Source organism: Podarcis tiliguerta (assembly GCF_965153285.1).
Source record: "Podarcis tiliguerta genome assembly, chromosome: 11".
Classification (NCBI taxonomy): Eukaryota; Metazoa; Chordata; class Lepidosauria; order Squamata; family Lacertidae; genus Podarcis; species Podarcis tiliguerta.
Genome location: NC_139544.1, coordinates 18,141,145 through 18,285,323, shown reverse-complemented (window position 1 = coordinate 18,285,323; position 144,179 = coordinate 18,141,145). Strand labels below are relative to the sequence as shown.

At 43.9% G+C, this 144,179-nt stretch overlaps 3 long non-coding RNA genes across 4 annotated transcripts; 1 reads left to right on the top strand and 2 right to left on the bottom strand.

The window, feature by feature from the left end:
• Positions 1–16,994: 16,994 nt before the first annotated feature.
• On the bottom strand, positions 16,995–24,868 carry LOC310660193. The gene is made up of 2 exons (XR_014503291.1): positions 24,506–24,868; positions 16,995–17,390 (listed from the first exon to the last, which is right to left on the bottom strand). It is a non-coding gene; the product is annotated as an uncharacterized lncRNA (long non-coding RNA).
• A 2,812-nt stretch (positions 24,869–27,680) lies between these two features.
• On the bottom strand, positions 27,681–29,122 carry LOC310660177. The gene is made up of 2 exons (XR_014503275.1): positions 28,484–29,122; positions 27,681–28,340 (listed from the first exon to the last, which is right to left on the bottom strand). It is a non-coding gene; the product is annotated as an uncharacterized lncRNA (long non-coding RNA).
• Positions 29,123–33,001: 3,879 nt separating this feature from the next.
• Positions 33,002–103,807, top strand: LOC310660162. 2 transcript variants are annotated; one of them, XR_014503257.1, is made up of 3 exons: positions 33,002–33,523; positions 79,998–80,066; positions 103,758–103,807. It is a non-coding gene; the product is annotated as an uncharacterized lncRNA (long non-coding RNA). The 2 variants fall into 2 exon arrangements; XR_014503258.1 differs by lacking the exon at positions 103,758–103,807 and adding an exon at positions 86,011–86,121.
• Positions 103,808–144,179: the final 40,372 nt, after the last annotated feature.

The following is a 144,179-nucleotide window of genomic DNA, read 5'->3' as shown; positions in this document are numbered from 1 at the left end:
CACAAATGGATCTGTCTTCCTCAGAAAAGCCATAAGCCATAGTTCTGTAGTAGATTGTAAATGTTTCCCTTTTTTTGGTACATTTGGTTTATAGCCTCTATTGCATTCCATATCTCAAAGGCTTCAAGTTTAGGGGGCGGAAGAGCAGCGAGAAATAAACTGGTGCATTGTCCTTGGCTGAGCAAAACTATATCAGCCACAATATTTTTTTCCCCTCCCCCTACAAGACTTTTCTTCCAGCACAAATCACTCCCTTTCCCCCTTTATTCAGCCTCCCACATCCCCCTTTTAAAAATTGTCTCCCTTTATATACCACAAGCTCTGCTATTCCACACACACACACACACACACACACACACACACAATTTACTCTTCTTTTAAATTACATGTCACCGGGGAAATCTCTACTGTCATTGATTCTTTGTTAAACAATTAAGCAAGTCCCAATAGGACATGTGAAACTATCTCCTTACAGTGCACAATCCAGGACATGCACCAAAATAACATGCAACCATTATCCCACCACATTCATTTTTCTCTATAATAACTGTTCATTGGGCTGTAGATGACACTTCTTCTCTAAATGGAAATGCCTCAAATGTTACCATTCTTTATTAGGTAGCTGATCTACCCACTTGATCATTTTGGTTGCCCTTTTCCAAATTTTTCCAACTTTATGATATTGTTTTTGGGGTGATATTACCAGAACTGTAAACAGTATTCCAAGTGTACCCACACTGTGTAAGAGGGAGAGCCAGTCTACACATCCAGACAAATCTTGTGGTGTAGCATTTTGGAGGCTGTTGTGCTTTCGTCTGTAGGTGAGCTGTTGGTATATTAGAATCCCACCAATGGTAGAAAGATCCCTTTGCAGACAGAAAAGAAAAAGTCCAAAAAGAGTTCGACTCTGGTGCTAATGGATGAGCGCCTTCCCTCTCTTGATATGGAGATGATTAAGAGTCTGCTATTAGCACTTCGAGCATTTCCTGACAGCAAAAGGTCATAACCTCATATTCATTAGCCTTGTCACAAATTAGAATCACTGCAGATTTACATATTAGCAATAAAAAGATATGTAATTCATATAATTTATGTTCATTTCTACTAGGACCTTTTGCTTTAGTCTTAATTTCTGCAGATAAATAAGTCAGAAAAGCATAAAAGGGGTCGTGCCCAACACATAAGGTTAGCAAGGCAAGTGCTAGAAGCTATAAATATGCAATCTGCAACATGTTAATACTGGGCATGCTTTTTAATTTTTAAATGCCATTTTACTTCTCTGTGAATACTCATGCTTCAAATTTCAATCAGTGATGAGCTAAACAGATGTAGTGCCTTGACTCAATTATGAATCTGAGATTGTTTTCATAAACACACTTATGTAGAAGTAGGATCAACTGAAATCACATAATGAGTATAATCCCATAATTTATTCCTTTTTATCTTTCTGCCCCATTCTAGTTTTAACAGCCATTACTGATGTTATCCAATCAATCTGCCTACAGCTCAGAATTTCTCCTACTCCCTTTCATTACTGAGAAGGATATTACATTAGCGGGGAGTAAGAGAGGAGACTAAATCACAGGGGCAACTATTAACTTTAAAATACATAATAAAAATGTTATGGCTGGCCCTATGCAGAGCTTAGACTAGACTAAATTTCTATACTATTAAGTTATATACAGTTTAATGAAGCCACCAAATGTTAATCTATTAATTGGTTTGATTAATCTATTAACACTGTAAAACGCAATATAATATTTGCAGGCCATGAAGTAATTCTCAAGGTTCAAGGTAGGTCATACATGACGTTCAGCATGGATCTTTGCAGAACAACGTCAAGAAGAAAACAAAACTTCTTGCAAGCCAAAGTGTGACTTGGGAGCAATCTGACATCAGGCTTGGCTTCTGAAACAAACTGAGTGTGCTCAACTTAAGTCTTCTTCTTTGGTGATCACTCGTGGGCGAGTAAGATTGCCTTCCATGAAAACCGTCTTAACAGTGAGTCCATAAGTGACTGTGGAGGCCAATTCTGGATCCAAATGTCCTTCCACAGCAGGGACATAGGTTTCCAGGTGGGAGTGGATCACAGTGAGGGTTTGTCAAATATGCCTTCCTCTTAGCTCGTTTCTCCTTTTTGCCATTAGTTCATGCTTCTTCAAAGTCCATGACACCTTTGAAAAAGGCTGTTCTCCAACTGGAGAGCTCACAGGCCAGTGCTTCCCAGTTACCACTGCTTATATTACATTTTTTTAAAGATTTGCCTTGAGAGCAACTTTAAACCTCTCTCTAAACTTAGTCACATTCAAGGTTGAGGGGCTGGTTGGGAGGAGAGAGTGGCTAATGTTGAATGTGCAAACAGAGAGCAGCATGTAGGGGAATGAAGGCTTTCTATCAGGATACTTCCAAGCTTGCATTTTATCATGGCAAGCAGGGAGGAAAGCTGCATAGCCTGCCACTCTAAACATCAGCCACAAAATTAATGGCGTTCCTTTCCAGCAAAGCTACTTATGTGAGAAAACTGCCCGCCTTGTCTTTATTAAAGAGATGGCTGCCTTCACTGCAGTCAGTCACAAAATGTGGCACACAGATCTATGTGAATGGCAATGCCCATTAACTTTGGTGGGGCCTAGCTCCACATGGTTTTCACCTGATACATCTTTTAAAAAACCATATCCTGTCATTCTTATTTTTCTGTGACTTCCCATATCACTCAATAAGACGTTATATCTCTACTCTCTGAACTGCCCATTTGTTTCTAACATTACACAAAGCAAAAACTATAAACCCGAAAATAACATATTCTTGTTCTTCTGTTGCTGAAGATATAAATCCATCTCATATTGAAAATGAATTAAAGTATTTACTTAAATAATCTGAAAAGGGTTTCCATTCTTCCACTGACACCTCATTATTAGAGACTCGTCATTTAGCAGTTAGTTTTGCCATTTCAGCATAGTCCATTGGTTTGTTAACCCATTCTTCTTTTGTGGGTGTTGCTGTTCCCTTCCACTTGCCCCCTCAAATATTTCATTAGGAGGGGCCAAAGTGAACTCAGCGCCTAGGCATTGGCTCCTATGCTTCTCTGTCTGCAACAGAGTTAATGCCGACTGCAGTGTGTGTGAAAGAGAAGAGAAACAATTGCATAACACAGGAAGGCATAATCATTGGACTTTTTGACCTGAGTCCACTTTCCTCCATCCCTAAACCATTCTGGCATTTTCACCACTTCTTTCTCCACCCACCACAAGTTCCGCCCATGATTCATGTGTCCTTCTGCCTGAATCCATATTCATTCCTATGCCCAGTAGGACCGTTATTTGCCAGGTTCAACTTCCCAACACAAAAGCCAGTGGGGGGGGGATCTCCATCCCTGATTCCTAGAATACAGTGGTACCTTGGGTTACAGACGCTTCAGGTTACAGACTCCGATAACCCAGGAATAGTACCTCGGGTTAAGAACTTTGCTTCAGGATGAGAACAGAAATCGCACAGCAGCGGCAGTAGGAGGCCCAATTAGCTAAAGTGGTACCTCAGGTTAAGAACAGTTTCAGGTTAAGAACAGACCTCCAGAACGAATTCAGTTATTAACCTAAGGTACCACTGTATAGCCTTCAGAACAAATGAACAGGAGCTACCCAGATGAAGATGAATTACACATCACCTTGACCACCCAGGATCAATTAACATGACACAATGTTGCAGTTAACACCGAATTTTGAAGGCTGGCTGGTGAGGAGGAAGGCAGGGAGAATTGCTGAGCACAGCTATTGGCCCCCAACAGGTTAGCTGCGCTTGTGATCTTGCCAACTTCATTGGGTGAGAAGGAGTTAAAATTGCTCTAATGTCTCCTGTGACCCTATAGCGTAAGGCAAATAAATAAGTTGGAAGACCCTCAAAGGCATCAAGATCTAGCCAATGCAAAGAATGTAAAGGAAAATCAATTAGATTTCTACACCGCTGAAAGATAACAGCTCTGCACAGCATGGTCTCTCAGTTGTTTACCCAGCTAACTGTGAGGCATTAATTTTATCCCAGCTATACAGTACAATATGCCCTTGCAGTTTGTTGCAGTTTCGCTACAAAGCAATTGGAAATTTTCTTTTGTTTTAATAGGGGTTGAGAAAGGTCGAGCCCACAGAGGCATTAAACAAACAACTCTAAGGAACAGGCAGAACACTTCCATTTCATTTCACTCAAGTCTTTTATCCTTTGTTACTTCAGACACAAAATTGCAAAATGTCCAAGTTTTCTTTATTTCCTTTTCTTCTTTTAGACAGGCAGTCCCTGTTTTCTCGCATTCTTTTTCTTTTCCAGCCTGACTTTGGTTGCGCTGCAATGGAGAGCAGAGGCACCTTGAATGCAGCTCATGTTGATAGACCATGGGGAGTCAGACCATTGCTCCTTCTAGTGCAATATTGTCTACACTGACACATAGCTGTCAACTTACTGATTTGAAAATAAGGGACCAGCAGCATCAAAAATAAGGGATCAGCAGCCAAAATAAGGGATTTTCCGGGCACAGGTATGTTTAACTTCTGAGCCCCTCCAAGCCAAAGGCAGAAAGACCAGCCAGCAGCCAAACGAAGCCTCAAGCCTCAAGGAAAACCACCGTCACCTCTCCGCTGGGAAGCGCTGAGCAAAGGCAAGTCCCCAGGCAACGCAGCCGATTTGATCAGCACAAGGCATGCAAGCTCCACCCCCCAGTCGTTCTTAGACTTCTTATTGGGTGAGCAACGCAGCCAAGCAAGACAGTTGGAGCCTCCCTCCTCCCTGGCCAGCAGGGAGGGAGGGAGGGAGAGGAGCTGCTTCCTTTGAAACCCGGGAAATTTAAGGGACATCATGAATAAGGGACAGCAGCGGGACATGGCGCTGGGATAAGGGACTGTCCCACCAAATAAGGGACGCTTGACAGCTATGCACTGACAGGCCGTGGCTCTCCTCTTTCATACAATAGTCTCTCCATACCTGAGATGCCAGTAATTGAAACTGGGACCTTCTGCATGTTCTAGCACTGAACGACAGTCCTTCCACAGGTTCAATCCCTGGCATCTACTGATAGGGCTGGAAATATCCCCTGCTTGAAATTCTAGAGAGCTGCTTCCATTCGGTGTAAAAACTACTGAACTGGACAATGGTGTCTGACTCTATATAAGGCAGCTTCCTATTTGCCACTCTTTCCCCTGCCACTGCGTTCCTATTAATGCACCATTGCTGAAAAATGCTTTAGCAAGGCATCCACGCAACTACAGGAAATTGAAATGGCGTGGGAGGGGAGAAGCAGCTGTGTGTGTGTTTGTGTGTGAATGTGAGACTGATAACTATTCTTATAATGCTTGGGCTTTATGAGTAAAGTACCGTATTTTTTGCTCTATAAGACTCACTTTTTCCCTCCTAAAAAGTAAGGGGAAATGTGTGTGCGTCTTATGGAGCGAATGCAGGTTGCGCAGCTATCCCAGAAGCCAGAACAGTGAGAGGGATCGCTGCTTTCGCTGCACAGTGATCCCTCTTACTGTTCTGGCTTCTGAGATTCAGAATATTTTTTTTCTTGTTTTCCGCCTCCAAAAGCTAGGTCCGTCTTATGGTTTGGTGCGTCTTATAGAGCAACAAATACGGTAAGTAAAATAAAAAAGGTAAAGGACCCCTGGTGAACGGCAACATTATAGGATCTCATTTTGAAACCAGGCGTGTGGAAACCCGCAAGAAGTGTGTTTTCAAGGTTAGGGAAGTGAAAGTTATATGCATTTTTCTCCAGTTTTGACTGTGTGTCACAGTGTTCCAGCAAATCATTTTTGCTGCTGAATTACACAGAACTAGCTTTCTTTCTGCAACTGCTAGTGTAAATTCAAAGGCTTTACAGCTCTGTGTTTGTGATTACTGAGGATACAAATGAATAGATGGAGAGGGATGGTGATCTCAGCCACAGATCTGACTTTTTGACCCATACGCATTCCCATTCCCATTTGCACTGATGTATACACATGAATGTTTATCAAGCTCCCTACCCATAATTCCTGACCCCTCAGGAAATTGGACCCTGGATGTTTCAATTTCCAGGGCTAGGTACAAGTTCTCACCCTAGCCTCCCTCATTACACATACATTTGTATACTTGAAGATGTCCTGGACAGTGCTTACATTTCCCGCCTTCACAACAAACGGGAGAGATAGGTCATGAACATTTCCACTGTACACATGAGACTAAGAGAGAATGGTCTATCCCATGGGTAAGGTAAAGGACCCCTGGACAGTTAAGTCCAGTCAAAGGAGACTATGGGGTGTGGTGCTCATCTTGCTTTCAGGCCAAGGGAGCTGGCGTTTGTCCACAGACAGCTTTCCAGGCCATTTGGCCAGCATGACGAAACTGCTTCTGGAGCAACAGAACACCATGACAGAAGCCAGAGTGCATGGAAATGCCGTTTACCTTCTTGCCACAGTGGTAGCTGTTTATCTACTTGCACTGGCATGCTTTGAACTGCTAGGCTGGCAGGAGCTGGGACAGAGCAACGGAAGCTCACGCCGTCGCATGGATTTGAATCGCCGACCTTCTGATCTGCATGCCCAAGAGGTTCAGTGGTTTAGACCACAGCGCCACCCGCATCCTGACTGGACAGAAGGCCCTTTGATTCCTGCTTTCTATCCCAAATTACGTTGGTGTGTCGGACCTGTAAGCCCATGCCATAGACAGAGATCATGCAGGGCATTTTCCATGGGGGGGATTCCTAATGGGGCTTTGAGACTGAAGGCCCAAACATGCCACAGGGTGGCAAGTTTGCTACAGGCTCTTCTAGAAGATGTTTTCACAATGTCTCTAATATACCACAAAAGACTGGACAAATTTGCAAAAACGGAGAAATTTGCATTTGTTAAATCACACTCAATAAACCACCAGTTTCATAAAGTTCACAGCTGCTTTCATTTTAGGTGTTATGAGAACTATATTCACAATTTTGCTTATAAAAAAAACCCCCAATAAATTAAGGGAGGGAAGAGAAATGTATCATTGATAACTTCTGGTTAAAACATCATTGAATCAGGAAGTTACTGAATAGAAATGCATTATTTAGTGGTCTAATATAGACAATGGATAAGCTTATACCACTAATTAAATGGAGCACATAGATGAAATATACATGGGGACATGGAATATTCATTAACAGTTCTTGTTATGTAAAACTTCCAGTCTAATCAAGGTCATGTGTGCCTCCTTCCTATCTAATGTCAGATAGTGTTAAACAGGATCATTACAAATTCTATAGAAATTTAAGGCGCTTGCAGCCTCAACAGAGAATGCAAGCTGCCAAGACTGCCAGGTTTCCAAAGTTGCCAAGAAATCCTGTTCTGAAGCTCGTCTTTTGACCTTAGGGAACTGATAGAATAGCAGGAGTAATGCTGGATGAGCAATTCAGAATTGTGGTTCGAGGACCCGACCCCCGCGCCGTGGAAATGAATAGACAAGGACACGTGATATATGGTTTATGGGCATGGAAAAGGCCACAACTTTATTGGTTACAGCAGTGAAAAAGGTATTGGCTTAGGCATTGGATGTCCACCACAGGGGTTGAATCACCAGCGGGCGGAGCCTGTTGATGATAATACAACTAAAGCTCTCCCCTGACGTCACCGGGGGTCGTGCCATGGCCTCCCGCCAAGCAGGCATCGGACAGAATACACGACCCCCGAATTCCTTTAACGGAATACCCAAAAATTGAAGGCTTAGGCGATGGCCACACCTAGCCTTCCAACACACCATCACGCAATAATCCAATGCCTAACCTACCCACCAATACCACAAAAGTTGTGACGATTGCTACGAGGTAGGCGAAAAAACCCCATGGCCTACTGCCATGCGGAAAAACTCCTACCAGGCCCCCCGACTAACCAGGGCGACCAACCTAAGGTCCATAGCAAGGCCGAGACCCTAAGCTAAAGGGAGTGGCGGGTGGGTGACTCTCGGCGAGACGAGGAGGAAAGAGGCCGGGAGGAGGGCTGGCGCTCTGATTTAAAGCTCGCTGGACACACCCCCCAGCAGCACCCGATTGGGTGCCGGCTGGTGGGCGGGGGCGCCAGCCAGGTGAGCTAGGTAAGCAGGGGGTGGTTGCCCCCTGCTAGGGGCGGAGCTCGGGCTCCCGCCCACAACCACTCCCCTCTCTTTCAGGGAGGAGAGTCTTTCCACTACAGTTAAAGCTTGGGTGAGTATCTACTAGTGCAACTGAGGGAACTTGAGCAAATTAGATTGGGTGCAGTCAGAACAGAGCCACTGAAATTTGGGGCAGCCAGCTGCACAGATGTATGTGTGTGACAAGTAAGATAACACCACTATTTTTTTCCTTAGAGTCTTGGAGACATCATGCCACTATATGTTACTGTTGTTTTCAGGCTGGTGGAGCACTTCAACCTTCCACATGCCGTGCTGTAGGTGGGAAGAAGAGGAAGATTGGGTTTCCCCTCTGGAAAGAAGTAAAAGTCCCAGCTATTGAAGAATGGATACAAGAACTTACAGAACATGCAGAAATGGTGAAACTTGCCAGAAGAATAAGAAATCAAGGTAACAAGCTTTTTTTATATAAAAGAATGGAAATGGTTTATTGAATATTTACAGATAAATTGTAAACAGATAAGAACATTGGCAGGATTATTGTAATAACCTGCAGTTTCATAAGAGTATGTATTTGAAGAAGATGAATAAATGATCAAATAAGTTCATTTGGATATGCAGAAGATATTAAAAATAAATTTAAGGAACCGCAGAAAGAGGGGGAAGGAAGTCAAGCTTTAACTGTAATGATGGTAAAATCAGTGAAATGCATAAACCTGTAAAGTTTAAATAATTATTCTTGCCGCCGCCACTGACACTTGCAGTGTTGCTGCGCTCTTGCGAGAGTCAGCTGGCTCCTGCGAGAGTACGGCACATCAATATGCACATCCCCATTTTTATCAGAGTGAAGTTGGAGGGTATGGGGTGGCGCCAGAAGCAAAAGTGAGCAAAGCAAGAAATGAGATTTTTATCTTTTTATAGTCAGCTAATTTCTACTGTGCAACACACACCCACACCCACACACCCACACCCTTGACCAAGGCTGACAGGATGCATGGTCAAAGTTCAAGGACATATTGCAGCTATGCAAAAATGCTCAAGGACTCTGAAGAACAGGGCCAAAGTTCAAAGTCCAGATAGGGAGACTTGTATGGCTTCATTTGACTCCCCGATCTCAGGTTCCCAAACCCTGGCCTCTGCCAAAACAATAAATTTTGATCAAGACCGGGAGGTTACTTCCTCATTATTTTACCTATCAGATTTTTTGACAGCCCAGTAGTAATTAGAGCAATAATTTCCATACTGCAAAAAATGCACACCCTCCGTGTTTCATCCTCCTCTTCTTTCTTTGGAGCATTTAACAATTGGATGTTTGGGGCACTTACGATTTTCAATTTTGTATTCCTCACTAAACCCTGAACTAAGAATCTCTGCCCATCACTTAACAAATGGACTTCTAGTGTGGACTGTTATTAGCATTTTAATAGAGCTCTTTAGGGAGAAGCAACTTGGCCTCTTCTGGCAAAGGAGGAAAATAATAATTGAAAAATATTCAGGGGAAAATATTCTTTTGCTGTTGCGTAAAGAGAAATTGTAGGTTGACTTACAGTGCTGAAAGTGCGTGTTAGAAAGGAACTGAAGTAGAGAGAACCATATATATGTAAATGCTGATGACATCCCAGCCTGAGGAAAATGTACTTTTATCAAGAGGGTGCATTTTAATGAAGAGTTAATATGAAATTGAAGGGAGGAAGAAAGGAATTATTGGCCTGCTTCTTATCTCACTGATATAATAGTGTAACAGGAGCAATTCAATGAATGAAGGAAATTAAATTATGGCGGACAGGAATTGGAAGGCGTGTTAGCTTCAAACCTACTGGGAACATCTAGACCAGAAGTAGGACTTTGTTTTTCAAAGACATCTTCACAGATGATCCAGTAGGAACTATCACATTCTAAGGATGCTTGAGGAATTTGAACTTTATAGATTCCAATAGAAACTGGTCTGATCCACACCTCCTGGACTAATGTGTGTATTGTAAGGCAGCCACCCCCTTCCCAAATGTTCTAGTATAGCTTCCAGTTTTGAAAACAAAGGCATATTATGAGAGTGAAAAAAAATATTTGAAAATGTGCATTTTAAGATAAATATGTTTTTAAATTATGAATTTTTATGCTGCTTTTTTAAAAAAAGAAAGTATCTCTGATTTATGAAGAAAGGGGACAGAATAGATTTATTAATGAAGACATGGCAAAATGGTTAGTAAATATATTTTTATTCCAGCAAGCTACAGGGTTGCTAACGTTGTTTTAACCTGTAAGCACTGCCATTGTTTCTTTTAAGTGGGATTTTAATGCGAATTTCTATTGTTAACGTCTTTGTAATTTAATATATTTGTTGTACTGGGATTTTAAATTGTTCTAAGCTGCCATGAGTGGGACATGGGCACTAGAAGGGTGGAATGTGGGGGGTAGATTAAAGTAAAGTCACATGGATTGAAGATAGAGTAATATGTCCATCATTTAGTCTATCTCATCCACATTTGGAATTGTAAAGTAATCATGATGTTACCTTTCATCAGTCAATTATGTCATGTGCGCCAAAACCCCAAAGCAACTTCAGGTACACTGCACAATGGAGGACTCTGATGTGGATAGTGATCAAGCTACTTCCTGGGTGAGGGACCAGAAAACAAAGCCTCAGCACCATCTTCTGACTCAGGAGATGTGTCCCTGGAATACCTTGGTCTTTGCAGCCTAACAGGAGTCCAAGAAAATGGAATAAGGTTGTGGTCCTTTATTCAGCCAGCTAGCCAACTCCACCAGTGAGATGGAGTCTACCACACTTCAGGTCTTCCTAGTCTACATAAGGCTTTCAGTTGGTTCTAGCTCTCTGCAAAAACACCTGTAGATGCCTCAGGAGGAGAATGCTGCAGTCAACTGGGCATCTTGGAGCTGTCCATGGTCCTGTTTCTGCCCACTTTTTCCCCAGTCCTCACTTCAGCCATATTCTGTCTGCTTGCCCTGCAAGTCTGAAGCACCCATTGAAGGGGACAAGCAGGAGCTATTCCATGCTGGCTTAGTTAGTTCAATTCCATTCTAGGCAGATGTGCTTATGAACTGGAAACTCTTCAGAGGAGAGCTTCCAAGATTATAAGAGGATCCAGAATAATCAAATATTTACAGGGAGGAAAGGTTTACCCTATTCACTGAAGACAAAAAGAGAATAAATTGGTTTAAAGGAAAGGAGACCTAGAATTAGGCTAAACAGTAAGAAGAATTGCTGAGTAGTTAATCTCTGGGACAGATGTTATAGCTTTTACAAGAGTTGTGAGATCTCTTTTCTGGGAGGTTCTGAAGAAAAGTTTAGACCAGACCCCCCCAACCTGATGCCCTCTAGTTGCGAAGAAGAAGAAGAAGAAGAAGAAGAAGAAGAAGAAGAAGAAGAAGAGGAGGAGGAGGAGGAGGAGGAGGAGGAGGAGTTTGGATTTGATATCCCGCCTTTCAATCCCCTTCAGGAGTCTCAAAGCGGCTAACAATCTCCTTTCTCTTCCTCCCCCACAACAAACACTCTGTGAGGTGAGTGGGGCTGAGAGACTTCAAAGAAGTGTGACTGGCCCAAGATCACCCAGCAGCTGCATGTGGAGGAGCAGGGAATCAAACCCGCTTACCCAGTTTACGTGACTACCGCTCTTAACCACTACACCACACTGGCTCTCGAACTACAATTCCCATAAGCCCAAGGCAGCATGTGGCAGAGGCTGGTGGGAGTTGTAGTCCACAACAGCTGAAGGGCACCAACAAAGGATCAGTTAGACAATCATTGATTGAGAAGGTCATATGTATAGGATTTTTGCTTTGAGGCGGGGGACTGGATAAAATGAGTTTTGCTTTGCCTGATCCCTGTGTGATCCAATTTCAGTATTTAAGTAGATCCTTTTTTTCCATGTTCCATAAGTATTTCTTCGGACTGTAATCCTATGACCATGCTGGTAATGAGTTGTGATCTTATTGGAGTGTATGCAATCAAGCTAGAATCAAGATTGATGCTGAACACAGCAGAACTTACTTTTAAGTAAAATGTTTTGGATCACAGTGCACTGCACTTAACCCTGAGTTTAAGATGGACCCAGACTTGTCAACAGCGGATTAACTTCTAGGTTCCATGACTTTTAAGACAGACTGTGAAATTTTGCTCACCATGTATGTATTTTAATGCCATGGGGTTAGACAAATGAAAAGCTATTATAAAATAAATGTGAATAATTCATGGATGTGAGGATGTTGGTGTGAAAGAGAGACTCACCCCGTTACATAAATTATTGATCACAAATTATTATCTAGGCTGTGCTCATAGTGTGGAGCACACAGGAGAATAAAATAATAGTATGATTTGCGTAGGACTCTGATCAAGCATCTCTTAGTGGCTGTGATACCATCACCATTGAGCATCAGTATGTAGCTCTGTAAGAAAGCACTACTTGTTTCTGAAGCATAAGAGATCTGAGGCTAGCGGGGATTTCAGCAAAGGATAGCAACAGCAGGCAGAGAAGAGTCCAGCGGCCCCAGAACTATATAAGGCTGAAAGTTCTTTTAAAAAACAAGCAAACCCTAAGAAATCATGTTGAACGACTCATTATCTCATTGCTCTGTTTGCAGGCTTGGTAGCACCATGACTGGTGTTTATTCTTTTCAAGCACACTCTATTTTTTATCATTGTTATGGATTGCTGTTATTGCATAATCAATCATAACTGGGGCTCAGCTGCAAGGATGAGTGATTTTTGATAACAAGTTCATCAGTACAGAGAGGTGCCTTCTTGCAGCAATCTTTCATACATTGCTGTGAAAGGAACGCGAATATTTGTTTATTCAAGAAATATTGTCCTGCAGAGACTTCATTTGTCACTGCCTTCTGGATGGGCTAGGATCACAGATTCAACCAGTCCAGGAAGTTTTGCTTTCACTCTAAATTGGTTCAGTTAGCTCTCAGTGAAGTCAACACATGGCTATATCTTAGTGACTATGTAGCATTGTGACATCACTACCTGCTCCCTGATTGGCTGGGAACATGCGGTGAAGGAAAAATACATGGGAGGACCAGCAGCAGCTGATGACGGAACCTGCAAACAGGCCAAAGAAGAACAACCATTCTGAGGAGCCAGATTTGTTGGACGCAACATTTTACCCTTCCAGAAAGCACTTTTTCTGTGCTCGAAATCTGAACAGTAGAATATCTGGCCGGGCCCTAATTATAACTGTTGCTTACAGTTCTCGTTATGGCTTTTATTTCATGTTGAGCCAAAAAAAAAAGGAGCATGATTGATGACAAAGCAGGACTTTCCCAGGAAAAACAAAGCAAAACCTGAAAAGCAAAATAAATGAGAAAGGACTGGACAAAAAAGAAAGGAGGGAAAAGGTAATAACTGACATAAAAAATGTGCTTCTGTTCTCATTGGACCCGGTTGTAAAAAACCAAGCAACCTAAAATCAATAAGAAAAGTATGAGTCCTTGAAGGACCTTTAATATAGGCTGCATTTCCAATTATCTTTAAGGTTCAGCAGTAGTTTACTCCCACACTAATACTGCAGAAAAGTGCTTTGCTTTGGTATTAGTGAGGAAAATTACTGCTGAGCGAGAGGGAGGCTGAAGGGTTTGTTTCTCCCCCACTGACCCATTGTCAGGAGTGCATTCAGGAGCCAGGCCCTGTGACTGGTAGGGCCTCACAGGATTGGGGCCTTCCTGAGTTTGGCCTGGAAAGGCAAGGCGTGGCCACACAGGTGAGGCTTGACAGAAGACTCTGAGCACCTGGTGGCAAGGGCTGGGAGGGGTATATAAGACCAGCATTTCCCTCTGGCTCTTTGCCACAGCAACATGCTACCCACCTAGCTGTGCTTCAGCTTCCTGACTGCTGGTATCCTGACTCCTGGACCCTTGGCTTCCTGGCTCCTAGTTTTCTGACTCTTGGACCTTTGGCTTCCTGACTCATGGACTCTTGACTTCCTGGCCCTTGGACTGCTGATTCCTGCTTCCCAACCTCTACCCCGGTCCCGATGTACCAAGCCAGGACTCCAACTGGACCGTGACACCCATTCCCTATGAGAGTCTTTCCTGCCTATTGGAGAAAAGGCAGTCAGGGTGTCCTTAGGTCAGCCTGCATAGGATGGAATGCATGACATTGCTATGCATTTCATTGCTCTATTCCCCAAATGCTAGAATCATGGGTAGCCTGAAGTTGTAGAAGCATATTTGAAATGCTTCACAGAGCACTCTACTGTGAGATGTATAATTTCATTGTAAGTACAGGGCTCATCTCAGGAGTCTTCTCCATGTGTGTAACCAATGGGAGGAGAGGGCAGTGAGACCACACCTACTAGCCCTGATGTCGGCACATCTGTCATGCGCCAAACACAACATTGGACAGTGTGTGTGTGTTATGTACATGCAGCTGCACACAGATAAGATCTGCACTCCAAGGGGAGCCCTGTGCCATCAGGATAGCTGCTGGCATGGAGAACTTCCATGCATACAACTGTATGAGCACCAACTATCTTGCCAATGTTCTGTTCAATGCACTTCTATCACAGACCCTCCAAATGTCCCTGTTTTACAGGGACATCCCTGATTTAGAGAAGTCGTCCTGATTTCAGATTTGATCCCGGAATGTCCTGCTTTTCCTTAAAAAGGTAAAGGTAAAGGGACCCCTGACCATTAGGTCCAGTCGTGGCTGACTCTGGGGTTGCGACTCTCATCTCGCTTTATTGGCTGAGGGAGCCAGCATACAGCTCATGTGCCAGCATGACTAATCCACTTCTGGCAAATTAGGACGTCCCTATTTTCATTGGAGAAATGTTGGAGGGTATGGTAAGATGTCCTTATTTTCATTGGAGATATGTTGAAGGGTATGGAGTTATCCAACCCCTGAGCCAAGGAGATAAATCATTATACAGCCTTCAGAAGACATCCAAAAGCAGCCCTGTACAGTGGTACCTCGGGTTACAGACACTTCAGGTTACAGACTCCGCTAACCCAGAAATAGTACCTCTGGTTAAGAACATTACTTCAGGATGAGAACAGAAATCGGGCGGTGGCAGCAGGAGGTCCTATTAGCAAAAGTGGTATTTCAGGGTTAAGAACGGACCTCCGGAACAAATTAAGTTTTTAACCAGAGATACCACTGTATAGGGAAGTATTTTTCAATGTTTAATGCTTTATTATGTTTTTTTATATATGTTGGAAGCCTCCCAGAGTGGCCGAGGCAACACAGTCAGATGTGTGGGGTATAAATAGTAACATTTTCATGATGGAATGGGATGTACCTATTTTCATTGGAGAAATGTTGGAGGGTATGGCATCAGGGTTAGGACTTGAAAGCTGCCCATTCATAGGTTTGCTTTACAAACAGATGCACCTGTTGTTGAAGACACCATATTCAGTAGAGTCTGCAACAGCAGTGAAGACTCAGTGCCATTTTTCTAGAAAGAGGTTCCAGAACCTCCCTTCTTCTCTTATAATGGCAATGGTGCCCACCGGAGAGGGGCCAGAACTGAGTTCCAGTGAGTTCTGGCTTTTAAAAAGCCTTGGTTATACTGAAGTGTTAGATATCCACATACTTCATTCCACCCAGGGCAATTGTGGTTTTACCCAGCTTGTTTGGAATGCTACCATGTTGGGACTTGCTGGTACTACTTTGCTAAAATCAGCACAGATCCATTTTTGATGCCTGGTTGCAATTACAATTCTTCCCTCGCTTTCCTGCCTTTCCACAACCTTGAGTGTAGCTCCCGAACTGAAAAGCTTTACATTAAAAAAAACAAACACGGACCTACGAACTAACTGGAATAATTAGTGCTGTAATTAAAGAGCTGAATTACAGTCTGTTGTTCTTGGAGTAAGATGAGCAGATGGCATATGTGCTAAAAAGCAAATTTTAGCAAAATGAGATGCCTAATTTGTTCTCTGCTTAATGGCACTGCTTATTGAAAATATAAAATCCATGGATTAGGTATCAACAGGATTTGAGTGATTTTGCTGTACACCTGTATTTCACCTTGTGATTAGTCCTGTTTGAAAATGCTGTCTGAGTTGGAGGTATGTGATGACCAAACCGCTCTTGAAAACCTTATAAATAAGTAAGGGCTTTTGGAGACACCTGGGGATGTAATGTAATGCAATAATAATGTGCTATAATCATTGCTTCATAGCAAAGAAAAGCTTATAGGCATGTAAAAAAACCACATTTTTGTTTCTGTCTTAAACATAACAGAGTTTCTAGAACGTAGTGAAAAACAGTGAGCAAAAATGTGTACCATATTTTTTATTTAAAAATCTTCATCTTTTAAGGAGCTGCAAGGCTCTCTGAGTTGGTTTGGGTTGGGTTTTTTTTGCTGATATAGATTGAACAAGGCCATCTCTCTGGAAATTCTAGGAAGCAGACCATATATGACTTAATGAAATTGTATACATTTTTTTTTTTTTTTTGGTAATTTCAAGAGTCCAATTTAAGTGACAATCCTATACATACTTACCTGGGAGTAAGCTCCATTGAACCTCATGTCGCTTACTTCTGAGTAGACTTGCACAGCTTTGTGCTGTTAGTAGTATCTGAAGTCTGGAGCTTTGTAATAGTAAATCCAGACATGCAGCTAAGAAAAGCAGGGACTGTTACATTGTAAATATTTTCTTGCCTTGCAAAAATCTACTTTTATAAGAAGATGCATGTATAAAGAAATATACCAGAAGTTCCAATTATCTGATTGTGTCAGCTATTTTGTGGAGCACAGGGGAGAAAGCCGAAACCATAAGTTTCAAATATCTAAGAGTAAAATGCAATACCACATGGTGAATGATGGTATACACTGAGAAAGATGGGCATTCCTCTAGGAATTGCATTGTGTGGAGAACCTTCTAGAAAAACAAGGACCCATTTAAATCCGAAACTGACACTAAGGTATGTCTTAAATCTCAAAAATGATTTTTATTTGGTTTTACAAATTCATTCACACTCAAAATCACAAATAATAAAAATTACACGAGATTCTTCTGAATCTCTAGACTTCGCTCTTCCCCTCCTTGGGTTCTTTTCAATTGCAAGTCCTCCTAATTTTTCAATCCTCCATTGTATCCAAAGACTGTGTAATATTACAAGAGTTATTGAACACCTGCCAAAGAGTTCAAGTGTTTACAGTGGTCTGTCAAATATAAAATAAATTTCTCCCATTCTTTCTTGAAGTTTTGATCCTCTTGGTTTCTGATTTTCCCAGTCATTCTTGCCATCTCTGCACAGTCCATTAGTTTAGTTTTGGTAGGGACCTTGTCGTCTTTCCGTCGCTGGGCAAGCAGCATCCTTGCAGCTGTTGTAGCACAAATAAACAGTCAGGTATGTCTTAAATCTCATTCTGGTTCTCACTACTTCTTAACTGTTCATCCTTACTCTGGTTTCTCTTCAGATCATCTAAACCTTAACTGTACCTCTATTTGCATCATCACCTTCCCATTTGCTCCTGAAACAAATCCTACATTAACTCTCTCCAAACCCAATATTTCCTTTGTGGCCGGCAAGGACCTTCCAGTGTACTATCATCCTTTGTTTCTGTTTTCCTCACTCATTTCTTTTTTAAAAATATATTTTTATTAAAGATTTCTTGGTTTACAAAAGTATGTGCAATGTCTCTTTTTTCAAGTTACATTTTCTACAGATCAGTTTCATTTGTCAAGACATTAGTGTTACGTTAGGAAGAAAAGGGGGAAACAGGGATAAAGAGGAGAGTGGCGAGTGGTGAGTGGGGTGGCAATACTTCTACTTAGTGTATGTGTGGGGTTATGTGTCAGCATCACTTGTGTGGGTTCCCTTTACTATTCGCTTGTTGTATTTCCTTGGTGGTGAGAGAGGTTGGGGTTGGTCTAGGGCAGGGGTCTGCAACCCGCGGCTCCGGAGCTGCATGTGGCTCTTTTACACCTTTGCTGCAGCTCCGGGGCGGATAATAGCGAGGGGAGGAGGCGCATTGTGCGCCCCGACACTCCCCACTGTGGCGGGCACTGTACTGGCTGTGACGTCACATGGGGGCGGTGTGTGCGTTAGTCATGCACCGTCCCGATGTCACCTTCCTGCCCGCCCACCCACTACATTTGGACTCGATGACCCTTGTGGTCTCTTCCAACTCTATGATTCTACATTGTAAGGGGCATGTACGCTGGTCACTGTTTTGAAGGGGAGTGAAGAACACACACACACAAAAAGGTAACTTGTTAATTTAACGTTTATTTCTATGAGGAGGAGTAATTCTGAGGGGTCAAACAAAGAAATAATAAAAAAGTGACAAAAAAGTTATTTTTATAATGATGAGTTTTGCGGCTCCCAGTTTTTTTTTCTTCGGAAACGGGTCCAAGTGGCTCTTTTTGTCTTAAAGGTTGCAGACCCCTGGTCTAGGGTGTGGTTGGTTGTCTTTGATTGGCTGTGGTGAGCTTTGTTTTTGGGTGTGGGGGTTATGTGTTTGTGTTTTTGGATCAGGTTAGTCAGATTAATTTAAATGCTGTTGGCGGGTTCTTGTTGTTGTCTTGCTGGGCTGCGTAACCATATCAGGGTGAAGGTGTCTTCTTCTATTTGTCCCCATGTCAGTTTCAGTTTGTTGGTTAGTTTTTCTAATATGGCTGTTTCCCATACTACAGTGGTACCTCGGGTTACAGACACTTCAGGTTACAGATGCTTCAGGTTACAGACTCCGCTAACCCAGAAATAATACCTTGGGTTAAGAACATTGCTTCAAGATGAGAACAGAAATTGCACAACAAAGGTGCGGTGGCAGTGGGAGGCCCCACTAGCTAAAGTGGTACCTCAGGTTAAGAACGGACTTCCAGAATGAATTAAGTTCTTAACCCGAGGTACCACAATATTTCATACCATTGGTCTATGCTTACTCCTGACAGGCCCCTCCAGTATAAGGTTAACAGACATCCCCATTTCCCAGGGACAGTCCCCGGATTTACAAATCAGTCCCCTGACAAAATCCATCTATTTAGTAGGAAGTTGAAAAGTGTCCCTGGATTCATTGAAAAAAAATCTGGTAACCTTACTCCAGTAGACATAATCAAAAAAACAATGGGAGGATGACATAGGCTATGAGATTAATCCTTACTCATTTCTGATGCCAGCATTCAGGCCCAGTGCTTGCCACTTCTTTTCTCTATAAACCTGACTGATAAATCCAGAACCGTGTTCCCAGTCATTATTCAAAAGTAATCACCCTGAAAAATGTGGTGTTTTACTGAGTTGATAGCAAACATCTTACTTTTAGAGAAGGGAATAAGTGATTCAGAAAAGAAAATACACGAACATATCACCAGGACCATCTCGTCCCATTTCGTGTTGTTGAATACTTTGTTAATAAAAGTTAATCATGGTTTTAAATCTGATACATATTCTGATCAAGTTACAAGTCTCATTTTAACGGCTTGGCAGGATCTAAGAGTTTTATTTCCTGGTGCCTCTAAGTGCTATATAATTATATACAAAGCATTCATGTCCATTGCTGGCTTCTAATGACAAGAGAAAAACATCTAAATAATAAGAAAGGAAGCCTGCACACTGTGCGTTGTCAAATTAAAAGCATGGTTAGCTGCTGCCTAATAGCAAACCTTTATCCTTTAAGGTGGTGTGTGCTTTTAATTCCATTGGTACAACGGGGACACAGTAGCAGACTTCTTGTGTTCAAAATTGAAAGTTTTGAAAACTGTGGGACTTAACAGCACAATGTGAACCAGGTCTACTCAAAAGTCCTATTGAATTCAATGGTGCTAGTGGCAGACTTTGGGGTCTCAAATTTCAGTAGTGCCCTGCGCGATGCCAAAATTCAGCACCCCCCCTTCATTCTAAATCATAGTTGCAGTGTCCCTAGTGGCACTGCAGAATTTTGCACCCAGTGTGACCAAACCTGTAGCACTCACCTAAATCTACCTCTGATGGAGCTTACTTCCTTTTTAAAAAACATTTGTATTAGTTTTTAGCATATTAATTATCATTCATACAACAAAACATCTCATCTTATACAACATTTTTGGACTTCCGTCAACACCTCTGATGATTTTCCGTTCTTATCACTTATTATGCACTTCTTAATTTCATATTACCTTTAATTATCTTTAACTAATAATTCTCCTCATTGTATTTTTTGCAATATTTCAAATAATTCACCTTACAAAACTTCTTGCAAACCTACTAGAGCAATCTGTTCATTACAATTACTTTTAAAATAGTCCGTAAATTTACTCCAGTCTTCTGAGAATCTCTGGTCCCGCAGGTTTCAAATTCTTCCTGCTAGTTTATCTAATTCTGCATAGTCCATCATTTTTATCCTCCATTTTTCTTTCGTCGGTAATTCTTCTTGCTTCCAATTTTGTGCCAGTAATATTCTTGCTGCTGTCATTGCATACAGAAATAACTTCTAATCCTTTCTCTTTATATCATCACCTACAATGCCAAGTAGAAATGCTTCTGGTTTCTTAATAAATGTATATTTCAACATTTTTTTTCATCTCATTATATATCATTTCCCAGACGTTTTTCACTTTTTTACATTCCCACCACATGTAATAAAATGTTCCTTCTTTTTCTTTACATTTCCAACATTTATTACTAACATTTTAGCTAATTTCACAGGGGTGATATACCATCTATACATCATTTTCATCACATTTTCTTTTAAGGCATTGCATGCAGTAAATTTTAATCCTTCTTTCCACAGTTTTCCCCAATCTTCTAACTGTATATTATACCCAAAATCTTTGGCCCAATGTATCATAACCAACTTTACCTCCTCATCCTTCAAATGCCATTCAAGCAGCAATTTATACATTTTAGACAAGATTTTATATTTATTACTCTGATGGAGCTTACTTCTAAGCCAGTGGGCTAAAAGTGTTTACAGTAGATTATGCTATATAAAAATAATCAGTATTGATGCTTGTTTGGAAACTTCAGATAGTGCAGAATGTAATGGCCAAGTTGCTCATTGGCGCAAAACGGTTTGAGCATATTATGGCATTCCTGGTCCGACTGCATTGGCTATCAATTAGTTTCTGGGCCCCATTCAAAGTGCTGGTTTTGATCTATAAAGCCTTAAATGGCTTAGGATTGCAATACCTCAAGGACTGCCTCTTTCCATATGAACCTACCCAGACTTTGAGATCATTATCTGAGGCCCTTCTTCATGTACCTTCTCCACGAGGTCCAGAGGGTGATAACATGAGAACAGGCCTCTTTTTTTTGCAGTAGCTTCCCATTTGTGGAATGTTCTCCCCAGGGAGGTTCAGCTGATGCCTTCATTATACACTTTTCCAGTGCGCTTTTAAAATGTGTTGGGGGATGGTTATTGGGTGGTTGTTTCTGTCTTTGTTATGTATTTTATGTCTTTATGTTGTAATCGACCTGAGACCTGCAGGTACAGTGGTACCTCGGGTTACGGATGCTTCAGGTTACAGACTCCGCTAACCCAGAAATAGTACCTCTGGTTAAGAACTTTGCTTTAGGATGAGAACAGAAATCGTGTGCCGGTGGTGCGACGGCAGCGGGAGGCCCCATTAGCTAAAGTGGTACCTCAGGTTAAGAATAGTTTCAGGTTAAGAACGGACCTCCAGAATGAATTAAGTTCTTCACCCGAGGTACCAGTATATAGGGTGGTATACAGATTTATAAAATAATAAAATTTTCATTATATATAAACTTTTACTTTTCATTGCCCTCTTTTCAAGGTTACGTCTATACTGTCACACTTCTGTGTAGATCCGACACCCATTTAGAAAGAGCCGGGTAGATGTTCTTCATGCAATACGAGTGCACCTTCATAATACCTTATTAATAAAGTGGGTGCATTGCAGTAAGTAGCAATGGCACTGCAGCACACTTGCACAACAAATCCATGTTTCGTTTTATTTCTGGGAATAAAAGTAATGAAAACCATAGTACCAAGTGCAGGACAAGCGCTTAACAGTGGTGGCTAATAAACTGTAAAAAAAGAAGTAAAAATAAATCAATACTATTACTTAATATGTGCTTCATCTAGATTTGAACCAAATGAGCTGAGGGAAAAGGATGCTTTAAGATTACTTAGAGAATTTCAAATACTGTTGCCTATCTGAAAACTGACTTTCTTTGGATGGGGTTCATCGAGTATTTTGGACTGGTCTGTAGGTTAAGTTTATTGTATGCTTCCTGCTAACCTAGCAGTTTGAAAGCACGCCAAAAATGCAAGAAGATAAATAGGTACCGCTCTGGTGGGAAGGTAAATGGTGTTTCCGTGCACTGCTCTGGTTTTGCCAGAAGCGGCTCAGTCATGCTGTCCACATGACCTGGAAGCTGTCTATGGACAAACACTGGCTCCCTCGGCCAGTAAAGCTAGATGAGCTCCGCAACCCCAGAGTCATTCGCGACTGGACTTAATTGTCAGGGGTCCCTTTCCCTTTCCCTAGCTGCCCAGGGTAGCATAAGCAAAGGAAAAGGGGTGGGGGTGGGTAATCTAACTCACGGCAGTAGAAATCCTTTCAGAAACCTGCACTTCAGACAGGGTGAATTACAGAGCTAATATTAATATGGTATTCCTCATTAAAGGAATACCTGATAAAATTGAAAAAGCTATTCTAAGAAGCTCCAAAAGAATCTCTGCAAATGGTGTGACAATGCTTTAAAAGAACAACTACAGTTAAATGTAACTAAATGCAAAATAGTACATATAGAGAATCTTAACATTACATCTGCGCTGATGGGGCTGGAACTGGGCAGGAAAGAGACCTTGGGATAGTGGTGGATTCCTCAAAGAAAACATTGAACCAATGTGCAGCAGCTACGAAAATGGCAAATTTGGTGCTAGGGATAATTGGGAAGGGGACTGAAAATAAATCTGGGATTTGCTACTGTATCTCCACTTTGACTCAGTGAACCCCATCACACTGGTATTCCCATCAGGCAGATGTGGCAGATTTTCACCAGAATCACACTCTGCTATGTCTACCACAATGCTCTGCCCTGTGGCAGTTATTTCCTGTCTCTTGCTGCCTGTGATGACTGCACAGCATGGGATAGCTCAGCTGGTAGAGCACGAGGACTTATAATCTCAGAGTCATGGGTCTGAGGCCCATGTTAGGCAGGGAGTTGAAATAGATTATTCTCATGGCCCCTTCCAACTCTGCAATTCTACGATTCTATAGTTCTATGATTATCCACTTATGAGTTAGAACAATTTACAATAGAATAAAGGTAAAAGGTAAATAATGGGAGCAGCTGATGCTGTTGTCTAAACCACTGAGCCCCTTGGGTTTGCCGATCGGACGGTTGGTGGTTTGAATCCCAGCGATGGGGTGAGTGTCTGTTGCTCTGTCCCAGCTCCTGCCAACCTAGCAGTTTGAAAGCATGCCAGTGCAGTTAAATAGATACCTCTGCAGCAGGAAGGGTGTGCTCTGGTTTCCATCACTGTGTCCCATTGTGCCAGAAGCTACTGTTAGGTCTATCATGAGACGTCCACCAGCTTCTAAGCCAAGTGCTTTTGTGACATCACAAGAAACCCACAGCCAATGGCAACAGCTGGGGAGGCAATATCTGCATTGCTTTGAGCTTCACAATGGCAGGTGGACCTATCAGTGATTGTGTGCTTGTTTATTTGGGACACGGGTGGAGCTGTGGTCTAAACCACTGAACACCTTGGGCTTGCCGATCAGAAGGTAGGCGATTTGAATCCCAGCGATGGTGTGAGCTCCCATTGCTCTGTTCCAGCTCCTGCTGACCTTGCAGTTCAAAAGCACGTCAAAGTGCAAGTAGATAAATAGGTACCACTGTGGCGGAAAGGTAAACGGTGTTTCTGTGCGCTGCTCCGGTTTCTCCAGAAGCAGCTTAGTCATGCTGGCCACATGACCCGCAAAAACTGTCTGCGGACAAATGCCGGCTCCATCGGCCTGTAAAGTGAGATGAACACCACAACCCCAGAGCTGTCTGTGACTGGACTTTACCTTTACCTTTATGCTTCCTCCCCACCCAGCTATAATTTGGCTTTAATCCACAATGTAGTGATCCAGACTAAGCTCATTGCTCTGAACTGGGCTTCTTTCAGCTATCTTTTAACCTCATCTTTAAAAAATAGTCAAAAAGCACGTCAAAGTGCGAGTAGATAAATATGTACCACTCCAGCAGGAAGGTAAATGGCGTTTCCGTGCGCTGCTCTGGTTTCGCCAGAAGCGGCTCAGTCATGCTGGCCATGTGACCTGGAAAAACTGTCTGCGGACAAATGTCAGCTCCCTTGGCCAACTGAGATGAACGCCACAACCCCAGAGTCGTTCACGACTGGACTTAACTGTCAGGGGTCCTTTACCTTTACCTTTTTATAAAAAAAGATAATTAATATTTAAATCTCATTGAAGTCATGGGTCTTCATTAAATGATCAGATATTAACCTCTTTATTTCAGCAGGACTTATGTGCATCTTACCTTTTCTGGATGGAACCTGAAGCATGGTAGAAAGAAGATGGTTTTTATGTATAGATCTATAATGCCTGCTGATCTTTAGGATCTGATGGTCTCCAGCCAACATTTCAGGGGTAGGATCGTGCTTTGAATCCTATACTTTCAACGGGAGAGGTTTATTATTTATTATTTTATTTATATACCACCTAATTAGAATTGCCTCTAAACAGAGTGCAAATAACTCAGTACAAAATATAAAAATCAGAACTATAAACTATCAGAACTATCAGAATTCAAGTAAGATGTTTGCCAGAATTTTTTGTTTTTTTAAAAAAAAAACCTCAAGGCATGGGAGAGGGCCTGTTTGACCTCAATGGAAAGATAGTTCTGGAAAATTGGGCTAACAATGCTGAACAAACAATTCATTGTGGATATGATGTTTTATTGTGCTTTCAATTCTGTTGTGAGCTGCCCAGAGTGGCTAGGGAAACCCAGCCAGATGAGCGGAGTATAAATTCTTATTCTTATTCTTAGCCATAGGAGACCACTAACTCATACCTCCAACATTTACCTGATGAAAATAGGGACAGCCCATTCCATAATGATAATTTTACTATTTATACTCCACACATCTTACTGGGTTGCCCCAGCCACACAGGGCAGCTTCCAACACATATAAAAAAGAATAAAACATTAAAAAAAAAATTAAAAAAACTTCCCTATACAGAATTGCCTTCAGATGGCTCAGGGGTTGGATAACTCCATACCCTCCAACATTTCTCCAATAAAAATTGGGACGTCCTAAGGAAAAGTGGGACATTCCGGGATCAAATCAGAAACCGGGACGGCTTCTCTAAATCAGGGATGTCCCTGGAAAATAGGGACACTTGGGGGGTGTGCTATCGGTGACTTCCTGAAAGGCCTCAGGAATCAGGCAGGTATATAATGAATCAGGTGGTCCTTGAGATATCCTGGATCCAAGATGTTAAGGGCCTTGTAAAATAATGCAAGAGATGTAAACATGTTATTTAATCATCCACTAACATAATGAAAATGGTAATCTATTAGCTTTAAATGAGGATGATGATGGTCTTTATGATGACTTCAAATCTATGTGCAATACAATAAGGTTAAAAATAAACATAAGCTCAGCCCAGGGCATACAGCATAAAGTGAAACAAAGCTTTTTTAAGTGTCTTCAAAGATTCTTGAATATTGAAAGCAGTTATTTTCTGACTTCCTTTTTCTGATTCACATCACCTGACTTCCTGATCCCTTTCATACAGCCGGGTATCAAGTTGACTAATTCCAAACACACACATTATAACTTTTGGTACTCTAAAGACTAACAGATTTATTATGACACAAGATTTCATTGACTAAAGCCCACGACATCTGATGTAGAGTATGGGCTTATTTTCAAAGCCCCACATTTTCCCTCTCGCCTGTAAATATTGATATCTACACTTCACACTGTTAGTCCCACTGCATTTAATAGACAAAGACAGATAAACTTTAAGAATCAGCTACTGCGACAGTGATGATACCAGCATAGGCACACTGGATAATCCTTTTCATCTCACATGTTGTCAAAAAAAAAGGTGGGTGCATTATTAGGCTGATCTGTTATCGAGCCTTGATAAGGACCAGCCTTCTATCAACTGTGAAAACACAGTGATAAAACCTTACTACAAGCCTATGATTCACCATTATTATGTCGGAAATTACAAAAAAGGAAAATGGCATAGGAAGTTAGAAATCCATCCTCTGGCTGCGTTTGACATTTCCAATTTAAAGAAAATGTCTTTTGTCTGAAATGGAAAGTATGATGATGTATTTAATCTGTGCATCTTTTGGAGAGATGTAAGGATGAGAAAAAAAACCAGAAACCATGACGCACTCCTTTGCTAGTTTTCCTCTTATTCCTTGGAATAAGCAATGTGAAAAACTAGATACTAACCGTACAACTCTGCACTGTTACCCATAACTCATTCTTACAGGGTTTGATGGGATTTTCTCCCAGGTAGGCATGCATATGATTTATTATTTTATTTTATTTTTATGTATGTGTTTGTTTACTTATAAAACGTATATCCCACACTTCATCACAAGTAAACTCAGAGGGGGTCACAAAGCTTTTTTTTTTTTTAAAAAAAAAAAATGTAATAGCCAATAAAGTCAAAATACAAAAGTACAATGTAAAAATATTAGTCACTAATACATACATTAAATATAATACAAACAGCATGGCCATGTTGCCCAATGTCCAGCATGCCCATACACCATCAATTCATGAGGCCTAGTAGAAGAGGACGCGGGTGGCACTGTGGGTAAAACCTCAGTGCCTAGGACTTGCCGATCGCATGGTCAGCGGTTCGAATCCCCGCGGCGGGGTGCATTCCCGTCATTCGGTCCCAGCGCCTGCCAACCTAGCAGTTCGAAAGCACCTCCGGATGCAAGTAGATAAATAGGGACCGCTTACCAGCGGGAAGGTAAATGGCGTTCCATGTGCTGCGCTGGCTCGCCAGATGCAGCTTGTCACGCTGGCCACGTGACCCGGAAGTGTCTGCGGACAGCGCTGGCCCCCGGCCTATAGAGTGAGATGAGCGCACAACCCTAGAGTCTGGCAAGACTGGCCCGTACGGGCAGGGGTACCTTTACCTTTACCTTAGTAGAAGAGGATGCTATTTAGTTGGTGCTGATTGATGGACAATGAAGGTGCCTGTCAAAGCTGATCAGTATGTTCCACAACTGAGATGCTATTGCTGACAAGGCCCTCTGGCAAATTATAAATTTCTTGTTTTCAGCCAACAAAACAGCCTCAGTTCTACCTACCTCAAGGCCTGAGGTCTCCGCAGCTGACCTTAAATATTTCTTCTGGCCTATTGTTACACAGAGGTTTGGGGGTCACAGAAACATAAGACACAGCCCTAGTTTCTCTCTCTCTTTCAATTAATTTACAATCACTTACCGGTATATTTAATCTTAACCACCTTTCTACTGCCCATTAACCTAGTTAGGGAGAAATGACAAAATGGCAAATTATTCTCAATACTGAAAATTGTATTGTTGGCAATATCAAAACATTAGAAAGTGGATGGATGGGGTTTTTTCCCCCTGTAAAAGAATTAAAAACTACCAACTTTCTGGATTTGTTACAAATAGAATAGCCTGTTTGAAAGATCAACACCGGCAAAAATTGAATTGTCGTAATAGTTCTTTAATAGCCACATTTGAGCATTTGGTAACGCATTGCTTTCCTCTGGAACAGCAACCTTAAATGCTGTAATTTATTATAACTTAGCCACAGTGATATTTTTGCTAACCTTTCCAAGTATCCAAGAGTTCAAGGAACAGCAGTGCTGGATGCTGTGCTATCCTGCCCGATACATGTTATTACAGCTCAGTCCGCCAAAGCTTCCTGTGAAAATTGTAGCTGGACCATGTAAGTGATTTGTAAGGTTCTGAAATCCCCCCGTATATTACTACATAAACTTTAATGGTAAATGAAATGCCTAGATAATAGGAGCCATCATAAAATGGTATGTAATCTGTTAATACAAAGGAATTAGGAGTCACAGGGAAAAATACAGCTACATGTTTGCCAGAAGTAGCTTATCAGAATTGAAGATTAAAGTTGAAATCCCTGTGGTGCAGCTTATAGTGTGAAAATCCTATTTTTGCTTTACAAATCATGCCTCTCAGTCAAATATTATCCATGCATTCAAGAAACGCATCCGGTGCCCAGTACAAGCGCAGGACTTTCCAGCACTGATTTCAGGAAAGCCGCTGTTTTCCATCTGTTGGTAACCCTTCAGCAGACAATTTGAATATGACTCTCTGCTCCATGGAAGCTGCCCTGAGAATTTAAAAAAACGGAAGGAGGAGAGAAAGACTAATTGCCAAAGCCAGTTCAGTGAATGTAAAAGATGCTTGGCTGTACATGACATGGTTTTTCCAGCACCGTGCTCTGAAATACTTGAAAGACTATTTCTTACCCACAGATCCCCTTGTGTGTTAAGATAACAGGGGTGGCAGTTCAGCAGGGTGGCAGTTTGGGAGAGGAAATTCTCCATGAAAGCTCCTAAACTGTGGAATCCTCTCCTTGCAGAGGGGTGTGTCTCGCCCCTTTCTTCTATAGCTTTTGGTAACCTTTTTGACAGCTTAGTTATCTTGTGGTTTTCAGGATGCACCCTATTCTTCTGATTGTAGATCATTTTAGCTAATTTTACTATTTAGTATTCTATTGTAAAAAATAAAGGTAAAGGATCCCTGAACAGCTAATTACAGACAAAGGCGACTATGAGGTACAACGCTCATCTCACTTTAGGCCGACGGAGCCGGCGTTTGTCCACAGACAAGGTCATGTGGCCAGCATGATTAAACGACTACTGGTGTACAGAGGACCATGGCATAAGCCAGAGTGCACAGAAATGCCATTTACCTTCCTGCCACAGTGGTACCTATTTATCTACTTGCACTGGTGTGCTTTCGAGCTGCTAGCTCAGCAGGGACAGAGCAATGGGAGCTTACCCCGCCATGGGGATACAAACCGCCAACCTTCTGATCGGGAAGCCCAAGAGGCTCAATGGTTTAAACCACAGCTCCACCCGTGTCCCCAATAAACAAGCAAGCAATCACTGATAGGTCCACCCACCAATGTGAGGCTCAAAGCAATGAAGATGATGCCTCCCCAGCTGTTGCCATTGGCTGTGGGTTTCTTGTGATGTCACAAAAGCACTTGGCAACTGAGTGGATATAAAGGCAGGCCAAGGGGAAAGCCCTTTTCTATTTCCAACAGGACACACCTGGCAATGGATGTGACATTCAGCACTGCCCAGGTTTCTTCCACTTGGAGGAGGTAAAGTGCCTCTGGCAGTGGGATCCTTGGGAGCGATAATAAAGTAAGTTTGCTTGCTTGAAGGCTGCTGGTATCCATGGTTGGAAGCTGGCGGACGTCTCATGATGGACCTAACTAGCTTCTGGCACAATGGGACACCTTGACAGAAAACAGAGCACACGGAAACACCATTTCCCTTCCCGCTGCAGAGGTATCCATTTACTTGCACTGGCATGCTTTCGAACGGCTAGGTTGGCAGGAGCTGGGACAGAGCAACGGGCGCTCACCCCATCACTGGGATTCAAACTGCCGACCTTCCGATCGGCAAGCCCAAGAGGCTCAGTGGTTTAGACAACAGCACCAACTGCTCCTATTATTTACCTTTTACCTTTATTCTATTGTAAATTGTTCTAACTCATAAGTGAATAATCATAGAACTATAGAATACCAATGTGAGGGGGTTTACTGAGTCAAAGCAGAGATACAGTAGCAAATCCCAGATTTATTTTCAGTCCCCTTCCCAATTATCCCTAGCACCAAATTTGCCATTTTCATAGCTGCTGCACATTGGTTCAATGTTTTCTTTGAGGAATCCGCCACTATCCCAAGGTCTCTTTCCTGCCCAGTTCCAGCCCCATCAGCGCAGATGTAATGTTAAGATTCTCCATGTGTACTATTTTGCATTTACTTACACTTACACTGAAATGTAGTTGCTGTTTTAAAGCATCATCACACCATTTGGAGAGATTCTTTTGGAGCTTCTCAAAACAGCTTTTTCATTTTTTTATCACCCTGAATATTGGGCTGTCATCAGCAAACCTGAACCCTTCACTGCTCGCCCCCTGATTGCTACTTACAGTAGGTGCACTCTATAATCTCACATCCTCATGACTGTAATGAGGAAAACCATATTAATATTAGCTCTGTCTGAATATTCACCCTGTATGAAGTGCAGGTTTCTGAACGGATTTCTACTGCAGTGAGTTAGATTACCCACCCCCACTCCTTTTCCTTTGCTTATACTACCCTGGGCAGCTAGGGAAGGGGAAGGGAAAGGGACCCATGACAATTAAGTCCAGTTGCGAACGACTCTGGGGTTGTGGCGCTCATCTCGCTTTACAGGCCGAGGGAGCCAGTGTTTGCCCGCAGACAGCTTCCAAGTCATGTGGCCAGCATGACTGGGCCACTTCTGGCAAAACCAGAGCAGTGCATGGAAACACCGTTTTCCTTCCCACCGGAGTGATACCTATTCATCTACTTGTACTGTGTGCTTTCTAACTGCTAGGTTGGCAGGAGCTGGGACCAAACAACGGGAGCTCAGCCCATCGTGGGGATTCAAACCGCTGACCTTCCAATCAGGAAGCCGAAGCGGCACAGTGTTTTAACCCACAGTGCCACCCACATCTCTACTCTGTGCAGCTAGTAAACACCAAAGCTAAGATCACATAAAGGAAACATGCTATATTTTGGTTACAAAAAGAATTGCATTTGGTTTTCTATGCAATATTGCTTAACTGTAAGATTGCATGGGCAAAAAAAAAATTCAAAAAAAATCAGAGACGATGAGAGCAGATTATTATTAAAACTGCCCTGTAGAATCAACATTTGCAGAGTAGTGATAAAAATAATAATAAAGGAGATGACATTTTCTTCCAGGTTATTTGGTTCAACGTGATGGTGCTATATGCATAGAATCCACCCAAAACAATTCCCACACAAGCCCCATTAATCTAAATATCAATGTAAAGGTATCTCTGAGCTGGCACAGGAGATGCTCATGGCAGATTGAGTTGCACATCATCAAACAACTTCTACTTTAGCTCATTATCTGCTGGATATGTGTTGCTTGTGTTTGTTTTATGAACTCCTCTCAGTCCAGCAGGGTATGCAAAGAATAAGCTGGCGAGCCACAGAGAAGCAGTGTCATGAAATGTCTTGTCGTCTTTTGAGTGTGTGTGTGTTACTGAAAATTCTACCCAACTCCCAGATCCTGAATGCTGCACAATACATTCCTTTTACAGTGTTCAAGTCCAGTTCTGGCTATATTTATATTTAGAGCGATATTACGGAATTTCCATTTAAATGTTAATTTTTACATTATTTTCCACTTTCTATAAATGCCTTGGTGACTTGAGGCAGTGCTTGGAAGGTTTATTTTTAAAACAGAATTTGTTCAGGTTCATCGCATACCAAAAGGAACTAGTTCCAATTAAATTTTGTACTTTTGCTAAATGAACTAGTTCAGCCCAAGTTCATCCAAAGGAACTTTTTCATTCATAAAAAGTTCATCATGTTACAAACTGCTGTGCTGAAGTAAATCAGTGGGTTCACACACAAGTAATAAGATGTCTATTCGACAGGATGTCATCAAGTGAAGCTTTCCCCATAATTGCATTTTTACTAGAAAAGGCTTGCCCTATTTTCTGCCTGCTCTCAAAGGCACAAGGTGTCATTGACTTTAGTCCTGTTCCTGTGGTTCTCTTTGAAAACTGCTCCGATGGAAGAAGGCAAATCTCTTCAGCAGGGAAGATGCAGGAAATGTCTCATTCTATCCCTCTGATAGCTTAGCAACAGTGATTAAGTGGCTAAGCATCCTTAGTAAAAGCAGCACCTCTGCATCTGAACAATGAGCCATAGATTGTTGTCTCTGTGTTTCGTTTTCAAACTTTATAAATGCCTGATTGACTTACATTTGAACTTAATTCACCTTTAGTTCACCCAATGATTATTGGAACTACTTCCACACCTACTAGTGAACTAGTTCACTGAAGTTCATTTAGCTAAATTAGTTCATTCCAAGCATTGGCTTAGGGTAAACTTAGAGCGCTGGTCCCCATTTAACTCTGTCATTCAGCTGGGTCCTATTTATTCCAGATCAGTCAAAGGGGAGGGATCACAGCTCAGTGGCAGAACAGACATTTTGTGTGTAGTAAGGCCCAGGTTTTTTCCTTGGCATCTCCAGTTAAAATTATTAGGGGTTGTATCAGGGGATCAAGAGAAGTAGAGTTTCCAGATCAAGGGAAGTAATAGTACCATTTTATTCTGCCGTGTTCTGACCACACCTGGAACACAATGTCCAATTCTGGCCACCAGAATTTAGGAAGGAGGGCAACAAAGATGATCAAGGGTCTAGAAGCCAGGCTTTATGAGGAACGGTTGAATGAGCCGGGTGCCGGCAGGAACAGGTTACCAACGATGTTGCTCCCGCAACCTGGGACTGGGCGGGCTGGCCTTTGTCTTCTCCGAGGCATAGGGCAGCCCCGGTCCACAGGTGCCTCGCCTCCCCTGGCCTGGAGGCAAGCACTCCTCCTGTGAGAACTTAGTTTCCTCCGCCTCTCTGCCTTGAGCCTCTGCAGCTCAGGAGAGGCTGGAGGGTTACTGGACCCAGTGGCAACCTCACCTTCCCCTGACAGGACTGGGAGAGGAGCACCTGCAGGCAATGGGTCCTCGATCACCTTTGGAGCCAGAGCGGATTCAGCTGGTGTCTGCTCCTGAGGATCCGGCACAGGTGAGGGCCCTTCAGATTCAAGCCCCTGCCCCAGCTCAGCTGGCCCTGGAGGCGGGGACTCCTGTGCAGGCTGGGATTCCTCAGGTTCAGCCTCTGAATCAGATTCCCAGGCCTCAAGTTACAATACAGGAGATTCCAACTAAACGTAGGGGGGAAACATTCCAACAAAGACCTTTGCCAATGATCCTGGAGAGCTGCAACCTATCAGTGCAGATGATTCTAGGCCAGATGAACAAATGGTGTGACCTGGTAAAAGCCAACTTTCTATTGTCCCATGACAATTCAACCACCCAAGCCTATAGTTTCCATTTTCAATGTTCCTGACTGTGGCGTTTGTACGGAGCCCCCGGTCATCTCACGAACTATTAACCCGTACACCGCTGCCTCCAACCAGGTCCTCCCCGGTAAATCACTTAGTCTCAGTCAGGTTCTTAAGTTAACAAAGAAGAGTGTGGTTTATTGCAAACACAAATAAACTTGAACTGCATTCAAAACGTTGTTACTCTTTACCTTCTTATTCTTATTTTATCCTGTTTCGAACTCTTCTACCTCCCCTCACACAAGAACCAACTGCACTAACTGTCTCTCTAGTTCCATCTGTCTGCCAACTGCTTTCCCAACTGCCTTTTCCCAACCAACCAACCAACCAACCAACTACCAACCCAAACCTTGGGCTAAGCCCTTTTATAAACAGGTAGGCTCCGCCTCTGACTTTTCTATTGGTCTACCTATTAACTCTTTCTCTCCCTCTGTACAGACATTTTAAAAATAATGGGCAAACACCACACTGACCTCCCCCCTTGTACACTTACATCAATTCAGGTCTTCCCTGGGAAGGTATAATCCATAACTCTAATTGACCATCAGTTGGAGTTGCTGTGGCTTATCACACTGCTACTGTTCTCACCTAGGAAGGGGCATCTCCTTCCAACCCTGTGTCCAACCTTGATGTCCCCAAATCCAGCATTTGGTGCCAATTGAATTCTGAGTACCCCTGATAAGTAATATGAAATCGAAATATGGAATAGACGGGAGGTTGGGTCTTTAGTGTTAAGACCAATATATGTTTTATTGTTTGTTAAGAAAATTATGTTTCTATGGTTATTCCTGTGTGTAATTTGGTATTTGTGTTTTTCTTGCTATATCAATAAAAAAAAATAAAAAATAAAAAAAGAATAAAGAATTCTGAGTGCCCCTGGCTCTTCTATCAGAACTGTTTTGCACATGCCTGTAGCAACTGCACTGGCCGTAGGAAGGGACACAAACCTCAGAAAGCGGTGTCAGTCAGCAGTTTCTGAAACTTTAGCAAAATGTCATTAAAACAGCATGCTCTTTTATAAAGTAAGAACTGAAACATCGAAATGAGGTTGATAAAACTCAGAAGCATTCTGCCTAATCCTGAAGGCCTGTTTATGACTGAAATGAAATGCATTACAGATCCCCCTCTCCTCTCTCCGTGGGAAAAACGCATTCAAGTATGTTTTCTAAAAGTCTACACATTTTGGGGAGACACAGCCCTCACTTCTGGAAGGCGAAAACTGCTTTGGAGAGAAGAAAGGAGGTGGGGAGCTTCCATTTTCTTCTAATCTCTATGAAGTGAAAATCTGTTACTTATTTGATTAGCTCCTGTTCAATGAACTGAACCCAGTGTTCAAAGAAATACATTTCTGAAAATGGCAGAGCAACTACATTCGGTTATAAAATATGCACAGGCTACAGAAACATTGGAATGATTGCACACTTCAATTCATTAGAATGGCTGCAACTTCTCAGCTTTGCCCCATCGACTCACTGAGGTGAACGGTAACATTACAGGATCCCATTTTGAAACCAGACGTGTGGAAACCCGCAATAGGTGTGTTTTCAAGGTTAGGGAAGAGAAAGTTATATGCATTTTTCTCCAGTTTTGACTGTGTGTCACAGTGTTCCAGTAAATCATCTTTGCTGCTGAATTACACAGAACTAGCCCCCCCCTCCCCTGCAACTGCTAGTATAAATTCAAAGACTTTACAGCCCTGTGTTTGTGATTACTGAGGGTACAAATGAATGGAGAGGGATGGTGATCTCAGCCACGGATCTGACTTCTTGACCCGTATGCATTCACATTCCCATTTGCGCTGAGGTATACACATGAATGTTTATAGCACTCCCATACTGTAATTTAAATGGGACGCGGGTGGCTCTGTGGGTTAAACCACAGAGCTTAGGGCTTGCCGATCAGAAGGTCGGTGGTTTGAATCCCCACGACACGGTGAGCTCCTGTTGTTTGGTCCCAGCTCCTTCCCACCTAGCAGTTCAAAAGCATGTCAAAGTGCAAGTAGATAAATAGGTACCACTCCGGCGGGAAGCTAAACGGCGTTTCCGCATGCTGCTCTGGTTTGCCAGAAGCAGCTTAGTCATGCTGGCCACATGACCCAGAAGCTGTACGCTGGCTCCCTCGGCTCATAAAGCGAGATGAGCGCCACAACCCCAAAGTCATCGGCAACTGGGCCTAACGGTCAGGGATCCCTTACATTTATCTGCGATTTATCTCTTGTAAAAATGACCCCTAAGGAAATTGGAGCCTGGATGTTTCATTTTCCAGGGCTAGGTACAAGATCTCAACCTAGCCTTCCTCATTACACATACATTTGTATACTTGAAGATGTCCTGGACAGGGCTTGCATTTCCTGCCTTCACAACAAACAGGAGAGATAGGTCATTAACATTTCCACTGTACACATGAGACTAAGAGAGAATGGTCTATCCCATAGGTAAGCCCAAGAGGCTCAGTGGTCTAGACCCCAGCACCACCCGCTTTCCTATCATGCATTGAATCCACAGTGGAAGTCGGATTTGAGCCCAGGGCTACAATTCAGTAAATTTATGTGTCTACTAGGGGGGAAATAGGATACAATGTTGGGATTGCAGTTGCCATACAGTGGTACCTTGGGTTACATACGCTTCAGGTTGCATATGCTTCAGGTTACAGACTCCGCTAACACAGAAATAGTGCTTCAGGTTAAGAACTTTGCTTCAGGATGAGAACAGAAATCGTGCTCCGGCGGCGAGGCAGAAGTGGGAGGCCCCATTAGTTAAAGTGGTGCTTCAGGTTAAGAACAGTTTCAGGTTAAGAATGGACCTCCAGAACGAATTAAGTACTTAACCTCAGGTACCACTGTATGTCTAGAGCTGGATACATTGTAAATGGTGGTAATCTTTTGCAACATGCGGACTCAAGTCAACAGGGCTCAGATCTAAGATAAATTTAAGCAAATCCGCAAAAGGAAAAGGTACTGCCTCCTCTTCTCCCTGCAGCCATCTGCCCACCCCCAAGTCACTCCAGAAGTTTGAGGACCTCCCTGGACAATATAGGGTGGAAGATGATTCAATTTTGGATGATTCTTGCCTCCCCCAGCAGTCTGCAATGACCCTTTCTCTCCATGTTGTTTGAGACTTTCCAGAGCAGCTTTCGAGGGGTTGCAGGTGTGTGCAGGAAGCAGGAGGAGGTAAACTTTCACTCTGGGAACTTTCTTAAGCTAACTTATCTTAGGATCTAAGTCCATGGATATTAGTTATTTATTTAAATACTTTAAAGCATTTTTGAACCACTTTCAAAAAAATAATAATTTTCTAAGTGGTCTACACTATGTACAATATTTTTTAAAAAATCCATTAAAACAAAAATACAGCCTAAAGTAAACAAAGCAACAGTATAATGAAAACATATAAAAGAAAAGAAATAGAGATTCAAGGGATCCATGCACATAAAACAGGGTCCAATGTTAATGGCTTGGGGGAATCTTGCACTTTCCAAGGTGTGGAATTTAAAGCTGAGACATGAAAAAAAGGCCACAATTTTCTCCAACATTCTTTTTTTGTGACATCTGCCATTTCCGCCCTCTGCCCCAATGTCCTAGAACAAATGTAGGTCTGGAGCATTGTGAAGGACACTGCAGTGGAAGCAAAATATAAAAAAATAAAATAAAAAGAGAAAGATTGGCTAATGGTGAGAAACCATGGTTGGTCAATGTTTCCTCTTCCTGTAGAGAGTTGCTAAAATTCTCTCCACCACTTCAGTTTCCCTTCCCACAAATGGGGTGGATAATTTTTAGAAGTCTTTTGTGCCCAACCCTATTAGAAGCTGTGAGGCAAAAGCAGGATATCTGTACAGAAAGAGGAATAAAAAGAGTATTGCTTATAGATGAACTAGTAATGAGTATCAGCACAAAAATGACAAACTTTTAAATATAGGGTTGCACTTGTTCTCAAAAAAAAAATGCAGTTGGAATCTATTCCTAGACTGATCCCAAGTTATGGTGAGGAGCAATTATTTTGCATCTACTGACAATCCCCCCCCCCCCACACAATTAGTAGTCCAAAAACTGAGCCCCACATGCCAGCCATAAGCCCAAACTCTACCAACCCTGGGTGAATTAAAGACAATCCTCTTATAAAAATGGAAACCTATGAGCAATACTGAACACATTACTAGGCTTTTATGCTAGATTCCCAGAATTCAAATTATAGTTCTGGTGAGACTTCTGTGGTTGCATACCTGTTTTGTGGGAGCATCAATAAAGGTTCATATTTCCTGTGTGTGTTGCAGGTTTTAATATCTTCCACTGAAGAATTACAGCTACATATAAACTGCTGATCCTTTGAGGGTACAAAAAGCCCCCAATTGTTCATCCTCAGGACTGCATATATGCTCCAGACAAATTAACTCATTTCCTGGAGTATTTTAACATTCCCTTCATGAGTTTTTAATTTTCTCACTAAAGTACGGAGAAAAATGCAATTGGCTGCAACATAGAGAGGGGGAAGATGGTATTCAGTTTCCTTCTGTACACAAAGGGAGTGTGCTGGTCCCGGGGGTAAGGTACCTTGGGTGTAGCAAAGTCCACACGAAGAGGGGCAAGGTCCGAGGCAGAGTGCCGGGCGGTGAACAGGAACGCTGGAACAGGAGGCTGTGCAGGGAACAGGAACACCGGATGGTCGGGAACAGGAGGCCGAGCAGGGAACAGGAGTACCGGATAGTCACGAGCAGGGATCACGAACGCAGGAAGGTCCGAAGCCAACAACGACGTTGCTCCCGCAACCTGGGGCCGGGCTGACTGGGCTTTTATCCTCTTCTAAGGCCGGGGGCGGTCCCGGCCCCCAGGAGCCCCGCCTCCTCTGGCCTTAAGGCGAGCACTCCTCCTGGGGGCAACCAGTTCCCTTCGCCTCTCTGCTCTAAACCTCTGCAGATCAGGAGAGGCCGAAGGGTTACTGGGCCCTGGAGGAGGCTCACCTGTGGCCACTGAGTCGTCAAGCCTCTCTGGGGCCAGAAGGGCTTCACCTGGGGCCAGCTCCTGATGCACTGCCACAGGTGCCGGCTCTTCAGCATCTAGGCCTGGCCCCAGTTCAGCCGGCCCTGGAGGCGGGGACTCCTGTGCAGGCCGGGATTCCTCTGTTTCATCCTCCGAATCGGAATCCCAGGCCATCACACCATCCCCCCTCCCAGGCCCCCCCCTCAACCGAGGGTCCGGACCCGGCTTGCCGGGGTACGTCGCATGGAACTCTCGGAGGCAGGCAGGTGCGTGGACGTTGGCCGCTGGTTCCCAGGAACGGTCCTCCGGTCCGTACCCCTTCCAGTCAATGAGATACTGCAGCTTCCCCCTGCGGTATCGGGAGTCCAGGATGCGTTCCACCTCGTACTCAGGCTCTCCCCGAACCAACACTGGCTGCGGTCGGGGACGGTTCGGGTGGAACTCGTCGGGTGGGGCCACCGGACTCAAAAGGGACCTGTGGAAGACCGGGTGAACCTTCAGGGTTGCGGGTAACCGGAGACGAAATGCCACAGGAGAGACTTGGTCTACGATAGGGAACGGGCCGGTGAAGCGGGCGTCCAACTTCCGCGAAGGTCGAGAGGGGTGGAGGTGGCGAGTGGAGAGCCAAACCAGGTCACCGACGCGAAGTTCCGGCCCCACCTGGCGGTGGCGGTCGGCCTGGGCCTTGTACGCTTCCTTGGCCTGGTGCAGTTGCTCCACCAAAAGCTGTTGCTGGGACTGGAGCTCTTGAAGCCACTCCGTCACCGCCGGGACTGCGGATGTCGGCAGCACCTCTGGAAACAGCCGTGGATGATAACCATAACTGGCCTGGAACGGGGTCTGCTGGGTGGACGCATTCACCGCGTTATTGTAGGCGAACTCCGCCAATGCCAGGTGGTCGACCCAGTCATCCTGCTGGTAGCTGCAGTAACACCGGAGGTACTGCTCCAGCACCGCGTTCGCCCGTTCCGTCTGGCCATCGGTCTGTGGGTGGTAGGCTGACGAGAGGCAGACCTCCGTCCCGAGGGTCCGGTGTAGTGCTTGCCAGAACCGGGATGTGAACTGAACGCCCCGGTCGGACACCACGCGCTCAGGTAGGCCATGCAGGCGGAAGACATGCTGAAGGTACAGCTGAGCAGTTTCCTTGGCTGTGGGTACAGATGGACAGGGAGCGCAGTGCACCATCTTGGTGAAATGGTCGGAGAAAACCAGAAGGCAGGTACAGCCACGAGACGAGGGTAAGTCCACTACAAAGTCCAACGAAACCGTGTGCCAAGGGTGCGGTGGAACTGGCAATGGCTGAAGTAGGCCGGGGGGTCGCCCGGTAGGTCCCTTGGCGCGCCGGCAGACATCACAACCAGCAACGTAGCGAGCCACGTCAGCCTTCAGGCGGGGCCACCAAAACTCTCGACTGACCAGATGGGTGGTCCGATACCGTCCAAAGTGCCCCGCTGCTGGGGCATCATGGGCCATCCGGAGAACCTCCAGCCGTAGTGGCCCTGGCGGGATGTACAAACGACCGTGGTGCAGCAGAAGGCCCTGATGCAGGACCAGCCCCGGATACTGTGGGCTGGACCCTTCAGCCAGCTCCCGGAGTCGTTCCTGGGCCCAAGCGTCGACCCGCTGCTGTTCCCGCACCCGAACCTGCAGTGGCTGCGCCTCCTGGGTGGCCAGGAATGCAGCCGGAGGTAGGATCGTGGTGGGTTCTGCTTGCTGTACCGTGTCTGCGTTGTCGTCAGGTTTCCGGGACAGGGCATCCGCCTTCTGATTCTGAGAGCTAGGGATGTAGCGGATCCGGAACTGGAACCGGGAAAAGAACAACGCCCACCGGATCTGTCTTTGGTTCAGCTTGCGGGTGGTCTGGAGGTACTCCAGGTTCCGGTGGTCGGTTCTCACCTCCACCGGATGTCGTGCCCCCTCAAGATGGTGGCGCCAGACCTCAAAGGCTACCTTGATGGCCAGTAGTTCCCGCTCCCACACAGTATAGTTACGCTCCGCTGGTAGGAGCTGGCGGGAATAGAAGGCACAGGGTAAGAGTGGCGCTTCAGGACCAATCTGTTGAGACAAGACGGCACCGAGAGCCGTACTGGAAGCGTCGGTCTCCACCACAAAGGGTCGAGAGGGGTCAGGATGTTGTAAGATTGGTGCCCTCTGGAAACAGGCCTTCAACCCCTGAAACGCCTCCTCTGCCTCCTTGTCCCAGGAAAACGGCGTCTTTGGGCGCAGTAGCCGGGTCAACGGGGTGGTGCGATGAGCATAATCAGCGATGAAGGTCCGGTAGTAATTGGCGAACCCCAGGAAACGCTGTAGGTCCTTGCGGTTCCGGGGTGCCGCCCATTCTTGAACCGCTGTCACCTTCCCCGGGTCCATTTGCACCCCATCTGGAGAGAGCCGGTGACCAAGGAAGTCCACAGTCCGCTGATGGAACTCGCACTTGCTGAGCTTTGCGTACAAACGGTGCTCACGCAAGCGCTGCAGCACGGTCCGGACATGTCCCTCATGGCGAGCCGGGTCACGGGAGTAAATCAGTATGTCATCCAAATACACCACCACGTACTTGTCTAACAGGTCCTGAAACACGTGGTTGATGTAGCGTTGAAACACAGCAGGCGCGTTGCACAAACCGAAAGGCATAACCAAATATTCGAACTGCCCGTACCGGGTCCCAAACGCTGTCTTCCACTCATCCCCGGCTCGGATCCGAATCAAGTTGTAGGCCCCCCGGAGGTCCAGCTTGGTGAACACCTGTGCCCCTTGCACCCGCTCCAGCAGCTCCGAGATAAGGGGCAAGGGGTACCGGTCTGGGACGGTAATTTTGTTCAGGGCTCGGTAATCATGGCAAGGGCGGAGTTCCCCACATTTCTTCTTAACAAAAAGCACCGGCGCCGCGGTGGGCGAGGTGGAAGGCCTAATGAACCCACGCTCCAGGTTCTTGCGCAAGAAGTCCTGCAAAGCCTCGCGCTCTGGCTCTGTTAGGGAATATAAGCGACTCACTGGTAAAGGCGCTCCGGGTTGGAGGTCTATGCCGCAGTCAAAAGGCCGATGCGGCGGCAGCTGGTCTGCCCCCCGTTCCTCGAACACGTCCTGGTAGTCCTGGTACACGGCTGGGAGCGTGGGTGCTGCCTCCTCTGAGGGCGCGGCCGCCAGCGTTCCGGATTGAGCATGGGAACATGGGTCTGGGAAGTGCACGGTCCGTTTGACCCAGTCAATCTGAACGTTGTGGGCCTCCAGCCAGTCCATCCCGAGCACCAGGGGGAAGCGGGGCATAGAGGCAATGTCCAAAGTTCGCAACTCCCGGTGCTGCTGGAGACACAGGACCAGAGGCTGGGTCTCCTGAGTAACGGCACCTGAACGCAGAAGTCGTCCGTCAATCGCTTCCACCTGGACCGGTACTGGCTTGTTCCGAAGTGGCACCTGATAATGGGCGGCAAAAGCAGCGTCCATATAGGAGCGGGTTGCCCCTGAATCTACCAAAGCATGGGTGAGGATCCAGGGCCCACCTGGAGGGTATAAACGTACCGAAACCATAAGATGTTGCAAGTCCATTGGTGCGGGCCCATTCTGTACGGTTTGGGACCCCCGGTAGCTAGGGCCATCAGCTACTGGGGTTGGCGGTTTCCCTGCGGCTGGCGTTTCTCAGGGCAGGACCGAGCGAAGTGTCCACTTCCGCCACAGTAAAGACAGAGATTTCCATCCCGACGCCGCGCCTTCTCTGCGGGGGAAAGGCGTGGCCGCACTGCCCCGAGCTGCATAGGCTCCTCCGTTAAATCAGTTGTGACCGTGGGGCTGCCGGAAAAAGCTGGTGCCGTGAACTGGAAGTGTCGGCGACCCCGGGCCTGACGACGATCCTCCAACCGGTCGCCTATTTGTAGACTCCGTTGAATGAGAGTGTCCAGCGTGGTGGGGCGTTCCATTGTGGCCAACTGGTCCAGTACCTCGTCCGAAAGCCCTTCGAGATACTGGTCCCGCAGTGCCGAGTCATTCCAGGTCAAGTCCTGTGCCAACAGCCGGAACTCCGTGGTATATGTGGCCACCGTGGACTTGCCCTGTTTCAAATGCCGAATCGCCCGGTTGGCTTGACTCTCTTTCTGGGGGTTGCCGAACGCGGCCTCCAAACGATTGCAAAACCCCGTATAGTCTGCCAGCAAGGGGGAGTCTTGCCTGAGTAGCGGCAACGCCCACTTGGCCGCCTGGTCCTTTAACAAGCTAATCAAAAAGTGCACCTTGGTACGGTCGTCAGGAAAGTTCCGGGCTCGCCCCTGAATATACAGTTTGGCCTGGGCCAGGAACATGGGAAAGCTGGCCGGGGCTCCATCAAATTTCTCAGGCAAAGCCACTGGGTACTTGCCCGGAGCCGGGGCGTCGGCCCCAGAAGCCGGTAGGGCTTCCAAGCGTTGCTGAAGTGCCTCAACCGCGTCACTGAGCTGCTGCACGGTGTGAGACAAGGCCTGGTTCTCCTGGGCCAAAGCCACCAGTGCAGCCGCCTGTTCAGCCATGGCCTCTGGCTCTTCCCGAACGCACCCCGACGAAGGGGGAGTGCGGGAGGTGGCGGGAGCAAACTGTGCTGGTCCCGGGGGTAAGGTACCTTGGGTGTAGCAAAGTCCACACGAAGAGGGGCAAGGTCCGAGGCAGAGTGCCGGGCGGTGAACAGGAACGCTGGAACAGGAGGCTGTGCAGGGAACAGGAACACCGGATGGTCGGGAACAGGAGGCCGAGCAGGGAACAGGAGTACCGGATAGTCACGAGCAGGGATCACGAACGCAGGAAGGTCCGAAGCCAACAACGACGTTGCTCCCGCAACCTGGGGCCGGGCTGACTGGGCTTTTATCCTCTTCTAAGGCCGGGGGCGGTCCCGGCCCCCAGGAGCCCCGCCTCCTCTGGCCTTAAGGCGAGCACTCCTCCTGGGGGCAACCAGTTCCCTTCGCCTCTCTGCTCTAAACCTCTGCAGATCAGGAGAGGCCGAAGGGTTACTGGGCCCTGGAGGAGGCTCACCTGTGGCCACTGAGTCGTCAAGCCTCTCTGGGGCCAGAAGGGCTTCACCTGGGGCCAGCTCCTGATGCACTGCCACAGGTGCCGGCTCTTCAGCATCTAGGCCTGGCCCCAGTTCAGCCGGCCCTGGAGGCGGGGACTCCTGTGCAGGCCGGGATTCCTCTGTTTCATCCTCCGAATCGGAATCCCAGGCCATCACAGGGAGGGGGAAAACACCTATGTAATTGATCTTAATAAAAACAATGATAATCTAGTAGCTCTGGGTTACTTTAACATTTAAGTAATATGAGATATCAAGGTATGATTATATGTCTTATTTGTTTTCAAGTGACTCGTATTCATTAATAATCTTATTCTTCATGAATTTGCCCAATCCTCTTCACAGGACTGACCCACTCATGAGGCAGACTGAAGCAGCCACATCAGGCAGCAGAATTCCATGGGGCAGCACCACCACATTTGCCCCATCCCTGCCACTGGGGTTGCACCATGGCAGCGGCTTTCAGCAAAATCTTATTGGAAGCCACTACAGACTCATGACCCTAATGAGTGAGGCTTCAGTGCGAGTGGGGTGGGAGGAAGGCAGCAACACCTTCCTGTTTCACCTCTTAGCAGTGCTGGATTTATGTATAGGCTAAGTAGGCTGAAACCTAGGGTCTCTAAATCTAGGGGGCCTTGCCAGCTTGCCCGCTCCCCAGCAGGCAACCTCCCCTCTCCCAAAATTGCAAACCCAAGACTTCATGCGAGGGCAGGGCAACTCAGGCCTCTAAATCTATGGGGCCTCACCAGCCAGCCCGCTTCCCAGTGCCAGTCTCCCCTATCCCAAAACTGCAAACCCAGGACTTCATGCAAGGGCAGGCCAACTCAGGCCCAGCAACTATGAGACTCAGGGCTAGCCAGTGGGGCCCAATTTGAAGCAGTGGGGCAGGTAACCAGCAGGGAATGCTTCAGCTCAGCCTTTGCACTGTTGATTGAAACCCCCTGCTGTGGAGAAAGCTCATAAATTGTATCCCTGCTGACATCCTGGCCAACTCTATTACACTGGTGTAAACCCTGGTGCACCAGAAACCCAGAACAACCCAGAAAATCTGCTCATACATCAGTGACTGATAAGACTTGTCAACCTGTTATTCCGAAGTCTCCCTAAATTATAAAGCTCCAAAATACAGGCCAAAAGAAAGCAGGTCTGGAAAGAGCAAGGCATACAATGGGCACCACTGGTGAAAAGGCCCTGCTCTGTGTAGCTCCTTCCCTGTCATTTGATAGGTTTCCCACTTGCCCTCCTTCTTGACATGGAATGCTCTCTATTGGAGTCTCCAGGTTCATTACAAAGACCATAAGAAGGGAGAGCTAATCAGAGGCAGCTACAGTTGCAAATGGCAACAAAATATCTGTGAAAGGAAGAGGAGCAGGTTTGCTCAAGTGTGTTGCAGGTAGAAATACTGTTTGTATGGCAGAATCCAAGACCAGGGAGAAGAATCGGTGGAAGAAGATTGGAAAAAATTTAAAGCTTATCTACAAAAACATTGTAAAATTAATGAATGTTAGAAGGATGCTGGAATGAAGCTATATGGTTTTAGCAGAAATGTAATAAAGAATTAAGTAAAAGTGGATTGATAATGGGATAAAATGAAAAATTTAAGGTTAGACCGTTAAGATAAATTATAGAACAAAAATTAAGATGGAAAGAATTTGCTGAAATAGTTAATTGAAATAGAATACAAAAAAGGGAGGTGTGAGGAGGTCGATGAAACAAGTTAATGAAAGGTAAAGATATGGAATATTGGGTGTGTGTGTCTAATGTGTTGTTGTTTTTTTCTTTTCTTTTCCTCTTTTTTTTGTATTGTTGTATTGCCTTTTTATTGTAATTGCAATGTATGTTTTGTTAATTTTTTTATTGTTTCTTCTTCTTCTTTTTTCTTTTTTCTGTAATTTCCAAACTTCCAATAAATATTCTTTTTTAAAAAAAAGAAATACTGTTTGTATTGAAGTGAGAGCAGTAGTTTACTTGCTCGAATTAACAAACAAGAAAGTTTTGAGAATTTAAATTCTTGATTAAAATTGATTACTTAATTGAGAAGGGGATTGGTAGAAAAACACTGGGGCCTAATTTGAATAGTAGAGTGTCTGGTATCTGGTGAGCAATCTCAGCCTTTATTTCCACAATGTGGCTGCAGACCAAATCACCTGTCAGGAGAGTTATGAGATTCAGATGAGGGTCAGATGCCTTGACAATCCCAGCAGGTATATAAGAGGGAGACTGCCCTGGCTACCTCTTGGACAAATCCTTTTGGATACCCCCTCCCATTTTGTTAAAAATGATCTGATTCCATCCCATTGATTATTATGCTGGACCTATCCGTGGCATATACATATCAAGACTGGGTTCACCCTGTAGCATAATTAAAATATATCTGTATTGAGTTTGGTTGTCTGGCCCAGAGTTGTCCAGTCTCTCCTGAGGTATTCTTTCATGCTCTTCATCAGTTGCCACCAGAGGGTTTTTTTCAGCCAGAGCTCACTGGAGCTCAGTTCTGGCACCTCTCTGGTATGCGCCACTGCCATTCTAAGAGAGAAAGTGTGAGCTCCAAAACATTTTCTAGAAAAATAGCACTGGCTGCCACTATATAATGGCTGGAGTTGGTGCAAGTAGTGGGCAGTTGTGTGGCCTGTGATGGCTGCTTGATGCTGGTTTCCCAGTATGCTGTGTGTTAGTGTCAGTCATGTCTAGGAAAACAAATCATATATTACTCCTAGTGTGGCTGGGGTGCAGTGGGGGGCAGGAAGCAGCTCATTGTAAGAATTCTGTTCATGGAATATGCAAGACATATAATAGGATTTATCATTGCTTTTTTAATAGTATCGGGAAGAGTATTCTGAGTCCCACCACCTTCTGAGGTAAGGTGGGTTGTGACTGAAGACAGACCATTTTAGTTGTGGAAAGTTCTGGAATTTGTTCCTCAAGGAAGTTGCCATCCCTGTTTTCTTAATTTGCCCATGCTTTGGAGTATTTTAAATCCTATTTATACTGACATTTTATACTACTGCGGTCTGATTTGTAGCAGGGTGGGTTGTTTCTTTAAAAGTATGTTATTCTATTTTAATTGTCTGAAAACTCTCAGGCTATGCACACACCATTTAAAGCACATTAAAAGCACACCCATACCCACAAAGGATTCTGGGAACTGTAGTTCACACCACATAGTACCCCTTAACAAACTACCGTTCCCGTGATTCTTTTAAAATTTAAATTAACATTCTTTGTCACATACAAAAAGCCAGCACATTATAACAAAGTATTCTCAGTGCTTCAGTGCTATCATGGTAAACAAGTCCTTTGAAAAGATTTACACCATGTTCTTAAAACAGTTGTGCCTGAAGATCAGCCTGCAATGCTGTCAGACACAGTGCAATACTAATGCAATGTCCTGTTCAGAGATGTTGTGCTGCTGTTGAACTGCTCCATTCTAAGCACATATTTGCTGGTGCAGCAAATCTTGGGAGACTAATGCACTCAGTAAATTCTGCATACAAAGGAACCCTTGTCCTTGATAGCATTGCATTGTAGCTGTAATACCAATTTGAAAGGAGCAAGGCCCTGCCACGAAATAAATGGCCTAGGGCAGGAAAAAAACCATGTACTTCATAATTGTTGTTTTATGGTTGTGAGGAGATATCAAAAACCTGGAGAAACAGGGAATGGAATGAAAGTGGCTGGAACCCTATTCAATGTGTCAATATGAATGAAAGTTGTTAAAATTGCAGCTGCGATATAAGGGACTGTGGGTTAAACCACAGAGCCTAGGACTTGCCGATCAGAAGGTCAGTGGTTTGAATCCCCGTGACGGGTGAGCTCCCGTTGCTCGGTCCCTGCTCCTGCCAACCTAGCAGTTCAAAAGCACGTCAAAGTGCAAGTAGATAAATAGGTACTGCTCTGGCGGTTTCTGTCTGCTGCTCTGGTTCACCAGAAGCGGCTTAGTCATGCTGGCCACATGACCCAGAAGCTGTATGCCGGCTCCCTCGGCCAATGAAGCAAGATGAGCACCGCAACCCCAGAGTCAGTTACAACTGGTCCTAATGGTCAGGGGTCCCTTTACCTTTACCTAGACTGGAGCATAATTGAAATTTATAAGACTTTGGAATGCCGGAACAAAGGAAAGCATCAAACTATTCATTCTAGCACATGGGGGACACCTAAATTGTATAATTTGACATTTCAGTGATTGGTATTATTAATTGTATGATAATTTGGCATTGTTATAATGAGACTGTTATTGGATTGTTGTAATTGAAAACTAATAAAAATTATTATCAAAAAGGAAAAAAAGAATGTGGCTGGAACCCTTAAAGGGAGCTTTTCACAATGCAACACTTTGTTGTAGACCCTACCTGTTTCTCCTTATTATTAAGAAATCAGAAACTCACAGAAGTTGAAAGAGTAACTCTTAATCCTCACCATTCCTCTTTTTCGCCTTCTCTTCCTTCCTGTAATATATTCACCTGCATGTACACATTTACAGACACATGCACCTGATAAGATCGTTATTCTTCCGCTTTTCCTTCTAGTCTAATCAGATGCAAAAAGGCAAATAGAATGCAAATAATGGAATTAAGCTGACTGCCCTCCTTGAAACGACATTCTGTCACACAAAATGTATACCACTATTGAACAGCTCAATGCAGTGCAGAAACCAAGAAAACTCTAATAATTGCATGCAGGTAGAAACAAAATGGGCAGCTTGAACAATCGGAGCTCACCAGAGCATTTACTTGCGAAAAGAAGGGGCATGGTTGAATCGCCAGTTTCGGTTATGCCTTGCAATTTGCAATCTGAAGAATGCATTTTTGAAAAAAGTTGTACTTTAATTGTATATCAGGGGAGTGAGTGTGGCTCAGAGCATCTGCTTTGCATGAAGAAGGTGCCTGATTCAGCTATAGGACTGTAGGAGAGTAGGACTGAGAGACACCACAGTCTGAAATGCCGGTGATGAAAGGCTTGGAGAAATTCAATTCAGTCGACATTTAAAGGCATATCTACCTAATTCACACTTTCCAAAACAATATGGCAACTAAAACACAGATAACCCTCAAAATTTGTACTTCTCTGAATTTTGCAATGATGATTTCCATTCAAGTAATGTGTTCCAGAGTGCATATAATAGAGCATGTGTAGAAATGCATATAGGGATGAAATAACATACAATGATATGTATTAGAATAAAATGTTTTGCAAAAATGCATCCATTAGAGAAAATTGCATACAAAGACGTGAATATTCATTAAATAAAACAACATAGACACATTCATTCTGTTAGCGAAAATTGCTTGTGAAAATCTGAACATTAGATTAGTCACAACTGCATATAAAATGAGAAACTGCATATATTAGGAAATTTGCCCTACAAAACTGGTCAATTTTCATGAAGAAATTGCTGTGGAAGTAGGGAGAATTTAAGATTGGGAAAGTAAGACAATGAGAGAACAAAAGCTGACAGATAAGTCCATTTGATGATGTCCATTTGTCAGGAGGCTGGGAGACCTTCTGGGGGAGATTTTTTGCTGGTGGAGGTGGGGATCTTCAGGGCAGAGGAGAAGAAGAAACGTCCCATTGCCTGTGGAGAAGTTTATCTGTGTGGCATTGGATATCACCCAAAGTTTAGGAAAAAATGTTAAACCAAGCTGGAAAATGTGGTATGAAGAAGCTTATGTATATGTCAGGCTTTGGGGGATTAGCTTCCTCCCCCGTGGCCATAAATAAGAAGATCAAACGAAAGGAAGTCTTACGAGTTAGAGTCTTTAATAATCACAGTGAGAGACAAAAGACCATGTCTCCCTAGAAATGGTGGTGCTCCCAATTAAGGCTTACTCCCCCTCTCCATCCCTATTAATCTATGTCACTCCTACATCTTGTAATCTGAGCTTGTACCCTCTGTGCTCCCCCCCCCGAGACTTTTTGAGCTCTTCTCGACCTTGAGGAGAGTGGTGGAGAAATACTGTCCAACGACTGTGAATCTGTTAACCCTCACTCTCCTAGTGTTTCTTCTTCTCCTAGCTATTCCCCATCCAGTCTTTCCCAGCTTCTGCCTTCTGAACTATGCCCCTGTGCAAACCACTGTTTGAAATCTACACTATCCTGCTCCTGGGAAGATCCAGGATCAGGTGGGAGAGGGGGCTCCAACCATTCTTCTTCAGTGCAGCCCTCCTCAGCACAGTCCCTGACAGTATATGAAAGACACTGTAATTAGTACAGGGATAGTGGGAGACAAATGTGAGATCAATATCACAGTCCTAAGCACTTTTACTTGCATTCAGTGGGACTTACTCACTGGGGGATGTGGGTGGAATTGCTGCCTGGATGAATGTGTCAAGGCTGGTGATCTGAATGCACTTGTTTTCAATCCAGAAAGAAGCACAGCCTACACAGATGTAGGATTATTTGAATTGGAAACTCTCAATTGCCCCATAGACATCTGTAAATTGGTTTGTAGCCCAGTCTTTCTTACTATTGGAATATCTTACTGTTTTTAAAGAAATTAAACTGCAGCATGTTAATCCCCCCAAGACCCTTTATAAATGCACTATGGGAAAATGTTCATTTCCATTATATTTCTGCAAGGGTAAAAAGTTAAGAATATCAATTTACTAATAATTGGGAATATTAGCTTGCATACTGATTTTCTCTGTGGACTCTAAATCCTTAGGGAACAATATATTCCGGAAAAAATAATTGCTTTGAGTTGCCACCACAAATTAATTTGATCCCATTCAGCGTAAAATATTGTAACGAGCTGCACAAGTTGCAGCCAAGTTTTCAGATTTATATACCTTGAAAGGTGGTGTAATGGATTGAGCGCAATAAGTCTGATATAGTTACCTCAGAGAGAAAAAGAAGTAGAGCATAAACAATTACCTTGCGTTCAGCTTTAAACATCCTGACACTACATATAATTCAAAGAGCAATGGATACCAGCAGGCTGAAGAAAAGGAGAGGGCAAGCTTATCTCATCTTTGGTAAAAGGGGCTTGAGATGTGTACAAGTATTTAGAATAGGTTAGTTTCCAGCAGACTTAGGTAAAGGTAAAGGGACCCTGACCGTTAGGTCCAGTTGCAGATGTCTCTGGGGTTGTGGTGCTCATCTCGCTTTACTGGCCAAGGGAGCCGGCATTTGTCCGCAGACAGCTTCCAGGTCATGTGGCCAGCATGACTAAGCTGCTTCTGGCGAAAGCAGAGCAGCGCACTGAAACACCATTTACCTTCCTGCCGGAGCGGTACCTATTTATCTACTTGCACTTGACATGCTTTTGAAATGCTAGGTGGGCAGGAGCTGGGACCAAACAATGGGAGCTCACCCCCATTGCGGGGATTTGAACCGCTGATCTTCCAATTGGCAAGCCCTAGGCTCTGTGGTTTAGACCATAGCGCCACCCGTGTCCTTTATCATCTACAATACTGTCTTATTTATTTTATAGTACATTACATTGATTATTGCTTTCATTTTATGGATCAATGGTCTCGTTAGGAAAATTCATGTTAAATTACTGCTTTAGGGGTTGTTTTTAAAAGTCTGGAATGGCTTAATCTGTTTTGCATCAGTTTCAATGGGAAGCGCACCTTGGTTTTGGAACGCTTTGCTTTTGGAATGGACTTCTGGAACAGATTAAGTTTGAGAACCAAGGTACCACTGTATCTGAATCCCTTGTCTTCTGCCATTACTCTGGCTCTGGCTCATGTGACTTCACATTCCACCACCTCCAGGGTGAATTGTGAACCTCATAAATTTCCACCAAGGTGGATTCACGATCTAATTCGTCTTCTCCTTTGTTTCCACATAAATTCTACCCCATAAATTAGATCGTGACTCATTTCACAGAAAGCAAACTATGAAAGCTTCTTGTGTTTAACCTCCGGGGGCTGGCTTATGAGCAAGCATGTTAACAGGCTCTTCAACAGCAAAATGGAGGTCCTCAGGCAAGGCAAGGATTTTGAGATAAATTTAAGTGGCTTCTTCTTGTCAGAGCATTACATGATGCTTACAGTTCTCAGGTTGTTTATTTGTTAGTGTTCATTTAAACCACTGGATCTCATCTGAGGATTTTCTTCCCCCCTAACTGTTTCAGTGCTGTCCAGTGTGAAAGAGAAATGATTTCTGCAAGGCCAATCCAAGTACAGAGCTTGTGATAATGTTCGATGTTTCCATTTAAATCAGAAGTGGGAAATCCATTGTCACAGTTCAAGGACACATTGCAAAAACGTTTGATGAGGACATGGAGAAGGTCAATGATGGATGTGAACTGTGAAGGATGCATATCCTCAGGAGAGTCCTGCAAGTCAAATAGTAGACCTTCCAAGTATCCCTATTTTCCAGGGACAACCTGGATTTATAGAAGCCGTCCCTGTTTCTGATTTGATCCCAGAATGTCCCACTTTTCCTTAGGACGTCCCTATTTTGACTGGAGAAATGTTGGAGGGTATGGGGTTATGTGACCCCCCCAAGCCGAGGAAAGAAGTAACAATACAACATTTTGAAGACATCTGAAGGCAGCCTTGTATAGGGAAGTTTTTAAATGTTTGATGCTTTATTGTGTTTTTAATATTCTGTTGGGAGCCGCCCAGAGTGGCTGGGGCAACCCAATCAGATAGGCGGGGTATAAAAAAATAAAAATAAAAGAACAGTTGTACCTTGGTTCTCAAACGCCTTGGTACTCATATGTTTTGGTTTCCAATTGAGTGCAGGAAGCTCCTGCAGTCAATCGGAAGCCGTGCCTTGGTTTTCGAATGTTTTTGGAAGTTGAACGGACTTCTGGAATGAATTATCTTTGAGAACCAAGGTACGAGTGCAATAAATTAAATTAATTAAATTAAAGTATTATCGCTGTTGTTACTATTATTAGTATTATATAAGGCATCCCTGTTGTTATCAAAGAAATGTTGGAGGGTATGAATCTAGAAGGTCAGATTCAGCCCCTGGACTTGAGGTAGCCTGTTACTGCTTAAGTTCCCCCACACCCCATGATTTGTCCTGTTCCTTTAGCACCAATTATCTTTCACAGAAACGGACATTTTGGCAGACCCTTGGCTAACTTTAAAAATAAATAAATCGTCCATTCAGTGATTAATTTCAATTTTTTAAAAAAACCTGCTCAAGATTTTGGGGCTTGTGCAACTGGAAGTCCTGATCCATTCTATCAGTTGTGAGCAGGATTGCCCAGTATGACAGTTTGTCCTTCAAACTGGGGAGGCTGGCAAGGCTGGTGGCAGGGATGTGACGAGCAGGAAGCTGCTACCTTGCAAGTCCATTTCCTTCCACCTTTATCACACAAGGGGGAAAATGATTAAATAGGGTTAATGACAGAGGGCGATGGATTATTCTGAATGAAATTCTCATTTCATCACTTCCTGCAAGCATTTAGGAATAATGATCTATAATGGAATGTGCTGTGATTAGAATCTTTTCCCTGATGTCTGGTATATGCAGATATAGAAAACCAAGTAAGCAGCACACATTTAAATGTTTATATTTTATTAAGGCGATTTCAGTTAAAAGATGTAAAGCGATACTGGGTGGGGGGAGAAGGAAAAGTGAGAGGGAGGAAAAACAACAAAGATATGCATAAAAGCGAAAGTATCAAAAAAGAAAAAAGAAAAGAGTAAATAGCACACATATGCTCTTTGTTAGATATTTGCATTCAGGATGCAAAGAGGTATAAATGAATGGATGATTTTTATTGATAAGCTGCCAGGGCCATTGAAATTTCAACAAACACCATAAAAGAGCAGCTGCGTGTCAGGCAAAGGTTAGATGAGTACACATAGAAATCATTTTTATAAACAAACAAACAAATGCAAGCAATCGTCCTATTTTCACTACTCGCCTTGAGAGGAAAGGCAGCAAATTATATTTCAACACCAGGAAGTGCTATATGAATATTTTCTATTGCTGTTGTTATTATATCTGTAGTATATATCGATTGCTGTTGTTAGTATACCTGCATATCATTCCTAAATGCCCACCTGGAGAGATCATAGCTGTCAAGCGTCCCTTATTTGGAAGGACAGTCCCTTATTCCAGCGCCATGTCCCGCTGCTGTCCCTTATTGATGGATGTCCCTTAAATGTCTCTGAAATGATGTCCCTTAAATTTCAAAGGAAGCAGCTCCTCTCCCTCCCTCCCTGCCGGCCAGGGAGGAGGGAGGCTCCAACTGTGTTGCTTGGCTGTGTTGCTCACCCAATAAGAAGTCTAAGAACGACTGGGGGGTGGAGCTTGCATGCTTTGTGCTGATCAAATCGGCTGCGTTGCCTGGGGACTCGCCTTTGCTCAGCGCTTCCCAGTGGAGAGGTGACGGTGGTTTTCATTGAGGCTTCGTTTGGCTGCTGGCTGGGCTTTCTGCCTTTGGCTCAGAGGGGCTCAGAAGTTGAACATACCTGTGCTGAGTGCTCGGATCGGAATCGGATGGATACGTCATCGACGGCCCACTCACCCTTGCCGACGAAAAGGTCTGTCTGGAGCGGGGGCACATGGTAGGGGAAAAGGAAAGGAGATCTCATGGGAGGGGGGCTTTTGAATTTGTTTTGGAGGCTCCTTCGATTGACTTATGAGGGGAAAGAAAGGCGCTGGTTGACTAAAATGGTGGGTGACTGGTGATGTCGTGGCGAGGGGGGGAGGCTGTGTGTGTGTGGCTAGTTAATGCAAGCTGAGGGGTTTCTTGAATGCTGGACGCCATTTTGTTGCACGTGCTGCTGCAAACTTTGCAGTGCAAAGCCAGGCCGGGGAGCCATCTTTAGTTGAGGCTGCATAGGCCTTGTGGTGCATGGGATTCAGATTCTATTCAGTTGAACCTCTGGTTACAAAGTTGGTTGGACAGTGTTCTCGAAGCTACCAGCATGAGTTTGACCATGCAAATTGAGCTCAAGGCTAGGAACTGGGGATACTGGAAGCTATTGTGTGTGCCTTTGGAGCTGTGTATTTTCTCTCTGCTTAACTCCTAGACTTCCTTCAGCTTTCCCTATGCTCTATTTATGTCCTTTTCTGATTATCTTCTCCAGAAATGGCCTCCTGTATCTCTCAAACAGGGTGTGGGATATTACTTGGCATTTGAAATGGCCTGAGCAGGATTGTTTTGTATTGTGGATTGAGGTGGAATTTGGAGTTTGGATTTGATATCCCGCTTTATCACCACCCAAAGAGTCTCAAAGCGGCTAACCATCTCCTTTCCCTTCCTCCCCAACAACAAACACTCTGTGAGGTGAGTGGGGCTGAGAGATTTCAGAGAAGTGTAACTAGCCCAAGGTCACCCAGCAGCTGCATGTGGAGGAGCGGGGACGTGAACCCGGTTCACCAGATTACGAGTCCACTGCTCTTAACCACTACACCACACTGGCTCATCCTGATGAGGTATCTTGATGATATGAACCAGGGCTTTTTTTCCAGCCAGAACTCAGTTCCAGCACCTCTCAGGTGGGCGCCATTGCCATTCTAAGAGAACAAGAGAGGCATTCATGGTGAGTTCTTGCACCTCTTTTTCTAAAAAAATAGCACTGCTATGAACTCTCTACTCTTACTTTCTGAGTTAGAAATGAAGAAAATGAAAGTGAGGATATTGTCAGGCAACAGCAAGGCTAAGGGAAATCTTCTAAACTCTTCCTTTGCTCAAGCCTAGGGAAACTTAGGTGTCTTAATAGCTGAACATAGCTAGCATCAGGCTCTAAATAACATTAAACACAAGAAAAATCATTTTGATATTTTAAGGAACCTACAAACACCCTAGCATGATATCTATCTATACTCCCTAAAGCAGTAAGATGCTACCAAAACATATTGACATTATTCAGTTTGCAGTTTTCAAAGTGAATTACACATGAAACAATAACATACATTTATGTAGATAAATATCAGATCTCATGGGGTTTATCTAGTAATACTCCATAGTGTTGGCAGGCATGCCTAAGAGAGCCAGGAAAATATATATATGAAGGAAACCCACAGAGAATATCATACTACTGATAATGCCTAATGATTCTTAAAATTTAATCTGATTTTGTTGTTGTTCAATCTGGTTTCAGAAACACTTGTTGACTATGGAGACTCTGTTGAAGTCATTTTTATGCATATGCCGTTGCTAGAGGAGAATGAAGCTGACTTTTTCGTGACTCACATTATACCTAATTTCAAACAGCTGGTAGCAAATGCTTCTGTTTTATTCAACAAATGCCTTAAAAATTACTCATCTCTTACAGCTCCTCCAAGGCCAATCAATACATTGTTCATAAACATCACAGTCCCCAAAAGGACATACCATCGCTTCCACTGATGCACGCACAGAAGACTTCTTCAAGCAAAATCCAGACCTGCCTGGGTAGCTGACAAAGTCAAATAGTTCCCAGGGGAAGCCTATGCATTGATCCCTTCTAAAGCCTTCTAAGTATTATAAAACAGACATTAATCCACACGGCTTCTTTTTGGGATGGCAATTATAATCTTCTGTATATGTATAGATTCAAGTTAGGTAACCTTGCTCTGGAATCCAGGCAACCCGACTGAATACGGTCTAAGTGGAGACCAAAGAAAATACAGCCCTGTGAGGGCATTATCCTCTTTCACAATTATTAACATTGTACAAGTGGCAGAAGAGAGCTTCCTGACCCATAGGAGCCAACCCCTAGCGGCTGAGGTCCCTTTGCCCACCTCTCCAAAGCTGATGGGTATTGCCATTCAAAGTGTGTGTGTGTGTGTGTGTGTGTACGTGCCGCATTATGTGATCAATTTTGGAGGGTGTGGTTTACCTGCCCCCCAATATTTTATTCAACTTGACTCCCCTGCCCTGAACTCATCCATTCCCCACCCCAGCAACACCCATGCATTGTGTGATTATGAGGAACGGCTAAGGGAGCTGGGCATGTTTAGCCTGGAGAAGAGGAGGTTAAGGGGTGATATGATAGCCATGTTCAAATATATAAAAGGATGTCATATAGAGGCTGGAGAAATGTTGTTTTCTGCTGCTCCAGAGAAGCGGACACGGAGCAATGGATCCAAACTACAAGAAAGAAGATTCCACCTAAACATTAGGAAGAACTTCCTGACAGTAAGAGCTGTTCGACAGTGGAATTTGCTGCCAAGGAGTGTGGTGGAGTCTCCTTCTTTGGAGGTCTTTAAGCAGAGGCTTGACAACCATATGTCAGGAGTGCTCTGATGGTGTTTCCTGCTTGGCAGGGGGTTGGACTCAATGGCCCTTGTGGTCTCTTCCAACTCTATGATTCTATGATTCTATGAATATGGAAATGTGTTCCACTCTCATGCCTAGCCCTTACCTGGTGCCAGATACTGAGTCCTTGGAGGATGAATGAGACATCCCACAAATCAAGGACATTGAAGAAGATGTTGGGTACCCTGAATCCAATGCTGAGAGCCCTCTGGGTTGATACCTAATGAAGACCCCCCTAGAGCCATCTAAGATGGACTGTTTGCTGTCATTGTTTCTGGATAATGTTTTGGACCTACAGTAGATTTGCTTTCTGTGCTTGACCTTGACTTCTTGAGACTGTGCTGCACCTTGAATGCTGTTCTCTTGGGCAAGTGTTTTGGGGAAAAGCTTTACCCACCTTGGGTTGAGACCCTACCTCCTGGGGCATTCTTTAGAGAATGACATTTAGATGCGTACCCACACACCTCTGCCCAGTGACATTGAACCCTACATGATCAGGATTCTGCATCTTGCTCTGAATGTATGCATGTGAATAGAAAAGGTTGTCCCCTTCATGTTCCCTTCCCACCACAGCATGGGCAGTTGGGTTGGTTGACTTTTTAAAAAAATAATAATAATTTTTATTTGATTTTACAAGTATAGAATTATAACAATACAACCATATACATCCATATTTAAAGATTCCTTTGAATCTCTGGACTTCCCACCTTCCCCTCCATGGGTCCTATTGTCAACCTCTTCAACTGCATATTATTAGTCCATATTTTAAGTCACTCCATAGTATTTGCTACATTACAAGTGCTGCTGCAATCCTACCAATGTTTTCATCTCCAAGATAAATTATAATTTCCCCCCACTCTTTGTTAAGATTTTGGCCTTCTTGGTTCCTGAGCTTTCCGGTCAGTTTTGCCATTTTGGCATAATTCAACAGTTTAATTTGCCATTCTTCTCTGGTAGGGACTTTGTCTTCTTTCCATTTCTGGGCTAGTAACATCCATGCAGCTGTCGTCGCATACATAAAAAGCCTTTTCTGTTCCTTTGGAATGTCAGCACCTAAAATTCCTAATAGGAAAGCATGGACAGTTGGGTTGGTTTACAGTGGTGTAGCGGGACCCAACTCTCCTCTTCATGCAACTGAAATTGAATGAGGGGGTAATGCCAGGCTGCAACATATGTGTTAGCAAGACTAGTGCTACTATGATCAGATATGCATTCCAATGCATGAGTCAATGAATCTGATTCATAGTTAATATTCTTATGCATCCACATGCTCAGGACTACTGCACGTCACAGAAAATATTGAAATTTGCATTGTTGTAATTCTGTAACCTAGAAATGTTCCTGGAGGTTTAATATCTAGTGACATCCCCAAGGATAAAAGGAATGTATTCCTTTATGCAACAGCAGCGGCCAGAATATTAGGGGCAAAAAAATGGGAAAACAGACAAAATTCCAGAACTATTAGAATGGCAAGCTAAAATTTGTGAATTTGCAGAGATGGCAAAGTTAATAGCATCAATTAGAGTCTGTTCTAAAGGATTACATGAAAGGAGTTGGCTTCGGAGCCTAAAATTAATATGCAATGGTTTAAAGGGTGCAAGGTTATAGGATGATATTAAAACGAATATGGAACAACAATTACAAACAGCTGTTAATGTAACAAAAAAACCCCAACAGTATGTAAGGAAGATCGCACATGGGTAAAGGGAAGCAACGGGTTTAGAGGGAGGGAGGTGAGGGCACTAACTGAAAAATTGTTAAAGATATATATGGGACCTAAGAGATTAAGGATCGGGAACCAAAAGAAGGAGGCAAATATTAAGGAAGAATAAAATAAGAGAATCTGAGAAGAACCAGTACAAACGGAAATATGAGACTCAAGGTTTTGTTATATACTGTTTTGTCTTGGATGTGAAGTCTTCTGTTGTAAAGATTGTACATAAAATGAATAAAGAAGTATCTTACAAAAAAGAAATGTTCCTGGAGGCTTTGTTGTTACATTCACAAGAGTGCTGACATAGCATGTGAAACCTGCAGGTTTCCAAAACTGTGGAAACAGGTCGAAATGGTCCCTTTCTAAGGATGTTTAAACTCCTGTGAAGGCTTGGTTTACCTTAGTGATGCTGATAAATTTGAAGTGTGTGTGTGTAGGAAAACTCCCCCCTCCCCCCCAAAGGTGAATCCATTTTGAGTAGAGTCCGGATCTCTGCAATTGCCCATTGTTCCTTTCTAGTTTTCAGCCGCCAATGCCCACACATGAAGAAAAGGAGTTTGTGTGTGTGGATTCTGTTCTATTCTTATTCACATTATCTGAAAATCGAAGATTCATTGATTGGAACTTATGAACTGTCTTCTGTGATTCATCATTTGGCTCTCCTATTTTTATTTTTTTGTTTTATTCCGTTTCATCCCATTTAACAAAACAGTAGCCAAATATTCTGACATCTGCAATCCATTTGGTGCGCTCAATGCTATTTCCATAAGCTTTAAGGAAGCCTGTGTTCAGTCCCTAAGCTGCAGTCTAGGCACAAAGCCTACAAACCACACATTCAGTGGCCAGCACAGTGACCACACACCCTGGTGTCTGGCCAAAAGGTGTAGTTCAGATACGAATAGATTCTATTTTCATTCTTCCCATAATCCTGAAAAGAAAGAAAAACAAGGTATGAGTTACAGAATGATATACACTTCCATTTGATTAGTGCTACTAAATAAACCCAGGATGTGTTCTTCAGATGCGCAATTTAGTAGCAGTAATAAAAACTGCGATGTCTTCGGCGAATGTGTATTTTTCAATCTTCTCAGTTTCAAAAATGCTCCCATTCATTACAGAAATATAGCTTCGGGGAGAAGGTGGTATCTTGGATTAGATGTGATAAGTATACCACAGGGGTGCTGGTCACCAGAATTCTAATAGCTGGCTCCGTTATTCTTATTATCATCATTTCTTTACTGTCAATCATGTCTGTGCAAATGATTTCCATCCCTCCGTGGACTTCAGGCATATGAGCAGTATCTGCTTTTTCCAGTTCCCGTTCTCAAAGGGCTAGTTAAAGCAGGTAGCCTTGAATGTAGATATCAGAATTCACAACTCAAGCATTTGGTTAGTGCCAAACTCATACGGCTTGAAAAACAATAAGCCCCCAGGGCCTTGTGTGCAGGCAGAATAAACCAGGGATTAATGCATTTCTGGAATTTGCGGATCAATTAATAGGTATTGCAGAACCTTTCTACTGAGTCAGCATCTCTAGGCTTATAATATCACTTTATAGTAACCTGTGGTTAAACTGTGTATTAAAATATATGGGCCTTAAAGTTTTACAGCATTAAAAATCATGAAACAGAAATGTTCACAATTCCAATGCTATAGGACGATGTGGCATTTTTTAAACATGTTCTTATTTTAAATGAACATGTGGTATTTAAAAGTATTTCTTTTTCATACAGTTCTATTTTTCTAAAACACTACCTCCATTTTTACACTGATTTATAGTCAGCAGCAGGTTATAAAATTGCCTGTGATTTCTGGACAATTCATATAGACTTTACCCCAGGGAGAGCCCTGCAGTTGTTTTTAGACATGTTGGCCGGGCCTGATAGGAGTTTGAGTGAAACAGCACCTGGGGGGTGGTCACAGGTTCCCCATTCCTTTATGTTTAACCCATTAAGTCTGGCTCTTTATTCCTGTTCCCACATTAGATATGGAATGGTTCAGTCATTTGAAGGTGGCTGTGCAAGGCTGCTGCGTTTCACACAAGATAATTCAAGCTGAGGAGCAGAACCGATGAGCATTCAAAAGTACAACTTGAAGTCACCTGTGGTTTCAAACACAGAGATGAATAACCAACGGCCCTGGATCAGCATGTGAAACCTTTCAGGTTCTATTCTGGGCTTTTTGTGTTTAGGGTCAGAAAAGGCCATTTTATAGGCTTTTGTGCTCATGAAAGGAAAATGTGAACTTCAAACGCTCAGAATTCCCTCCCACAAATCTTTAGTGTTTCTTACTGTCCTCTTTCCATTAACAGTGCCCTCAAATGTCAGCCAAGACCTTGTAATAATGATACAAATTCAGTGGACTCACCGCAGAAAATGCTTACAGGATCAATACGTGACCTGCCTCCTGCTTTTGCTTTCCTGACCTCGTGCGGCATGTCAACTTCCTGGATAGCCCTAGTTTGACATGGCTGTCAGCAGAAGCTTATTGGAAAGACACCTGGATTCAGCTTCCAGATGGAATTTCGACATTTCCTGATCAAGACCATGTCTCCCTGACATCTAAAAGAGCAGGTTGTGGGTATCGACCACACAAAAAGCGCCTTCTGTACACAACCAAAGTTGCATGGAATCCTGAACACGCAGAATCTGTTTGCGATGGCAGCCATATTGCTGTGGTTGCTGCTTACTTGGTTAAATCTGGTACAGTCTTCCCAATTCTTGAGCAGGTGGTTGCCAATCAATTCCAGGCATTCTTGGGTGACTACATACACACATATATATTCTCATTTCTGTCAGGATTCATGTGGTGCCTGGGGAATATTGTTCAACTTCATGGAGACTCCAGTATGGGGTAGACTTAGGCTCTATACTCTTTTTTTATGAAATCATTTTTATTAGTTTTACAAAGTACAAATAAACACAAACTAGTAACAACATACCTGTATAAAGAGATTCTCCGAATCTCAAGACTTTCCCCGTATTCCCTCCATGACGTCTCCTTTTAAACATCTACAACTGCATATTCATCGGTACTCCAATTTTAATATCAAACCATATTGTCCATGGTAATTTTTACACTACAAGTGAATCAAAATCCTGCTCATTTCCATCTCCTAAATAACTTATAATTTTCCCTCATTCTTTTATAAAGTTTTTATCCTCTTGATTTCTGAGTTTTCCAGTCAGCTTTGCCATCTCGGCATAGTCCACCAGCTTGGTTGGCCATTCTTCTCTTCTTTCCAACTCTGGGCTAATAACAACCAAGCGGCTGTTGTTCCATACATGAAGAGTCTTTTCTGCTCCTAATTTAGGCTCTGTACTCTTGATGTAGCAAATCCTAAAAGGAAATTATGTCCATTGTGGCTTCTGCTGTCTCTACAGCAGTGCCCCCCATCCTTCCTTGTTGCTTGAATATAAGTCCTTTCATCCCTGAGCATTGGCTATGCTTGCTGGGGCTGAGGAGCTACTGCTTTCTTATCCCTGCTCAACAGCATTATAACCTGGCAAAGCAGTGCAAAGAGGTGAATTAGTAGTAGTTATACACCACCCATTACTCTGGATGTCTTCTGACAAATATAAAAGCATAATAAAACATCAGGCATTAAAAACTTCCCTATACAGTGGTACCTCAGGTTAAGAACTTAATTTGTTCTGGAGCTCCGTTCTTAACCTGAGGTACCACTTTAGCTAATGGGGCCTCCCGCTGCTGCTGCGCCATCACCACACAATTTCTGTTCTCATCCTGAAGCAAAGTTCTTAACCTTAGGTACTATTTCTGGGTTAGTGGACTCTGTAACCTGAAGTGTCTGTAACCTGAAACGTCTGTAACCCGGGGTACCACTGTACATGACTGCCTTCGGATGCCTTCTAAAAGTCAGAAAGTTGCTTATTTCATTGACATCTGATGGGAGGGTGTTCCACAGGGCGGGCACCACTACCGAGAAGGCCCTCTGCCTGGTTCCCTTTCACTTCATTTCTCACAGTGAGGGAACCACCAAAAGGCCCTTGGAGTTGGACCTCAGTGTCTGGGCTGAACAATGGGGGTGGAGACGCTCCTTCAGGTATCTCCTTCAGGTATACAGTGCTGAAGCTGTGTAGGGCTTTAAAGGTCAATGCCAACACCTTGAATTGTGCTGGGAAATGTAATGGGAGCCAGTGTGGATCCTTTAGGACTGGTGTTATATTTGTTTGAAACAACTGGCCAATTGCTTGTCTGCAGGCATCTGGAATTGTTACATAGCAATGAAATATATAGTTATGTCTCCTTGTACATTTTTCTGCTTGCATCTAAAGCTTTATTTACATTTTTATTGCTTTTGATATTTTAACTGCCATAATAGCTATTATTACTATTGTTATTTCACTTATGTGATAACTGAAACTAGAAATAAAGCCAATAGGGCTTTAATAAAGTAGTCTTTAACCTCCATTTCTGTGTCCGGTGCAATGAGCATCAAACAGTTTCACTGGGAAGGAATCTAATTCACTGTTGCCCATTAACAAAATGTCTTGCATTAGTAATTCAGCTCCATGCAGAAATAACAGCGGCTTTTACATTATACATTTCAAAAGTAGCTAAATTCAATTAAACAAGAAATTCCTCCTGAAAGTAATTTTCTTTCTCAGATCTTCTATACAGTTTTGAGATTCTCCCCATTAAATACGGGCAATGATTATCTCCATTACTTTGCAGAAGCTGCAGGGGCTTTCATCCAGAAGAAAGATTGCTTATATTTATTAATATCGGGCCATTTTTCTTTCCGTTCCACTGATAACAAGCGGTGAACATTCTGCCTTATAAATGAGTGTGAACTAAAGTATTAGCTCCAGTCTCCTGAGGGTTAGGATCTGGATTTCACTTGGCATCTACTGCCAGTCTAGAAAACGACAAACCCAAACAGTATAGTTTCTGTGCCCTCTCCTCTCACCCCTACAAAACAACAGATGGCGATACATTGCTGGCAGTAGTCCCAGCTTTTATGAGAAATCTGAATGTGCTTGGCAGTGATGCCTTGTGAATTATCCCGCACCCCCTTATGTACTAAGAGTTGAAGGAATGACAGGACTTTTCAATTCTGCCTGTACTCCATCTCCTTGCTTGCCGACTCACTGTAGCAACCATTAGCTTTTCCTGATGTTGATCCTCTAGAGTCCAGGGGTCAGCAACCTTTTTCAGCCGTGGGCCGGTCCACTGTCCCTCAGACCTTGTGGGGGGCTGGACTATATTTTGAAGGGGGGGGGAATGAACAAATTCCTATTCTACTCATGTAAAAACACTAGGCAGGCCCCACAAATAACCCACAGATGCATTTTAAGTAAAGGACACATTCTACTCATGTAAAGACTTGGAGAGCTGGGAAGACAACTCATATGTCAAACATATGGCAAATTATGCTGCCACATGATTGACAGGTGAACTGTCCCAGGCACCTGTCAAAATCCCAAACACCTTGCTATAATGGGCATTGGCAGCCCTATGGTTGGTGCTCTGAGAAGCTCTGAACATAGATGTGCTGGTCCCGTGGGTTAACTGTGAGGCGAGGTCCGAGTCCAGTTCGAGGTCGAGGGTGCAGTATGGAGGTAGTCCGTCAAAGCTGAAGCTGGGTCCAAGGCAGGGAGTCGGGTGAGTTCAGGAGCTCCAGCAGGACAGGGTGCAGGCAGGAACTGGCTACCAACAATGTTGCTACCGCAACTTGGGACTGGGGCTGGCCGGCTTTTATCTGTCCCGAGGCATAGGGCGGCCCTGGTCCACAGGTGACTCGCCTCTCCTGGCCTGGAGGCGAGCACTCCTCTTGCAGGAACTTAGTTCCCTCTGCCTCTCTGCCCTGAACCTCTGCAGCTCAGGAGAGGCTGAAGGGTTACCGGACCCTGAGGCAACCTCAGCTTCCCCTGACGGGGCTGAGAGTGGGGCACCTGCAGGCACTGGGTCCTCCATCACCTCAGGAGCCAGAGCAGACTCAGCTGGTGCCTGCCCCTGAGGATCCAGCACAGGTGAGGACCCTTCTGGCTCAAGCCCCTGCCCCGGCTCAGCTGGTTCTGGAGGCGAGGAATCCTGTGCAGGCTGGGATTCCTCAGGTTCAGCCTCCGAGTCTGAATCCCAGGCCATCGCAATAGAGCTGGCAAAGAGCTACTTGCTCCCCTGCCCATCATATTTTTTCATGAGTCAGAGGTTCCTCACTCCTGCTGTAAACCAAGAATGGGCAACCTGGGATAGCAACTCCCATCATCTCCAGCCAGGATGGACAGCGGTCAGGAATGATGGGAGCATCATCCAACAACACCTGGAAGACCACAGCTTCCTCATGCCCACCATAAAAAACACAGTTGGGGTATGAATATTTCTGGTTTGATTTCATATTGTAATTCGGACATTTAAAAAAATGCAAAACAAATCCACTAGCATTTAGATGAGGCACAAAACAGCTGGGCCTTGGAAATCCTGTCTACATTTTTCCAATTTATGAAGATAACATTGTTTTTAACTGACTCGAAGCCACTAGAGAATGTCATTATGCTTCATTCTTATACATGGATTTCCTTATGGCACTGCCAACCATGTTAAGCCACGGTATTCCAATTTTAACTTTTTCTAATTGATTGAACACCATTTTATAACAGATGAAAGGAGATGTTCTCCAGTGAGGATGCAGTGAGATGAGTCAATGGTATCTGGCCTATAGAGGATTTGACTAATCCCTTTCTTATCTGTGGTTATACAGAGTCTGCATATATTTTAATGCTCTGATGAGTAAGTATCTACCTGGCTAATACTGACAGAAAAATAATTATATTTGGGGCTGGTTTTATTTCTGTTTCTGTCAAGACATCCTTGTAAATGGAAATATTGATGGATTTGCTTATAAACAGTGCAAGCCTAGCTCGGTCTACTCAGAAGCAAGTTCTTTTGAGTTCCATGGAATTTAACTCCCAGGTAACAGTGTCTAGGATTGTGTCCTGGTTTCCTTAAATTTCATCCATCCACTATGGAACTTCAGACAGAAGTCATGGGGATTATTCCAGTCTTATCCTGCTAACGACACTCTATGGTAGGTCAGGCGAAGAGATGATAACAGGCTCAGGGCTAACCAGTGAATTTCCATTAGCCAAATAAAGCTACCTATTGATTATACTGTGCAATCAGAAATAGTTTGTTTAGAAATATGTTAATGATATTAAAACATTTTCATTCATTTCTATGTAGAATCAGCGACAGACAGGGGCGCCAACTATAGGGGGCTCTGGGTGCCCAAGCACCCACAAAAAATTGTTGTGGGTGCTCAGCACCTGCACCACAGGGCCCCCGATGCAACTTCAGGTTCTGAGGATGGGGGGACGAGTGTGATGTCATAACGTCACGTTGCAACATGACATCATTATGTCACGCACACTAGGCACTCATAACCCGGGGCCCAAGTCAGCTCCCCTGGTGAGAGATGAGCTCTATGCAGGCTTGAATTAGATTAGCTCACAATGATCTGAACTATTTCTCATCTGAAATAAGAAATGGGAAAATGGCTTATTTCTCAGATCCAATGGTGCCTTGGTTCTCAAACTTAATCCGTTCCGGAAGTCTGTTCCAAAACCAAAGCGTTCCAAAACCAAGGTGCGCTTTCCCATGGAAAGTAATGCAAAATGGATTAATCAATTCCAGACTTTTAAAAACAATCTCTAAAACAGAAATTTAACATGAATTTTACAATATAACGAGACCATTGATCCATAAAATGAAAGCAATAAACAATGTACAGTGGTACCTCGGGTTACATACGCTTCAGGTTACATACGCTTCAGGTTACAGACTCCGCTAACCCAGAAATAGTGCTTCAGGTTAAGAACTTTGCTTCAGGATGAGAACAGAAATCGTGCTCCAGCGGCGTGGCAGCAGCAGGAGGTCCCATCAGCTAAAGTGGTGCTTCAGGTTAAGAACAGTTTCGGGATAAGAACGGACCTCCGGAATGAATTAAGTACTTAACCAGAGGTACCACTGTACTGCAGTCACACAATCAATCAATCAGTAGTTGGACTGGGTTCTACACAGTCAGAAAAACAAAACAAAAAGAGCCACAAAAACAAAATAAGTAGCAAAAGCAGACAGACCTCAGCATACACTCAAAATGGAAGCACAACACTCAAAAAAGGAGCACTTTCGGCTTCCAAAAAAAGTTCACAAACTGGAACACTTACTTCTGGGTTTGCAGTGTTTGAGTTCCAAGTTGTTTGAGTACCAAGGCATTTGAGAACCAAGGTACCACTGTAATTCAATTGAATTCCCAAGCGGCCCAACCCCCAGCCTCCAAAATGGCAGGTATCCAACAATGATTTCCTAAATCTCTTTTCCCTAGTCCTTCTCACTTACCCTGGCATAGGCAAACTCAGTCCTCCAGATGTTTTGAGACTACAGTTCCTATCATCCCTGACCACTGGTCCTGTTAGCTAGGGATGATGGGAGTTTTAGTCCCGAAACATCTGGAGGGCAGAGTTTGCCTGTGCCTGCACTTAACTGTTTTCTGCTGCTCTTCTCAAAGAAGAAGCAAGCAGTGGGAGCTTGGTGTCTTCTCTTCACTCCTCTCATACCTGACATGCAGCAGCGCCAAGAGAGAGGGTGAGATTGGAGGCTGTGTTGTTGTTTAGTCGTTTAGTCGTGTCCGACTCTTCGTGACCCCATGGACCAGAGCATGCCAGGCACTTCTGTCTTCCACTGCCTCCCGCAGTTTGGTCAAACTCATGCTGGTTGCTTCGAGAACACTGTCCATCCATCTTGTCCTCTGTTGTCCCCTTTTCCTTGTGCCCTCCATCTTTCCCAACATCAGGGTCTTTTCCAGGGGGTCTTCTCTTCTCATGAGGTGGCCAAAGTATTGGAGCCTCAGCTTCACGATCTGTCCTTCCAGTGAGCACTCAGGGCTGATTTCCTTCAGAATGGATAGGTTTGATCTTCTTGCAGTCCATGGGACTCTCAAGAGTCTCCTCCAGCACCATAATTCATAATTGGACGCTGTATGGGATGTCAAAAGAAAGCTGTGGGGTTTTCCAAGATTCAAATCTGAGCTGAAGAGAAACTAGATGCCATAATGCCCACAGTGAATTTGAGCTGAGCATCCCTATTTCCAAGCCTGGGAATAGATGTCTCAGCAACATATCTACTTAGGAATTGAGCATAAAGGAAACTTAAAGGCTGCAGGTCCATAGATATTTTGTCAGAGGAGAAAAGAACTTGAAACTGCTTCTGGGTGGCTTTGTGAGTATATATGCTCTTTCTTTTATCGGCTTCCAATAAAACTGGGGAATTATTCTGACACATATTTGGAGACCACAGAATTTGTGATTCCAACCTTGCTTTGCTTAAGTCCTTGAGTGAATGCTATCCCATCGAAACCTTACGGATGCTGATTTATGAATACGGCATTGCCAAACAGGTAATAGACCAGCAAACTGTCAGAGTGCTAGAACTTATAAATCACCCAGCAGTGTTCTGTATATTCAGTTCCTTGTATAAAATATGATTTATCCTGCTGAGATTGCTCCTACTATCACATGAGCCAATTTCCCCATAAGTATATTTCATATATTGGACTATTTTTGTATATTACACTGCTAGGAAATCATCTGCCTTTTTTCATGATGCCATGGTATCAATATGCTATCATTCTTTTCATTACACACTGTTTTCCATTTACTAGGAGAGATTATTGCTATTGCCATTTGAAAGTTCCTCTTTGTTTCTTTCTAGGCTCTGTAGCAAACAATGTTTCAGTGCAAAACACCTTTGCTTGGCCCAGATGACATTTAAAGTTCAGAATGTCTGCTTTTGAGTTAGATAGAGCTTTTTTTAGGTGGTGGTGTCTGGGATAATTAAACATTTTTTTAAAAAAAATGAAAATTTGATCTCACAGAATAGTATTGCGCAGGGTTTTGCCCCACGTTGCAGAATTTCTCAGTTTGATACTGGAAAGGGAGGAACATAGCAGACATAGGGACCCTGATCAAAAGCTGGTCTGCATGCATTTGCTCCTATAGACTCATATAATTATAGAATTGGAAGGGACCCTGAGGATCATCTGGGCTAACCCCCCGTAATGCAGGAAGGTGCAGCTGTCTCATATGGTTGAGATCAGGGGTGGAGGAAGGGGGGTGCGGTGGGGGCAGGCCCATAGCTGTCAACTTACAGATTTGAAAATAAGGGGCCAGCAGCCTCAAAAATAAGAGATCAGCAGCCAAAAGAAGGGATTTTCAGAGCACAGTATGTTCGACTTCTGAGCCCCTCCGAGCCAAAGGCAGAAAGCCCAGCCAGCAGCCAAACGAAGCCTCAAGTGGTGGTTCCCACAGCGCAGCAACCCGGCAAAGGGGATGCAGCAAGGAAAACCACCGTCACCTCTCTGCTGGGAAGCGCTGAGCAAAGGTGAGTCTACAGGCAAAGCAGGCGATTTGATCAGCACAAGGCATGCAAGCTCCACCCCCCAGTCGTTCTTAGACTCCTTATTGGGTGAGCAATGCAGCCAAGCAACACAGTTGGAGCCTTCCTCCTCCCTGGCCAGCAGGGAGGGAGGGAGAGGAGCTGCTTCCTTTGAAACCCGGGAAATTTAAGGGACATCATCAATAAGGGACATCAGCGGGACACAGCGCTGGGATAAGGGACTTTTCCGCCAAATAAGGGACGGTTGACAGCTATGGGCAGGCCGCCCCAGGTGTCACTGTGAGGATCAGAGCTTACAGGGTTAATAGCTCAGTGTGTCCTGCATCTGGGGAGGAGCTTTCCCCACTTCCAGAGAAGCTGTTTCTTTGTTCTGTCTGACTTTCGAGGGAGCCGTTGTTTTTTGCTCCTGACAATGGCTGATTTGTTTTCTCTGCTGCTGTACATAAAGCTTCTAGATTAGTAAGAAGGGACACGGGTGGCGCTGTGGGTAAAACCTCAGCCCCTAGGACTTGCCGATCGCATGGTCGGCGGTTCAAATCCCCGCAGCGGGGTGCGCTCCCGTCGTTCGGTCCCAGCGCCTGCCAACCTAGCAGTTCGAAAGCACCTGCGGGTGCAAGTAGATAAATAGGGACCGCTTACCAGCGGGAAGGTAAACGGCGTTCCGTGTGCTGCGCTGGCTCGCCAGATGCAGCTTGTCACGCTGGCCACGTGACCCGGAAGTGTCTGCGGACAGCCCTGGCTCCCGGCCTATAGAGTGAGATGAGCGCACAACCCTAGAGTCTGGCAAGACTCGCCCGTACGGGCAGGGGTACCTTAGATTAGTAAGAAGCCTAGTACAGACTCTGCTTTTCTGCAAGCTTGCACACTTTGCACACACAGAAGGACACACGCTATGTTTTACTCTGCTATGCTCAGCTATGCTCCGAGGGAGCAGCTGCACAATGGAAGCCTGCCAGACCTACACCCTGGGCAAAACTCCACAGTCACCACTTGAGGGTGTGTGACAAAATGCCAGGAGGAACTGACTGCGGGGCCTGCAGCACACCTGGGCTACACGTCTCCCAAACGGTCCCCCCGCCGCCTCCCCCTCAGCTGTAGGGCGGCTGAGTGGGAAGAGGCGGGCAAACTCCTCAGAGGCCCCACAGAGCATCCTGCCCTGGCTCGCCCCGCCCCTGGGACGGATTAAAGGAAGCCACTGCAATCTTTTTATCGGTGCGACCCATTTAGTACCCTATGCTTTAGAGACAAGGTGCATGACTCATGCTCAGATATGGCTTCCATGACCTTTACAGACATCATTCCACCTACAAGTGGCGCATGGAAATCAGGAGGAGCATTGTGGCTGAAGGTTGTCCCCTGCATTCTGATCAGTAAGCAGTTGCTCCTTGTGATGTCCACATTTCAGCATCAGAAATGAACCCATGCATATACATTTGTACACGTAAAGTTGTTTCTTTTCCTTTCTTGTATAATAATATTTTATTATTTTCCCAGATTGAAAGTTAAATTTTGTTACTCAGCAGTAGAGATGGGAAGGCCTGGAAAAATGGGGAGGGGGGGACAGGTTTCTTCCAATTCAACAAAACCAGTGACTTCTTGCTCACCCAACATCAATGTTTAGAACCCGCATTATGTACAGTTGTGTTTTAAGATTCCACCTTATCTAATTTCGTCCTCTTTAACATGTTTCTTGATATATTCTGCTTTTTTCTTACACTTCAAATGCTGCTGTGGTCTTCATATATGGGAAATAACTTTTTTAATAGACTAGAAAGGGTTTCCAGTCTTCCTTAAATGGTTCCAGTGCTGTCAGTTTTGCCATCTCTGTATATTCCAAGATTTTCACCAACCATTCTTCCTTTGAGGGTGTTCTCTGTCCATACAAAGTTGTTCTGACACGGAACTGAAGTGTGTAATTTCTGGCTAAATCATGGCTGAATCGAACACCTGGGAAGAGTCTGACTCTGGAGATGAGGGAATGCAGTTACAGACAGAGTGAAAGTGGGTTAGTTTGGCCCCCCTTCATTAAGAGTTCCCAGACTCAAATAGAACAGCAGACTCGTAAAGCTTGCAGGCAGAGGGAGGGAAATAGACAGCATTGAGGGGGTTGCTATGCAACCAGGAGGGAGGCAGCGTTTAGAGGGCTCTTCGTCCACCCATCTTCTCCCTGAACTAGAAGAGCTGAAAGGGTTAAAATGCAACAGAAGTACAAGAGAGGAAGAACTGGACTTTGGCGCCTTTCATGCTGTGAAAGGGGCAGAGACTCAGAGTGACCAACTCATTGCTAAGAGCAGCGGGCTCAGAGCCGCTCTCTGTGTGTTAATTGTAAATAAATGTACCATAAAACTGCCAGAGACTCCTTAATTCTTATCAGAGCTTGCTTGCCTGCCTAAGATCATTACAATGGAAAAGACTGAAATCCCAGACAGCTGCTTTCACTCAACTTACAAAAGAGCTCAGCCATACTGTCTCAAATACATTTGGGGGGGGGGGATCTAAGATTTTTGTTCATTCTCTCTCTCCCTCTTCCTCCCATCTCTCACACACCAAGTCACCAAGAAAACATTTCTCCAAGCATTCTCCACCATTATCCCACACATGCACACACAAAATGCCCCAAAATAGTACTAGGTCTGGAACATTGTGGAGGAGACAAGATGGCGGCCAGGTGGCCAACAGAATTGCTCTTACCTATATAAGTATTCAGGAAAATGTGGCACAGGCAGAGTTTCTGCTAAGCAAAACTTGTCCCCAAGAAACCAAGGAGGATTTCTCCACTCCATAGAGAAAATTCATGAAATGGTCCCTTCAGTTTCCCTGCACATAAATAGCATGTATAATTTCAAGGGACTGTTTGCACAAAGCTCTTCTCTGGACATACTACATCTTTTCTGTAATGTGCAGAGACATTTATTTGAGGGGCCAAAAATGTGAGTTGACAAGACAAGATACCCCTGCAGCCACCGCAATCCTTCTTCCCCACTTTTCAACTCTTTCTAGTATTTCAGGAAGCCTGCCAAATTGCTCATAGTTTTAAAGTTTATGAAGACAAGATATCCGTTATGCAGTACGGATAACATCTTATGCAACATCTTAAGGCAGCCCTGTTCAGGGAAGTTTTTAACGTGTGATATTTTACTGTATTTTTGGTTTCTATGGAAGCCGCCCAGAGTGGCTGGGGAGGCCCAGCCAGATGGGTGGGGTATAAATAATAAATTATTATTATTATTATTATTATTATTATTATTATTATTACATCCCCCCCCCCCGACCATCTTTCAGTGGGTGGAATTAAATAGTTCCTTACCCTACAGCATGGGTAGGCAAACTAAGGCCCGGGGGCCAGATCCGGCCCAGTCCCCTTCTAAATCCGGCCCGCAGGCGGTCCAGGAATCAACATGCTTTTACATGAGTAGAATGTGTCTTTTTTTTAAAAAAAAAAAATGCATCTCTGGGTGATTTGTGGGGCATAGGAATTTGTTCATCCCCCCCCCCCAAAAAAAAATATAGTCCGGCCCCCCACAAGGTCTGAGGGACAGTGTACCAGCCCCCTGCTGAAAAAGCTTGCTGACCCCTGTGCTACAGCATGGGTAGGCAAACTAAGGCCCGGGGGCCAGATCCAGCTCAATCGCCTTCTAAATCTGTCCCACAGATGGTCCGGGAATCAGCGTGTTTTTTACATGAGTAGAATGTGTCCTTTTATTTAAAATGCATCTCTGGGTTATTTGTGGGGCATAGGAATTCGTTCACACACCCCCCCCATATAGTCCAGCCCCTCCACAAGGTCCGAGGGACAGTGGGCCGGCCCCCTGCTGAAAAAGTTTGCTGACCCCTGCGCTACAGGATAGCTTGCTGAAAATGTGCTGCAACAAAATAAACAACACAGCCTTCTTTCTTCCCACTGCCCCTCACCTCCATCCTGCATTGAATGCTACCCGAGAAATGGGGAGGGGAAAGAAACATTATACTCGGAGTGTCTGGAATGGAAACTAAACAGGACTCTGCAGGAGCGAGTAAATAACAGTGCATCTTTGATTTGAGCTGTTCGCCAGTAAAGCGGGCAGTTTAACTTAAACTCTCCCCATTGCTTATGAGATGGAATGAATGGCTCCAGATAGGGCACACACGGCACTAAAAGTTTCCTGCAGTGAAGCCTGAATGCAGCAGGTAATTGCCATGTTAGAGAGAGAGAGAGAGAGATAAAATGTGATAATATGTAAGGAAACATTTCTTCAATAGAAAAGTGGCAAAGCAATAAAGTGGAGAGCTATCCGAATTCTGCTAGCCATGAATCCATTTGCTGAGCGTTCAGCTGGCACAGGGAGTAACGGAATACATTATACCCAAAAGAAAAAGGGGGGTGAGTGTGAAAATCTTGGCAGCTGTATCTTTGCAAGCAGTTTTTGAAAGAAGAGAGGGAGCGAAAGCAATAGGAAACCACAGAAGCTGCCTCAGTCTGGACTGTGTACCTTAAGAAGAACTGAGTGCCTCTATGAACTGTCCCAACACCTCCTGGCAAATAGAAGGGGAAGAAATGGAGGCAGTGAGAGATTTTACTGACTTGGGTTCCATGATCACTGCAGATAGTGACAGCAGTCACGAAATTAAAAGACGCCTGCTTCTTCGGAGAAAAGCAATGACAAGCCCAGACAGTATCTTAAAAAGCAGAGACATCACCTTGCCAACAAAGGTCCGTATAGTTAAAGCTCTGGTTTTCCCAGTAGTGATGTATGGAAGTGAGAGCTGGACCATAAAGAAGGCTGATCGCCGAAGAATTGATGCTTTTGAATTATGGTGCTGGAGAAGACTCTTGAGAGTCCCATGGACTGCAAGGAGATCAAACCTATCCATTCTTAAGGAAATCAGCCCTGAGTGCTCACTGGAAGGACAGATCCTGAAGCTGAGACTCCAATACTTTGACCACCTCATGAGAAGAGAAGACTCCCTGGAAAAGACCCTGATGTTGGATGAGTTTGACTAAATTGCGGGAGGCAGTGGAAGACAGAAGTGCCTGGTGTGCTCTGGTCCATGGGGTCCCGAAGAGTCAGACACGACTAAACGACTAAACAACAACAAATGAAGTGTTAAGTGACACCCACATGTCACTTTGGGCATTTTCATATGTGAAGATAACGTAGCCTTTGCACCTCTCTCATGCTAACACACTGGATGGCTTTGAAAGAGGATTAGACACATTGATGGAGGATAAGGCTTTGTTCTACCTCTACAGTGGAAGGCAGCACTTTTCTGAAGACCAGTTGCTGGAAAACTGCAGGAAGGGAGAAACCTCTGGCAAGCTTCTCATAGGCAACTGGTTGGCTACTGGGGAAAAGTATGCTGGACTATATGAACCATGGGCCAGCAGGCTTCATTTAGATTCTTAAGCACTGTCTGCTGTCAGAAGGCTGGAGACTTAACGCGCTTCTGCAATGTAAGGTTCACTTATGCAAAATCTTCCATCTCTGAATCATCTGTGTGAGTGTCTGGAGGTGGCTGGAGATTGGAGGTTGGTTAACAGATTTATTAGCCCCAAAATGGAAAATGAGCAAGGTCCCAATCAAAGAAGAATGGCAGCTTAAACTGATGGAATATGCGTAGCTTGCGGATCTAACGTATAGAATAAGAGAAAAAGAAGAACATTTGTTTAAAGAAGATTGGAAAATGTTTACTGAGTATATGGGGGGGGGGATAGTATACACTTGAAAACTTTGTCAGCATTAAGATAAATTCAACAGTGTAAATAAGTTTTGGTGGAAGTAATAATGGAATACTGAATGGTTTAGTTTATATAAAATATGCAGGGATTTATGCTATGTAAAATGAACCATGGAAAGAGAAGAAGGGAAGTCATTTATATTTTAAGGTTGTACCTGTATAAATGAATATTCTAAATTGTAAAACAGAAAATTTAATAAGAAATATATATATATATATATATATATATATATATATATATATATATATACACACACACACACACACACACACACACACGTAAATTGTGGTGGAATCCAGACAAGACAGAATTACTGCTTCTGAGGGACAGGGGGCAAGTAGGTGAAAGGACTCCCTGGTCAAGAAGAAGAAGAAGAAGAAGAAGAAGAAGAAGAAGAAGAAGAAGAAGAAGAAGTTATACCCTGCCCATCTGGCTGGGTTTCCCTCTGGGCAGCTTCCAACAAAATATTAAAAATATGATGAAACATCAAACGTTAAAAACTTCCCTACACAGAGCTGCCTTCAGATGAATGGGGTTACTATGCCCTTAAAGGACCAGGTGTGCAGCCATGGAGTCATTCTGGACTCTCAGCTGTCCATGGTGGTGCAGATCACTTCTGTGTCCAAGGCAGCTGTCTACTGTCTTCATCTGGTACACCAGCTGAGACCCTACTTTCCCCTGCAATTACTCACCAAAGTGGTACATGCTCTAGTTAACTCCCACTTGCAACACATTCTATGTTGAGCTACCTTTGAAGGTGACTCAGAAACTGCAATTCATCCAGCTGTCAGACTGGTGATTGGGAGACGCTGCTGGGACCACGTAACATTGGTCCTAAAACATCGACGTCTCCCAGTATGTTTCCGAGCACAATTCAAAGTGTTGGTGTTGACATTTAAAGCCCTACATGGCTTTGGCTCTGTATAACTGAAGGAGCAGTGTTCAGCCCAGACACTGAGATCCAGTTCCAAGTGCCTTCTGATGGTTCCCTCACTGTGAGAAATGAGGCTACAGGGAACCAGGCAGAGGGCCTTCTCAGTAGTGGCGCCCGCCCTATGGAACGCCCTCCCACCAGATGTCAAAGAGAGCAACAACTACCAGACTTTTAGAAGTCATCTGAAGGGAGCCCTGTTTAGGGAAGCTTTTAATGTGTGATGCATTACTGTATTTTAATATTTTGTTGGAAGCCGCCCAGAGTGGCTGGGAAAGCCCAGCCAGATGGGCGGGGTATAAATAATAATAATATATTATTATTATTATTATTATTATTATTATTATTATTATTATTATTATTAAACACTGTATACAACTAAAAACATCTGCAGGATTTGAGTAATGCTAGTAATGTACAAAAAACTATGGAAAATGGGTTACTATTCTTTTAACAAATTAGAGAAAATAAGGTAAGCAGATTAAAAAAAAGATTGATAATGATAACCACGGAAGGGCAGAGGGAAGTCAAGGGATTCAGAGAATCCTAAATGAGGAGATGAGCGATGTGTTTGAATTTAAATTTGTTATGTAAAACTTAATAAATATATATGTACATTTTTAAAAAAATAAGAAGACAGCCCTGTTTTAGGAAGGTTTTGTTGTTAGATGTTTTGCTGTGTTTTTTATATTTTGTTGGAAGCCGCCCAGAGTGGCTGGGGCATCTCAGTCAAACAGGTGGGGTACAAAATAATAATAATAATAATAATAATAATAATAATAATAATAATACACAGGGTCTCACTATGTCTTAATTAAATTCTAGCACCCATTGGATCCAGGACTTTAAGGGTGCCTAGCATCCACAATTCATAACAAAATATATAGACTAAGCATAAAAAGGAATGCTCACAGCATTAATACATCAAAACAGATCCTGCAGCTCCATTAGAGAGACCATTGAAGCCATAGCTTTTGATGCTCAACAGAGAGAAAGTCAGGCCTTTGTCTCTTTCCATCTCTAATCTCAAGACTGCCAGTCTATTTTGCTGTCTTTGACACATTCAGACCTTGGTGGCATGCCTTTTCCTGCTCACCTCCCAGAAGGATCTCCAACTAGTAAGATTCAGTAGCAACTCACGACCCTAGCTTACATTACAAAGCAGACACTTAATGGACCTTGACAGGCTATTTACATAAAAAAAGAAAGTGCTCTTGGCCATTTTAGCCATCCCTGTTTGGGCAGACGGCTATACAGCTATCAAACTACAAAGCTGCAAGGGCACCAGAGAGTATATCCATCGCAACCTCAAATACAATTAACAAATCCTTAATTAATATCCATTTCGTAGTTGTTGTTGGGGGCGAGGAGGGGAAGCAAACAAAAGAGGAACATTTTGATTCAATTAATTAATTTAACCAAAAGCATATACAGTGGTATCTTGGTTCTCAGACTTAATCCTTTCCGGAAGTCCATTCCAAAACCACAGCATTCCAAAACCAAGGTGTGCTTTCCCACAGAAATGCAAAATAAGTTAAAAACAACCCCTAAAATAGGAATTTAACATGAATTTTACTATCTAACGAGACCATTGATGAACGTAATAATCAATGTACTGTACTATAAAATAAATACGACAGTATTGTAGATAATAAAAATCAAAATTACTTTTTTTTCTTACCTGCACTGATGATAGTCATTGTTTGGATGGGGGGATTTTATCCATTTCTGTAGTCACACAATCTATCAGTCAGTAGCTGAACTCGGTTCCACGCAGTCACAAAAGCAATTTAACCCCAAAAGCCTGAAAAACAAAAACGCAAAATAAATAGCAAAAACCAAAGCGCCAAACTTAATCTGTTCCAGAAGTCCATTTGACTTCCGAAATGTTCGAAAACCATGGCTTCTGATTTGTGCAGGTGCCCTGGAAACAATAGCTGACAGCCGCATCTGACATCCAGCTTCCGAAAAACATTCAAAAAACATTAAACTTACTTTTGGGTTTTCGGTGTTTGGGAACCAAGGTATTTGAGAACCAAGATACCATTTGATTGTGATAAAACCTCAAAGATGTTACAATAAATATTAACAGAATCATTAAAAACAGTTAGAAACAGTTACCAGTAAAAAGATTAAACACATCAACACATGGATTTCTTAATTATTTGACAAAGGTAAAGGTAAAGGTACCCCTGCCCATACGGGCCAGTCGTGACCGACTCTGGGGTTGCATGCTCATCTCGCTTAAGAGGCTGGGAGCCAGCGCTGTCCGAAGACACTTCTGGGTCACGTGGCCAGTGTGACGAAGCTGCTCTGGTGAGCCAGCACCAGCGCAGCACACGGAAATGCCATTTACCTTCCCGCTATAAAGCGGTACCTATTTATCTACTTGCACTTAGGGGTGCTTTTGAACTGCTAGGTGCGCAGGAGCTGGGACCAAATGACAGGAGCTCACACCGCTCCAGGGATTTGAACTGCTGACCATACGATCGGCAAGTCCTAGGCACTGAGGTTTTACCCACAGCGCCACCCGCGTCCCATTATTTGACAAAATATCATACAAATGAGCATTATGGCAAGTCCTGGCTCCCACTCTGCCTGATACTAGAAAGACATAGGATAGGAATAAATCTCCTTCTCTACATAATCTCACAGATTCCCTCTGCGCTACTGTGAAAATCACTGCAGGCTGAATCTCACCAACCAAAGAGCACTGAATAGGATGGAGAAGTGTAAGAATACTGCAATGGCCTGACTTCTGCCCTGGGCATTCGTTGGATGAGACACATCTACCCCTTCAGTTCTCCCACACCCTAACTTTAGGACTGTACAGTGGTACCTCAGAAGTCGAATGGAATCCGTCCAGAAGTCCGTTCGACTTCCAAAATGTTCAGAAACCAAGGTGCGGCTTCCGATTGGCTGCAGGAGCTTCCTGCACTCAATTGGAAGTGCAGAAGCCACATTGCATGTCCGGGTTCCAAAGAACGTTCACAAACCGGAAGACTCACTTCTGGGTTTGCGGTGTTCAGGAGCCAAAACGTCCGACTCACAAGGCGTTCATCAACCAAGGTACGACTGTATGATTTTGTGGCATTTGCAACAAATTATTTTTGTCCGTTCTGATAATGTAATTGAAGGTCAGAAGACACATCTAAATAATAAAAAATAAACATAAATTATGCATCTCATAATGGCATATTTATGTATGAGCAGACCTTCTGAGCACGATAGCAGTAGAATAACCCCCCTCCGCATTTTATTTTCCCTTCTCTTCCCAAAACCAAATGTATATTCAGCACTGCGTTCAGCTGCACAAAGAGGGCCAATCCTTCATTTCCAACTACGTCTAGATAGTGTGGGAGGATAGCTGTCTGTCAAACGCTGTAGCTGTCCTTAGAAATCCTAAAGATATACAAGCTCTTTAGCTTTATAGGTATTTTTTTAAAGGCTTCTGCAATGCAGCAAATCAAGCTTATATGGCTGATACTGTGATTTCATTTTAAATCTGCTAGGAACATTGACAAATTGAACTTAAACTTTATTTTGTTGACGGATCAATATGCACTTCACAGTCATGGAGAAAAGGCTTCTTGCTTTAACATTAATAAAGCCTAATGTGTTTGATATGCGACATCAAGAAACATTTAGAAAACAACAACTCCACCAATCATACCATATACCATTTTCTGAATTGCAAAAATAATAAACAAAGTGGAGAATGATACATAAACAAGAGCCATTGTTCTGTCATCTTCAAGCGGATCTACACTTGCAGCAGAATTTCTATACAGTTTAAGTCCCTATAATTCCCCAAAGGAAAGCTTCTGGGTTTTTTACAAAAGTTATTTTGAACATCCTTTTTCATTCATTATATATCATTTTCTAGTAATAACAGGAATGCTAAACCACAAAACAGCCCCACCGAAATCCCTACGCCAGTGGTGGATCTCAGGGTCTCAAATTTTATTGGCTCCCTGTGCAACTCCAAAATTTGCCCCCCCCAGCCTCTCACCTTCCATTCAACATAATAGTTACAGAGCCCCCCATGTTGCCCCAAGGCTCTGTACCCAGTGCAACTGGTCACACTTCCCTACATCTGCCTGTGCCTGCATCAGGGTCTGTGGAGCAGAGTTGTGATATCTTTGGAACTTACAGAAGTAGCTCTGCAACAGACCACAGTGATCTACCATGGAAGAAGAAGAGCAAGAACAAGAAGAGCCAGTGTGGTGTAGTGGTTAAGAGCGGTAGTCTCGTAATCTGGGGAACCGGGTTCACGTCTCCGTTCCTCCACATGCAGCTGCTGGGTGACCTTGGGCTAGTCACACTTCTTTGAAGTCTCTCAGCCCCACTCACCTCACAGAGTGTTTGTTGTGGGGGAGGAAGGGAAAGGAGAATGTTAGCCGCTTTGAGACTCCTGAAGGGGAGTGAAAGGCGGGATATCAAATCCAAACTCCTCTTCTTCTTCTTCTTCCTTCAAGGACCCTGGTCCCAAGCTATATAGGACCTTACATGTTACCAACACCTTAATCTTGGCCTGCTAATAGATGGGCAGCCATTGCAAATCCCCAAGGAAGGTGTTATGTGTTGGTGGTAGTTTGCCCTCCACAAGCCGCAGGCTGCCATTAGATGGAGACCTTGCAATCTCCAAGTTCCAAGCTTCAAGTTACAAAAAAGGAGATTCCAGCTTAAACATCAGGAAAAACTTTCTGACAGTAAGAGCTGTCCGACAATGGAAGGGACTCCCTCAGGAGGTGGTGGACTCTCCTTCCTTGGAGGTTTTTAAGCAGAGCTTGGATGGCCACCTGTCATGGATGCTTTAGCGGAGATTCCTGCACAGCAGGCGGGGGGCCTAGATGGCCCTTGGGGTCCCTCCCGACTCTACAATTTTATGGTTCTATTATTCCTTCTTCACCAGACCGTGAAGATCGAAACTATAAGTGGAAAGCAACTGGAGGAGAATGGGGCAGAAGCTGAAGAAAGAACTGTGAACGTATTAATGTAACTTTGTATTATGTTAACTGTATTTCTGTAATACTGGTTGTTCTCTAGGTTGTTGTTTCTTTAGTTTACTGTACACTACTTAGAGGTAGAGAGGTGATAGATGATAGATAGGTAGGTAGGTAGATAATAGATACATAGATAGATGATAGATAGATAGATGATAGATAGATGATAGACAGATGATAGATAGATAGATGATAGATAGATATAGATAGATAGATAGATAGATAGATAGATAGATATAGATATAGACAGACAGATGATAGATAGATGATAGACAGATGATAGATAGATAGATGATAGATAGATAGATAGATAGATAGATAGATGATAGATAGATAGATAGATAAGATAGATAGATGATAGATAGATAGATAGATAGATTAGATAGATGATAGATAGATAGATGATAGATAGATAGATAGATGATAGAGATAGATGATAGATGATAGATGATAGATGATATATTGATAGATAGATGATAGATTGATAGATAGATGATAGATAGATAGATAGATAGATAGATAGATAGATAGATGATAGATAATAGAGGATAGATAGATAGACAGAGAGAGGGTGTGTGTGTGAGAGAGAGAGAGAGACGGAGAGAGAGAAAGAGAGAGCACGTGGTATAGAAATGGTGTAAAAAATACTAGTAGTATTATTACTATAATTCACAATGCTATACAAATTCCAGATGAATAGTCATGTTCGTCTGCTGCAGGAAGACAAAGGCTGGCCCTTTATTATGAAATAGCTTGGCTTTATATAAATTCTGCAGAAAGTGCAGCTGAAACAAAAAAAAAGCAAACTCCAAAGTGACAACTTGCACAAGTAGGACATCTGTGCAGGGAAAAGGTGAAGCCAGTGAAATAAATGTGGACCATCTGGCTTAAGTATCTTGACAGGGGGGAAATGAGTAACATATTTCGGAGAGGTAAAGGTCTGGTTTAATTGTTTCTTAGGTTAGAAACAAACCCTTTATGGGCCACCACTTAGTAAATGAATTCTAATTAAAAGCCATTCTGCAGAGAAGCTGGCAGTGATGAGGAGGGGGGGTTCTACTCATGTTGCCATGAACATTGTGCACAAACAACACACACACACTTGCACTTTCTCTTCTGTTGCAAATAACAAATGGTCTTCTGAATTACATAATCATTAGATGAAACCATGCATCAAGTTTCTTTTGTCAGGGGACCCTTCAAAAGTTTAACCTAATAGAAACCCTTTTTTAAATAAAAAAAAAACCAAAGGGAACGATAAAAGACAGAATTGTCACGGCGCTTGTCAACAGCTTGAGACTTGGCTGCGACAAACAGCAGGGAAATTAGTCGATAAACATTTGCAGAATTAGAAATCACTTCCCCTTCCCATCTGCACACATTTTCTTTGAACATTTGTCCACACAGTTTTCGGTGAAATCAGCAACTCCGGCTGCCAGCGTTTATACGGGAACTATTTGTTAGCGGGTATCTCTCCTCGGGAATGAGAGAGTCTGGGAAAGAGCACAAAGAATATTGCTTCGAAAGAGATTCATGGTTGGGGAAGGAAGGGGCAAATATGCAGCTGAGAGCTCCTCTAGAGTAATCACACTTGGTTTTTATGGAAGCATTATACAGTGGTACCTTGGAAGTCAAAGAAAATCCATTCCAGAAGTCTGTTTGACTTCCAAAACATTCAGAAACCAAGGCACAGCTTCTGATTGGCTGCAGAAAGTTCCTGCAGCCAACCAGAAGTCGTGTCAGATGTTCGGGTTCCAAAGAACGTTCGCAAACCAGAACACTCTGTTATGTACTAAGCTTGGATCCTAGAACAATAGGCAGATAGGATTCTAGAATGCAACAACTGATTGGCTTGCAGGAGAAGACCAATCAGGCTCCAGGAGGAAAGCAGAATCAGCCAATCAAATGGGACTCATTGTGTAAATAATGTATATAAAAGCCAGAGGTTTGGGGGGCAATTCAATCACTGTTTTAACAAGCTGCAATAAAGAGCATGAAATCACTGCTGGACTCCGAGTACAAGGTACCTCGCAAGACGAATGCCTCGCAAGATGGAAAACTCGCAAGACGGAAGAGTTTTTTTGTTTTTTGAGTTGCTTCGCAAGACGAATTTCCCTATGGGCTTGCTTCGCAAGACGAAAATGTCTTGCGCCTTTTTCTTAAAACCGTCAATGCATTCCTATGGGAAACCGTGCTTCGCAAGACGAAAAATTCACAAGACGAAAAAACTCGCAGAACGAATTAATTTCGTCTTGCGAGGCACCACTGTATATTTCAACTCACTTCCGGGTTTGCGGCATTCGGGAGTCAATGTTCGACTCGCAAGGCATTCGGGATCCAAGGTACGACTGTATCTATTTGTCTAGTCCTGGACACTGACCATGTTACTGGGGTGAGCCAATCCCAGAGGTTAAGTGATATAGTGTTTTGATCTGCTCACGTAGTGGTTTAAGGGATCCCAGTATTCTTCTGAGCCTGATTAAAAGTGTTTGTTTTGACATTTAAGGTTATTCTCAATACTTGAAGGATCACATCTTCCCACATGTACCTAACCAGACCCTGAGATCTGCATCTGAGGCCATTCCTTCGGTGCTGCTACTGAATGAAGTTCAATGGGTGAGGTTCACCTGGCAACTACTTTTATATGTCTTTTTTGTGTGCCTGGAAAATATCTTCTCAATTTCCTAAACCTTTCAAATCATGTTGTAGCTTTTAGCACTGTTTCAGCTCCATTGATCTTTATTTGTCCATCTCCAATTTATTTGACCTGGTTTTTATTATTATTTTGTACAGTGTTTTTAATGTTGCATTTTATTTTATTGCCTCGTTTTGTTTGTTAGATTTTTATACTGTGAGACACCCAGAGAACGTCTTGCTATAGGGAAGCCTATAACTAATACAAATAAATCTTGTTAGATGTCTGTATCACAGATGCTAAAAAGGTTTATTTAATTACCTTTTAAAAATCTGACTCATCCCTCAGAAGGGACCATCCAGAGTGGCTTACAGCTCACTCAAAATGACAGCCCCTGCCTTTAGGCTTACAATTCAGAGAGACATGACACAAAAGGAAAATTGATTGGGAGAGAGAAGGAAAGTGTGAGGCAGAACTCCCCAGGTTTTCATACCAAGTGTACAACCCATGGGCCACACATTGTCTTGTCATGCAGCAGAGGGAGGGGGGTGAGCAAGGCCAAAATTGGATCCCACCCCCCCCCAAGCCCTCAAGCTACCTTCCCAAGCAAGGCACCAAGCTTTGGGAAGAAGGTGTGAGGCTCTGGCAGGGTCCTAGTATAGCCTTTTTAGACTTTACCGATTGGTTGGGTGAGCGTTGCTCCCGCAGAGGGAGGAAGGAGTCAAAAGACACCAAGGTTGGTTCAGAGAAAGAGTTCTTTATTTCTGCTCTCCGGAACAGCAGAAAGGCACTTGCGTGGTCAGTCCACAGCAAGCCCAAAGAAAGAGAGATTTCACACAGTATATATATCCTTTCTGGTCCCCTTGCCCCCTCCCTAGGAATCCAGCTACGTCAGCTTATACACGTAAGTTTGACATCCATGACCATAAACAGATGTTCCTGTTTCTGTACTCTTGACCATAAAAGGATGTTCCTGTTCCTGTATTCCTTATCTTGGGGTAAGAAGGGTCACTCAGCTATAGGAGTTTCCCTTGACACTGTCTCTATCTCCAGCCGTGGGGGCTGACAGACTCTGTCTTGAAGAGTCTGTGCATCATGGTGTCAAGATAAAATAAGCCCCAGCTCTGCCGTCTCCACTTCGGAACTGGCAAGGTTAACTGGCATTAAACGTCACGGACTGATAAGGGGGAAGGCTCTCTTTATGCAGCTAAGTTTGTGTTTATACAGCTCAAGCTAGTGGATTTTAACTAATGATTCCCTGGAGAAAGAATTGGGGAAATTTGGGCCCCACTTCGGGTGACTGCACAGTCAGGTTTGGGTAACATGTTCCTTCACTAGAGCCCTCCCAGCTTCTTCCCAAATTTGGAAAAGCACTAGCTAGGTTTTGGGAGGAAGAAGGAGGACTCTAGGACCTTGTCAGAGCCTTCATACCTCCTTCCCAAAGCCCTACACTCCACTTACCCAGCTCTGGGAAAGCAGCATGAGGGATGGGTGGATGTCAGATGTAGCCGAGGGCCACCAAAAAGGCCCTGAGGGCCATGCATTGGATCATAGAATCATAGAGTTGGAAGAGACCACAAGGGCCATCGAGTCCAACCCCCTGCCAAGCAGGAAACACCATCAGAGCACTCCTGACATGTGGTTGTCAAGCCTCTGCTTAAAGACCTCCAAAGAAGGAGACTCCACCACACTCCTTGGCAGCAAATTCCACTGTCGAACAGCTCTTACTGTCAGGAAGTTCTTCCTAATGTTTAGGTGGAATCTTCTTTCTTGTAGTTTGTATCCATTGCTCCGTGTCCGCTTCTCTGGAACAGCAGAAAACAACCTTTCTCCCTCCTCTATGTGACATCCTTTTATATATTTGAACATGGCTATCATATCACCCCTTAACCTCCTCTTCTCCAGGCAAAACATGCCCAGCTCCCTTAGCCGTTCCTCATAAGGCATCGTTTCCAGGCCTTTGACCATTTTGGTTGCCCTCCTCTGGACACTTTCCAGTTTGTCAGTGTCCTTCTTGAACTGTGGTGCCCAGAACTGGACACAGTACTCCAGGTGAGGTCTGACCAGAGCAGAATACAGTGGCACTATTACTTCCCTTGATCTACATGCTATACTCCTATTGATGCAGCCCAGAATTGCATTGGCTTTTTTAGCTGCCGCATCACACGGTTGGCTCATGTCAAGTTTGTGGTCAACCAAGACTCCTAGATCTTTTTCACATGTACTGCTCTCAAGCCAGGTGTCACCCATCTTGTATTTGTGCCTCTCATTTTTTTTGCCCAAGTGCAATACTTTACATTTCTCCCTGTTAAAATTCATCTTGTTTGTTTTGTCCCAGTTCTCTAATCTGTCAAGGTTGTTTTGAAGTGTGATCCTGTCCTCTGGGGTGTTAGCCACCCCTCCCAGTTTGGTGTCATCTGCAAATTTGATCAGGATGCCCTTGAGTCTATCATCCAAGTCATTGATAAAGATGTTGAATAAGACCAGGCCCAAGACAGAACCCTGTGGCACCCCACTAGACACTCTTCAGTCTGATGTGAGGTATTTGGTATGACTACGCTCTACAGCAGAGCTTTCCAAACTGTGTGTTGTGACACATTAGTATGTCGGCTGCAGTGTGTAGGTTTGTCGCACGAACACTTACCGTGCTTCTCACGGGGTTGGAAAGGGGTTAGTTTAACCTCTGGTTTGCTAGTAAAACTGAATTAATGTTTCACGAAACGATGATGTCTAAAAAGTGTGTTAACAACATGAAACATCTGGAAAGCTCTGTGCAGCATGTGCTCATATTATTAGCGTAAGGAATTATAAAGGGACTCTTGAACAATGGATGTGAAGCACTAGTTGTCATAAAATACTTTCTTAGAGTCACTTTTGATGAGACACATCTTTAAAGCCCTAAACAGCCTTAGCCCACTATAACTGAAGGAGCGTCTCCACCTCCATCGTTGAGGTCCAGCTCCAAGGGCCTTCTGGCGGTTCCCTCCCTGTGAGAAATGAGGTTACAGAGGGCCTTCTCTGTAGCAGCGCCCACCCCATGGAACGCCCTCCCTTCAGATGTCAAGGAAATAAACAACTACCTGACTTTTAGAAGACATCTGAAGACAACCCTGTTTAGAGAAGTTTTTAATGTCTGATGTTTTATCGTGTTTTTAATATTCTGTTGGGAGCTGCCCAGAATGGCTAGGGGGGAGCCTGGCCAAATAGATGGTGAATGAATGAATGAATGAATGAATGAATGAATGAATGAATTATTATCATTGTCGTTGTCATCATCATCATTTTAGATCCAGGGTTTCCAATCCAGACTGAAACTCTAGCAGAGAAAACTGGGCTTGACCGCTTGCTCCTGCTGGAGTCTTGATGCTGATCGAGTGTCAAGGACTGGCTGGATGAGGAGGAGTCCCCTGACCAAGCCCCCCCCCCCCAGGAAAGCATGGAGGGAGAGGATTTGGATCCTGGCTCCTGGTGGTGGGAAACTGGCCACACCCCAGATGAGGGAATGAGCTGGAAAGTAGTGGAGGCTGGGAGCTTGAGGGACACAAAGAGGCAGAAACAGGAATCAGACTTCTCCCACAGAGCCACTCTGACAGCTTCTCTGCTGACAGCTTGCAGCCCCCTGCACTCCCAGAATGAGGCATATTTTTTTTTTTGCATGTTACTGAGCCAAGAGCCAGGCAGCACAGAGAGGGTCCTTCAGAGTACACCACAGCAGAAGAACACAGAGGAAGGGTCCTGACACCCAGGGCTAGGGAGTGAAGAGAGAGCTACAAACCAGTCTGGACAACTGCTTCTTTAAGACGGGAGCAACCATTAGAAGTCTCTGTGTGTTCTATGTCCTGTTTCCTTAATAAAGAAACTAACCGTACATCAGTCAAGTGTTTGTTTTTCTCTCTCTCTTTCTGACCTGTGAACGACCTGCTCTCCCTATTGGCTCCCTGACATAGGGATCCCCACATTTACTTTCAGCGGTGCAAGTGAAAGTTTGTTTCTAATGCAAAAAGCAAGTGCAGAAGAAAAGATAAAAGCCCCTCCCTCCCCATGCTGGGGTCCCAATTACGATGAGCCCCACTTCCCCCCCAACACCTATATTGACTATTTAAAAATCTTTCACACTTCTGCTAATTGCACAATGACGTTTCTTCTACTTTGACCTTTCTTTAAGAGGTGAAACCTTCTGAGATAGGAGATGCTAAATCATGCTAGAATGTCAAGCTCTTTGTGATTATGATCCATCACTGTAGAAGTTCCGAGTTCAGGGTGGGAAATGACTAATTTCTGGAGTGCTTATCTAACATCAGATCCTAACGCTGAAGCTTGTTGATACTTAATCATGCACCAGCCGTGAATGTGGGCTGCAAACACAACCGCTAAGCCTCTATCTGCCTTGTTTCTGTATTTTAAAGAGGCTTCCAGCTGGCTTTCCTTCAAGAGCTTAAAGGGTAAAAGGCGAGCACATCACACAATTTTTCCAAAGGAGCCCAGAAGAGCTGGTTTGCCAAAGACACAGTCCCTGATTGCCAATCGCGCTTCGAAGTTCTAATCAGATTGGACTTTCGTGTTGTGAATAGCTCTGTGAAGATTCCCACAGGGCACGGTGCTTAGCATCTTTTCATCTTCGTATACACATTTCCCCCCCTCCCAGAGCTCATCTAAATGCCATCTTTGTATCATACTTCTGCCAAGAGCAATCAGATTTATTGCTCCTTAACGTCATTTAAATAATTTATTTAGCTGGGTTTCATCTTTCCTCAGACACCGACAAGGGACCTGGAACTGAATCAGCCCAAAATAAAGCTTCTCAGGTGCAGTAGCTACTTGGAACAGGAAAAAATTAAAACCAAAAAGAGTGATTTAATTAAGAAACCCTTTGGTAAACTCATTAGTTCTCAATAGGCAGGACCAGGCAGATCTAATTTATGAGCTAGTATCTGGGAAGAGCTACAGCTCAGAGGTAAGACCACCAACAAAGGGAAGTACCATCACCTGGGGGTCCTAGGATTATGTTTCTTAGGGACAGGACCATAGCTCAGTGGTAGACCATCTGCTTTGCATGAAGAAGGTTTCATGTTCAATTCCTGGCATCTCAGAGTAGGACTGGGAGAGGCTCTCCATCTGAAAACTTGGAGAGCTGCTTCTGGTCAGTGTAGACAGTACTGAGCAAGATGGACCAAAGGTCTCAGTACTGAGTAAGATGAACCAAAGGTCTCACTCAGCATAAGGCAGCTTTCTATGTTTGTGGAGCATGTTCTTTTCAGGCAGAAATTATCAGGACCGGTTCCTAGTGTGTGTCCAGTCAAAAGGACGTCAGATTGTACAGATTGTACAGTCCAGGTATACACTTGTAACAAAATAGCAGGCCTGGATGATAGCAGACCTTGGAAAGTTAATGCTGGTCAGAATAGACAATACTGAGTTAGATGTATGTTTGTGAGGTCATGCCATTATTACTATGACCACAGTGCTATCAGGGCACATTGACAATCAGTAGTGAATGGTGCAATGGGATAGCAGCACTCACCTCAACTCTCAACAGCTGTCATTGCTGCTTACTGCAGCAAGGCAATAGGAAGGTCAGTTGCAAACACACCAGCAGCAGCATTGATCTGGCTTAGCTGGTGCATTTGCACCGTGTTGACCTCCCCATTGCCTTGCCCCTCACCCTCCCCAACCTGGTGGACACCAGTGACATTAGGTGAGTCCCACCATCTCCCTGTCAGCTGCTACTGCAAGATACTGGATGTAAGAAAGAAGAATGAAGAAGTATCCTGTTCTATGGAGTGACATAACCAAATTCCAAATGTCCACATTTTTATACATCCTTGAGTCTTATCAACTGAAACTCATTCAACACACAACATGACTGCTCTGGACCCCTCCTGAGATCCATCTGCTGTAACAGTGGAGTCAAGGTCCCAGCAGATGCGGGTGATATTATCCACAAAGTGCTTTGCAAACAGGTCACAGCCAGCTATCAGTTCTGTCAATCTCCTTCAGGCCAGACTGTAAAAGGCCCCACCTGGAAAAGCTCTGCGGGATGGCACAATGAGAATGCAATAGAGGCCACAAAGTATGCCTTCTTTGCTGCCTTTACTGCTGCTAGGTAGGTTCAATAATGAACCACTGTTCAGTTGCATTTGACTGGAGTTTTCATCTACTCACTTTCAAGCTGTTTGTTTCCTTGCCCTAAGCTTTGGAGTATACCAGGGAGCCAAACAGGCACCGTGAAGTGGGAAAGGGTCTCAGGGGCAATCATGTCAGTAACCCAAGTTATTCAGAATTCCCAGAAGTTGATCAGGGCTTCAACAGGCCAGTTTGAAGTTGATCAGGGCTTCAACAGGCCAGTCTATCAGCCAGAAAATCCCCAGAGCCATTTGAAACCCATTGGCTCCATCAGCTTCCAAGGGCAGACCATCCTCAGAAGTCCCACACCTCTATAGAGGGGGAAAGGTGCTGAAAGTTGGCTTCATTAGCTACGAACCCCAAAATCTGGGATCCTCTCGAAAATGGTGCCAAAGTTTATTCACACCTGGGTTTGAGTGGGTATTGCTGTTACAATATGAGAACATTGCAGCTGCAGACAGCCAGCTTGTTGACATCATGTGATATGGCTAGCTGTGGGAAAGTAAATTCCTGGAATTTCACAGGCTTTGGGAGTCTGTGTCCAGTGTGTAATTTGAGACCTTCCTGTTGCGTTTGTAAAGGAAGTCTTTGTCACTTGCTTGCTGAAGTCTGAACTGATCGGACATGTTTTATGTAGTGCTGCAAAGTCAGAAATAAAAGGATGTAAATAGATTTCTGGCTATCTCCTTTCCCTGCTAGGGAAGCAAGGAGGGAGGGGGTGTGCATTTTCCCACGCTGGGAGATGTCGCCTATTGAGACCTATCCTGGACTTGTGGGGATTGCAGCCAGGGAGGTCACCAGTAAACAAGCCGGGAGCCTGGGAGAGATGCCAGTCTCTCCCAAAGAGGCTTGTTTTCCAACAATTGCTCCATTTGTGGGGCACTGCAAAATACGGTTTTTCCCCTGCAAAACGCTACAAAACTTTTGCAAAACTTTGGCGCCAGTATGGAGTAAATTGGACAATGTTGGGTTTGGAGGCATTAGCTACATTTTGATGTATCAATTACTCCGTTTGTGGGTTGCTGCAAAACGTGGGGGTTTTGCTGCAAAACTCTGCAAAACGATTGCAAAACTTTGACACCCATTTCGTGGGGATCCCAGATTTTGTGATTCATTGTTAATTAAGCTCTGAAAGTCTCAATCTCAGCAGGAAGTGATCTGACCATGACAAGGGACTGATGTCAATACCCCCCATTTTCAGAACCACCTCTCCCTGCCTAGTTGATAAAGCATAGTCCAGAGTGTGGCCTGCCTCATGCACCAGGCCAGTGACAAGTTGGGACAGCCCCGTGGTTGTCATGGCAGCCATGAAGTCCTGAGCCTGTGTGGTGTAGTGGTTAGGAGCGGTAGACTCATAATCTGGTGAACCAGGTTTGCTTCCTCGCTCCTCCACATGCAGCTGCTGGGTGACCTTGGGCTAGTCACACTTCTCTCTGAAGTCACTCAGCCCCACTCACCTCACAGAGTGTTTGTTGTTGGGGAGGAAGGGAAAGGAGAATGTTAGACGCTTTGAGACTCCTTCGGGTAGTGATAAAGCGGGATATCAAATCCAAACTCTTCTTCTTCTACCCCAGAGACAGTTGCCTCAGCATGAATATTGAAGTGCCCCCAAACCAGCAATCTGGGAGGCCTCAACACTGCCTCTGAGACCAGCTCTGTCAGCTCAAGCAGGAAGAATACTAGGCAGCGAGGCGGACAGCAAACCAGCAGAATCCCTAATCTGTCCCAATTGCCCAATGCCAGGAATGTGAGGCTGTAGACATTGTGAATGTTATGTTCTTTCTTTGGGGAAAATAAATTAGTCATTTCAGCGTGGCCACAAGCCTTCTCTAGCAGGGGCACTTGGAACAGCCAGTATGGGATGAGATGCAGAGAAAATTAAAAGAGTCCAGGGCAGGAAGCCAGAAGAAATTTTTTTCCATAACTAGCAGCTCCCACAAGGCTTAACCACAGTAGCTACCAAAGGATGCTGCATTATAAACTGCTCCTTCTAACTCAAACTCTTTCCACAGCCCCTTATTTAGCATAGTTTTAAGTGATATGAGCTTCCTTTGCCTTGCTGTCCCATAACCTCAATAAAACATGAATTATCTCATTTCACTTCCTACAGCATCTGCTTCCCAATTGCGCAGTTATGTAAACGTTGGTGGTAGTGTGTATTCTCTTTACAACACATGAAGACTCTGGGTTGCTTTCCAGGTTTGCCTTTTATAAATGGCAAAAGGATTTACATTTCTTACCATTTAATAATATGCAATGGCCCCAGGCAGCAGTAACTGGACTTGTTGTGGCTTGCTATTCTAAAAAAATAAAATCTGTTATTTTCCTTCAAGATAATCCTAATGTACACCATTGTCATTTGCTGTTAAAGGCATCCATATTTAAACTGCTGTTCTTCTGGATGACATTTGAGTCTCAAAATGCAAAGCATCTTTTGTTACTTGGTATTAGAATAAATAGAACATCTCAAAGTGGAATTAAAGGAGTGTCATTTGTGGTCCTTGGCACATCAGCAGAAGATGCTTGTAATATATGTTTGATTACACTTCACAGTGAAAATATCTGCTTGTTTTGATTCAAAATGTTTGGCACTGTGCCTTATTCTTAGAATATGCTTCATGGCCCAATGCTATGAACAATGGACTTGAAGCAATGATCTACAGAAGCTGGCATAAGGGTCTTAGCATGGTGCTTAGTGTTGCATAGTGATTAACCATCCTCTCAACTCAGATCCGTCTAGAGTCCTACTATGTGAGTCCTTTCTCCCTATACCCTGTCTCAAATTCTGCTCAAAACACCGTGTGTCGCTTAATACACAGAATCTTAACACTTGCACATACATATTTTACAGGAATTGCTGATACTTTTATGAGATGTGGGACAATGGATCCTTTGAGATATAGATATGTATTTCCTGCCGGGGTGGGGTGGGGGGAATCAAAATGGACTTTTGACTCCAGCTGGAGGTGAATGTCTATCACGATGCCTTCCGACCTAAAGAACCAATGTCTGAAGTGTACTATGACATTTGAAGAATCTCTGATGTGCACAAAGGATGTCGTACAAGAGAGATGGAGAACCAATGGACTTCCAGATGCTGTTGAACTCCAACTCTCATCATCCTGAACATTGACCATGCTGTCTGGGGCTGAAATTCAGCAACACCCAAAGGGCCACAGTCTCAGGCAGCAGAGAAACCAACCCACATGGCAGGTTGCCCGGAATGGACAAGAAAAATCTTACCATCCATTTTTATTCAATATTCACAGAGAGAGGCTTGGGAATGTGGCCTCTTGGAATAATGGTGTTGCTCCAAGTGAGCCTCCACCCCTCCTTCTCTCCCTTTATACATCATCACTAAGGGTGCTAAGATCCCAGGTTTCAGTTTCCAGTTAAAGGACCCCTAGTAGCAAGGGTCCATGGAGTTTTCTTGGCAGGGATACTGGAGTGGCTTGCTGGTTCCTCCTCCAGGTAGATCACGTTTGGTCAAAACTCTCCACTATGACCTGTTCATCTTGGGTGCCCTGCTTGGTGTAGTTCATAGCTCAAGCCCCTTCGCCATGGCAAGGCAGTGATCCATAAAGGGGGAGAGACCTCTTGAGAGTCCCATGGACTGCAAGAAGATCAAACCTATCCATTCTGAAGGAAATCAGCCCTGAGTGCTCACTGGAAGGACAGATCCTGAAGCTGAGACTCCAATACTTTGGCCACCTCATGAGAAGAGAAGACTCCCTTGAAAAGACCCTGATGTTGGGAAAGATGGAGAGCACAAGGAGAAGGGGATGACAGAGGACGAAATGGTTGGACAGTGTTCTCAAAGCTACCAGCATGAGTTTGACAAAACTGCGGGAGGCAGTGGAAGACAGAAGTGCCTGGCATGCTCTGGTCCATGGGGTCACGAAGAGTCGGACACGACTAAATAACTAAACAACAACAAGTAGCAAGGGTGGGGAAAACCCTTCCTCAGGCCTTGGAGAGCATATGCCAGTCAGAGCAGACAATATTGGCCTACATGAAATCAACTATCTGATTATGCTCAGCACCTTTACATAAGTACAGAATAAGATGTGAGAGTGTGTTGTGATATGTCAGGCTGCTATCTAACCCCACCCCACATGAGAGTAAGCCCCATTGAATTCAATAGGAATTACCTCTGAGTAATAATAATGCAGGGTTGCTGTGTTAATAACTTCAGTCCAGTGAGCTGTGCTCCAGGTCCACATAGTAGCTGATTCTCTGCGGCCGGCAAGCTTTAAACAGCAAAATGTCAACATGAAATACAATTCACTTTTCTGCTTGTTGACCCATTTGGGAATTAGAATGAAAGCTAGTTGTTTATAACCCAAGTCAACTGATGGGCTACAATTATTGCATTAACAAAAAACTTCCTCCCTAGCAAGATTAATGTTGAGCCTGCTGATTAGCTTGTATTAGGAAATTAAAATATATTTAAAATAGAAGAGGAGGACATACTGATAATACCCTGGGAGAATTTAGTAGCTTTAAAAAATCAATAGGACAGAGCATTTCCTTTGTTTGCAATGGGATTTCAGTTAAGAGGACAGTCAAATCAAGTTCTGCACAGTATCTTTGACTGGGGAAGTTATCTGTGGAACACTGATTAGTTTCGAGTACCTATTTCTGTCCTCACTTAACTTCTTCAGTCAATGTTGATTATCAGTCCACATCCCGACTTCTTTCTAATTGCATGTTAAAAAATACCGCTGTCTAACTTGACCACTTAACTTGCGGCGATGCTGCTTGGTAATATGGAAGTACAAAACTTTTCAGCCTGTGCTTCCAACATGGATTTAAGGAAAATGCATTGTATGTAATTTCGGAAAAGGCAAAAAATGAAATATGAGTCTTCTTCTGGTGATATGATTCAACATCACCTATATCAGAGCAGAGAGGATGAGCATGCCAGCTCCATTTCCTCAACACTGCTCTCATCTCCTCACAACTCAGGAAAGGTGAATTTGTGAAGCTGGGAACCTCTTGGACCCACAGAGTTTGGAAAATCAGGGTTCTCAAACACTCAACACCATACAACACCACCAGTGGTGTTGGAGGAGACTCTTGAGAGTCCCATGGACCGCAAGAAGATCAAACCTATCCATTCTGAAGGAAATCAGCCCTGAGTGCTCACTGGAAGGACAGATCCTGAAGCTGAGGCTCCAATACTTTGGCCTCCTCATGAGAAGAGAAGACTCCCTGGAAAAGACCCTGATGTTGGGAAAGATGGAGGGCACAAGGAGAAGGGGACGACAGAGGACGAGATGGTTGGACAGTGTTCTCGAAGCTACCAGCATGAGTTTGACCAAACTGCGGGAAGCAGTGGAAGACAGGAGTGCCTGGCATGTTCTGGTCCATGGCGTCACGAAGAGTCGGACACGACTAAATAACTAAACAACAACAAACACTCAAAGCTCTAAAACACACGGATTGCTCCATTGGTTCTAAAAGTTCCCCAATTCTGACAGTCACCATCCATAAGAATACAAGAGGAGCTTGCTGGAACCGGCCAATGACCCATCTTAGTGCAGCATCCTATTCTCTCAGTGGCTAACCAGATGCCTGTAGGAAGCCTGCCTCAGCACTCTGCATGTCCCTACTGCCCCCTCAAGGATGGTTCCCAAATCCCTCTCTTACCAAGGATGGTTCCCAAATCCCTCTCATCTCTGTTTCTCCCCTGATTTGGGGCATCCAAATTACCTGGCCTTGTTTCCAATATGGAAGCAAGGTGAGTGTTGTGAGTTACCAAGGTCTGCAGTCACCATTTCTATTGTTTTGTTTTTATTGATTTCAGAATCCTATTCAGAGCGTTGTGTACACATGGCTTGCTCCTGTTCTCAGTCCTCAGTCTATCATCGTCTTCCCACTCCTTGGCATTCCTGATACACATGCAGTTTGCTACAGATTTCCGTTCCCTGTGTTCATTACAGTGGTACCTCAGGTTAAGTACTTAATTTGTTCCGGAGGTCCGTACTTAACCTGAAACTGTTCTTTTTTTTTTTTTTTTTATAAATTTTTTTTTTATAAATTTTTTTATTGCGTTTCTTTCCATAATTTTATAGGTTTATAAACAAATAAAGTAGTTACAAGAAACAAATTTTCTCTTTTTTAACAACAAAAACAAAATAAAACTTGGACTTCCCCACCCCTTCCGATTCTGCGTTCTTTGCATTAACAATGTCAGCATTTTGTTACCTTATTTCATACCTTGTTGTAACTTTCGAATGTTATGTATCCAAATACAATATATTATATCTCAATTTCAATACCTTTAAAATAAACATAACATATTCAATTTAAATTGTCTCCTTTTCTCTTTTGTCACTAATTTTACCATTTACTTAATCATACTCGCAGAAGCTTAACGTTTCCTAATCATGCACTTTCTTAGGATTCATACAGCTTATAATATTTTTCCAGATAATCTTTAAATTTTCCCCAGTCCTCCTCAATTGTTTCTTTATCCAAATCTCGGATTCTGCCGGTCAGTTCAGCTATCTCCATGTAGTCCATCAACTGCGTCTGCCAGTCCTCCAGCGTGGGCAAATCTTGAGTCTTCCAACTCTTTGCAATGAGTATTCTTGCTGCTGTGCTAGCGTACATAAACAAAGTTCTATCTTTCTTTGACATTTTCTGGTCCACCATGCCCAACAGGAAGGCCTCTGGTTTCTTAGGAAAGGTATACCTAAATACCTTTTTCAATTCATTATAAATCATTTCCCAGAAGGCCTTCACTTTTGGGCAGGTCCACCAGAGATGGAAGAAAGTCCCCTCTGCTTCCTTACACTTCCAACATTTGTTGTCAGACAGGTGATGCATCTTGGCTAGCCTGACTGGGGTCATGTACCACCGGTATATCATTTTCATAATGTTTTCCTTCAAGGCACTAGATGCCGTGAATTTCATTCCGGTGTTCCATAACCTTTCCCAGTCTTCAAACATAATATTATGTCCAACATCCTGTGCCCATTTTATCATAGCAGATTTAACTGTCTCATCCTGTGTGTTCCACATAAGCAGCAAGTTATACATTCTAGATAAAATCTTGGTCTTTGGTTCTAACAATTCTGTCTCTAGTTTCGATTTCCCCTCCTGGAAACCAACCTTTTTATCCATTTTAAAAACCTCTTGAATTTGAGCATAATGTAACCAATCTCGCACCTTGTTTTTTAATTTGTCCTGGCTCTGCAACTTCCAACCGTCTCCAATTTTTTCAATTAATTCCCAATATTTCGGCCAATAGGCCTCCATATTGGGTCTTTTTCGAGCTTTGGCCTCCACCGGTGATAGCCACCTCGGTGTTTTACTCTCTAATAAGTCTTTATATTTCATCCAGACTGCAAAAATCGCTTTTCTGACAATATGGCTTTTAAACAATTTGTGAACTTTAACCTTGTCATACCATAGATATGCATGCCAACCAAATGCATTATCAAAACCTTCCAGATCTAGGACGTCGGTGTTTTCTAGCAAAAACCAATCTTTCAGCCAGCAGAAGGCTGCAGCTTCATAGTACAACCTCAAATCCGGCAGGGCAAACCCCCCTCTTTCTTTTGAATCAGTTAATATTTTATACTTTATTCGGGGCTTTTTGCCCTGCCAGACAAACTTAGATATATCCTTCTGCCATTTTCCAAAACATTCCTCTCTGTCCACGATCTGTAGGGTTTGAAACAAGAATAACATTTTCGGCAATACATTCATTTTAATTGCTGCAATCCTTCCCAACAAGGAAAGTTTCAATCTTGACCAAATTTCTAAATCCTTCTTTACTTCCAACCAGCATTTTTCATAATTGTCCTTAAATAAATTCAAATTTTTGGAAGACAAATAGATCCCTAGGTATTTCACTTTCTTTACCACATTTAATTCTGTTTCTCTCTGAAACCCCTCTGTTTCTGTAAGTGTCAAATTCTTGGTCAAAACCTTGGTTTTTTGTTTGTTCAACTTAAACCCCGCCACCTGACCAAACTCAGATATAAGTTCAAGAACTCTTTTTGTACTGGATTCTGGCTCCTGCAATGTCAAAACTAGGTCATCTGCAAAAGCTTTAAGTTTATATTGTTTCACTCCGACCTCTATCCCTTGTACCAGCCGGTCCTCCCTTATCATGTTCAATAGCACCTCCAGGACTGAAATGAATAAAAGAGGGGATAGAGGGCACCCTTGTCGTGTCCCTTTTTCAATTTTGAACTCCTCCGTCACCACATTGTTCACTATTAATTTGGCCTTTTGCTCTGAATAAATTGCTCGTAACCCATTTTCAAACCCCCGCCCCACTCCCATCCCTTCCAAGTTTTTCTTCATGAACATCCAAGATATATTGTCAAATGCTTTCTCCGCATCAACAAAAATTAACACCGCCCTTGTGTTCCTGTTAGTTTGTAAAAGTTCCAAAATATCGATGATGTTTCTGGTATTCTCATATAAATGTCTACCAGGGAGAAAGCCTGCTTGGTCTTTGTGAATTACTTCAATTAAAACTTTTTTAAGTCTACTTGCCAAAATGTCTGCAAATATTTTGTAATCCACATTCAGGAGTGAGATGGGGCGGTAGTTCTTGAGTTGAGTCTTTTCAGATTCTATCTTAGGTATCAATGTGATGAACGCTTCTTTCCACGTTTCTGGTGCCCTCTTCCCATCCATGATCTGGTTGCATACCTCCAACAAGGGTTGTGTTAAATAGTCTTTCAAAGTCTTGTAGTATTTGGAGGTAAGCCCATCCGGGCCTGGAGATTTGCCTAGTTGCATGTTCTGAATGGCACTTTCAATTTCCTGGGTGGTTATTGTAGAGTTCAAGATTGATCTTTTATCTTGAGTTATTTTTGATAGTCCATTTGTCTTTAAAAAATGATCTATCTCTGATTCTTTCTGAGGCCCCTGTACATAAAGTTCTTTAAAATATCTGTGGAAGCACTTCCTAATTTCCTCTGGTTTCTGCACCGTTCTTCCTTCAATCTCTAGATTTGTAACTGTATTCAACTTTTGTCTTTTTTTCAGCTGCCAAGCTAGCAGCTTTCCACATTTATTTGCTGATTCAAAGGATCTTTGCTTCATCTGTTTTATTTTCCATTCAATCTCCTGATTAATCAATTTTGAATATTCTGCTTGATGGAATTTAATTTCTCTCAACAGATCCTTTGACTTTGGTTTAGTTCTCAATTTTTTCTCTCCTTGATGTATTTTCTCCAGTATTTTATCTTTCTTTCCATTCCAGAGCTTCTTCTTAATTGTATTCTGTTGTATCAGAAACCCCCTCATGACAGCTTTGCTTGCGTCCCAGATCGTTCTTTTTTCTACTGTAGTATTCAAATTTATCTCAAAATAGTCCTTTAATGTTTTTTGGGCCTTTTTCACAATCTCTTGATCTCTTAAAAGAGTGTCATTCATTCTCCATCTGAAGGAACCGGTTTGAGTAAGTCTGAGATCTAATTTCAGAGCGTTGTGGTCGGAGCATGTTTTTGGGCAGATTTCCACCTTTTTAGTCTTGGGTGCCAGCCCCCTGGAGGTCCAGATTTGGTCGATCCTTGACCAGGACAGGTGGGCCTCAGAGAAGAAAGTTCCTTCTTTACCTAGGGGGTTCTTTGTCCTCCATATATCAATCAAATCCAGATTGTCAGTCATTTCAAAAAAAGTTTTAGGCAGTCTGCCGTCTGATGTTAGATTTTGGTTATAAGACTTATCCATATGTGTAGACACCACTCCATTCATGTCTCCCATCATTATGATGTTAGCATAGTCCAGATAGTCCAGCAGCGTCTCATGCAGCTTCTTGAAAAACTCTGATTTCCCGTCGTTTGGAGCATAAATTCCTAGTATCAATATTTTTTCTCCTTGGGTCTGGATTTCAATTGCCAGAATTCTTCCATATTCATCTTTGAATAAAAATTTAGGTATCAGGCTCTCCTTAGCATAAATCACCACTCCTCTTTTCTTTACCTTGTCTGAGGAAATAAACTCTTGGCCTAGTCTTTTGTTGACCAAAACTTTCCTGTGGAGCCTGGTCACATGGGTTTCTTGTAAACAAATAATATCCAATTGTTCTTTCTTCAATATATGAAACAGTTTCCTTCTTTTCTCCGGGGAATTTCCGCCATTTATATTCCAACTGAGTAGCTGCAGAGACATCCTGAACTATTCTGTTACACCTAGAGCGGTGTATCTTCTTTTTCCTCTAATTCCGAGGGTTTAGGCGTCCCTCCGCCTGCTGGCAGAGTGGGTCCTGGTTTAAGTATAGGCCAAAGGGCTGCTGCTTCTTTTTGGAGATCTTCTCCGTGGTCGTGCTGGAACTTTTGTAGATCCTCTGGTAATCTTATTTTAACCTTCTTCTGTTTGTAAGTAAATGATAGTCCTTGTGGGAACTCCCACCTATAAGGGATTGAGTTAAGTCTCAACAACTTAGCCAATTCTGAATAGGTGGCTCTCAGATCCAATAGCTGTTTAGGAATATCTCGGTAGATTTCCACCCTTTTCTCTTGTATCTCAATTGAGTTTTTGAAGTGTAGGCCTAATATTTTGTCTCTCTCCTCTCTTGATCTCAAAGCTATTAGACAGTCTCTAGATCTATCTTTTCTTACCAATCTTCCCAGTCGAAAAGCCGATACTATTTTAAAATCACTTTCTTCTTTTAAGCCCCAGAACTTTGAAAATTCTGTTGTCAAAAATCCAATCAAATCTTCTTGTTCGATTTCTGGGACCGCCCTAAGCCTAAGATTAGTCTCCCGGTTTTTCAGTTCCACCAAAGAGAGATAGGTTTGTTGGTCCCCTATCTGTTTATGCAGAGGCTTGACTTCTGCTTTAACTTCCTCAACCTCTTTTTTAGCTGATGTTGCAATTTCAACGGCTTCCCCTGCCAATTTACGGTTCTCTTCCGTTGCTCCTTGCAATTTTTCAATTGCTTGGGTGTGTTGGGAAACCTGATCTGTCAATTTCTGGATCGAGGATGTAGCTTGGTCAATTTTTGTTGATTGGTTATCAATTTTTTGATTTAATGTTGACAATTGTTCCAAAACTTGTTTCAGTGCTGCCTCTGCTCCTCCTGATGCCATATCTTCCTCTTCAGATTTTTCAGGCTTTTCACTTTCTACTTTTTGTGTTGCAAGCACAGCAGGCACTGATAGTCTACGTCCCTGAGTTAAAGTTGTTTGCAAAAGCTGTGCCTGCTTTTTTGCTTTTTCTTTTTCCTTAGCTTCCTTAGCTTTGGCTGCTCTTGTCTTTCCTGTACCACTCATCAGTCAATGTTCAAGGTCAGATGTTGTAATCCCATGGGAAAGACAAGTCCAAATTTATAAACAGTCTGGAGAAAGAAGGTAAGCAAAAAAACTTTTCCCAGGCCTTTGTTATCCAATGTCCTCTAGGGGGAGTGCCACCAAAAGTTAGTAAGAAGAAGGTAACTTTTCCGCCATTAAAGTTTCCGTTTTCAAAAACAATTTTAAAAGCAAGTTAGTTCCAAAACACTAAGAAAAAAGTCCTGCAGAGCACTTTAAAACGTTTAACAATGTTCCAACAAGGTGCCTGCAATTGTATCCACTCAAACTAAGTAAGCCCAAAAGTTGCACTTCAGTTACAAAAGTATCTGGAAGTTTGTAACAGTTCCGCAGTCAAGCAACTTCACCCGGCCACCCGAAGATTTGGGGTTAGAGTCTTCCCTCGCCCCATGGGGGACCGCTCCAAGTCCAATTTAAACTGTATTTTTTCTTCCTTTAAGAATAGAATTTCAAGTGTGCACGAAAGTCCCACTTTAAAGCCTTAAAGCTTCCCTGTTCACAGCGCTTTCCGCTCTTTAAACAGTCTGCTTTGATCTTATAAGCAGTGCCGGAAGACGGACTTCCTCTTTCTCGTCTCCCGGTTTCAGCCAAATTTCTTCAAGTTATTGTAACAAATCTTAAGTCCTTACTCACGGGTTTGCTGTTTCAGAGTAGTATTTTTTGGAAGAAAGGTCAGCGCTCATCCGTGACAGCCGCGCGGCTTCGCCTCCGCAGAAAGAGCGATGAACTCACAGCACCGCTCCCCCTCCTTCACTCCGGAGCCCCTTACGGGGTCCCTTCCGCGAATTTGGGGTCGCTCCAGGTGCCCGCCGAGTCCCACGGCCACGGACTCTCTCTGTCCGTGGTTTTTCTTGATGGGTTGCCGCTGCGCCGTAGCGAAACAACCCTTTTCTGCGGTGCCCCTCTTCAGAGCTCGAAGAGGTCCGCCATCACGGTTTCGCGCCGCCTCCGGAAGTAACCTGAAACTGTTCTTAACCTGAAGCACCACTTTAGCTAAGGGGGCCTCCTGCTGCTGCCATGCCGGCAGAGCACGATTTCTGTTCTCATCCTGAAGCAGAGTTCTTAACCCGAGGTACTACTTCTGGGTTAGCGGAGTCTGTAACCTGAAGCATATGTAACGCGAGGTACCACTGTATTGTCTTTGTTTCCCCAAACTCTCCATTGCTGATATGAATGTGTACATTGATAAAGCACTTCAAAAACTGATGTGATCATAATTACAGCTGGATCTAGATTCTTGTGTGTTTTATCAATGCACAGAAGTGTGTGTGTTGGCATTTCAGAAGCAATGGGAATAAATTGAGGTGAGGCATGAAAAATGGGGAGGAGATAGAAATAGACAAGCTTCCCCACTTTAGTAATCTCCAAGTCATTCTGACCTGAGTCCAACCTGCCTTGCAATTTTGCATTGACTCATAACTGGTTCGTTGTTTTACCAATCTGCAGGAATCTGTGTGTGCTGTGTATCACCAGCACAGTTACTATTTATAGTTACTATTGTTGACATTTCAAAAGCAAGGAGGGATGGGGGAAACCCCATTTCACTTCAATGTATCTGCCTACACCTTTCTGTAATTAGAAAAGAAAATATGAAAAGTGGGGGAAGGGGTTGGAAATTAACTCCCCCACTTGGGTGATCGGCACCCAAATTTGGCATTAGCTCAAAATAGAAGAAGAAGAAGAGTTTGGATTTGATATCCCGCCTTTCACTCCCTTTAAGGAGTCTCAAAGCGGCTAACATTCTCCTTTCCCTTCCTCCCCCACAACAAACACTCTGTGAGGTGAGTGGGGCTGAGAGACTTCAAAGAAGTGTGACTGGCCCAAGGTCACCCAGCAGCTGCATGTGGAGGAGCGGAGACGCGAACCCGGTTACCCAGATTACGTGACTACCGCTCTTAACCACTACACCACACTGGCTCTCAAAATAGCTTAGCACTAGCCCTCTCATCTGCCACTTTCACTCTTTCTCACCTCTTCCTGCATTTTCACAAACTTATCAAGCTTTTAGGGTAGAGGAGGGAAAACAGCAGCCACCTCTAAAGCTAAAGGGTTTCCTTTAAGCTCTCCCTGCTGACATGAACTCCAAGTGTTGTTTTTTTATTCCTTCTAACTTATTGACCAGAAGCATTTTTTTAAAAAAAATGAATATAGACTTAAGCTGACAGCTGTTGCTTCACCTTTCAGTGAAGATTTCTGAATGTGCTAAGAGCTTGCATTGCTTATTCCAGTAAGTGTTCAAAGTATTTATATTAGCACTATAGTAGTGATAGCAGTAGCAGAATCTACGGATTGCAGACAGCTCTCCCATAGGGCCAACACTACTGAAAGGGAAGGTCTTGACAGCCTTTTTAAAAATTTTATAAACAAGAATAATGTTATAGAAATAAGTATACCAAGTTTTCTCATGTCATTTGTATATCACAAAATAGCATAATAAATGTGGAAAAATATCTACAGCATATGTTTTATTATTAGGGGTCAATAAAAAGTTCTTGGTTCATGAATTGGTTTAAACAATTAGGAAGAAGAAGAAGAACAAAGGGGGGAAGGGGGGAGTGGTGAGTGGGGTGGTTATGCTTCTTTTATTTTACTTAGTGTGTGTGAGGGGTTGTGTCAGCGTTACTTGTATGGGTTCTTACTATTCACTTGTTGTATTTCCTTGGTGGTGAGAGAGGTTGGGGGTGGCTTAGGGTGTGTTTGGTTGTCTTTGGTTGGCTGTAGTGAGAATTGTTTTTGTGTGAGAGAAGGATGTGAGTGTGTATTTTTGAATCAGGTTAACCAGATTGATTCATATGCTATCGGCAGATTCTTCTTGTTGGACTGTGTATGTGATAAAGGGGAACCAAACCGGGGTGAAGGCGTCTTCTTCTATTTATCCCCACATCAGCTTCACTTTATTGGTGAGTTTCTCTAATAAGGCTGTTTCCCATACTATTTGATACCATTGGTCACCTGAAGACTAGCTTTTCAAAGTCTTCAGATGACTCTTCTCCTTTGTGGAGACAACATTTTGCAAACACAGTCAGCATGGCCCATTGGGAGCTCTCCAGGGTCCTGATTCATGAGACAGAATCGCTATCACCTCTCAGGAGATCTCACACAACAAGAGAATAATTAATTATGAGTTAAAGAGGTTTGGGGGAGAATTATAGCTGGTTCTATATGAGGATATGACTTATATCAGTTAAAGATGGGGAGCTGGTGAAAGAAGATAATCAAAGGAAGTGCTCAGATACAGGATGAATTCCTTTGAAGAAAAGCCATGGTAGAATTGACTAGGGAGGTGGAGAACAGTGTCTTCCTTCCCTGCCATTTCATAGCTCAAAGTGCTTCCAAAGGATATTAGGTTTTGACTTCAGACTCATCATCTGGTCATTGATTTCCCCAGATCTTTGCTACTTCTGTGAAAATATGGAGGGAGCGAGACAAGAAGGGAGGGGATTGAAACCAATTATGCTACTAAGGAGCTGAGAGAACAATGGCAAAAAAAACGTTATTGGGGGCATAGACAGAAGCAGGGGATACATTCCCCACAGAGAAGGGTAAAATTGTCTATTTAAATTATTTGGAAAACTAGACATTGGTCAATCCCCAAATGTATGCCTTTTCTCATCTTGTTTCCTCTCAAGATATTTTGGTGCCTTGAGACAGAAGCCATCTTCTATTCCATGAGAAGAAGTGTGAAAACCTATGACACTGTTGATGGGACAGTCTGAGGAGAAACTTACAGTGCAGGGTAAGTCACATGGCATACATAGCTATGTCCTCAAGCTTATCACTGCTGCCATTCACACACACACACACACACACACACACACACACACACACACCCTACCAAATGTGTTATGCTAGACTGCCTCACTTTGCTGAAGAGCATAGCTGGCCCTGTTCCCTCTTTTCTGGCATTGAAATAAATATTTGGAGAAAATTTTCAAGGAAATCCTCCCACTTTAATTTTGCTTGCAAAAAAAGTTATATTTATATTAACAGTCTATTTTAACCTTCCATTCTCAATTATGAGTGCCGTTACATTTTTATGTTTTCTTGGAGAGGATCAGGAATATTGAGTTCAGCACAATATTTGGTAGACCTTTTCTTATTCTGCTCTTGACAGCTTGCATTCACATATTAAATTTAACTGTCTTAGTCAATGTCACCTGGCTAAGTGATAGTGTCCTGAAGAGTTCATTGTTTCAAGAAGAAGCCCTCAGAACACTTCTAGAGATGACCAAAAGGTCACATAGATCCCACCTGCTGTCTTCCAAAGCTAAAGAAGCAATGACAGAGCCTTCAGAGGCACAAAAATGAAGTTTTGGCTTGCTTCTTAAAAAAACTTAGTATGCCTCAAAGAAATGAGATTTTATTATTCACGAATAGCAAAGGTATTGCCAGTTGTATGCAATTTGGCACTGTATACAACCTGAAGTAGTGACAGGGTGAAATAGAATTCCAATGACTTTATTATTCTGTTTGAGGGGAAATGGAAATCTATGATTCATAAGGAACTACTAACATTTATTCTTACTGTAGCAAGACCTGGAAGAGCACAGAATTAGACTTTCCCCCCCATAATGTCTCCACCAAGTATGGTCATTGGCCTAAGTGGAAAAACTCACTAAGTAATTCCTAGCAATAAGAAACAACAAACAAGGTAACTTTTTGCAAAATGGTGCTGTTTTACTGATCAACCACCACCACCACCACCACAACAACAGAAAGGTAATTTGGGCTAATTGATTTCTTTTGAGAGGGATAACTTCACAAAACTTTTTTATAGAATAGTAGAGTTGGAAGGGATCTCAAGGATCATGTAGTCCAACCCCTGTCGTGCAGGAATCTCAGCTAAAACGTTCATGACAGATGACCATCTAACCTCCAAAGAAGGATATTCCACCACCTTCTGAGGGAGTCTGTCAAAGAGCTCTTACTGTCAGAAAGTTCTTCCTGATGTTTAGTTGTAATCTTCTTTCTAGTAACTTGAATCCATTGGTTTGGGTCTTACCCTCTGGAAAGCAGAAAACTAGCCTGCTCTATCTTCCATGTGACAGCCCTTTCAATATTGGTTGATGGTTATTATATCTCCTCTCAGTTTCCTCTTTCCAAGCTAAGCATACCCAACTCCCTCAACTGTTCCTCATAAGGCTTGGTTTCCAGACCCTTTATCATATTGATCATTCTTCTCTGTACACATTCAATGCTAATCTGCAAATATCATGTACATAAATGAATTTTTTGTCTGCAACAGTAAACACACTTAAAGTAAAGGTAAAGGGACCCCTGACCATTAGGTCCAGTCGTGGCTGACTCTGGGGTTGCGGTGCTCATCTCGCTTTATTGGCCCAGGGAGCCGGCGTACAGCTTCTGGGTCATGTGGCCAGCATGACTAAGCCGCTTCTGGTGAACCAGAGCAGCGCACGGAAACACCGTTTACCTTCCCGCTGGAGCGGTACCTATTTATCTACTTGCACTTTGACATGCTTTTGAACTGCTAGGTTGGCAGGAGCTGGGACCAAGCAACGGGAGCTCACCCCGTCACGGGGATTTGAACCGCCGACCTTCTGATCAGCAAGTCCTAGGCTCTGTGGTTTAACCCACAGCGCCACCCGCATCCCTGGTAAACACACTTACCTGGCACTTACCTGGCAGTAAATCTCATTGAATTCAGTGGAACTTGTGAGTTGAAATAGAATCATGGAATCATAGAATTGGAAGGGACTTCAGAGGTCATCTAGTCCAAAACCCTGCAATGCAGGAATCTCAGATAAGGCATCCATGACAAATGGCCATCCAACCTCTGCTTCAAAACCTCTGAGGAAGGAGAGTCCACAACCTCCCAAGGGAGACCTTTCCACTGTCGAACAGCTCTTACTGTCAGAAATGTACGGGGGTATACTGCAATCGTCTTGCACACATTTCCCCCCCTCCCAGAACCATTTCAACTTTTGCTAGCCTTTCCTTATTGTATTTGTTTCTTTTCAAGTTGCACTCCCATTCTCAGCTAAAAGTTGAATGCACGCATCATATGCTTTCTCTGATAAAGGGTGACAGGCTTCTTTTAATATTCAGAGCGACAGACCAAGAAGCAAAAAACCCTCTTTCCTTGATTTATATCAGATAAGTTTAAAAGCTTCACTGAAACGTGGACATTTCCCCTAAACTAACTTGGACAAGCTTTTTTAAATAATAATAAAAAGCTACGCACCATAAAAGAATAATGAGTACAGTACTATAGATCATTTCTGGGGTGGAGGGGGAGGAAATGAGAATTTGCCCTAAATAATAACGCTCACCTTTAGTTTAAGATTCATCAAAGTCTGGAAAAGAGGGAAAAGGCATTTCAGCAGTTTCACAGCTGCTGTGGTTGTGAAGGGGAGCAACGTGAATCATTCAACATAATAGAGGCCCATAGCACTCTTTTCCTTGGCATGCCAAACACTATAGAAAAAACATCATTGAATTGGCATGGTGTGAAAAAGGTGATTTGATGATGCTTAACATCTTTGACAGTATGTAAAGTCCTTTGACATTTACTGTGTCTGCCCCCATAGCACTCGTACAGATGTATTCTGGGAACAGTCAGTTTGAGGATTATTATTTTTTAAATGCAGGTCTTTTCTCCCTTTCAAGGACATTTAAGCAGACTACTCGTGTGTGTGCGTGCGTGCACATGTGCTTGTTCAAGCATAAAGGTAAAGGTACCCCTGACCATTAGGTTCAGTCGTGGCCGACTCTGGGGTTGTGGCGCTCATCTCGCTTTATTGGCCAAGGGAGCCGGCGTACAGCTTCCGGGTTATGTGGCCAGCATGACTAAGCCACTTCTGGCGAACCAGAGCAGCGCACAGAAACACCGTTTACCTTCCCGCCAGAGCGGTATCTATTTATCTACTTCCACTGGCGTGCTTTCGAACTGCTAGGTTGGCAGGAATAGGGACCGAGCAATGGGAGCTTAGTCCGTCGCGGGGATTCGAACCGCTGACCTTCTGATTGGCAAGTTTGGTTTAACCCACAGTGCCACCCACGTCCCTTGTTCAAGCATAGGCTCCTTTTAAACATAAGAACAGGAGAAAAGCACTGCTCAGTCAGGCCACAGGCCCATCTAGTTCAGCATTGTTTTCTCATAATGGGCAACTAGATGTCTGTGGGAAGCCCACAAGTGAGCATTAGTCAGGGCACAGCCTGCCACAGGGATATATCAGCCTGGTTTTGTGTTCAGTCCTGACTGTTTCTACTTTCAGGTTCAGTGGCGTAGCGTGAGGAGGGACACAGGGGCAGTTGCCCTGGGCGCAAAATTGTTAGCGCTACAAAATTTGAACACCTGGTGCTACCTCCATACAGCTGCACACTTCCATCACTTGGCTCCATGGAAAACGGCTTATCCATGCAAACCAGGAAGCAACCTCTCCAGACAACAGAATGACTTGTCTTTCCTTATCTCTGTGGCTGCAATCTCTTGGGTGATGCAGATGCCATTAGGCCGTTGAATATGCAGGCGTACTCCATTTCCCTCCCTCCCACAATCCACTCTGCATGGCCCTGGGAGCTGGCAACCCACGCTATGCCACTGTTCGAGTGGGATTCAGACACATATCACAAATTTACATGGATAGTCTTGCTTGAACCGAAAAGCATGCCAAAAACATGGGAACAAGGTGCGGGAACTGGCACACTGAAAGATTAGTTCTTTCAAGTGTGGAATTATAATTATGTTGCACTTGCAAAAGTGGCAGTACTGCGGATCGAAGTGGTCAAATGGGCAAAGCAATCCTTCAAGTCCCAAGTTGGTAAAAAAAACAACCCAACAACCGGCACCCACTACAGAGCTCTGAGTTATATGCTGACAAGGTCTCATTCCTGCCGGCAACCATGCATTCTGCACTTCAGTTTCAGGACCAAGCACAAGTGAAACACCAGAGGAGACTGACATCAGAAAAAGGGAAGCATTGTGTCAGGATCCCACACAAATATTCACTGACCTTTTCCTTCACTAGGACTAATGAACTCAGTAGTGCTGCCATCCATATTCATACTCAGAAGTAAGTCACATAGAGTTTAGTGGGGCTTACTCCTCGGTTTGCATATAGGATTGAAACCCACCCAATGAATATATGAAGGACTGGATCCCGTCGACTGTTCCAATTATTCTTCGGTGAAAATAGTTTCTGTCAATATGATTTTTGAACAAGAGTTCGAAATCACTGTCACAGGATTTCCTTGAGTTATATTTGTTAACCTAAAATACAGACTAAAATGGGAGAGGAGGGAGAGAGAGAGAGCCATTCAACATAAAATGAAATGAGACAAAACATTTCAGTTAAGGAAACTAAGCGAAGTAAACTGATGGGTGCCTCTAAATCACCTGGAAGCATTGGGTAATATAGACTGATAAAATGTTTCAAATCTAATGACCCGAAACTGTACTAAATAAAGCTCACATGTGGTTTGTGGGTTTTTTGTGTGGTTTTTTAATGAAGCCACAATTTTGAGCATAATTACAAACCAGCCTACCAGCATCTTGGAGAATATGCAGTAGGAAATAGCCAAAGCTGGGCAAATAAATCTAGTGTAATAAAATCCCCTTTTGTGCCTGAAAATGAAATAGAATCCCTGAAGTCAATAAAACACCTCGCTGCCCTCAAATACTCACAAACGCCCACAAAATGAAATCATCATAAAATGAAATAAGGAAAATAAAACACTTTGCAGAGATCCCATATTTCATTGGGGCATAATGTATACATAAAACCCATTTATCTGTATGAAACACCTTGGAATCGACAGCTTTACATGATTCGGGTCTTGTTTCTCAGCTACTCAAGGCATTTCCACGGCCTGGCAGAACGGTAATATAAACCTCATTCAGTTGTGGTCAATCAGCTTAGTTAGTCAGCTCCACTACACAAAGCCTTTAGGGATTGATCCAATGAGCACTGCATGTGCACTTCCCGCTGAATCAAGGATTATGCACGCAAAAGCACACATCATTTTCATTGATGGATCTCTGGATGTCGTCAGGCTACTCAGACAGCTCTTAAGTCTGCACTGGATGCATGTTCGCAGCACTGAAAAACCACTAGCTTTATTTGTTTGATTGTAGGGGAGGCTGAAAGAGTACGACAAGGCTGTATATTGGGAAAGGAGTGCGACAAGGCTGTATATTGTCTCCCTGATTATTTAACTTATATGCATAATTCATCGTGCGAAAGGCTGGACTGGATGAATCCCAAGCCGGAATTAAGATTGCCGGAAGAAATATCAACAACCTCAGATATGCAGATGACTCAACCTTGATGGCAGAAAGTGAGGAGGAATTAAAGAACCTTTTAATGAGGGTGAAAAAGGAGAGTGCAAAATATGGTCTGAAGCTCAACATCAAAAAAACAAAGATCATGGCCACTGGGCCCATCACCTCCTTTCCTATCACACTACTAGGGACGTGGGTGGCACTGTGGTCTAAACCACTGAGCCTAGGGCTTGCCGATTGGAAGGTTGGCAGTTCAAATTCCTGCGACAGGGTGAGCTCCTGTTGCTCAGTCCCAGCTCCTGCCAACCTAGCAGTTCAAAAGCACATCAAAGTGCAAGTAGAGAAATAGGTAATGCTCCGGCGGGAAGGTAAATGGTGTTTCCGTGCGCTGCTCTGGTTTCACCAGAAGTGGCTTAGTCATTGAGGATTCATAAATCAGTATGGAGCCGGTGTGTATTTTTGTCAACACCCATGTCATCAAATTCAGGTACTTCAAATTTTATTACAGTCGGGGGAAGGCTCCCCCCCCCCTTATTGAACTGTGATATGTCAGAATGCAAGAGACCCCACTGCGTTCCTGACAGTTTATATCTGATGGGACAAATCAAAATACAATGTTCATTTATCAAGGAATTCTACTTTAGAAAGAAACAGCGTGCCGCCATGAAAACCTGCATTTTGAACACAGCATGATATTCATAAATAATGAATATTCTGCTGCGTTTCAAATACCGGTGCTGATATGCCATGCTGTTTCTCTTTAAGAACACTAATCTGGAATAAACGCTTCAAAATATGCTAATCTGGAATAAAAACACACGTGCAGGGAGGGGGGGAAGCCCTTCTGCGTAGAGTCACTAAGATGGGAATAATATGAAAGCCAAAATTGAGTAAATTATGCTTGTATGAACATTTTTAATTGTGTTTAAAGCTTTCTTTTTTAAAAAAGAAAGCACAAAATCAATGGGTGGGGGTTTTTTTTTGTTTGGAGGAGAATCCAGGTGCCTTGCAGTATTCTCAGCAAGCCCAGGCTAGGGTTTATTGAGTTCTGAGAGCTGTTTCCACAAGTGCTAAATGGGGAAAGAGGCTTTCTTATGTGATTCTAGGCCTAATATTCACCTTCTGTAGTGACTGTGAAGAGCAGACTTCTATATATAAATAAATAAATGCATCGAGAGCTTTAGGGAAGTGAAATGCTACAGCTGAGAAGAGAAATAAGTATATGAAAGAACGGAAAAGACATTTCCACCATCAGAATAGAAAAGGATAACTTGCGGGGGGTGGTCTATATGTCAGATTTCATAGACATTTCTTTCAACTGATTCTTCTCCACGGTTCTGGCATTGCATCGTAGAGTTAACTTCAGCTTCAAGAGACTCCTCATTCTGACTCACCACACAGCATAAGCACTTGAAGGTTTGATTTTTTTTTTTTTTTAAGTGGCTAGATTTAAACTGTGACCCAGTAAGGCTATTTAAGACGAATAAACCCTCCTAAAAAATCTCTTGACTCTCAGATAAGAGCTGCCTAATGGCTGTTGAATTCTCCAGATAGAGAAGCAAGCATTTATGTGAGCCTGATGGCTAAAGCACAGCTCCTGAGTATGTACAAAAGTGGCTGTAATTTACCTCTTAACTCTTCTTTCCTTGTTGTTCTTGCACTGGAGTCATACCCTGAGCTGACTACAAACAGTCTGTGAGTGACCCAAAGGCATTAGAGCAGACAGACTAGGCATGGAGTGGAAGGGGCATCCATGTGCTGACTCCTTTCATGTTTCTAACCTCAGCAACAGAGATGGGAGTGCAGATTGTAGCTATTGTTCCATTAGGAGAACTTTATTCCATAGTCCATTAGCCCAGGCAATATCACAGCATTGTGCAAGGAACAAGCTTGATCACAGTGCGTAAGTGTCCTCCTTTTTTCTTTGTGTTCTGCTCTTTCCCACTAAATCAATATAGCAGGACTTAATGACTGGGGTGGGAGCGGATCGGGGGTGTTCTCCTGGTAGATGGAAACTTAAGCCCAGGTTTTAGAATGTGACGCCCATCAAAATTTGGGAGGGTCCCACCCACTAAAGCTCAAGAGAAAGCAATAAGGGTTGGCAGTTCTGTTGATTGGCCAGTTTCTGTTCTGAGTGGAGTCATACTCCCTCTGAAAGAACAGGTGCAGCGTTTGGGGGTGCCCCTGGGTCCCTCATTGCCACTGGAGGTTTAAGTAGCAGTGGTGGACTTTGGGCTTTCAAATTTAAGCAAAACACTGTTTGATGCCCAAATTTGGTGTCTCTCAACTTCCATTGTTGTGGTACCCCCTGCAGCACCATTTCGGCTCAGTGCCCAGTGTGGGAGAATTAGAAATGCCCCCCTAAATTGTTCAGTTTCTGTTAATTGATTCTCATGAAAACTTACAGATTCTGGCTTCACACAATTAACTCAAGGCAGTGTCAATTTACTCTTGGCAGAAAGCCAAGGTCTGCTTGACCTAGAAACTACTTACTCTGATTGGTTAACGACCAGCACTCAACTCTGTTATCTAGGAATGCTAGCACAGTTTGGTGTTAGGTGTGTTAGGAGTAGAAGTGCTGTATATGGTTAAGAGAGAGAGAGAAAGAAAGGATTTATTTTGCTTTGTTTTGTATGCAGAAACTCTGCTGGTTTCTTTTCCCTTTTAATAAATCCTGTAAATAGTTATTCTGAGTCTAGCTGACTAGTCATTTCCACCTCAACTAGCTTCTTTGCTGTGCAGGAAAACTCTGCTACGTTTGGGCAAAAGCCATTAGAGCTATGCCTGACACTTCAAAGTTCCAACCTCTGCAAGTGGCTATGAGTGCCTGTTACCAGCTATGGCTGGTATATCACCTATGGCCATTCTCGGACAGGGATAGTCTGGCCATGGTGATTATGCGTCGAGCCCCCGGAACCTGCTCTGCAGGAAATAAAGACGCGATGGACACACAATTTAGTTTAAAGGCTAATGGGCAAAAATTAGGCCACGACGTGATTGAATACACAAGTGTGACTGGTATTGGCTTGGGCATTGGTATCAATGACTATAACTGGCTCCTGTCTACCCTGCAGGGAGCCTGAAAGGGTAAACTACCAGCAAAGGGAGCACCAACAATGGCTATTGACTGGTCTTCACCTCTGGGGTTCCCAGGGGTCTTGGCTTGGCCCTAGTCCCTCCCCGGGCAACAGAGAAGATCCAGACCCCCGGATTCCTTTAACGGAATACCCTATCAAATGGAGGGGCAGGGGATGGCCGGCCCCCCGCCTCCACACGCTCTCCTTAACCAATACCTAACCGCCAAACCTTACAAAGTTGTGACGATTGCTAAGAGGTAGGCAAAAACCAAGTGGCCACTGCCAATTTGCCACATTGGAAAAAAATCCTACCCGGCCCCTAATCCAAAACAGGCGACCAACCGAAGTCCAAAGCAAGGCCAGACACTGACTTAACAATGGGTGGATGGGTGGGTGGGTTTACGGCAGCACAAAGCAAGAGGAGGTCCCCACACCATGCTGCCGCTTAAATATCTTAACCCCGATCACACCACACCACCAATTGGGCTAAAAGCCAGTGGCATGATCATGGCTCCACCGGCGGGTGTAGGGCAAAGCCCCACCTACCAGCTGGTTGGGGGGAGTCCCAGGGGCCACACGCAACATGGACCCTCTGTAAGGGAGGATCCAACTTCATGCATTGGGAAACTCAGGTCTTGACTATTGCAATGTGCTGTATGTGGAGCTATCCTTGGGCCTGGTCTGGAGACTCCAGCTGGTGCAAAACTCAGCTGTTAAACTTAATGGAGACAACCACCATTACATAACTCTGTTGCTCAAAAGCCTGCACTGGCTTATATGCTACCCAAAGCCTATATGCTACCAAGCCAGATTCAAGGTACTTGTATTATTATACAAGGTCCCTAACAAATTGGGTCCAGGATCCCTGCTTGTTTTCTGAGGTCTTTAGGGGAGCCACAAGCTCAGATGCATGGCTTGTATCCCACAGGAACTATGCATCAAGGGATCACCTTTGTGGCACTGCCTCCATGTTGAACTTCTGGCACTTACTGAACTTATTATTATTATTATTATTATTATTATTCCAGCAGACTTTTAAACTGAACTCTGATTTTATGTTTAACCTTTTGCTAGTCTTTCTGCATTGGGTCTCTAGTACACTGCTTAGAAATAACTGTGATGAAGTGGTATACAAATGGTTGAAATAAATAATAATAAAATATAATAAAATAATTAGGACAGGAACAAGCAGATACTGTCTGAGATTCCCAAACTTTTCAGTTGCACTTAACCTGTTCCCAGTGAGCTATGGTACTGACAGAAACATAACTATTCATGAAAGCACTTGGCTGTATAAGAAGTGAGCCCTTTTAATACATACAAGTTCTAATTTCCTCATCAGTGAACACATTTATTAAAAGATCGTACCACTGGAGATATACCAAGCCTGATGTGCAGTGAGCATACCTATCTTGTGTTCTTCAGAAATTACAGACATCCTGAGCAATGCATATTAATAAGCCTTAAAGAATTCTGAAACTTAATATTGTTAAGAATGAAATGAGATTATTTGATGATCCTGCTCTTTTAAACACAAACAAAATGAACATTAAGAACTTTTAGAAGGAACACAATAGGATCTCCCCCTCCCCTGCCTTTTGACTTGCATTGTTTCAGTTTCTCCTTCCAATATTAATATGGTATAAGTGTGGCAAGTTAAAGATTTCTCTAAGCATCTGCACTGTGAAAATAATGAATAGCCAGCTCTGGACTGCAATGAAATATTAGGGGGAAATATTATTCGACATGGAAAAATTCGATTTTTTTCTACCAGATATAAATTAATGATAGGCATTTTAAATAAATATTCATGTTTTTATGAATCTGGCCTTTGGGGCAAATGCCAAAGCCATGGCTATAACAGCTACCCAATGGCAGACAATCCGTCTTCCCCAAAGGAAGTTTATAGATGCTAGGATTTTCTGCATAATAGATCATCATCAGACACCAAAGGGCTGCTTGCAAGTGTGTTTTGCTTGGCTTCTGATGTTATGTGAAGATTGAGGAGATTTCACCCCTCCCATATCCAAGAATCTCCTGAGGAGTCTGCTGATTCTGCAGAGAGGAGGAGGCGTGTTCTGCTCTCTACTTATTCTGCTCCAGCACCACGTCAAAGAGTCGGTCAGTGAGTGAGTCAGTCAGTCAGTGAGTGAGTCGGTCAGTCAGTCAGTCAGTGTGTCGGAGAGAGAGAGACTGAGTGTTAGAGATTGTGTGTTTAGATAAGGTTGCTGCTAAGAGCAGCTGCAGGCACTCAGTGCGGTTCAGCATTCTTTATGCTTAGACCTCATTTAGCTCTGTATATAGTTGTATTATAGTTGTAGATAGAATAAAGAAGATATTCTACAGAGCTGCTCTCCGAGTTGTTTATATACTCTGCTAGACTCTGCTGTACTCTGCTGTGCGACGACTGTCTACTTGCGGAAGTGAATCCGGTGCTCACAACTCTAAGCTGTGAGTCCACAGCACTTTGACCTGTTCCTGTCCAGAAGGTGGTCTCTGGAAGTGCTACCCAGCTCGCCTATCCCAGTCGGGCTGAAGTGGATGAGTCCAGTTAGTGGATGAGTCCAGTTAGTGGCACTGGCTCAAGGGCGATGCTGACAAAGATACAATCTTTTTATAGCAACAGCAGGCATTTAACTTTCTTTTCTATTTCACTTTAGAGAGTAACAGACTGCTTCATCAAAGGGATTTCTTGGGACAATTCCTGACCACAGCAGAACAAACATTCAGATTTAAAAATAGTCAAATACACAATGAAAAAAGAAGGAGCAGCCCCAATTTCCCAAAACCAAATACCTGATTTAGGCCTTAAAATAGCTTCGTCCATCAACCCCAACCTATGCTATCTGGGGGTGGTGGAAGTTGCAGTCCAACAAAACCTCTGGAGAGCACCAAGTGGGCAAAGGTCTGCCTTAAAATATATCAGGGATGGTGTTGATGCTGACTCAGAAAACAAATGGAGGTGCATGTGCATGTTTTCCTCCCCCCCCCCCCCGTAAGCGGTATAAAAATTGCTCACTTTATAAGAAACCTATTTGGTGATAATGATGTATAATGTGCCCATCTTCCAACACACTCATTTTCTTCAGAGACCAACAGGAAAAGGGAGCATTTCATGCAGCCACAGGGAAGGATACGGTGCCAGCCAGATTATGCTGAATTCCGTGAAACTTCTGCCTCCTGGATAGGTTTCTCCTTCATCTTTTCTTTCTGAAAGAAATTGGTGAAATGAGGGAGGGGGGGAGCACTTGCTTAACCATCACTTCTTCTTTCCTTGTAGCTCAGGAGAGGAAATGGCTGGGCTCCCAGCTCCTTCCTCCAGAGAGGATGCAGGAGGGAGAAGCTGAAGGCCACATATATGCGCACACAAAGCAAGAGTACTTCACACACTGTCCTTGTGAGTGCTCTCCCCTCCTGTTGCTAGAGGCCCTCTCCTCCAGGAATTTGTCTAATTTCACCTCAAAGAAGCACTTTTTTTAGCAGTTGGCCTATCTGAAGTTAAGAGAGAAGCTTGGCTAGCATGGTAGCATGAAACCGCCCTCAGGCAGACCAGAGAAGGCTGTGGGAAAAGACCTGTTAGTGCGAGGACAGGTATTTGGGGTATGAGAAAGTATGAACACAATGAAGCTGAGATAGGAAGTGGCAGGTCAAGACTGATAGCAATTGATGAAGTGGGTTGGAGAAGGGCAGCTCCACAGAGACTGAGGAGGAAAAGAAAAGAGGAACAAGTCTCAGCGTGAGCAGGGAATTACTTGATTATAAATTAGAATCATAGAATCATAGAGTTGGAAGAGACCACAAGGGCCATCGAGTCCAACCCCCTGCCAAGCAGGAAACACCATCAGAGCACTCCTGACATATGGTTGTCAAGCCTCTGCTTAAAGACCTCCAAAGAAGGAGACTCCACCACACTCCTTGGCAGCAAATTCCACTGTCGAACAGCTCTTACTGTCAGGAAGTTCTTCCTAATGTTTAGGTGGAATCTTCTTTCTTGTAGTTTGGATCCATTGCTCCGTGTCCGCTTCTCTGGAGCAGCAGAAAACAACCTTTCTCCCTCCTCTATGTGACATCCTTTTATATATTTGAACATGGCTATCATATCACCCCTTAACCTCCTCTTCTCCAGGCTAAACATGCCCAGCTCCCTTAGCCGTTCCTCATAAGGCATCGCTTCCAGGCCTTTGACCATTTTGGTTGCCCTCCTCTGGACACGTTCCAGTTTGTCAGTGTCCTTCTTGAACTGTGGTGCCCAGAACTGGACACAGTACTCCAGGTGAGGTCTGACCAGAGCAGAATACAGTGGCACTATTACTTCCCTTGATCTAGATGCTATACTCCTATTGATGCAGCCCAGAATTGCATTGGCTTTTTTAGCTGCCGCGTCACACTGTTGGCTCATGTCAAGTTTGTGGTCAACCAAGACTCCTAGATCCTTTTCACATGTACTGCTCTCAAGCCAGGTGTCACCCATCTTGTATTTGTGCCTCTCTTTTTTTTTTTGCCCAAGTGCAGATAGATTGAAGAATCTATTATGGAACCTCGACCTTTGAAATCAAAGTCTGTTGTTTCATAATGTGCATTGTTTGAGTCCATTTGTAAGCTGTCTGGAGAGAAGTGTTCCATGTGCAAGCAGATTCCCCTCCCCAATATAGAATAATGAGTGCCAGCATTTACCAAAGTTGTTGTTGTTGTTGTTGTTGTTGTTGTTGTTGTTGTTATTCCCCACTCATCTGACTGGGATTCTCTAGCCATTCTGGGCAGCGGACAGCGCACAAAAAATTGTAAAACACAGAGACATTTTAAAAATCCCAATTCAGGGTTACCTTCAGATGTCTTCTAAAAGTCAGATAGTTGTTTATTTCCTTGACATCTGATAGGAGGGTGTTCCACAGGGAAGTAGCCACTACCGATAGATAAAGAGCTTTGGCAAGGGCAACAAAGGAGACTCTCCTGATGAGGGAGAGACTGCCTTACTCTTCCAAGGAAATAATAATAATACTTTTATTATTTATTTGCTGCCATCTGACTGTCTTGCTCCAGCCACTCTGGGCACCTCCCAACAAAATACTTAAAACATCTACCATTAAAAACTTCCCTAACCAGGGCTGCCTTCAGATGTCTTCTAAAATCAGATAGTTGTTTATTTCTTTGACATCTGAGGGGAGGGTTTTCCACAGGGCAGGCGCCACTACAGAGAAGGTCCTCTGCCTGGTTCCCTGTGGCTTCACTTCTCGCAGAAAGGGAACTGCCAGAAGACCCTCGGAGCTGGGCCTCAGGCAGAATGATGTGGCTGGAGACACTCCTTCAGGTATACTGGGCCAAAGCCATTTAGGGCTTTAAAGGTCAGCACCAACATTTTGAATTGTGCTCAGAAACATACCCATTCATTCATTTCATTTATTAAATGTCTTCCAAATAAACTTGAGCCCCATTACCTCTCATTTTAAAGATTACATAGCACAGAATGTCATCACAGTGCCTGCCTAGCATAAACAATTGCTAACTGTAAAGCACTTTGAATATTTTTAATAGAAACGAGTGATTTTTTAAAAATATAGTTTGGGACTAGAATAGCCTTGTTTCAGCAGTACATGTCCTGAAAACTTCACAGCTTGATCTTGCGATGCACTCTGCAGGAGGCAATGCTTGAAGATGCTACAGAAATTATAGCTCATGCAGAACAGCACAGCCAGGTTGCAAAGTGGGTTGGGAGATGGAATCATGTGTCACCAATCCTGAAAGCTTTGAATTGGCTGCCTAAGAGCTACTGATAATTAATGACCATGTGTCCCTATTCAGCTGTACTTATATAGGATTATCTCTCTGAGATAGCCCCTTGAATACTGTGTCACCTGTAAACAAATGTATTCAACTAAATACTTGCAGGAGTGAAATGCGATTTACCCCTTCTCCTCCCCCCAACACCATCACCAAATTTGCTCTGGAGTGTAGGGATATCGCGGAGTGGGTAGTGGGGTCTGGAGGGAGCACACTCCCCACCAGCAGGCAGTCACAGTCTACCTGCACGAGTGACCCTGGGGTGCAGGGCACATCCCCCCCCCCCCAGACAAGCCACAGCTGTCTGTACATCGCTCCCTCTGTCTGACCTTTTGCGGTCTCAGCAGTCTGCGGTGTCTTGTCTGTAACCTTTGTCTCTGAGACCTTTTGTCTCCTTCGTCTTACACTGTGCAAGGGGAAAATGACACGGTGGAAACAGGTGCCAAAATAACTTTGTACCAGAAACTGAGAGCAAAACCAAAGTCGCAAGAGATTTTGAGAGAAATAAAGTTATATCAAGTACAATATATGCAAATGATGAATCAGGAAATAGAATGGAAAATTAAACAAATGAGACAAAGGACATTTGAGTCGGCTAATAAATGTGGGAAACTGTTGGCTTGGCAAATGAAAAAAAGACAAAAATTAAACACTATTACAAATCTAGAAGTGGAAGGAAAGATCATACAGAACCCAGTCGAGATTAGAAAATGTTTCCAGAGGTACTTAAAACAGTTATATACACAAGGGCCACAGAAAGAAATTGATATAGATCGATTCTTGAAAATAAATGGATTACAAAGAATCTCTCAAGAAAATAAATTAATGTTGAATTATAAAATAACTGAACAGGAGGTAGAAGGTGCCATCCAGAATATGCAATTAAGTAAATCTCCAGGACCAGATGGACTGACTTCTAGATATTACAGATCTTTGAAAGAATGGTTAGTACAAAATAACTTTGTTTTGAGAGAAATAAAAAAGAAAAACGATCTCGGAACCAAGATGTGTAAAGGTCACAGCCCAAAATGTATCTGCTTGAGTTTGCATATGTGTATCAATAAAAGGAGCCTCTGCGGGCTTTGGCAGCTAGCGTGCTTCCGCATTGCTCACCTGGTGATCAACACCTGTCTTGTGCCTTCACTTCACTGGAGAATTGGGGGGAACCTCACAACAGATTTAGGGGGTACTCACTGTAGCACACTGTAGCACACTCGTTCCCAATTAGCTAAGTGCTGCATACCCCCCTGTTTTTTCAAAAACCAAACCATGGACCCCCTACTTATGAAAATGTTAATCTCTCTGTGGTAGTTTTTTACTACGCGAATGGGGCCACAATACCCTCCAACATAGGTAAAGGTAAAGGGACCCCTGACCATTAGGTCCAGTCGTGACCGACTCTGGGGTTGCGGCGCTCATCTCGCTTTACTGGCTGAGGGAGCTGGCATACAGCTTCCGGGTCATGTGGCCAGCATGACTAAGCCGCTTCTGGCGAACCAGAGCAGCGCACAGAAATGCCGTTTACCTTCCCGCTGGAGCAGTACCTATTTATCTACTTGCACTTTGACGTGCTTTAGAACTGCTAGGTTGGCAGGAGCAGGGACCGAGCAACAGGAGCTCACCCCGTCACGGGGATTCCAACCACCGACCCTCCAACATGTCCCAGTGCAAAAACAGGCCATGCATCTTCTGGGTCATGCTCCCACCTGAGTCACATGACCTGCGCGAAAACATGGCTCCCCCAAAACTGTGTTTGGGTACACCTCAATCTCATGCAAGATGCGCATTTGGCCACGATCTCATGCATTTTGGGATTCCGTGCTCTTGCATGAGAGCATGGCCCCCCAAAACGAGATGTCCTGGACAGTAGATGGATATGTGCCACACACCTCCTGGGTGAGTTAGGGGGTCTGCAGACCACCAGTTGGGAACAACTACTGATGTGCGCATGGTTGCACTACATTGACTATAACCTGGTATTCTTAAGAGACTTGAATTTTCTTTCTTTTCACCACTCTGATGTATAACACATCGCTTCCACATGCATCATACATTGCGCATCACACTTAAGGGAAGATGCATGAATTTCTCCACCGCATATTCAACCCAAAGTGTAAAAAGTAACCCCCGAGGTGATATTTGGTATGTGCTTCTTTTTAATATCCAAACCACCTGGGAAAGTAGCGGTTGTTCTTATGCAAATATTTTGTATCTCAACTTTTTGGGGCATTGTTACTTAAATAAAAGTGGTGGACTTTGTCCCAAAAGAAACAAAGAGCTGCAAGATTTATTTTGGTCTGTAGTGAAACAGAGTGAAAAAGTGTGATTCATGGAAACAACAGAGAAGACTGAGACTGTGATTGAATGGCCACCTATTTTTAATTAAAAAGATAAGATCTCAAACACAGAGTAGCTAAGTCAGCTTTAAAGTAACTTTTGTTTTCTAGTTTCCAGCTGGGAGCAACAGTTTCTATGTATGATGTGTGCATTTACAGAAGTTTTTTTTTTAAAAAAAAGTCTTGTACCACCCTACCATAAAATAAATATCACTCTCTGTAGCATATTCTCAGAGTTTATGACTGCATTTGAAAACCAGAAGGTATATTCCAGTCTTCCTCAATTTGCCAGAAGCTTTCGACCAAAATGTCTGGTGGACATCAGGCTGGAGATGACTGGCATTGGTTATATCTAAAATTAGGAAGGAATAGAAGATTGTTCACAAATATGAGAATGGAGATGAAATCTGAGAACTCATAGCTTTCGCCCACATTCTGAATCTTTAGATTATGGATGCTTGAAAGAACCTGTACATAGGACAATAGAATCCACTAATGACCTTAGGATGAAGCCCTGCTGCTTCTTGAATCTTCACAGCAGTGATCCTCTAATTAGGGTGAAGAAAAAGGCCAAAACCTGTCCTTCAGTTTCTTGACATTTTTATTTCTCTGCCATAGAGGCTTCCATTTTTCTGTCTCCTTCTCTGGGAGTTCTATCATTTTGCGGGTGCAGCTCTGAGCTGACCTTATCGCCGTGAAGCGGCTGTGTGGGTGGTTAAGTATGGTTTTCTTTCTATTAAATGTTTCTCCAGCCTCCCCAGATGCCTGCGCTTTCTGATCTGGAAAAGCCCATGGGAGAAGATACCTCATTATATATTCCCATGAGTTTTAAGTGAAGTCAAGGAAGCCAAGCATATTGGCAGCCGAGCTCCCGAGACTGCTGTGGTTCCTCGACTTGTTTTTTTTTTAAGAGAAGTCCTTAAAAACTTTCTGCACAGATTTCACCGAAAGTGGAAATATTTCATATAAAAAGAAAAGAACGGTTCGGCAGTTTCCCTGTACTTAGAGGGCAGCCCAGCTGAGGATGTAATGGGGCTTTCAGAAAGCACCTATTGTGGCCCATGGGATGGGGGCAGAGCTGCAGAATTGCCCTACTGACACCTGTGTCGCTGTTACTTACCTGAATGGGGCTGTGGTAGGGCAGGGAATGTCTGAGAGCATTCTCTCTGGGTCCTGGCAGGGAGGAGGCAGAGGAGGGGGACTGAAGCAACAGGGGGAAAATACAGGCAAAGCAGGATGGACACCAAGGAGAGATAGGTTGATGAGGAAAGGGGAAGGGAAAAGGTGACCTGCAGAAGGAATTTGGATGGGCTCAGTGAGGACAATTGATGTCAGGGGCTGGTCTGGATTGGAAGATTGGGGAATGCAATCACAGGGAGATCAGCTACCCTAACAGAAGAAAAGGGGGAATATTCACACACACACCGCTTCCAGTGTTTCCAGACGCAGACACAGAAGCTGCACAGTTGAGCGTGGAGCTACCCAACTATGAGATAGTAGCTAAGCAACCAGAAGGGAGGGAGCAGCTGGACAATACATCAATAGAGAGTGGGGGAGAACCTCTTCCTTTTCCCCAGACTTGGAGGTCCGAGTGTGTCAGAGAGCAAAGGAGATGGGGGGGGGGCAGAAACTTCCCGTTGGCATGCTTCTTGCTGTGGAAGTGGGGAGGAGTCAGAGTAGAAAACTGATATCCTTGCAGAGGGTTGCCTGTGCTTACAATATAATGGAACCTAATAAAATGACTATAAATCTACCAAATGCTCATTAATTCTTATCGTTGAGCTGGCCAGAAGGGACAGGGAAACTCCCATACTTGACAATTGAGGGAAGGAAAAGTAGCAGGAGGATTGAAAGGTCTAGGGCTGTCATCCTTAGTGGAGAACCAAGGAGGGGAAAAAGAAGAAAAAGCAGGCAAGAGATGACACTGTCAGACCTGACAGGACTCGGAAGAGTGTGAGGTGGAGGCAGGGGACAAGGAAAGTGACCCAGGAGAGGGCACCAGCGATTTATGGGGTTTGATGCCACCTGCAAAGCAGGAGGCAGAGGTGAAGGGGAGAGTGGGCAGTGTGAAACAGAGGAAGGTGCAGAGAATGTGGTGGAGAACAGGCTGTTCGACTGACGGACGGCTCAGTATACTGCCCACCTTCTTCTGCCCTTCTGTCTCCAAGATCCAGGAGGGGATTGAAGCAGGAGGAGCAGCGACAACCTCTGAGCAGGAGAAGTCTCAGATAATGGGCACACAGTACATCTGGGGAGGGTATATAAGCTGGCAGAGGGGCAAGGTCTCCTTGTTGCCGCAACTGCTCCGCAGGACCTAGAGGCTAAAAGTCTCTCTCTCTCTCCCTCTCTCTCTCTCTCTCTCTCTGTGTGTGTGTGTGTGTATCTGAAGCACCATGAAAGCTGCTGTGAGTGCTTTTCTTGTCAATTAACTATCAGAAGTGTGCCTTTCTTGGTTCGGGAGGGCCAGGGCAGACACTGTACAAGAGGAGTCTGGAGAAGAACTCTGTAATGAAAGAGAGGAGAGAAAAGAATGTATTTGAAACAAAACAAGTGGTTGGAATGGAGTCCTGTCCTCAAAGGAGGCGATGGAACTATTTGGAGTACGTTCCCCACTAGTGGGTACTTTGGGAACAAGAGACCATCTGAATTTCTGAGGTGCCCTCAAGGGATTCTGGCATATGTTACAGTCTGCACTTCACATGGCAGCTGAGTCAATGCACTTTTGAGGAGTGGGAGTCAGAAGCGCTGAGAGTGTCTCAGAGTATTCTCTCTGGGTCCCAGCAACCCCATTGCTTCCCCATTTTGCTTTTTCCTGCTGGATATTCCCTGTTAATAATCTCCCTTAGATAAGGCACTTAGCTACAGCTGGGGCGCAATCACTTTTATCCTGAAAATGAAGGGCTTCCTACGCCCCACATAAAGTACAACCACACGACTTCTATCTCTGACCATAAACATGAGACAAGAGTCCTCCCTCAACATAATTTTAAACTATATATGCGGCCTTAAGTGTTAAGTGTCAAGCCTTAGGTGTGGGTGGCGCTGTGGGTGTGGGTGGCGCTGTGGGTAAAACCTCAGTGCCTAGGACTTGCCGATCGTCAGGTCAGCGGTTCGAATCCCCGCGGCGGGGTGCGCTCCCGTTGTTCGGTCCCAGCGCCTGCCAACCTAGCAGTTCAAAAGCACTCCCGGGTGCAAGTAGATAAATAGGGACCGCTTACTAGCGGGAAGGTAAACGGCGTTTCCGTGTGCGGCTCTGGCTTGCCAGAGCAGCGATGTCACGCTGGCCACGTGACCCGGAAGTGTCTCTGGACAGCGCTGGCCCCCGGCCTCTTGAGTGAGATGGGCGCACAACCCTAGAGTCTGTCAAGACTGGCCTGTACAGGCAGGGGTACCTTTACCTTTACCTTTACCTTTACCTTTACCTTTATGCAGCCTTAAAAGAAATGTCACAGTATAAGACTGAGTAATTTGTAATACAGCAAAGCTTTCCAAAGAAACAGACGGGTTCTTTGTTTTTTCAGAACATATTGACAGAGGGGTTTTTTGTTGTTGTTTTACTGTTATTATTTAAATGATTTCTTTCTGTTATACAGAGTTTACATTTCTTGTTCAATATAAAACCGTGTCCCCTTTGGATTTCTGACAAAGATTAACTATGGCTATTGCCATTGTTCTCCATGTGTCTGGATGTTTGACGTACTTGAAAATTTCCATTTGAGGACATGAATGTGTGTTTGCCCCAGGCACAAATCTACTGTTTTCTGCCTTCCATAGCAGATTAACTTTTCTTTGTAGGATAACCAGTTTACAACTCGCCATTGAGACTTTACTCACAAAGCTGAAAATTAAATAAAAGAAATAAATTTATTGGTTCGATCGGAAGAAAGCATTTGATCAAGACAGAAATTTCCACTGCAGAACAGGAATTAAATCAGTACTGATTTAGAGAGGCAGCCAACTCTGGCAGCAGATACAGGGGAAACATGGAAGTAATGGTGGCAACCTCTTCTTGACTATTCTCCCTGATCTCCCTGGCAGGGCTGAATGTGCCTTGGAGTCTTATCTGTGACGTCTCAGTCTACAAATTAAATAAGGGAAAAGAAAGGGAAACTGGCACAATTTAATTGCAAATCAACTGCAAATTGGATGTTATTTCTAATGCCCCGGTGCACAGTGTTTTCGAAATGTTTTGTGTTAAGCATTAAGGACAATATTCCACACAATCCTTGCCGAAGGATTAGTTCAAGTGCAATGGAATTTCCTTCTCCAGCCCCTGTGTGTTCTCTGTGCCATCCCCAAATCTGCTTTGGAGGGTTGGATGAAGAAACAGATTTAGTGTAATGATCTCAGGTGGGCAAGCAAGCCCCAAGAAGAATTAATGACTCTCTGGCACTTTTATTGTACGCTTGTTTATTTACAAATTACATCCAGAGCATGGCTCCGAGCCTGCTACTCTTTGCTACGAGTTGGTCACTCTGAGTCTCCTCCCCTTTCGCAGTACGTAGGTCGCCAAAGTCCAGTCCTTCCTCTTATGTACTTCCGTTGCATCTTAACCCTTTCAGCTCTCCCCGCAATCAAAGGACAATTCCTCTGAACGCTGTCTTCCTCCTGGTTGCATAGCAACCCCCTCAATGTCTTCTATCTCCTCCCCTCCCTCTGCCTGTGAGCTCTCTGAGTCTGGGAACTCTTAATAAAGGGGGGCCAAACTACCCCACTCCTGCTCTGTCTGTGGCTGCGATCTCTTGCTTCCAGAGTCAGACTCTGGCAGTCCTTCATCTCCAGGGCCTGACTCTTCCTAGGCATTCGATTTAGCCATGTCCCTTACATTTAGCGTGTGTACCAAGGGAGGAGAAGGCTAGATGGCTCCACTGCACCAGAAGATATCCTTGCACCGACAGAACCTTCACCTTAATGCTACATTGAATATGATATTGTAGATTTACGAAGGAGCTCCAAAAGCTGGTAGCAGGATGTCCATGAGTGTAGATCTACCTCCAGTGGTGTTTCTGCTTGGAGTAGACTCCAAACTGGTATTCCAGGTATGGAGCAGCCACAACTTTGGATTTCTTGGATCTAAAGGCCCTCATTTCCTCTGAAATGCCCCAGGATTGGGCCCCATAACTGTTACACCTTTGAACTTTTTTTCCCCCACAACCCGTGTCAAGAGAGCAAAGGATCGTTTTTTAATAAAGTAAAAATATGGGGGAAATGTGGCAGTTTCCCTTAACCCTTACTTGATTTGTTAATTTTGCGCTGCAATATATCACAAATCTTATCTAAATATTGTCTTTAAAAATAGAATTCAGAAAACAGAAACCCGGCGAGCCTTAAAAGTAGGAGAGCAAACATTTTTGCTAGTTTTACTGGTGTGATATACCACCTGTACATACAGAACAAAAAAACTGTTGGAAGTGTAAAGGAGGGGAAGGTACATTTTACCACATGTGGTGGGACTGCAAGATTATTTTTTAAAAAATGGGAAATGTTATACAATGAACTGGAAAAAAATGTTTAAAATAACATTTGTCAAAAAACCAGAAGCTTTTTTGTTAGGTATTTTAGGACAAGATTTGTTGAAAGAAAAACAGACATTATTTATGTATGCTACAACAGCAGCAAAAATTTTAATAGCACAGAATTGGAAGACCGGAGAAGTACCATTAAAAGAACAATGGCAAGAAAAACTGATGAATTATGCAGAGTTAGCAAAGTTAACGGATTTGTAAGCTGTCACAGAACTGAACAGCAAACAGCTCAGCCGGCCTGCTTTTATAGGCAGCTGGCTGTCAACATTGTAGCAACAACCACCCAGGGTTTCCCGCCTAAAATAACTGATGTGGACCTGAGTGAAAACTACATACACAATACTCCTGGTGGCCAGGGTGAGAACTTCAATACATAACACTGCCCACTCTGGAACTCAGGCCACAGAGCTTTCTATCCAGGCATTCTGATCTTCTGGCTGCAAATCTTTGCCGACCTTCATTTTAGAGGGATGAATTTGAGAGGTGATTATGCAACCAGCCTCATCATTCCTATGTGTGGAAAGCACCTGTAAATCACTGGAGATTGAGGGAAGGCCAGCATTTTTCACTACATGCATATTGCTTCAGCAAATGACATAACAAGGCAAATGATGTTCTGCTTTTTTAATTTATGCCTTTGTACTGATCTTTAAGCTTCTGCCATTAATTTCTGATGAAACATATAGTTATCCTTTAGATTAATTCATAATTATATTTAATAGATGTACATATCATTTATGGTACTTCCAGAATTAATAGTGGATATTAAGCTGAAAAATGAACGCTGCATATTAAAACCATTTACTCAAGGCGAGAGAGAGAAAGAGCTCATGGGGAACTGAACTGTTTCTTAGGTTTCTTAGATTTTTACAAGATTTTACATAATGACATTGACTTTAAATTACCGAAGGGCTTGTACAGTGTTACAGCTTTGAATTGTAAACAGTTAAGACCTGGTTCTGCAGTGAAGCTTTTAAAATCTATTAGAGATATAAGGGAAGTTTAAAAGTCTACATTTAAAATTAATGAAATTAAGAAAGAAGAGAGTCAATTATCTGTGGAAGCAAATTATTCACCCAGAGCCAGTACTGTGTCATTAACTGTAGTGGGTATCTATGCCTTTAATTATCACTTACACCTAGAAACTGTTCAGTTATATATGCTGTGTCAAATTCTGCCAGTGAATCACAATGGATGATCAATGCTCAGATCTCTAAAAAGCTTAATTTTGAGATCAGCAGAATTGGGGGGGGGGGGGAATCTCCTTTTGTATGGTTTGGTCACTAATGAATTTTTGTATCGTTTTACTACTTTATAACTGAAAATGTTTCAATAGAGAAATTAAATTAGAAAATAGATTGATCTATGATCATTCAGACTCTTAAAGGGCTACACTTAAAGGGCTAAGTTAAATTTGAATAATTAAAGAAGGTGTACCAGTCTCATCTCCCAATGTTTTATTGAATTTTTTCTTTTCGTTCTTGTTCTTTGCAAACCAATTCGCTGTCTGAGCAGAGCAACAAGATAAATTCATCACAATAATTTAGTTTAGAATATTAATTTTCTTGTACGTCTTTTCCTAAATATTAAAAAAAACCATTAAGACAGATTGAAACATGCCACACGGCATAAAAAACAAAATGAGATAAAAAACAAATTAGATAAAAAAAGCACAATATCTGTAAAATAACACAACCCTCAAATACATAATACTGCAAAATGTAAGAATTTACTAGTAGCAGTAACAAACTATAATATTATGAAATTGTTTATACTGTTATATTATTGTCATTTTTTATTTGCTATTTCCAGCTTGTAATATTCTGAAATATGCATAGCTTTAAGAAACAATTAGGAAAGTTTTGTTTTAACAGCAGCAATACCCATTTGTTGAGTCTCAACCCTGATCTGCTTTTAATCTCCCCCTTCCCTTTTCCCTTTTCTGTCCATTTTGTTGATCCCCAACTCCTTTTAATTTACAATGCACTCATGACACAGATTTACATCTTTCCTACCAAGAATGTTTGGTATTTGATTGACCTTATTCCTCTGTTTGCTCCTTTTCACCACGTCATAAGTCATAAGCGCTTTCACAACAGCAACAAAAATAGAGAGATGCAAAATTGCATTTGAGGTTTTGTAATACAAAGCAAACAGACTTTGAGTCTCAAGTTACCTTTTGATACATCTCCTCTTGTTATCCTCACTGTAAATCTGTACTGTGTGCACCAGCGAAGACTGGATTCAGTTTATAAAACAATCTGTTATTTATTACAGAGGAAATCTCTCCTGTACCTCGGTAGGCAGCAAGAGGCTTCTCTGAAAAATATAGAGGCTACCGGTGATTCTTTCTCTCTTCATAAAATCTGTAATTTATTAAAATGGCAGGTGCTAATCTGTTTGTTGTTGTTTAGTTATGTCCGACTCTTCGTGACCCCATGAACCAGAGCACGCCAGGCACTCCTGTCTTCCATTGCCTCCCGCAGTTTGGTCAGACTCATGCTGGTAGCTTCGAGAACACTGTCCAACCATCTCGTCCTCTGTTGTCCCCTTCTCCTTGTGCCCTCAACCTTTCCCAACATCAGGGTCTTTTCCAGGGAGTCTTCTCTTCTCATGAGGTGGCCAAAGTATTGGAGCCTCAGCTTCACGATCTGTCCTTCCAGTGAGCACTCAGGGCTGATTTCCTTCAGAATGGATAGGTTTGATCTTCTTGCAGTCCACGGGACTCTCAAGAGTCTCCTCCAGCACCATAATTCAAAAGCATCAATTCTTCGGCGATCAGCCTTCTTTATGGTCCAGCTCTCACTTTTCTCAGACTAATCTGTTACCCTGTCTAAAACATGATGTCAGGGAACTGCCATCGGCAGGACAGGAGGTGCAAAGGCTCTCTGAGGTAGAGAGAGACGTAACAGCTGAAGAGGGAACCAGTAGGGGGCGAACAGGAACGTCAAGGGAAGGAGAGTCGGAGGAATGGCTCAGAGACGCTTCCAGCGAAAACAGTGGGGAGGTCTCAGGACCTCCTATAGGGACACCCATTCCTCGCCGGAAACTGTCACGCCGAGAGTCCAGAAGACGTGTTTCCGTTAAGGAGCTTTTATGTTGGAAACGTTTCCGAAAGCAACCACTTTCGGATTCTGCTAGCGATTGACGCAGCCATGCTGGAGGGGCTCCGTCACAGGCAGAGGTTTGAGAACTTGTTCAAACTCTGAGGGACTTGCAGTTTACGCACAAGCAGCTCTTCATCCCATCACAGCAATCCGAAAGTCACCGAAAGCTAGCTTGTGCCAGGGAGAGGCATCATGAGCGAACCAGCCGGAACCGGAGGAGCAGGAGCAGCTGGAGGAGGTCCAAGCCTGGAGGAAAGGTACAGGACGTTGGAGATCCAGCTTGCCTTGCAAACGGCGAGGCTGGAGGAGAGGAGGGCTCAGGATGCAGAGAGGGGGAAGGAGAAAACCACCCCGCTCACCAGAAAGATGCCAGGATTGGTGCAGAAATTTGGGGGGGACCCCAGAAACTATCATGCCTTTAGGACAGAGATGCAATACGCTCTCAATCTGCAATTTGATGACTTCCCTGATGAGGAATCGCGAGTGGCTTTTGTAATTAGCCATCTCGAATCAGGGGCGAAGGACTGGGTTAGACCCTTGATGGCAGCAAATAATGAGATCCTAAAGGACACGATGAAGTTTTTTCGTGCCATGGACCTGATGTTTTCCAGCGACATTGAGCAGGGAGGGGTGCGAAGGCAGTTGATGGCTTGCAAACAAGGGAACCGGACTGTCCGTGAGTACTGGACTGAGTTCACTATGTTGATTCATAGATTGGGGTGGGACTTGTCGGCGGAGCCCATCCAGATGCTTTTCGAAGAAGGGCTCTCTTCGTCCTTAAAAGATGAACTTTCCCGGGCCCCCAGAGCGGAGTCTATGGACCAGCTGACTAAATCCGCGCTGGCCATAGGAGCGCGCCAGGAAGCGAGGGCTTTGGAGAAGCGGGAGGGAAAAGGAGAACGTTGGAGGGAGCTCCGCATTCCAGACATTCCAGAGCAGCCTTTCCCGCCGGCAGAGCCGATGGAAGTTGGAACAGCGTGGGCGCGCGCAGTTTCAAACCTCGGTGAAGGGCGGAAGAAGGAGGGAAAGAGCGCCAAGAAATGTTATCTCTGCCAACAGCCAGGACACTTTGCCAGAGTCTGTCCACGAAGAAAGGAATGGCAAGGCATGGCAGGAGCTGTTGGGGGAGAGGAGGAGGAAAGCAAGGAGCAAGTAAAAGCCAACGCCTGGCTGCCACCGTCGGGGCACAGCAGCCAGGCCCAAAAGCAGTGAAAGTGCCCTCACCAGAACCTCCCAGACCTGCTTTAGTGATAGAGGTGTTGCTAGAGCTGCCAAACGGACACCCCCTACAGATCAAGGCCCTTCTGGATTCAGGCAGCTCCTGTAATTTCATGAGTAAGGAGTTCGCAGCTGAGCACCAGATACAAACCCTACCCTTAAGTAAACCCCTGCAGGTGACCACGATTGACGGCAGAGAGCTGTTGGGAGGAGAAGTGAACCAACAGACAGTCCCTATGATAATGAGGGTGGCAAGGCCCACCGAGAGGATAGCGTTTAATGTGGCCACCTTGGGAGGAGCTCCCATCATTTTGGGGATGAGCTGGCTGGCACTACACGATCCTCTAGTGGGCTGGCATCAGAGGGTGGTCTCCTTTGGGTCAGCGCATTGCCTAGAACACTGCAAGCAGGGGAAGGATCCAGGGGGAGCCAGGCTCACCCTAGCTGGGATGGAGGTAATGAATAAAGGGGAGGTGCCTCCGCAATATGCAGATCTGAGCAACGTATTTAGCGAAAGGGAAGCGGACAAACTGCCGCCGCATAGACCCTTTGACTGTCAAATCAACCTACTCCCTGGGGCTCAACTCCCAGTGGGCAAGCTGTACGCCATGTCAGACAGGGAGATGCAGGAGCTGAGGGAGTTCATTGACAAAAACCTGAAGCGAGGTTTCATCAGAGAGTCCCGAGCGGTGGGGGGCAGCCCAGTGTTTTTTGTGGACAAAAAAAACACAGATAAGCCGAGACTTGTAGTGGACTTCAGGGCCCTAAATGCCGTGTCGGAACCCCTGGCTTTCCCTATGCCCCGAATTGATGACATTCTGACCAGGGTGAGGAAGGGGAAGATTTTTACAAAACTGGACCTGCGGGGGGCGTACAATCTGATACGCATAAGGAAGGGGGATGAATGGAAGACCACCATGTTCACCCCCTTGGGAGCATTTGAATACCTCGTAATGCCCTTCGGTCTCCAAGCCGGCTCCGCATGTTTTCAAAGTTTTATCAACCACGTCTTAGGACCTTTGCTCTACAAGAATTGTGTGGCCTTTTTAGATGACGTGTTGGTGTATTCGGAAGATGAAGAGCAGCATGTGAGGGACGTGAGAGAAGTGTTGGGCCGGCTGCAAGCCAATCAGCTGTGGGTGAAACTGGAGAAGTGCCAGTTTCATGCCAAGGAGGTGGAATTCCTGGGGTACCGCTTGTCAGACAAAGGATTGGCCATGGATCCAGGCAAGGTCCAGGCGGTGCTGGAATGGAAGACACCGAAGACCAAGAAGGATGTGCAAAGATTCCTGGGGTTTGGGAACTTTTATCGGAAGTTCATCAAGAACTTTGCACACTTGACGGCGCCCATCACCGACTGCCTCAGTAGCAAGAAGAAATTTGTTTGGACGGCGGAGGCGGAGCGAGCTTTTGAAGAACTGAAAAGGGCTTTCGCCTCGGAAGAACAACTTCTGCATGTGGACCTACAGAAGCCCATGAGAGTGGAAACAGACGCGTCAGACCGAGCGGTAGGGGCGGTACTTCTTCAGCCGGGAAGGAATACGTCGGAGTGGAGACCGTGTGCCTTCTTCTCGAGGAAGCTGAATAAGTCCGAGCGGAACTACACGGTGTATGACAGGGAACTACTCGCCATTCACGAAGCGTTCCGGAGGTGGAGACATTTATTGATTGGGGCACAACACAAGGTGCAAGTGTGCACCGACCACAAGAATTTGGAGTATTGGAGAACAGCTCGAGTACTCAACCAACGACAAGTGAGATGGGCACAGGAATTTTCCAAATTCCACTTTGAGATTTGTTATGTACCAGGCCCAGAGAACGTCAGGGCGGACGCTCTCTCACGCAAACCAGAGTATTTGGAGGGGGAGGGGGCAATCGAAGAAAGACATGTCATTCCTGAGGACCGCTGGGTGTGTGGGGCGGCGCTGGTGGGGAGACGAGAACTGGTAGAGGAAACGGAAAATGACGAATATGCCCAAAATAAGCTCAGAGGTCTCAGGGGAGAGGGTGAGAGCCCGGAGGGTTTTGAGGAAAGAAACGGGGCATTGTATTACAAAGGGGCACTGTATATACCAGAAGGTGAATTGAGAGGGAGGGTACTCAAGCAGTTGCACGATAGTCCCACGGCAGGACATTTTGGACAACACAAGACCATGTGGATGGTCACCAGGGAATTTTGGTGGCCCAAGGTGAGGGAAGATGTAAAGGAGTATGTAAGAGGGTGTGACCAATGTCAGAGGGCCAAGGGGGAAAGAAGGGCGCCGGCAGGGTTATTAGAACCATTACCCACGCCAGAAAGGCCTTGGGAGGCGGTATCAATAGATTTTATGACGGATCTGCCCAAATCCAAGGGGAAAACGGCCATCATGGTAGTAGTGGACCTGTTAACTAAGATGTGCCACTTTGTAGCATGTTCACATGCAGTCACAGCGGAAGAAACGGCGAAGTTGTTTGTAGAACACATCTTCAGGCTGCACGGCGCCCCCTTGAGGGTGATCTCAGACCGCGGCAAACAATTTACTTCCAGGTTCTGGAGGAAGCTCATGAGCTTGCTGCACGTGGAAGTCAATTTTTCGACTGCCCGGCACCCTGAAACCAACGGGCAGGCGGAAAGAGCAAATGGCATTCTCCAACAATATCTGAGGTGTTATGTCAATGACAGAGAGAATGATTGGGTCGAAAAGCTGGCGCTGGCAGAATTTGCCTACAACAAAGCGGAGAATGTGTCCACAGGGATGAGCCCCTTTTTGGCCAATTACGGGTGTCACCCCAGGGCATTCCCAGGGGAGGGAGGCGAGAGATGGAGCGTCCCAGCGGCCGAACATTTTGTAGAAGAGATGGAAGCGATCCATCGTCAGCTTCAGCTCAACTTAGAAAGGGCCAAGGCACAATACAAGAAGCAGGCAGACAAGAACAGAAGGGAAGGTGAAACAATAAGGGTGGGGGATCAGGTGTGGCTGTCCACCCAAGGGTTGCCGTTCAAAGGGGGTTGTAAAAAATTAAGACCCAAGAGATTGGGACCCTTTGAGGTCATTCAGCAGGTCAACCCAGTGGCTTTCAAACTCCGGTTACCCAGCCACATGAAATTGCACCCAGTGTTCCACAGGTCGTTACTGTCACCGTACAAGGGGGGAGGTGAAGGGGAGTACACCAGGGGACCAGTCTTGGAAGAGAGGGAAAGCAGTAACCATGTAGCGGAAATCCTCGATTCCAGGTGGAAGGGCAATCAGGTGGAGTATTTGGTGGCGTGGGAAGGGGAACCGGAGTCAGAAAACACCTGGGTGACTGCAGAGGAGGTCAATGACGAGGTTTTAACAGAAACGTTCCACCAAAGATTCCCGAGGAAACCACAGCCGGTAGCAAGGTTTAGGAGGGAGTATTTCGGCACCACAGACGAGGAAGAGGAACTGGAAGGATTCGCAGAGTCGGAGTTGGAAGAAGGAACGGACTCAGATGACGAGGAGTACCGAGAGACTAGGAACAACAACAAGTGGAGAAAGGTGTTCGAAACTTCGGACGATGAGGAAGGTTCTTTCCGGGGTTTTACCTCCTCCCAACCCGTAGGGGAGGAGTCGGGAGGGGGTGAAGGGGGCCCTGGAGGGGAGGTGGATGTCAGGGAACTGCCATCGGCAGGACAGGAGGTGCAAAGGCTCTCTGAGGTAGAGAGAGACGTAACAGCTGAAGAGGGAACCAGTAGGGGGCGAACAGGAACGTCAAGGGAAGGAGAGTCGGAGGAATGGCTCAGAGACGCTTCCAGCGAAAACAGTGGGGAGGTCTCAGGACCTCCTATAGGGACACCCATTCCTCGCCGGAAACTGTCACGCCGAGAGTCCAGAAGACGTGTTTCCGTTAAGGAGCTTTTATGTTGGAAACGTTTCCGAAAGCAACCACTTTCGGATTCTGCTAGCGATTGACGCAGCCATGCTGGAGGGGCTCCGTCACAGGCAGAGGTTTGAGAACTTGTTCAAACTCTGAGGGACTTGCAGTTTACGCACAAGCAGCTCTTCATCCCATCACACATGAGCTGATTATCTGGCTTGAACACGACATTTTTAATGTCAAAATTACAGAGTTTGAGAAAATAAAAATTAAAAAGAAATCTTCTGTTGAACTGCTCAGAATTCAAACCACATCAAATTCAGGCCTCCCCGTACGGATTTCCAAAATCAGCTCCAGAGTGTTTTCTCCCAACTCTCAAGCTGATCTCAAGGGCACGGAGCAGGGTGCTGGGGGAGACAGGAGAAGAAAAGGAATGTCATTTCATGCATGTCCGTCTTTTGTGTTAGTGGAGCTTCAGCACTGAATACAGACCTTAAAGCACAATACAGTGGTACCTCGGGCTACAAACCCTCTGGGTTACAAACACTTCCGGTTATAAACTCTGCTAAACCACAGAGCCTAGGGCTTGCCAATCAGAAGGTCAGTGGTTCGACTCCCCGCAACAGGGTCAGCTCCCGTTGCTCGGTCCCTGCTCCTGCCAACCTAGCAGTTCGAAAGCATGTCTAAGTGCAAGTAGATAAATAGGTACCGCTCTGGCAGGAAGGTAAACGGCGTTTCCGTGCACTGCTCTGGTTCGCCAGAAGCGGCTTAGTCATGCTGGCCACATGACCCGGAACCTGTACGCCGGCTCCCTCGGCCAATAAAGCAAGATGAGCACCGCAACCCCAGAGTCGGCCACGACTGGACCTCATGGTCAGGGGTCCTTTAACCCAGAAGTAGTACCTTGGGTTGAGAACTTTGCCCCAAGATGAGAACAGAAATTGCGCACTGGTGGCATGGTGGCAGCGGGAGGCCCCATTAGCAAAAGCGTGCCTCAGGTTAAGAACAGGTTCGGGTTAAGAACGGACCTCTGGAACGAATTAAGTTCGTAACCTGAACCTTGCTTTTCAAACAGCTTAGTTCTCAAATGTTTTGGCTCCCGAATGCCGCAAACCAGGAAGTGACTGTTCCGTTCGGCGAACTATTTTTGGTAGCCAGACATCCGATGGGGCTTCCGCAGCTTCTGATTGGCTGCAGGATCTTCCTGCAGCCAATCAGAAGTCACGCTTTGGTTTTCATACGTTTTGGAAGTCAAACGGACTTCTGGAACAGATTCCATTCGACTTCCAAGGTACAACTGTACAAGGAGAACCTACCCAATGAATTGCCTGCTCCCGTTACAAAATTGACTGGATATTACAGTTGTATGGAGGTGACTCTTAAATGGGCCACATTTGCTGAGCCCTACTCTCTGGCGTTCAACTGACACTAAACTGCATCAGTTCTTGGTGCCAATTTAAAACACATTCATTTGTCCCAGGCCTTCGGCTAAATTGTTGTCGTCATAGATGGGTCCTGCTCTTTGCTAGACTTGCTAATTTCTTGCTGCTCTTTTAAGGTTATATTATCTGTATATAAATGTGCTTTTATAATATTTTATGCATTATGTTTATTCTTCTGTAGTCCCCTCTGGGACGGAATTTAATGCAGAATAGACTAAAAGTGCCTGAAATAAATTATAAGAATAAATAATAGATAATAGATCTGAAAATAGCAAGTATTCCCTTGCACTTAAGGTCTAAGTAAAAGAATATTATGCAATGAGACCAATTTTAGGTATAATATGGGAAGTGAGAAATGGGCAGGAGATATCGCAACAATTCTATTTGGATTCAGTGTGATCCTTTGCTCTAAAACATGTGCTGAGAGTAGCAAATAAACAACTTTCTCAGTTTGTGTTTGTTTAATTTAGATTGAAGATACAAAATGTGTGTTCTTTTCACTGGAAGCCTTGCCATAAAACGTCAGCCATGTTCTTAAAAGTGGGAAATCACAAACAATCCTCACCTCTCTCAGTGGAACTCTTCAAATATATAATACAAGCAATAATATTCTGAGTTGCACTGAAAATCTTTCCCATTGATCTCAGAGCTCTACACACAAGTCCATAAAAAATAAAACATCTTATTCATGGTAGTGATTTTTTTTTCCTTAACAGAAAATATAGCCTGTTATGCTGCGGTTTATGGAATCATTAGGACTGATTTTTGTACTTTGAAGATTTTTTTCACTTTAACTGCTATTTTTGACTCATGCATTCCTTTCATAAGATAAGGCTCTAAAATCAATATGCACTAAAAGATTGGAAAGGAACTGACATGCAGGGCCGGCCCACATATGAGGCAAAGTTAGGTGCCTGCCTCAGGTGGCAGAATCCACTAGGGCGGCAAATTCTGATGTTGATCTTAATTCTCTCCCTTGTTGCTGATGTAGATCTTCCCTCGCTCCTCCTTCCCTGGCAGGGAGGGGAGGCACCATTGGAGGGTCTGCCTCAGGTGCCAAAATGCATTGGTCCAGTCCTGCCAATATGATATTAAAAGGGGGAAAAAGAAGTCCAAGAAATTACAGAGGTATTAGCCTGACATCGATCACAGGTGAACTGGTGAAAAGAATTTTAGGGGGGAACCAGGGTCAAGCAAGTGCTTTTCCAACTACTTACGGCACAACTTCAGTCAACATCAATACCAAAAAAAAAAAAAAAATTAAAACCACAGCGCCTGTTTTTCTTTAGCCTCTAGGCATTAATTTGTCATAGAAATCACAACCATCTGCTATCAATAACAGTGCATGAAAATGCATTTCAGCTTGAACAGGAATAAAGAAATTAAATCTGTACACACTCTGCAATATGTAAAAGTGGACATATTAATTAGGAAACAAGAATCACTGGGCAGTCAAGCATCAAAGCAATAAATAAATAAATATGTATTTCTAAAAGTGAGTGGAAGAAAGTAAAGCGTCTTTGTTCCGAGGTGAAAAAGCACGATGCATATTAGTGTTGCTATGGGTTTCCAAGTCCATTTCCTAAAATCATATACAGAGCTCAGAAATCCAGCCACCGGCCTCCATTATGCTACGAAGTTCACTGGTAAGCACATTGTTAAGGTCGCAGGTTCAATCTCTGACATCTCTAGGGTTCCTGCCTGAAACCTTGGAGAATCTCTACCAGTCTGAGGTAGATGAACCAATAGAGTGGTACCTTGGTTCTCAAACTTAATCGATTCCGGATGTCTGTTCCAAAACCAAGGCATGCGTTCCCATAGAAAGTAATGCAAAATGGATTAATCCATTCCAAACTTTTAAAAACAACCCCCAAAATAGCAATTTAACATGAATTTTACTATCTAATGAGACCATTGATCCATAAAATGAAAGCAATAATCAATGTACTGTACTATAAAATAAATAAGACAGTATTGTAGACGATAAAAATAAAAAAATCTTTTTTCCCCCTTACCTCCACAGATAGTCATTGTTTGAATGGGGGGCTTTTATCCATTTCTGCAGTCACACAATCAATCAGACAGTAGCTGGACTTGGTTCCACACAGTCACAAAAGCAAATTAACCCCAAAAGCCTCAAAAACAAAAACGCAAAATAAATAGCAAAAACAAAAGCACCAAACTTAACCCGTTCCAGAAGTCCGTTTGACTTCCGAAAGGTTCGAAAACCAAGGAGCGTCTCCACCCCCCCATCGTTCTACCTGGACACTGAGGTCCAGCACAGAGGGCCTTCTGGCAGTTCCCTCACTGCGAGAAACCAAGTTACAGGGAACCAGGCAGAGGGCCTTCTCGGTAGTGGCGCCTTCCCTGTGGAACACCCTCCCACCAGATGTCAAAGAGATCAACAACTACCAGGCTTTTAGAAGACATCTGAAGGCAGCCCTGTTTAGGGACGCTTTTAATGTCTGATGTATTCAGTATTTTAATATTCTTTTGAAAGTCGCCCAGAGTGGCTGGGTTAGGCCAGCCAGATGGGTGGGGTATTAATAATAATAATAATAATAATAATAAAGGTGCAGCTTCTGATTGGTGCAGGCGTCCCAGAAAAAAAAGCCGACAGCTGCTGTTCAAAAACCGGAACACTCACTTCTGGGTTTTCAGCATTTGGGAACCAAGGCGTTTGAGTACCAAGGCATTTGAGAAACCGGGTATCAGCCTCTAGCCACATTTTCCAAGAAGAAGCTCCAAATGCATCCTGCATCCTGGAATATTTCCCTCTGGTGTGGAGGCCAAGGAAACTCTGGCAAAAGGATCCCTAGCCCCTCTAGGGCATAAACAAATCCCTACAGTGGCTTATGAAGAACCAATGAGAGGAGGGAAAATGTATGGCACCATCTTTGAGATAGGAAATTGCATTTTATTATGTGTTGATGGTTTTATTATATGCTGCTAGTATTAATTTTTTTCAGTTTAGAAATATTCATAATATCTGCATCCTTTAATTTTGTTTTTCCATATCCACAAACCTTATAGGAAGGGGAGAAGAATCTTTTCCCCCAATGAAACCAGTTTCCCAAGGCCTACTTACAATTGCTACTTATAATTTTTCCTTCCTTCTTAACCAGTATCTTCCCTACATTGTGAAAAGAAAAAGAGAAAAGTTGGCAGGATATTCATTTTAGAGTTAATATTCTCCAATATACTATCCAACACAGCCTAAATTCATCCATTCCATTTACATCTACTTAAGATTTCTACACCTGGCTGCAAGAAATTATTCCGTATGAAAGTTATCCATTATCTTCTGCAATGAATACTCCCAAATATTTAATTGGTTCCCTACTAAATTCAAAGGTCTTAATCTTCAGTCATCTTTAGCTTTAGGCGACTTCTCAATATCACGTCCTAATATAGCAGACTTATACTCACTTATTTTATATCACAAATGTCTGAGCAAGTCTAATTATCAAGATTATAAACCTTGGTGACTCCAATCACAGCAGTCAAATGATGGATTGAATATGTTCCAGGCCTTGGCACTCCAGCTATGAGCCAGGGAGGCCCAAGATCCTGCACCAAACATTTCTGAGGGTGCACAGGTAGCTGTCAGCCCCCCCCCTTCCTAAATAGACCCTTTTGACTCACAAAATGCCACCTGAGGACCTCCAAAGCTTTGCAAACTTCTCTTCTGGGTCAGGGTGCTGCCACTGAAAAGGTGAAATATACTCGGAGTCCTGAAGTGATTTCATGCTCTTTATTGCAGCTTGTAAAACAGTGGTGATTTCCCCCCAAAACCTCAGCCTTTTATATACATTCTTTACACAATGAATCCCGTCTGATTGGCTGATTCTGCTTCCCTCCTGGAGCCCGATTGGGCTGCTATTGGAGGCCAATCAGTTGTTGCATTCTACGATCCTACCAGCCTAATAGGCTAATTAGCTTTCTCCTGGGGTCTGATTGGGCTGCTGCTAGCCAATCAGGATCCTACTTGCCTATTGTTCTAGGATCCAAGCTTAGTACATAACATGAGATAAGGTAAATAATAATAAAAAAAAGGTAAAGGAACCCTGGACAGTTAAGTCCAGTCAAAGGTGACTATGGGATTGCGGCACTTATCTCGCTTTCAGGCCAAGGGAGCCGGCATTTGTCCACAAACAGCATTCCAAGTTATGTGGCCAGCATGACTAAACCACTTCTGGTGCAATGGAACACCGTGGCAAAAACCAGAGCACACAGAAATGAAGTTTACCTCTCCGCCACAGCGGTATCTACCGGTATAATGGTGGGGGGGGGCCCTTAGGAGCAGCCCACAGGGCCCAATTTGGCCCAATTGGCCCAATTGCTTTAAGGTCAGCCCTGATGAGTCTGTGCAGGGGTTGGACTGACAAGCCCTGCACCTTCTAGGTCCCTGGTGTCACTATTCAGAGTACAGACTCAAGGACTTGTAATGGAAATAAAGGGGGCGCACTTATTGGAAATCAGTTTTGTCACACACACACCCCGAAACCCCAGGACGATGAGCCCAGCCACTTTTTATTCACAGTTGCATAAGCACTACACTACAGCATGGCCATAAAGCTGTATGTTCAACCACTGAAATATATACTCAATATATAGCAATGGAGATTTATGTTACTGCTTTATGAATGAACGCTGTTTCATTAATGGACTCTGTGTTTTTGGAATTATCTAAGAGCCACCAATAAGGAGCTCTAGAATCCGACAGCTAACCAATTGGGTACTATCAAACAGCGACCCCTATTGCTGAAAGCAGGTAACCAGCAGGAAATGCTTCAGCTCAGCCTTTGCACTGTTGACTGAACAACCCCTGCTGTGGAGATAATGGAGAAAGCTCATAAATTGTATCCCTTCTTTCATCCTGGCCAACTCTATTACACTGGTGTAAACCCTGGTGCACCAGAAGCCCAGAATAGCAGCAAATAAAATCCGCTCATACGTCAGCAACTGATAAGACTTGTCAACCTGTTATTCCAAAGTCTTCCTAGATTATAAAGCTCCAAAATACAGGCCAAAAGAGATCAGGTCTGGAAAGAGCAAGGCATACAATGGGCACCACCAGTGAAAAGGCCCTGCTCCGTGTAGCTCCTGCCTTGTCATTTGCGCACTTGCCCTCCTTCTTGACATGGAATGCTCTCTATTGGAGTCTTCAGGTCCAATATAAAGACCATAAGAAGGGAGCACAGGGACCTTGAAGTTCCCAACAGCTGTTAATCAAGCAAGCAAACAAGCAAGCACACAGGTCACCATTGTCACAGGTATGTCACGCCTATGTCCTGACCACTCTTGTTTGTTCTCAGTAACCAAAATTATATTATCAGCATATACAAGCAGAAAAGTTGTTTTCCTTCATTGGCAAGGAATTGTACAAAACAAAGTGGCACTAATAAAGAAAAGTTCCAGGGAGGCAACAGAAAGCAAACTAAAAATGCTTTTGCAGTTCATCAGAACTATCCAGCAATATCAATTTATAGGAAAGGTGGTGCTATTCACAGTACCCCTAGTTGGTTTATTGATTTAGCACATGACGTCTCATGCTAATTCCCCCCCCCCAAAAGAGTTAAATGAGATTCAGGTGAGGGTCATATGCCTTGCCAATCCCAGCAGGTATATAACAGGAAGACCCAGCCTGTCCAGGCCATGACAGAGGAGCTCTTTTGGCAGCAGAATCTTGCTGTATGCTGAAAGAAAATTATATAAAAAAGATGTACTGGTGGTATTTGACTCCTAGTAAGCTTGCAAAAATGTATAGGACAAGTGCAAATATCTACTGGAAGTCTAAGCAAAAGGAAGGCACCTTCTATCATATGTGGTGGACCTGTAAGGTTCTAAAAGCATTCTGGGAAATGATATACCGTGAATGTGTGCATAATTTGTAAACAAGGATTTCTGTTGGAGGTTTATGGTGTTTATTTCTTTCTTAGATAATTGGCATATGGTCAAAAGAGAAGACCAATCTTTGCTCAATAGAGTTATGGGACGTTTTTACTCAGAAGTCAGTACCACTGAATCAAACTTACCTTGGAAACAAGGCCAGTGCATCCCTAAAAAAATCAACTTAACCATACTCAAACCTGCGGAAATGACAGCAAAATGTGCCTGTCACAAAACAGAAACAAAACCATCATCAATCCTTAGCAGAATATTTTTTATATACTTAATTCCATCTCCACAACAGGATTAAAGTTTGCAAAAGAAAAAAGCAAGCCCACACAAACCTGCAAAGCGCTTCCCTATTTTGCAACCAAAAAACACTAAAAAAAAAATCTTGAAAGTGGAAAGCTGGATAATCCCGTAAGTGTTTTCTTTAACTCATGATTATTTTCTCTGTGTAGTTTCATCTCCTAGAATCAGGTTCGGGGTGGTACAAGCAAGCAGAAATTGAGTTACAGTTCAGTTTAATCATGTAAATAACAGCTTATTTTTTCAGTGAGCTACCATATCTGTCTCCTGCCAACCTAACAGTTCGAAAACACGTCAAAGTGCAAGTAGATAAATAGGTACCACTCCGATGGAAAGGTAAATGGTGCTTCCATGCGCTGCTCCGGTTCGCCAGAAGCGGCTTAGTCATGCTGTCCACATGACCCGGAAGCTGTATCCCGGCTCCCTCAGCCAATAAAGCGAGATGAGCGCCGCAACTCCAAAGTCAGTCACGACTGGACCTAATAGTCAGGGGTCCCTTTACCTTACCATATCTGTACAGTACAGGTTCAGTAAGAATGTTTTGGTTTTAATTTGAAAAATGCCTCATCTCCTATGATAGGCACCGACCTGAAACTGGAGAACCTGTTTTCCTCCAGATGTGGTTGGCCTCCATCTCCCATCAGTCCCAACCAGAATGGCCAATAGGATGATGATGAGAGTTCTTGGTAGGTAACATCTGAGGGGGACAGAGGTTCCCTACTTGTGCATTGCCAATTAAGCTTTGCACATTTCTTATGTGACTTTCTCTGATATTTCTTCTTTATTCATGTTGATCTTCCTCAGATAAATCACCTGAAGTGCACTAAGTACCCTTCGGAGTAAGATCAATATGTCAGACTGTTCGGAGGAGTCATGACATCTGCTGAAGCGGCATTTGATCTACTGGATCCTATTTCCCCTATAGCTGAATGTGCAGCTGGGTGCGAGTGGATATCAGCTGTAACGGAAAGGCAATAATTCATGCTGAAGGAGTGTCTCCACCCCCATCATTCATCTCAGACACTGAGGTCCAGCTCCGAGGGCCTTCTGGTGGTTCCCTCACGGCAAGAAGTGAGGTTACAGGAAACCAGGCAGAGGGCCTTCTCGGCAGTGGCACCTGCCCTGTGGAATACCCTCCCATCAGATGTCAAGGAAATAAACAACTATCTGACTTTTAGAAGACATCGGAAGGCAGCCCTGTTTAGGGAAGTTTTTAATGTCTAATGTTTTGTCATGTTTTTAATATTCTGTTGGGAGCCGCCCAGAGTGGCTGGGGTATAAATAATAAATTATTATTATAAATTATTATCATATTCATTTGTTTTCTTTTTAGTCTTCAGAGGAGGAAAGGATCTACTTAAACTCTATCAAATTTCATTAGAAATATATGCCACACACTTTCAAGAAGTATAAATAAAGGAAGACTTTATGACATGCTAACAAATACTGTGCTTGACTGCCACAAAGCTGTAACAAATAGCAGGGAAACATTTTGGAAGCAAAGGAAGAAGGAGGGATATTTTGTCCCTGTTGTACCCGGAAAGGATCTCTGTGATGCACACACCCCAATGGTATCATCTCCGTTGCTGTTTTTCATGTGATCACATTCAATGCGGCAGCTAGACTGGTGACTAGGAGTGGCCGCCGGGACCACATAACACCGGTTCTGAGAGATCTGCATTGGCTCCCAGTACGTTTCCGAGAACAATTCAAAGTGTTGGGGCTGACCTTTAAAGCCCTAAACGGCCTTGGTCCTGTATACCTGAAGGAGTTTCTCCACCCGCATCACTCAGCCCAAACACTGGGATCCAGCGTCGAGGGCCTTCTGGCGGTTCCCTCATTGCGAGAAGTGAGGTTACAGGGAACCAGACAGAGGGCCTTCTCGGTAGTGGCGCTCACCCTGTGGAACACCCTCCCTTCAGATGTGAAGGAAATAAGCAGCTATCTTCTCTTTAAAAGACATCTGAAGGCAGCCCTGTTCAGGGAAGTTTTAAATATTTAACACTATACTGCTTTTAACACTTGATTGGGAGCCGCCTAGAGTGGCTGGGGAAACTCAGCCGGATGGGCGGGGTATAAATAATAAATTATTATTATTATTATTATTATTATTATTATTATTATTCAAACAAAGCTGCATTCTCAGAAGTATCAGTGTGTCTTATCTGCGACAAGTCCGTCATGATGACCTTAGGCCCCTTAATACAACAACCTTAATATTGTTTTGTCCCACGTTTATTCTGAGCCTATCTTGCGAAATTTGTATGAGAACACCGTCTCAACAAGTGCAATTCCACAAGGCCAGCC